Below are 144,179 nucleotides of genomic sequence, written 5' to 3'. Positions count from 1 at the left end.
TTCACAATAGCTAAATTGTGGAACAAACCTATATGTCCATCAATAGATGAATGAATAAAGGAACTGTAGTATATATACATGATGTAATATTACTTAGCATTAAAAGAGAAAAAAATCATGGCATTTGCAGGTAACTGGATGGAGTTGGAGAATATTATGCTAAGTAAGCCAATCCCAAAAAACAAAAAGCTGGATGTTTTCTCTGATATGTGGATGCTGAGCATGGGAGGAATAAAGGAACTTTAGATAGAGCAAAGGGAAAGGAGAAGAAGGGTGGGGGCATGAGGCTAGGAAAGACAGTGGAATGAGATGGACATCATTACCGTAAGTACCTGTATGAAGACACAAATGTATGATGCTACTTTGTGTACAATCAGAGACATGAAAAATTGTGCTCTATATGTGTACTATAAATCGAAATGGATTCTGCTATCATGTATAACAAATCAGAATAAATAAGTAAATTTTTAAAAATTGATGATTTAAGAAATCAACTGTATCACATAGTAACTATAGTTAACAACTATGTATTGTATACTTGAGAATTGCTGAAAAAGCAGATTTTAAGTGTTTTGAGTTTGTTCTGTTCTGTGTGATACTGAGGATGGAACCCAGGCTCTCTCACATATGAGGCAAACATTCAGCCACTGAGCCACATCCCACCTATTTTAAAAAAAATTAGTTGTGACAGATTCTTGATAAGCTGCCCAGGGTAGCCTCAAAATTGCAATCCTCCTGCCTCAACCTCCCAAGTAGCTGAGATTACAGGTGTGTGCTACCATGTCTGCCTTTAAGTGTTCTTACCACAAATAAAGGATAAATATGTGAGGTAATACATATGTTAATTAACCTAATTTAACCATTCCACAATGCTTACATATTTCAAAATCTTATGTTGTATACCATAACATGCAATTTATATTTGTTAATATTTTTAAATAAATAAGGATTAGGAATGTGGCTCAGAAGTAGAGTGCTTGCCTACCTATTATGCACAAGGCCCTGGATTCAATCTCTAGCACTGCATCAAAGAAATAAATAATAAATGAAAAGAAAAAAATAAGATATTTATAGAATATCCAATACAAGTAGGTAAATAACAAACACTAGCTTTGTCCCACACCATTTCTCCTAATTTTTCATTCATGGAGAGAAATGTCCATCATTTTCTAGTACAGGACAGTTAGCTTAAGCTAAAGTCTAGCATTAATCCAAAGGCCAAACCAATCCTAACCCAGACACTTCTACCCTTACTTAGGTAGGACTGAGGAGCCATTGCTTTATGTCCCCTAAATGCAGAGAGTACCTTCTTCCACAGCTCCACAATTAGCATCTTATGCTAGGTTCTAGGACAAGGCAGCACTCCCTCTCTTGGGTCTCTGGCATAATACAAAGCCCCTCTTGATAAATTTCCCAGGCTGGCCTCAAAATTGCAATCCTCCTGCCTCAGCCTCCCAAGTAGCTGGGATTACAGGTGTGTGCTTACCATGCCTGCCTAAGAGATCTTTAACAAATCTTCCTCTTTCTCTACACTGTGACATTTTTGGATTATCTAAGGAGTTCAAAAATCATGAAACCAGTTCTTCACAATTTCCTTGGTAGGAGGAGGATCACAAGTTCGAGTTCAGACTGGGAAACTTAGCAAAACTTGGCTTCAAAATAAAAAATAAAAGGCCTGGGGGTGTAGCTCAGTAGTAGAGCACTCTTGGATTTAAACCTCATTACTAAAAATAAAATACATGAGGTACACAGATATGACTAAAAACACAGAGATGATATATAAATCATAATCACCGCAGATTATAAATCAAAGGTACTTTATAAAGATTAACTGGGGAGAAGCAATAAAAATATATTGGAAGGAGGAGAAATTATAGTTTACCATGAATTATAAAGATACACAAATACATAATCATGAAGAAGATTGAATAGATGGTATGGGTGACACTTCTGAGAGTTAATAAACAATAATAAAGACTTCAGGGAACCATATATTTCATTCATTTGCCATGATCTTCAACTTTTAAGGAAAACAACTTATCTCTTCCAAATAATTATAAAATAAAAGCAGCGTATTCAAGATGCCTCATTCCCTAGCCATGGTTGATTGTTCCAGAGTGGGAAGGTAACTCAAGTTAGGATTCATTGCTTAGAAAACTGGAGAGATTAAAACTCAGTTGACTCTCCCTTCAGAGATGAATTCATTATTGGTGTGTGAATATATTGCTGAACTTGTAGATGGACAGTCCTCATCTCACATCCTGATTATGTTGTGATCCAAACTTAGAAATTAGTCAGCAAAAAGTTGAAATCCTGACCTCTAAGTTTACAATGAAAATATAATGAGCTAACAAACTAGATATCTGGTGTACAAATTAGCATATTCTGTCACTGTAGGTTAATCTATACATGCAGCCAAACTATAAGAAAGTTTCTTAAAGTCAGAAAAATGGATGCTAGCTAGGTGACTGCAGCTGGTGGAACAAAACAACATGATGCCTCCACCTTCTCCAAGGAGATTCAGCCACCTTGAAAGTCAGGTCCTTGTGTTCTTTGGGTTGGACGCCTTCTGCTCAAAATACTCATTGGTTCTACTTTTCTTTATCAACTTCCTTAGACAACTAACCCACTTTTTAACTGGAACTTTGTTTTTTTAAATAGCCCAGTTGTACTAGGCTAAATAATGGCCAGAAATAGATCCAAATCCTAATTCCTCACACCTAGGAATGTTACCTTAATTGGTAAAAAGGAGTCTTTATAGAAATGATTGCATTAAAGATCTTGAGATGGATGAGATTATCCTAGATTATGCATGTGACCCCAAATGTGACCATAAGTGTCCTTATAAAAGAAAGGGAGAGGGAGGAGATTCCATAAACAGACATAAGACAAGATGGCAACATGAAGCAGAGATTAGACTGATGTGACCTCAAGTAAATGAATGCCAGCAGCCACCAGAGACTGGAAGAGGCAGAGTGCGGATCCTCCTCTAGAGCTTCTAGAAGAAGCATGCCCTATTGACACCTTGATTTCAGCCTGTGATACTGAGCTCAGACTTACGGGCTTCTGAACTGTGAGAGAATGAATTTCTGTTGTTCCAGCCATCCAGTTTGTGCTCATGTACTATTAGTAGCTACAGGAAACTCATGAACTAATTGTCATAGTTTCATCTTAAAAACTATTCTTGCTCTTATAGGTGACTTTGCATTCCTGGATTGACTCATTATGTATACCAAGTAACAAACCGATTTTAGCTACCATAATCAAAAAGGAATTCTTGTCATCAGGGTACAGGGGTGTTTTTGTTTTTTGTTTTTTAATGGTGCTAGGGACTGAACCCAGGTCCTCTCACACTACCACTGAGCTACATCCCCAGCCCTACAGTGCTATCTTATGGAGCCTGAAGGCAGGCATGTAGCTGGACCCCAAGAGCACACAGACCCAGGCAGCCTGGTAAGAACTATATCCCAATCCTTTTTAATTTTGAGACATGTTGTCACTAAATTGCTGAGGTGGGCCTTAAATTTGTGATCCTCCTGCCTCAGCCTTCCCAGAGGCTAGGATTACAGTTGTGTGCCCAGCTCCTCTGCTCCTTTCTGTGTCCCTCTGCTTCTTGTCCTCTTGCTGCCCACCAAGATTTCTCTGTTATGCAGTGCACACAGCAGACAATGGTGTCTACCAACAGCTCTCGGTGGTGAATTGTGTTTCCTCAGCTGTTAAATGAGGAGGTTGCCTAATATGCTATGCAAGTTCCATCTGGCTCTGAAATGTGATGGAATTCTCTTACGAGTTCTGTGTTGTGGGTGACGGGAGGAACTCTGAAGAGTGGAAAGCAGAGCAAGGTAAACATGAGGGAGCAGGCGCACATTAGGGAAGGCGGCTGGGTCTCACACTCGGAGCTCTAAGCTGGGATCACTGAGGGCATCTGCTGAGATGATGGGTGTGGTCAAATGAGTTAAGAGCTGTGATACCTGGCGTTGAGAGGGTCCACTGTGACTCTGAACCTTGAAACTCAGACTATAGTTACTGCCTATCTCTAATTAGTATCAATAACCTATAAAAGTTGCATTCCTCCCCCTGATTTATAGGAAGAAACATTTTTTTAAATGAAAATGAACTATACTTCCCAACTCCCCATGCCCACTCCCTCAGAGCACCTCTTCAAGGTCACTTCAGTGCAGCCCTCAAAACACAATGTTACTAGCATATCTGTGCCCATGCAGAATTCAAGAAATTCAACTCCACCACCTGCCAAGATAAAAAAGAAAGAAAAAAAAACACACATTCTACCTTCTTACGGACCTGAATCCCTGGGTTTAGAATCAGAAGGAAGCCCAGGGCTTTCTGGCTGAGGCCAAGCTAGGCTTCAGTGGTGGGGACATCTGTGTCTCTAGATCTGGCCTTGAACTGGCTCCTTACTCCCAGTGAAACAAAGTAGCCAAGTGCCTCGCACAGATTCCTCCATGTATATGCCACAAGTGCCACAGACCCTTTCGGTGCCCACCACACTAAACTGCTTCCAGTCCATGGCTTCTCTCTCCCCTCTAAGCCTCTAAATTGCCCTTTGTCTGGATTCCTCCTTCCACCCACCCATGTCTTTCACCTGGATGGCTTCCATTTGCTTACAAGGCACCTTCTTTGGAACCCTTTCCCTGCTCCATCTCACTTAGGGTGACCCTTATGAAGACCTCGATCACCCCTTGTCACTATCCTTATCCCTCTGACTGGCAGCCAGTTATTCACTTCCTTGTCTCTGTCCACCAACTAGTAGTTTCTAACTATCTTTTCTATCTACATCTCCTGTGCTTAGCCCAGAGCCTGGAACATGGTAGAAGCCCCATAAGTGTGGAATGATAAGAGGCCAAGGGCCTCATCTGTATGTGTTCATCATGTTCTTATTCTAACAGAGACCACTGGTCCTTCCATGTTTCCTACCTTCACACTTTGATCCCCATCATGTGATAATGACTATTTCATCATGAGGCATAGTGAAAAATGAGAAGCTTAGTACCCTTAATACAGCAGAAAACATGATTTCTTAGATGAGCTGTCTGTTCCACAACAACCTAAACAAGGTTTTCACAAGCTTGGCAATGTTCTGGGAGATACAGGAAGGGATATAAGGAGGAAAATCAGCACTCCTGCACCCCAACTTGGACCTTGAAGGTAGGATCTTGGAACGCTCTCCCAGTACTGTTGTGGGATGACATATATTCATATCCCCCCTCCCCAGTTTCTCTGTGGCCTTATTTCTTATGTTACTACATTTTGGAAAGAAGAGTGAATTCAACTTATGTGCAGCATTCCAATGATTAAATTCATTCTGTGCAACGCCACTCCTTGGCCTGACTACAGCTAATGTTATACACTTAGTTCAACTCAAATTTTCCAAGCATGAAAGAGAAAAGTTGATGTGAGGAGCCTCAGAAGTAATGTCTTATGTGGGGCACCTGTGACAGCAACTTCCTCAGAACCTCCCCAGCCCCAGGCAGACCTGCTCTCTCTGAAGAGTCTCAGCTCATCTCCAGGCCCTAGAAGCTTAGAGTATTTATGAAGCCCCACAGAGAGCAGCTCCCACTCAGAAAGAAGGCATTCCTCTTGCATGGGAATAAGGCCAGGGAAAGAAGCCCTGCTTATAAGACTAAGAGAGTGTAAGATTTTTTTCCAAGCAGCATAGACATAATCATTGCTTCTGAAGAAGCCTCATTGCTACTTCCAACATCCAAGTGTGAGTCTGAGATGGAGAAAGAAGATGGAAAGTAGGTGAGGTCATGAGGCAATGAGGAATAATCTGCAGTTGGACTTGGCGGAGCCCAGCACATCTGACTTGTTGGTGTCCTTGTGCTGCCCTTCCAGTGCCTCTTGTCTCTGAGCCAGTGGTTCTCCACTGGGAGTGATCTTGGCCCCAGGAAGCACAGGACAAAATCTCAAGACAATTTTGGTTGTTACAACTCGGGAAGCACTATGGGCATCTAGTGATTAGAGTTCAGGCTATTAAGAGGCTTAAAAATGGGGTTGGGATTGTGGCTCAGTGATAGAGCGCTCGCCTCGCACGTGAGAGGCCCTGGGTTCCATCCTCAGCACCACATAAAAGTAAATAAAGGTGTTGTGTCCAACTACAACTAAAAAGTAAATATTTTTAAAAAATGCTTAAAAAGGGAGAATCTAACTCAGGTCTGGGGTTGGGGAAGGCTTCCTGGAAGAAGTATCTCTAAGGTCTGTGCTGAAATAACAGTGAATATGAATAAGATGAAGGCTGCAGTGGTTCATGGCTTCCCTGGAGACATTCTCCTTTTTCTATAACATTGATTTCAGCCCAACACAAGTGTGAATTCTGCAAATTTCTCTGGATGACAAAAATGAGTCAGTAGCCACACTCTTCCTAAGTGATTCTAATATGCAATTTTTAAAAATCATTTTATATTTCCCTTTACTAGTTCTTGATATTCTATAAAAACAGTAGTTATAGCACATATTACTGTCAAACAATTTATGTAAACAGTAATATGATAATTGTTTTTTTAATATTAAGAAAACATTAGGATATGTTTTGACATAATCCCCAAAGTGAGGAAGACAATTTGCTCCAATTTAGTTCCAAGCACTTCCTCCTTCCCTGTCCTTCCCTCTGCTCCCCTCCTCTCCTCTTTCTGTAATTATTTATAGTTGCTTTTTAAAATCAGCATCTTGTGGATACACTTGATGTTGGGATTTGCTGTGCTATATTCATGTATGTACACACAAAAGTTCAGTCAAATCCATTCTACTATTCAATCCCTTTCATTTACTCCACTGATCTTTCCTCTATTTTGATGAGATTACACTCTTTTCTTTCCTGTCTCTCTCCCCAACCTCCTTATTTTAAATTAGCTTCTGCATATGAGAGAAAAAATTAGCCTTTGATTTTTTGAGTCTGGCTTATTTCACTTAACATGATAGTTTCCAATTCCATTCATCTACTCATGAATACCATAAAGTCATACTTCTTTATGGCTGAGTAATACTCCATTATGTATATATACCACATTTTCTTTATCCATCGTTCATCTGTTGAAGGGCATATAGGTTTATATAGCATGGCTATTGTGAATTGTGCTACGATAAACATGGATGTGGCTGCATCATTACAGCATGTTGATTTTAAATCTTTTGGATAAATACCAAGTAGTGGAATAGCAGGGTCATATGGTGGTTCCATTCCTAGTTTTTGGAGGAATCTCCATACTGCTTTTACAGAATGGTTGCACTAACCTGCAGTCCCACAAGCAATTCTTGATAATTGCCCTTCTGACTGGAATGAGATGAAATCTCAGTGTAGTTTTGATTTTGCATTTCCCTTATTGCTAGAGATGTTGAAAATTTTTTCAAGTATTTGTTGACAGTTTGTATTTCATTATTTGAGAAGTATTTGCCCATTTATTGATTGGGTTACTTGGGGATTTTTTTTGATAGTAAGTTTTTTGAGCTCTTTGTACATTTTAGATATTAATGCCCTTTCTGAGGAGCAGATGGTAAAGATCTTCTACTCTGTAGGCTCTCTCTTCATGTTCTTAATTTTCTCCTTTGCTGTGAAGAAGCTTTTTAGTTTAAGACATCCCACTTAGTGGTTTCTTATTTTATTTCTTATACTCCAGGAGTCTTATTAAAGAAGTCAGGTCCTGTGCTGACACATTGGAGTGTTGGGCCTACATTTCCTTCTAGCAGTTGCAGGGTTTTTGATCTAATTCTTAAGTCTTTGGTCCACTTTGAGTTGATTTTTGTGCAGGGTGATAAATAGGGGTGAAATTTCATTCTTCTTCATATAGATTTCCAGTTTTCCCAGCACCATTTGTTTAAAAGGCTATCTCTTCTCCAATGTATGTTTTGGGTACATTTGTTTAATGTCAGATAACTATTTGTCTTTCTATCTTCTATTCTGTTCCATGGGTTTTCATGACTGTTTTGGTGGCAATGCCATGATGTTTTTGTTTCTATAGCCCTATAGTATAATTTGAAGTTCAATATTGTGATGCCTCCCACTTTGCTCTTCTCACTAAGAGTTGCTTTAGCTTAGTTTTCCAAATAAATTTCAGCACTACTTTTTGTAGTTCTCAGAATGTCTGTGGAGAGTGGTGACAGAGAATGGGAGAGCAAATCCTGGGGGTCTCTGATGATCTCATGGCTGTGGCATGCCTGGAGCCTGGGAAAGTTTTTGTGCAAGGGTATAGGATGCCTAGCTGCTATGGTAACACCCTGCCTGAGGAGGTTCTGTGCAATAGTCTTATCAGTTTCCACCTTGATCTCAGGCTCATAGCTCCCAGGGACAAAGAAATTCTCATGCTAGACAACCACAATGTTTCACCAACTCTGCTACTTCTGATCCTGTTCCTTAACAGTAACTTTAAACAATGGGTCTTCTTGAGCATTACAAAAAGCTCCTAACATTGCACACTGCAACTGTGGAATGCAATTGTGGATTGCAGTTGCAGAAAAGCTGCATAGATAGATGTCTCTAGTTCTGTAACTTTCTTGAATACATAGTTTTTAACCTGATAATGAGACACATATAAAATAGATTGCCAGCATAACTCTTTAGATCTGCTTCTTCATTAGAGAGCAGTACTCCACCTGATCCCAGCTCTTTAACTTCAAAATTTGCGTGTGTGAGTCTTTATTTTTCTAATTCCTCTACCACCCCTCATTGGAACCGTGAGTTTGGCCACACTGGTTGCGGCAAATGTTGTCAGTATTTTGATGAGGATTGCACTGAATTGCTTTTGGTAGTATGGCCATTTGGACAAAATTAACTCTACCTATCCAAGACATAAGACATCTTTCCATTTTCTAAGGTCTTCTTCAATTTCTTTCTTTAGTATTCTATAGTTTCTATTGTAGAGGTCATTCACTTCTTTTGTTAGATTGATTCCCAACTTTGTTTGTTTGAGGTTATTGGAAATGAGATAGTTTTCCTAAAAAAGAAAAACATTTCTTTTTTAGCAGATTCATTATTGGAGTATAGGAACATGATTGATATATGAGTGTTGATCTCATATTCTGCTACTTTGCTGAATTCATTTATCAGCTCTAGAAGTCTTCTGGAGAATTTCTGGATCTTCTAAATATAGGAACATGTTGTCAGCAAACAGATAATTTGAGCTCCTTTTTCTATTTATATCCCTTTAATTTCCTCCTCTTGTCTGATTGCTCTGGTTAGAGTTTCAAGGACTACATTAAATAGCAGTGGTGAAAGTGGACATCCTTGACATGTTCCTGTTTTTAGAGGAAATGCTTTCAGTTTTTCTCCTTATGGCATAATATTGGCCTGAGTTTGTCATACATAGCCTTTACAATGTTGAGGTAAATTCCCTCTATCCCTATTTCTTTCTAGAGTTTTAAACATGAATGGCTACTGTATTTTGTCAATTTTTTTTTCTTCATCTACTGAGATGATTATGTGATTTCACATAACTCTATTAATGTGGTAAATTACACATAATTCTGTTTATGTGGTAAATTATATTTATTGATTTCTGTATGTTAAACCAAACTTGCATCCCTGGGACGAGACCTACTTGATCATGGTGCACTATTTAATGTGTTTTTGTATGCAGTTCACCAGTATTTTATTACAAATTTTTTCATCTATGTTAATCAAGAATATTGGCCTGAAGTTTTTTTTTTTCCTTAATGTGTCTTTGTCTGGTTTTGGTATCAGAGTGATACTAGTTTTAAACTTGGCAGTGTTCCCTCCTTTTCTATTTCAAGGAAATAGTTTGAGGAGAATTAGGACTAGAATGCCCAGTCAAAGCATGATAGCCCCACAAGGCAGAAGCAGTGAGCTGATGCTGCACAATATGCACTAATGACTTCCTCCCTGACCTGTCAGGTGCCCACCTTGACCATCTGCTCCCACCTGTCCTGCCTTGACATTCACAGAATCATCCACCTTCATTACTCCTCATTGGAACAATGTTATTAGTTCTTTCTCTTAAATCAGAATCTATTCATGTTCCTTAACCACCTTCCCATCTACTCCATCCTACCCAAAAGGAACCTAGTTTCTGCTTCCCCCATAATAGAGGACTATTAATCTGCTTATGTTTTCCTGTCTGTGTTTATTGCAACTTATTACTACAAAATTATTGGCTTAAAAATGCACAAATTTATTATCTTAAAATTCTGAAGTTCAAAAATCTGAAATTGATTTTTGATTTCTTTCAGATCAATATATAAACATGGATGTTTTCCTGTTGAAGATTCTACTCAGATTCTACTCTCTGCCTTTTTTCAGCTTCAAGAACTGCCTGCATTCCTTGACTTGTGGCCCCTTCTGCCATCTCAACAGTCAACAGTGTCGTGTTTCCTGTTCTGTCTCTCTCATCTCTCTCCCCCTCTCCTTTCCAACCTCTGCTTTCAGTGTCACATCTTCTACACTAATTTGGACACTACTGCCTTCCTCTTATAAGGACCTCTTGATTACATTAGGCTGATTGAGAAAAAAACAGAATAATCTCATTTCAAGGTCCTTAATTTAATTATATCTGAAAATCCTTTTTTGCCATGTAACTGAACATACTCACAGGTGCTATAGTTTGAATATGGATAATGTCCCCCATAGGTCTGTCTATGTGTTAAGGGTTTGGTCAGGTAACACTGTTGGGATGTGCTGGGGACCTAGAAGGTGGATCCTTATACAAGGTGTGGGGTGTGCTCTTGAAGGGGATTGTGGGATCCTAGTCACTCTGCTTCCTTATTATGATGTAAGCTATATAATCTGCCATATTCTCCTATCAGGATGTGCCACCATTATCAGAGGCCCAAAGAATGGGCCACCCCGTGTATTAAGAATTGTAATGCAAAAAAATAATAATGTTACCTTAGATTAGGCAGAGGGAAGTGAAAGGAGAGGAAGGCAGGGGATGTGAGGATAAGAAAAATAGTAGAAAGAAACAGACATTATTACTGTATGTATGTATGTGGCTGTATGACCAATGTAATTCTACAATATGTACACTCAGAAAAATGAGAAATTATATCCCATCTATGTATGATACATCAAAGTATATAAATGCATTCTATTGTCATGTATAACTAATTAAAATAAATTAAAAAGAAAAAATAAAAAGTGTAAAAAAAAAAAAAAGAATGGGCCACCCAATCTTGGACTGTAAACACAGAACTAGAGGTTAAAATTACCCTTTTATCTTTCTAAATTAATTGTCCTGGGTATTTCATCATGCAAAGCAGACTAATACAACAGGTTTGGGGAGTTCGGACATGGACATCTTTGGCAGAATATTATTTAGTCTACCAACCCAACTTTGTCATCTATCAGTATTAAAATATCTAGAGGTTCTGAGATCCCTAGAAGATGGGGACATTGTAATACCGGACTTTCTGGACTTCCATTTCCAATAAAATGAGGTTGGTTTAGGCCACCACAGTAGGTAACAATGGTGATGATAGTGTGACTCTATATGACCACCCCTCCCCCAGTACATTTGACAATGTCTAGAGACATATTAGTTGTCTCAAGTGGTAGTAATGATAGAGTACTACTGGCACCAGTGGGCAGAGGCCAGCGATGCTATCAAATATCTGAAAATGCACAGAACAATCCCTTGCACACACACAACAAAGTATTATCTGGCCCAAAATGTCACTAGTACCTAGGCTGAGAAGCACTGAAGCAGACTGACAGGTGTTCAACAGACATGAGCAATGGGAATATGAGATTGGGGGGATAGTTACGTAGACTGAGCCTATTGTGATGCAATCCTGAAATCAGCCAAAAGTCAAGAGGAAGACTTGGGTGGGACTCTCTAGAAACTTCCTTTGGATCCCCAATAAAACAAGTGGACAGGTGGAGCATGCTGTCCCTTTCCTCTCTAAGAGGACCTATTCTCTCTCTCTTTTTTTTGTGAGTGTTCCCTTTTTCCTTTTCTTATCCTTCCTAATAAACTCATGCCTAGTTATGTAGACTGGGCCTACTGTGTTGATCCCCACATGCTTTCTTTTGAAGGGAAATTTGCCTGAGGCTGCTCTAGCCATGCCTGACTTAAGTCAATAGGATATGCTACATTCCTCAGCAGAAGGAATCAGGCCCAAAAGGCTACTCCTTACTGATCAGAAGAGAATAAGTGACCCTGAAGAGGGGGACTTTATTAGCTTTACACAGACCAGATTCCAGTGCTCAGGGAGACAGGATAGAAGCAAAGTCTCCCAACCATAAAATCTGTTAAGGACAAGTTCCAATCAGAACCGGTCAGTGTGGGTCAAGGTGACTCAGAGTTGCCTTGAATCTTTAGCATGTAATTATAATAGTAAAATCTTCCTTCCATAAAATAAGAGCATGTGCAGAGGGGTCTTGAAAGTCTGATGCAATCCTGAAATCAGTCAAAAAGTCAAGAGGAAGACTTGGGTAGGACTCTCTAGAAACTTCCTTTGGACCCCCAATAAAATAAGTGGACAGGTGGAGCATGCTGTCCCTTTCCTCTCTGAGAGGACTTATTCTCTCTCTCTCTTTTTTGTGAGTATTCCCTTTTTCCTTTTCTTATCCTTCCTAATAAACTCATGCCTACTACTCTAAGCAACTTACTCGAAATCCTTTCAGTGTGATTGAAAAGAACTGGTGACTGAGTCACTTTGGTTCTGTGGATGGCCTTGCTCTGCAACAAGACCAACCCTACTCAAAGTGTGGCCCATCAAACAGCAGCCATGGCATGACCCAGAAGCAATTTACAGATTCAGAATCTCAGACTGCAGCCCAGAGCTACCGATAAGAGGATGCATTTTAACAAGATCCCCAGGCAATTCACATACATATTAATGTTTAAAATGAACCAGAGCAATGATTTTCAACCCAGGCTGCACCTTAGAATCACCTGGGGTGCTTTAAAAAGGACAGTAATGCCTGAGTTCTACCATAGACCAATTAAATCAGAACCTTGAGTGTTGGAAACCAGGCATTAACATCTGTTAAAAGCTTTCCAGATGATTCTATTATGCAGCCAGGATTGAGAATCTCTGCCCTGTGATCTCCAAAGCCTTTCTATTCAAAATGTGGTTGATGGACAGACATATCAGAATCACCTAAAGATTTTTTAGAACTGCAGAATCAATCTTAAGTCTCACCCAAAACCCCCTGAACCAGAATCTGCATTTAACAAGATCCCCAGGTGATTCTTATTTATATTAAAGTTCAAGAAGCACTGCAGCTGAAAGTTATATTCATGCTTTAAAAAAAAATCCCATTTCTTTTCAAAATATAAATGCAGGTTTTACTGAGGTCATTCACCATACCATACATGGTGTAAACTATTCAAAACCTTTTCAAACAATGATCTTCTGTTCCTAAATACTGCATATTGCATGACTATATTTAGTAGTGGTTCTCATCACTCAACCATTATACTCTAAGCCTCTCACAGCTTGTCAGTTTCCAAGAACAAGGCTTTCTAAACAAAATAGTGTGGAAAAAGCACTCTCTCCTGAAAGGCAGGAGTATGGTTAGCAGTTAGAAATTCGTCCAAGACTTGCTTGGAAAAGTGGGTTCTGCCAAAGGGAAGGAGAAATAAGTTACTGAACAAAGAGGCACGTCAGGAGGAAGCCTCAGTGGTACTATTTGAGGTAGGCTGTGTTAACCCACCCTGGTCTTGTACAGCCTGGATGGTCTAGCTTAACTTTTACCCTACCCTACCTTGCTTATCTTTAGGAACTGATGCCTATAGGACAGGAGTGCTCTACTGGTGGGCTGGTAGAAACTGGTTGTATCTAAGATGGTTTCCAGAATGACCAGACAATCTACTTCTAACTTCACTGTAATGATGAATACATGAATATTCCTCCTGGTATTAGCCTATCCTTCCCCCTTCCTTTTTTAACCCTATATCTAGAACCTCCTGACTCCCAGTGGGTGGTAAGTTAGTTGTGAGTTTATCTCCCACTTCTCCTATACTTGGCCAAGAATAAAAAGTTTCTGCTGCTCAATCTGTGCTGGGTCTTGTTATTGATTCCACAATTCTGCAGAACCAATAACCAGCTTTGGGGGTCAAACCCCCAGCATTGGGGAGTCAAAACTGGTAAAGGTTGCAGAAAGCTTGGAATGGAGGTATGGATTTCCAGTTGATCATCAATAAAACCCTTGTCAGTTAAGTCTCAGAGCATTATAAGCAAACTCCATCCTTTCATCTAAACAGAGTAAGGAAAATAGAATGAACCAGGGAAAAGGAGGAAATCCTGGTTCTATCTTCTCCTAAGAAATTTTTTTAAAAAGAGAGAGAAACAGAGAATTGGGATTTCTATATATTGTCTAATTTAATATATGAAGTAATTTAATTACTATCACCATTTAGTAGTATGAGGGTAAAAATTGAGGTTTTGAGAGATAAGCTATTTACTCAAGGAAACAGAGCTAGAAGTGGGTGACTAAAATTTAGTTTAATGTGTATTCATAATGGGTTGAATTATGCCCTACCACCACCAGTCCCCCTGCCACCAGGGTTTATGTTGAAGTCCTAGGCTCTTGCATCTCAGTATTTGGAGATAGGGTCTTTACAGAATCAATCAAGTTGAAGTGAGATTGTTAGGGTGAGTGCTGTCCTGTGATCTCCGGAAGATTTTCTATTCAAAATGTGGTTGATGGACAGACATATCAGAATCACCTAAAAAAATTTTTAGAATTGCAGAATCAATCTTATGAAAGGGGGAAATTCGTAGAGAGACAGGTATAAAGGGAAGATAGCCTGAAGAGACGAAGGGAGAAGACAGCCATTTACAAGACCCTACCTCACAGCCCTCAGAAGGAGCCAACCCTGTGGACACCTTCATTTCAGACTTCTGGCCTCCAGAAACACCAGACAACAAATGTCTGTCCAGGTAAAAGTGGAGGACTGAGGTAACACACCAAAGCAGCTGCCCATCCCCAGAGCTAGGGAAGCCAGGAAAAGAGACCAGGCTTGTCAGTATCTGGGGGCTTCAAGGAGAGGCCCCTGCTGAGCAGGCACCCAGACTGGAGGGCTGCCTCTCTCCAAAGGGACACTCTGAGGTTGGCTCAGAGACGTGGAAAAAATGGAAACCAGAACCACTTGTCATCACCGGAAGCTTTACTGGATAACACTGAGAGGAACGGAATGCAAAACAGTCCCCAAATCTCCTGCAGCCTTCCTGTTTCTTTTTCACATCCCCCATGGTCATAGTATCACAGGGAAGCAGCTGGCCAAGGAGAAATGAGGTTTGGTACAATCCCTTTCTATAAAGGCCTAGGTGGTCTTCCTTTGAGAAGACCCTGTACAAAACTCCTTCTGCTCCACTGCCAGTAGCCCTAGCATCTGACAAAGCTTACTTGAACCATCCGGTGTATTATTATTTCTTAAAATCTCACCTCATCACTCTTCTTCTGAAAAACCTTTAGTAACTCACAGTTATCCACTTATCCCCATTTTCTCTCACCCTTGGCCAGGCCCTCAACCCTGACCAGCCAGGATTCATGCCCTTCTCACTCTCCATGTTAGCAGCTCCACATACCCTTCTTAAGTCCTTCCTTCTGCCTGTCCCTTAATCTCAGCAGTTCAGATCATTTCCCCCAAGAAAACAGTCAGAATCCATCATCTCCTCTCCCCTCTTCTTCTAAATTTACCTCCATGACCCTAACTCTCTGCCTGCCCTGGGGAATAGTTTTCAGTCCTCTTGGTCAAGGCTAACTTTCCCGCTGTGTGTGCCTCAAACCTTATCCCTCCTGCTTCTACTCAGGCCTTAGGAAAGCTACGGCCACAGCCTACAGGGTCGTAGGAGGATGGGAGAGGGTAGCAGATGTCAACTGAGCCACGCTAGATGCGGGGTTGGATGGTCCGGGATCAGGGGTGGCCGTCTGCACCTGTTGGAGGAGACCTCACCCCATCCCTCAGCCAGAACAGAGCCAGCGGATGAGTGAAGTCCAGAGGACAGTGGCCATTAGCGCTGGCCCAAAAGGGGCGGCTGGTCTTGTTCTACCAGAGAAACTATAGAGGAGCACCCACTGGGCCAGCCCGCGGTGCCCACCAACCTTTAGGAAGAAGGCCTGTGTATATGAGATGAAAAAGCTGCTCTCAACTTTTCCAACAACCTTTTAAAAGAAGATTTTTCTACATCTAGATATTCTAGATTACTGTAAAGAGAGAATCACACATCTGGTAAATGCCCTTTAGTTTTAAAAATCAGGGAAGAAACATCTTCTGGAAATGACTTGTGAAGTGAAATGGAGCTGTTAGACCACCTCTAGAGGCCCACATTCATACTTGTCACCTGCCTATTATGTGTGCCAGGCCTATATTAAGTACTTTACATATTTAACCTGACTGTAAATTTTTTTTTTTTGGCGGGGAGGATGAGTGCTAGGATGGAACTAGGTACCTCTGAGGCTTAGCTTAACCACTGAACTACACCCCCAGCCATTTTCTAGTTTTTATTTTAAGACAGGGTCTTGCAAAGATGATTAGGCCTTTGCTAAGTTGCGTAGGCCCTGGCTTTGCTGAGGCTGGCTTTGAACTTGGGATCCTCCTGCCTCAGCCTCCTGAGCTGTGGGGAGAGAGGCAAGTGCCACTGGGCCACTGAGATCGTGATTTTTAATTATTCAAATGTAATGCCCCAAAAGACTCAAGGCAAAAATTCAGATCTTACCATTATCATTATTAAGTCATAGTATTAAATTATAAGTCTCATATTTCCTAAATCGATTAGATTCCTCTAAATTCCCTATGAGCTCTAAGAAACTGCGATCAACGCCAGACCTGCATATAGGAACAAGTGAGAAATTTAAGCCACATTCTATGTATGCTAAAATCTCTAAGCAGCATTGATGCTTTAAAAGTTTGTACTTGGGTTGGGGGCATAGCTCAGTTGGTAGAGTGCTTGCCTTGAATGCACAAGGTCCTGGGTTCAATCCCCAGCACCACAAAAACATAAAAATAAAAAGTAAATAAGTAAAAGTTTGCACTTGATTTTTGTTATATTTCTGATTCCTTCATTGCAAGCATGTGATCAGCAGTTTTTCTTTTTGCAATATGCAGCCAGATTCTTTTGTCACTAACTCCACACTAAACCCAAAATTGAACATTGAGGTGTTTTGTAAATAAATACAAACAGGCTTTATTCGAAAACTCAAAGGGCTCGCCTATGAATGAACTTTTGGTGTATGGTCTTTGCCATATCTGTTTTAGTGGTTTATAGATATCACTTGTTACCTCTTATCCCTAACTGTACTTGGATTTTGAGATTGATCCACCCAGTAGTTTCAAATAGATGAGATGTTACTATCCAGTAGTATCTTGGCAAGGGAAAACCTCCTACCTTTCCATGCCATGGGAAATTCTGGGATCTCTTTAAATCCCCAAATTAATGAACAACTCACTGACATATGTTGACCTCCATAGCTGTGGGATCCACATACATGGATTCAACCAAAATTAGAACAAAAATCTAATTAGGGCTAAGCAGGAAGATCACATGTTCAAAGCCAGCCTGAGCAAATTAGTCCCAAAAATAAAGTAAAAAGAGCTGGGAATGTAGCTCAGTGGTAGAGTGCTTGCTTAGCACTGGTTCAATCCCCGGTACTACAAAAAAGAAAAAAAAATGTAATTAGGCCTGTGATGGCTGTGTCTGTCCTGAACATATACAAACACTTTATTATCATTATTTCCTAAATAATAAAGCACAACTATTTACCTGGCAGTTACATTGCATTAGATATTGCTAAGTCATCTAGAATGTTTCAAAGTATACAGGAGGGCGTATGTAGGATATAATACAACTACTGTGCCTTTTTATGTAAAGGACTGGAGCAGCCACAGATTTTGGTGTCCGTGGGAGTCCTGGAACTGATCCCCTGAGGATATGGAGGAACAACCTTGGAGTGGGAAAATATCCTCCATTGTGTTCTCCCCCTGCCCACCCTCTAGTATTTCCTTTTACCATTGGATTAATCTCTGACCTAGACCTGAGGTTATCATTGCCTCAGGATAATTCTTTTACAACAAAATGCAGATAAAAAAGAAGTTAGCTCTTTGCTTTTGGATTTCAAAATAAGCTTTGCAAAAAATAAAAGGATTTTGATACCCAAAAGCTGACTTTGGATATCAAAGGCTAATACTCAAAAAAAGACTCAGGGCATAAAATCATGCTGTACTATACATTATTAAATTGTGAATCCTATGTTTCTAAAAGGGCCATATAGAAAGTCTCTTTTGTCGGGGTTTTTAGTCCTCTTCCCTTCCAACCTGCAGGAGAGATAGGGAGAACACGCCCAGGCCAGGACCAGCCAAGAAAGGAGAGGGCCGACTGACCGCCAGCACCCAGCCCTCCCTCACCAGAGGACAATCAGACATGTCAGGGAGACCAGTCAAGGCTGAAGCTCTTTATTGAGGAAGCACACACAGCTAATATAAGGCACAGGAGCCAATCAGGATAAAGGTCAGCAGGGTGAGGAGAGTTCATGTGCACACCCATTCTACAGGCAGTAAGGGGAGACATGAGCTGTCCACGAGAGCGGAAGGGTTCTGAGCGTATCCTAGAGGTGGTCCGATTTTTCATCACAACCCACCCTAACGCCTTCTGGCTGATGGACAGGCACCATCTTAGCCATGTGTGGCCCCAAGACCAGGAAATGAGCATCTGCAAATTAGGTTTCCTTTTCTCCATCATAGGTTTCTATTTCTCTGATGTGACGTGCCCTACATCTTTGCTGGTTCTGGTTATTTTGTAATTAAAAAAAAAAAAAAAAGATGGGGCTGGGGTTGTGGCTCAGCAGTAGAGCACTTGCCTAGCACATTTGGGGCCCTGGGTTCGATCCTCAGCACCACATAAAAATAAAATAAAGGTATGTGTCCAACTACAACTAAAACAAAATATTTTTTAAAAAAGATGCTATTTATGGGCAAGTACTCTAATAAGTTTAAAAAGCTGTTTTAAAAATAACTGTGCTACAAATAGTAATTGAAAATTCTAAAAGATCTGTGATTCCAGGGCTGTGCAGGAGGAAAAGAAAAAATAGTCACATGGGTCACTTGTGAAAGATCTTTGGCCCCTTTCTCCTCAAGCTGAGTTCAGCAAAGAGAGTGAATAGAAGCACTCTTAGAATTGTGTTGGGGAAATTTGAGCTCAGAGAGTGATAAGACTCCTCTGCTATTGAATGACCTGGCCCCAGAGGAGGTATGGGCAGGGAGGCCAGAGGCTGCCTCAGAACTTCCTGAATGCCTGGGCAGGTGGGCCAGGAGAGGCTCATGTTGAGAGCGAGAAGGACCAAAATGTGAGAGAGACATCTCTGCAGAGTCTAAATATATTCACTGATGACTATCCAGGATTAGAGCTCATCCTCTCCATGGTCCCCACTGAACCTTACCTCCAAAGGCAGCAAAACACTGAAGCCAGCAAGCAAACCTGGATTCTGTTAGCAGAAGGAAAGAATGCTGTGCCCCCACCCAACTCTCACTCCTCATCCCCCACCCTGTCCCGAACACAAGTCTATGGCCTGAGGAATATGTTCCCATGCTCCTAAGGTTGACCCCTTGAAAGCTATAAAATAAATTAAAAGTGATTCTTTCAGTTCACCTGTACTCCATGTTGCAGACACACCAGTGATCAGTAGACGCCCACAGTCTTTCACACTCTCTAGATAAGTCATTCATCCAATGTTATGGTTGGGCTCTAGAAGTGTTCCCTGAAAAGCTCATGTTTGGGGAGCATCATCCCTAATACAGCAAGATTCAGGGGTAAAGATTTTGGATAATAGTAAGAGGTGAAATGTCATCAGTGGATTAATCCATTAACTGCAGGTAGGTAGTTTGTGGCTGAAGGAAGTAGGTTACTGGGGGTGTACCCTTGCTCCTGGATCCTCGAAATTTCTGTTTCCTGGCTGCCATGGGCTGAACAACTTTCATCTGCCATTTTCTTCTGCTATGATGTTCTGCCTTACTCAGGCCCAGAGCAATTGAGTCCACCAATCATGAACCGAAGCTGTGAACCAAAATAAAGTTGTTATTGTCAAGTATTTTGGTTACAGTGATGAAAAGCAGACTAATGCATCTACCATCCATACTTCACCAACTGAGGGGAAGGGTCCACTGTGTGCCTCAGTGCACGTGTAACAACAGGTTGGCAAGAGTGTCCTCAGAGCCCCCTAGTTCCCAATGACCTGAACTTGAGTGCAAGCTATCTTACACAAAAATAATAATAATTAAAGAATGCATTAGAAGGATATCAGGGTATCTAATGGAACTCAAAAGTAGAAAGATGATTAAGAATCAACCCTGCTCTTCTCCCCAGGGGTCTTCAGCTCCCTCTCCTCTGCTGGTCTCTGTAGGGCTGCTTCTCCTCTATGTGTATTTGGCCAGTCCCACCACAGATTCACATATGGTTTCTCAGCTCAAAGTCGAGATGACTAGTGGCTATGGAGCAAATTTCTAACTCAAAAACAAACAAACAAACAAACAAACTATTTTTAAAAGGATATTTCATTTTCCATTAAAAACTTTTTCCCAACTTTAAAGTGTGTAAGCCAAAGAAAAGCTAAAAACCAGTACAATGGCTGGGAGTGTTGACACACGTCTATAATCCCAGTGTCTCAGAAGGCTGAGGCAGGAGGATTGCAAGTTCATTGCCAGCCTCAGCAAAAGCGGGGCACTAAGCAACTCACTGAGACTCTGTCTCTAAATAAAATACAAAATAGGGCTGGGGATGTGGCTTAATGGCTGCGTGCTCCTGAGTTCAATCCCTTGTACTCCCCCGGCAACACACACACACCACACACACACACACACACACAAAAAAAAAAAAAAACCCAAACAGTACAATGAACATTTGTACATCCTTTAGTTAGATTTATCAGTTAACACTCTTACGTTTCCTTTGTCTCTCTCTCTCTCTAACCTCTCTCTCCTTCTCTATATAGTATATGGAGAGACATAGACATTTTTTCTAAACCATTTTAAAATAAAGTATAGATATTATGATATGTTATCTCCAATTTCTTCTTCCTATATCTCCTGAAAGCAAGAAAAATCCAGGAGAGAAAATTGGGCTGCCTCAAATACCAAAATGACTCTCTCTGGTTCAGGTATCTCTGGTCCAATGAGGGTGGTCAATCTCTGGGCAGTTTTCAGAGAATAGCATGGCCTCCCAGGTTTTTGAAATGATGCTACTACTCCATGACTATTTTTTATCCCTTTTAGATTAAAAAGATATATATTGTACCATGTCAGGGACACTTGAGGTTGTCTATGAATAACTAAAATTGCAAAATTGAAACCCACAAATGTCAAAAGCTTACTATATTTTTAAAATGACCCAAATCTATTTCTGCTGAACATTTATAAAGCTTTCTGCTCTTGACCACTTTGAGTGGTGGTGTTCTGATCTTGGAAAGTTCAGGAATAAAATAACCACATGAATAATTCAATACCCTTAAACAACTAAAATAATTAAATAGATAGTAGTAATTGAGTATTCAGTCTATGCTGAGCACTATACTAATTATTTTCATACATTATCCAATTCTCACAAAAACTCCCGTGTGATATTATTATTCTTGTTGTTTACATTTTGCAGAAGAAACTAAGGAGCAAAGAGCTGAAGTTGACGACCTAAGCACTAAGCACATTGCAAGGCTCTAGCAGTCTTAAGCAAGATCCAGTATTCAAAAGCATAAACATGCCCGGATACGTAAGGAAGGTTTGCTTTCCTTTGCGGCTACACTAGGGAAGAAAACCTGAGCTCAGAACAACAAAGGATGGAAATGGCTCCAATACTATAACTGAATAGTCTCAGAAAACCCTTATCTCTTACCACGGAAGCTTACTGGAGACTAATCATCACAGAGTAAGTACTCTTGTGCCATTGAGCACTATCTCTAAACAGTCCCAAGATACTGCAGGTTCAACTAAAAGGTCACAGGCCAGATTAAAAAAAAAAAAAAAAAAAAAAAACTCTCCTTTCCTGTGGGTGTCAGAGTCCAGGAGGGATGTTCTCACACACCCATTGTGTGTCCTGAGGGTCCTTTTACAGTGACACCCTGAGCTAAGCAGTACCCATCAAATACACTTTTAATTATCCTCACCCCTGCAGAATCACAGAATATTGGCTCTTGAGTTATATTTAATCTTTTACTCTATAAATTTATATATAGCCAAACTCAGATTTTGCTTTGTGTTCTCGCACAGAGACAGGATTTGAATCTTGGTTCCCAGCGAGCCCTGCAGGATACTTCTGCTTAGTGCTTGAGTCCGGTTCAGGGCTTTTGGGATTCAAATTCTCAAAGGGTCTCTCAATTTCACAGTCCCTGCTGGCAGCTTCTTTAAGAGGAATCCTTGTTCCAGACCATGCTGGGTTCATCTCTCCTCAGGGTTGTATATGGAAAGGATGCGGGAGCCACATGGGAGGAGAGCATTACCCTTTTTTCTGATATCCACTTCATAGGAAGGGAAATGGTTCCAACATATTGAGCTTTTCCCATTGCCACTCCTAACATCCAATCACACATCTGTGTGATTTTTAAGGCTTTTCTTATACCTGCTTATGTTTTCTATTTCTTATAGGAGAGAATGTGTTCCAAATTTTCTTTTTTCAGTGTAAGATATCACTTCCTCTGATCCATCTCAACTATGTTCTTTCAAGTTGTCCTCTAGTACAACTATTCTCATTTTGGTTGCCAAGTCTCTTTGTAAAGGGAACATCTACCCCTATATTAGAAGGCTCTTTCAGGCTACTTGGAAAACACACTCCCATATTAGTGCAGGAAATGCATTCATTTCAAGGAATCCTGAAAATGTGAACCAGGTGGCATCATTTCTGTCTTAACCATAGCCTTCCAAGATTAAAGCTCACAATGGTTTTCAGAGGGACAATGATGAAATACTGTTCTCATTCAGCCTATCTCTGGGCTTCAACTTTAATTTTATTATATTGCAGTTTATTCTTCCAAAACAGTGGAAGGGGTCAGCTTATCACCATCTTGTGGCACTCCCCTTATTGGTCTGACTTGGTGACTCTTGGTCTCCATCTCCCATACCTATCAGTTTTTGACTCAAGAAGAAATTCCTTGGTCCTCACCTATGACAGGATAAGCACACAGTATATGAATTCCACTCAGAAGACAGCTGGAGGCACAATAGACGTTTAAGTCTTCAGAGTCTATCTCCTAATTAATAAATTAATTCTGTCCTAAAATTTCAGAGTTTCTGTTAAAAAGAATGCTATGGCCACTGGTAAATTGTGAAGATAAAAATTCGAAAAGTTCCACTGTCACAGTGTGCAGAAAAGAGTTGACATAGCAGACTCAAGACTGCTATGCTTAGAAAGCCCTGATTGCATTGTTAGCTTATGGTTAGGCTCAGGAAAATTGGATTTCAAGAGGGTTCCCATAATCCCAAAATGCTATAGTTATGCTAACACTTGCTTTGCCTTGGGGAGTCTGGAATTTCTGGTCCATGGTGAAGGTGCCTTGAGCCCTGAGTCTCTCACAAGCTTTTCAGATAGTTGACACTTCATACGTAGCCAACTTGTTGCTAGAGGAGTGAAGAGCATCCTGAGAGCCTGCAACTGGAGAAGACTCCAGAAGCTTGCATTTGGTTTCCTCTGGTCTTCCTCCCACTGCTTTTATCCCTCACAGATTTTGCTTTGTGTTCTTGCACTATAATAAGTTATAGCTAAGAGCACACCTATATTCTGAATCCTATGAATCCTGCTAGTGAACCACTTGTAGAAGTGGTCTGGGGGACCCCCAACACAGAGCCTATCAGATCCATAGATTTTTCATTCACATTAGGGTAGCATATTTTCCTCAAATTAAAAAGCTATGGGTCTCTCCCCTACAGAGATATTACCCCACCTTTTGCATACATTTTTTATAGCTATACATCATTATAGCTATTTAAGTCAGTAAGGTGAAAGAGCCAGCTTTCGTTGATAGTAGCTATAAGTGACTAAAAATGTAATGAGGACAAAGAAGAGACAGGGGAGAGGGCAGAGCCAGGGGGAGGAGGCTGCCATCTGAAGGGCTTACTCTGAGTGGTGATTCAGCAGCTTAGTGGCAGGTGTTCTATATATCATGAAAAGCCAGTAAAAATGAGCCTTTTTTTTGCCACATCCACACATTTAATGAACCAAATCCTCCTACTGTATGACCTTTGTGTGCAGGTCAGTTCCTTGGAGCAGCTGCATTTATTCTCATCCATTTTTAGGTTTCACTGATGAATTAAAAATAATACCTGAGGATTTGAAAGAAGCCCTGTCATTGCTCAAAAGTGCCTGATTTACTCCCAGGGAGTTATCTCAGACCCCGAAAGAATCTCAGCCAGTGAGGATTTATGATAAATGTCAGCGATTATACTGATAATGGAGAGTTCCCCCGAAAGTAGGCAAGGGAAAGCATGTTCTTTTCAGTGGAGGAAAAGAGCATCAACTGCTTTTGACAAAGCCCAATGCTGTTGTATCAGCGTCCTGCTTCTTCTCTGCAGAGTAGGAGCCCGGCAAAAGAAGAAAGGTTTTGGAGGGAGGGAGACTACATGGGAGAAAGAGAGGGAAACAAAACTGCCAGAGAGTGAGGCAAAGGCTCCCTTCAGCTGTGGGCCTCTGACCATGGAAACCCTGTCCCCAGGGGTCTTCCCAAGAGCCACAACCTAATGCTGCCAGTTATACTTCAGGGTACCACTGAGGCCACCCTCTCAGCTGACCTGGACCAGGCCCACTCCGGCAGGAACTTACAGAAGCTCCATCCTTGTGATCAAACAAGCAGCTTTTGCAACCCCCACATAAATTCCAAAGGCAGTTGTTTACTCTTACATCTGAGTCTAGAGGAGGCAATAGTCAATGTCCTGTGCTCAGGGACAAGTCTGTTATTCTTTTGCCCACAATCTTACATGTTCTCATGGTGTTCCAAATCTGGAAAAAAGCCCAAGACTCTGGCCTACTGCCTTGCTGTGGACATTGGTAGTGTCCGTTTGCCCAGTGTCCCTTCTTGGAGAATTTCAAAACTACTGATGAGTATGCAGCCTGCTATGGGATGGTGTTATGACCCCAACACAGCTAACCACAGGACAATATGCTTTGTCCAAGGGTGGGCACACAACACAAGCAGGACCAATTAGAACCCTTCCCTGGAATGGATCCATGGGCCTCAGGAGAATAGAATCTCTCTTCTTGCTGGAGTACCCAAGTCTAGAGGATGTAATTTGAGACTTGCACCAGTCGTCTTCTCAGTCATATGGAGAAACAAAACAGCAGAATAAGCTTGAGAGTCGTGTGTGTGTGTGTGTGTGTGTGTGTGTGTGTGTGTGCACGCGCACATGAAAGAGACACTGACAGACTGAGAAACAGACAGACAGCATTACTCTGCATTAGTTTCCAAGGGTTGTCACGACTTTGATGGCTTAAAACAACAGAAATTAATTTTCTCATTGTGCTGGAGGCCAGAAGCCAGATACCAAGGTTTCAGCAGGGCAGCACTCCCTCTGGAAGCTCCAGGGAGAATTCCTTCCTTGTCTGTTCCAGTTTCTGGTAGCTGCCCAAATTCCAGAGCTTTCCTTGGCTTGTGGCTGAGTCATCAAATCTCCATCTCCATCTTCACAGCCCCTTCTCCTCTGGGTGTCTCCTCTCCAGTTCTGTCTGCATATAACCCCACTCTGCCTCTATTGCTCTTAGGGCCCACCTGGATAATCCAGGAGAAGCTCCTCCACTCAAGAATCTTTAATTTATTCACACCTTGACTGTATTTACTCTTTTGCCATATAAGTTAATATTTATAAGCTCCAGGAAGTGAGTATATCTTGGTGGGCGGTTTGGGGGGTTTGTTTGTTTGTTTGTTTTTGGTATCAGGGATTGAACTCATCCCCAGCCATATTTCTTTATATATTTTATTTAGAGACAGGGTCTCATTGGGTTTCTGAGGGCCTCACTAAGTTGTTGAGGCTGGCTTTGAACTTGCAGTCCTCCTCCTTAGCCTCCCAAGCCACTGGATTACAGGCGTGTGCCACCATGCCTGGCTTGGTGGGCATTTTTTTAAGTCTGTTCCTGCAGCTCCTCCTTCAGCCCCAGGAGTTGCCCCAGTCTTCTCACTAGTCAATAAATTTCCTCCTGGCATAGGCTAGCATACATTGATTCAGGGATGCATATTAAAGATGTCTTAAATATTACATGTTCCCATGTCTGTAGCAGGCTGGGCAATGGAAGAAGGAACATGGACAGAACATCTGCTCTTCTGCAACTGTTTGAGAAAATCACTTCCCTTTTCCAGCTCTGCTTTTTCAGAACCTTTACAATATTTTTAAAAATATGTATTTATTTATTTATTTTAGGTGTAGATGGACACAACACAATGCCTTTTATTTTTATGTGATGCTGAGGATGGAACCCGGGTCCCACCCGTGCTAGGCGACTGCCCTACTGCTGAGCCACAATCCCAGCCCCACCTTTACAAATATTAAGCTTAAGGGATTAGTGCATTTGTTTATACTTCTTGTTTTAAACACTGTATAACAATATTTATAGCCTGATGATCCATTGAGATTGTGTCAAAGAAAAAAAAAACAACTAAAAAACTAGGGCTAGATCAGGTTCAGCATGAGTTGAGGCTCTAATAATAATTCTGGTCTCCATCTTCTGGTTCTGCCTCTTCCAGTGTGGCATAATTCAGTCCCTAGGAGGAGGCCCCTTGCAGCTTCAGATTTATGTCATCTAGCACCCAGTAGCAGAGAGGGTCAGCTTCCCTGATGGGTAGGACAAAAGTCTTGGAAGTGTATTTTATTAGCCCTTTTGGGCTGACTTCAATCAAATGCCTCCTCTGAACTAAGAATCACTGTGCCAAGGGATGAAATGCACTGATCGATTTGTCCCAAGTCACTTCTTTACCTCTAGAATAGGGTAGAATACATGGACAAAGAGTAGAAGAGGAATGGTATTCTCGAAGGAAACTAGTGTCATTACCTGAAATGCAGGAAAGAATGCTGGACGAAAAAGGAATTGGTGTACTGAATATCAGGATATTAAAAAATGCTATGAAGTCCGGGCTGGGAGTGTTATCAGTCAATGGCAAAGTGCATGCTTTGCATGTGCAAAGCCCTGGGTTCAATTCCAACACAAAAACAACAATAACAACAACAAACCTATAAAGTCCTTTTTCTATCAAGTGCATGATAAGTAGAGAGAATAACATAAATCATAGTGTATGAATATAAGGTGAAAATTTGTACTATCAATTTACAGAATTTTCTAAAATTAACTTTTAGGAGATTGTGTGGGTCTAGGACCTTTAGCTAACAGAATAGGCTACATTAAGTTGCTCTAGCTACATCAATCAATTAATACATCTTTCGCAAATACTTTATTTCCTCAAGTTGCTGATGAAAGCATCTTGCCACAGGTCTTCCCAATGATTAGTCACTATGTCATAATGAATGGTTAATTAGCCATAATAAATATTGTAGACATCGTTTTCTGCCACAGTAATTTTCACAGTAACTTCCACTAAGAACAAAAGACTAATATATCCATTACAAAACATACAAAAACATGAAATAAACAGGATGTGGTGCCTCATGCCTGTAATTCCAGTGACTATGAAGGCTGAGGCAGGAGGATCACAAGTTTAAGACTAGCCTGGACAACTTAGCAAGACCCTGCTCAAAATAAAAACTAAAAAGCACTGGGAATGTAACTCAGTGGTAGAATGCCTCCAGAGGCATTCAATCCCCAGGATGCAAAATTTTTTAAATTACAAAATTTTTAAAAAAGAAAATGAGGGCTGGGGTATGGCTCAGTTGGTAGAGTGCTTGCCTCACATGCACAAGGCCCTGGGATCAAGCCCTAGCACTCCTGCCCGCCCCCTACAAAAGAAGAATTAAAGATAAAATAATCAATGTTTTTAAAATACTTCTTTATTTTACTTATTAATGGTCCAAAAACTTTTTTATCTCATAGGAAAGATAAATTTAGTGAGTATGACAGCATTACTTCATTTAGAAATTATTTGCTTAAAATTTGTGATAGAATATTGAGAGTCTGATTCTAGGTCCAGTTTATTTTGATATTTGGTTTTATATCTTTAAGAGCTTAATAAAAATAACTAATTGTTAGAGACTGGGTTGCATGCCTCAAAAATTAGAACTTTGAAGCCCTAACTCCCAATGTGACTGTATTTGAGGACAGGAGGTAATTAAAGCTAAATTAAGTTGTAAGGATAGGGTCCTTATCAGGTAAGACCTGTGTTCTTATAAGAAGAGGAAGAGACATTCAAGAAAAAGCCACATAATGACCCAGGAGAGAGTCATGTGAGCCGAGAGGAGAGAGGTCTCAAGAAACTTACTCTCTTACTGGCACCTTGGTCTCCAGAAATGTGAACTAATAAATATGTTGTTTAAACCACCAGTCTAGGGTATTCTGTTAAGGCAGCTCTAGAAGATGAATGCACTCACAAGCACACACAGGTCTTGCTGGAAGATGCGTGCTATGGGTTCACTCAGAAAATTATGACCTCATTTTTCAGTCTCATTTTTTGGTCCTAGAAACCACTTTTGCAAAGGTTTGGTTGAAATCTGACTAGTAAATTTACATCTGCCTTGTAAATCACTTATTCATCAATTTAAAGTTGTTGCATTTTTATATTTTAAAAAATGAGTAAATAAACCATTAGAACTCTTAGTTGGAAGATTTTTAAACAGGTTAGAATATTGTGCTGTTTTTCAATGCGCATATATGAAAGGTTTATAGGTGCTACGTTTTTATTATTTTGAATAATAAAATCACTTAATGATAAAACAGTCCAAATTATCCAATTTCAAAATATTTTATCCACAGCATTCTTGACTTAATGAGCAATTATTTTATTACTCCTTAGTTTCATCACATTTCATCTTGAAGTGACAGATTATGTGTGAATTTATTTTAATCTGATAGGAAGCATTCTGCTTGTTGTCACATAAAAAAGATAACAAATTGGGAACAGCTGTCTTTAGGTCAAACAATGATGCATATTTTCAAGGTTAGCAACATTTAAGACCTCTGTCTCAAAATCATCTTTGAGTCTTAATGAAATATAAAATATTTTGATTGTCATGCCCACATCATTATTAAGTATTACAAATATTCTGCTATATTTTAATTTATAAAACTTATTAACCACATCAATGACTTTCTGTAACATTATGTGCCCTCTGACCCCAGTGATTTTGCTGCAGCAGTTCCTCCATGGATGGTGCAGTGAAGATTTCACATGTGAGCCTCACTGTGGAACCTTGCCCAAATCCTTCTACTCCTACGTGGCTTTACTTGCACCGTTCTTCCAGAAAATATTGTTTTCATTAAAGATGCAATGTATTATTAAGAATGTTTCTCTCTCAGTATACCCTTCCTAGGTTGCACACACACATACACACAAAAAGCAATTCTTTGTGCATTTCATTATTGAAACAGAATTTAGCCAATATAATAATCTAAGGAACATTTGAGACATCTATATATTTATTCTCTATACAGCAATCTCCCACATGGTGTCATTTGCTCTGTTACTTGTTTTAATTTCATCTTCTGATAATCTGCAGCAATATATATATATATATATATATATATATATATATATATATATATATATATATATAGTCATCCCTTGAAATCCTCAGTGATCATTTCCAGGACACCCCTGAAGGTAACACAATCCAAGGATGCTCAACTCCCATGTGTAAAATAGTGCAATATTTGCATATAACCTATTGTTATTGTATTCCCCCCAAACACTTCAAATTATATCTAGATTACTTATAATACCCAATACAATGCAAATGCTATGTAAATAGTTGTTATGCTGTATTACTTAGGGAACAATGGCAAGGGGAAAAGTCTGTACATGCTTATAAAACACACAATTTTTTTCCTGAATATTTTCTATTTGTGCTTAGCTGAATCCATGGATACAAAACACAAAATGTGTACCCATATTTTACCATCATATTGTTCTTCATGTACTATTTATACTATTCCCTATTAAGCAGGAAAACAAATATTTCCTCAACAGTATGTTTTTTGTCATTAAGAAACCTAAAATAAAGTCTCTAAACATTTAGTATTAAACTAAGTGAAATTTTCTAAACTACTAAACTGAGTATTACATATACTCACCAAAAAAGAAAAAAAAAAGCAGGATTTGTCTTTATGTTCAGATACCTGGTTTTAAAAGGTTGTGGTTTTAACCAGTATTTCAAGGCATACAAGGGATTAAGCCACAACAATGACTGTGAATCTGTTTTAAATAGTCATAATGTTACTTTTGAATTTTTTAATTGACTATGGCCAGATTTAATTGTCAATTGCTTTTATCATGTTAATGGAGCAGATGGTAAACTCTTTTCTGAAGTAGGAAATGTGTTAGTTAGCCCTTTCCTTACTATTAGAAAAAAGCTTTATCCTCAATTATGGTTTTATATCTGAACTATTTTAAATCTAGTTTAAAATAGATAGTATCATGTGTAAATCCACTGAAATGGGCACACTACAGCACACCACACCAGTCTGTTAAAAGGACTAGCGGATGTCATTCACTTTGTTTGGAAGAATACCCACTCGCTCCTCATGGTGTTAGGTGAATGAGGTTTAACTCATGGCTGACATAGAAACCAAATAGGAACACCGGAGTCAACTCATATTTGCAAAGCCAATTTCTATTTTTAGATAGGAAATAAGTAAAAATAGAAGTTCTAACTTTCTTTTCCCATGCCTTCTGGGGGCCCTTTACCCTTCTTTGGAGAAGAATGAATTCACAGTAGAGGTTGTAGTGGACATTGGCTTCTTTTAGCATCCATTCCCTGCTTCTCCTGACAACATCAGACTGAACTTCTTTTGGATGTTCCAAGGGTGGGTCCTCATTGGCTTAAGCCATCCAATTGCTCCACCACAGTGATCAGTTTGGAGATGTCAAGAAACTCAATTTGGCCTTTTAAAATGCATACCATGGCTAAGTGCACTGACTCATGCTTGGAATCCCAGGGACTCAGAGGTTGAAACAGGAGGATAGCTAGTTGGAGGCCAGTCTGGGCAATTTATTCAGACCCTGTTTCAAAATACAAAATAAAAAGGGTTAGGGATATAGCTCAATGGGGTTCAGTCCCCAATAGGGCAAAAGGAAAAAAAAAAGTGTGTCTTATGACATTTGTAGCAGCTCCAGAAAAAGGCTCTTTCTCTCACCCAGATGAGACTAGTCTTGCTGTCAGTTACCACAATGAGAGAATAGACTTGGGATTGCAGGAACCACCCTGTAGAACTCAGGAATGCAATAACACTGCTGAAAGGTGGAAGCAAGAGATGGCAAGAAAGTGATCTCTGGTGACCTTATTTGAACTCCCAGATAAAAGCTTACCTAAATCCAGTCTTATCTCTGGACTGCTTAGCTGCATGGGTCAATAAATTCTATTTGATCTCAGAGCCATTTATTGAAATTGGCTTCTCTGTCTGTCACTTGCAACCAAAGCTTCCCACTGATAACCATACTCTGAATCAAGGACTATGTAAACAAGTGTTAAACATTGTACAACAGTATGCAATAAAAATGCCAAGCTGAAAAGCTGGATAACTAACTGTATAACCTTGCAAAAGTATCTAAATTTTTCTGAGCTTCAGTTCTCTTATTTGAAAATGGAACTAATAAAAAAAAAACCTTTTAGTTTATTGTGACAAATAAAATAAGACATGTTGAATGATTCTCAAGTACCTGGCACATATACAAACTGCTATTTAGATGCAAAAGAACAATGAAAAAATAATGGTCATCATTTACAGAGGCCTGCTACCTGCCTGGCATTTTTTATAATGTGTCTATTTAAATTTCACAATCCCTGAAGGGCGTTATCACTGCCATTTGTCACATGCAGAAAGCTAGGTTCTTAAGTAATTTGATGAAGGTCACCCAGCTAGCAAATGGCAGTGACAGGACTGAAAGTCAGGTTAGTTTGACTTCAAACCTTACATACTTTACACTTTGCCAAGTTTTGTAGAAAAAGGTGCTAGAGAGCAAAGAATTTGACTTGGGCTCTGAAAATAACAATAACAAAAGAGAATTTTAATAGAAGGAAGAATGCCAGTTTTTTCTTAAATTTTTTAGTTATAGATGAACACAATACTTTTATTTTATTTTAATGTGGTACTGAGGATTGAATCCAGTGCCTCATACATTCTAGGCAAGTACTCTACCACTGAGCTACAACCCCAAACCAAGAATGCCAGTTTTGAGGGGGAACAGTGCTATATGAAGGGTACAAAGTATTGTGGTTGATAGAGGACAGAAACAAGACTTTGTATACCATACTTCCCTCCTTTGATCCTAGCACAACGATTAGGACAGTATATCTAGTGGGGCTACATCTATTTCTTGCTCCTCTTATTTTCATGAGGAGTGAGCAGGAGGAAGTTTTCTGACTGGTGAAATCCAAAGTAGTCATGCATCCTCTATACTCTAAGTTTAGGAAGCAGGCCTGCCCCAGGAAGCAGTGTTTTCTGTTTTTTTCATGCAGTGGGTTTAATACAAGTAAGCTTTCCAACTCTGCTTGTAACTCTGGGATGAAGTACTAGTAGGCCTGTTGTCCCTGAAGCTCTAAAGCCACCATTCCAGCTTTCACCAGGAACAAAGCTGATATTTTCTCTCCAGTAAGTGTGACTCCTATAGCCATTGATGGATTTTAAATTTGCACGAGGAATCTGGGCATTATTTTGAAGCCCCCTAAATCCTCAACAGTAGGTACTGGGTCAAGAATTTAAGTTCAGAGGACAATGTAAAGACTAGACTAATTTGAGAAGAGGGAACATGTTGAAGTAGATGAAGAGAGGGTTAGGGTATACCGTAATGGGGGGTTCACAAGGAAAGAAGAAGTTTGGATCTGATATAGGGTAAGAATGCTGTAGGTTCTTAGTAAAGGAAAAACATGAGAAAGAGAATTTAAGCCAAGTAGTGAGAAACTATGGCAATGTGTTGCAGTGGAACTAGAAGAGTGGGTTGTTGGGAACCAGAGGGCAACCAGAGGTGGTTTCCAGAATTTCTTAATGAGGGAAGATGAAGGTCTGGCATAGGAAAGTGGGCATGTGGAAATAGGGAGTGGAGGGATGCATATGCGATCTCAATGGGAAAACTGACAGGCTATGGTGACAACCAAGCTATGGAATAAGGAGATATGTTTAGAAGACAACCACTGAAGGAGGTAGATGAGCAGGCTCCAGAGCTGGTGGGAAGGGGGATTCAGCCTTGGGCAAGTTAAATCTGAGAAGTCAAGTAGATTAGTTCTCTGCAATAGCCATGGGGGGACTCATGACAGGAAAAGAAGCAGATTTAAGCGAGTGGGGAGCACCTTCAAAGAGGTAAGACACCTTTGCAGGCTGCTAGGAAGAAATTGGTGGATATCCAAGGCATGAGCAGGACAGTTACCTGTAATGACAGAAGGACAGGGACACAGGTGAGGCATGGGCTGAGAAGAGGAAGCAGACACAGCTCTTGGACCTGAGGGAAGAGCAGGAAAAGGCTACCAGTATATGCTGGACTCAGGATCTTCTCAGCAAAGCAGGGGACTGCACCCTCACCCAGCGATTGAACCCAGACCAGCCTTCCCGGCGCCGGCCGGTCTTTGGCCACTGCACCCACTTCCTGATGCTCTGGCTACAGCGGCACCTGGGCTGAGGGGGCTCCTTTGTACCCCAATCCTCTCCCTTTCAGCAGTAGGGAGGCTCAGACTGCCTAGGCTGCAGGGCATCTTCTCCCCGGGGGTTCCAGTCCCTGCCTAGACCCGTGCCTCCAGCGGTACCGCCCACCTGGCCACCTCGGCAGCTCACGCAGCGGGCTGCTGCAGGCCAGCCGCCCCTCCCGGGGGAGGGGTTTTGGCTCTCCTCGCTCCCCCTCCACCCCGCACCCTCTTCCCCTCTCGGCCTTTGTTGCAGCGTCCCTCGGGACAGCCCCCAGTGCCTTCGCTTCAGCGTCCTGGGGGTCGGAGGGATGCCTGGCGAAGGGCCGTGCGGTGAGAGGGGTTTAGGCTGAGCCAGGACGCACGAGGGCTCCCCGCAGCTGGGGACGAGGGAAGGGAGGGGAGCTGGAGCCGCGGGGCCCGCTGCTGCAGAAGTGGGAGGAGAATGGGAGGAGCTGGGGGGCAGGCAGTCGGGGAAGGAGGGGTCTTAAGGGGCGGCGAGCCCAGGTCGAATTTCCTCGGAGGCTGCTGATCCGCGAAGCTCCCACCTTCGCTTTGAGCTCCTTGCTGCCGTTCTGTCCCGCGCCCTCCGGAGCCCCGGACCGGACCATGGTGAGCACGGAGTGCGGTGGCTCGACCCCTCCGGGCGGCCTGGGGTGCCCGGGCGGAGGGGACGAGCCTGCGGGACCTGAAGAAGTTTCCCGGGTCGGCGCGGGGCCCGGCGCCTTCAGTCTCGCTCTCTTCTCTCTTCCTCAGATGTGGAAACATTGGCTTGCGCTCGCGTTCGTGGCCGTCGCCTGGGTCCACGCCGAGGTAGGTGAGGGGTCCCGGAGGTCGGAACGCGGGCCCCAGGCCAAGGGGCTCTGCGCGCCTGGCGGCCGGCGTGCGTCCTGGGATGCTCGCGGGGTGGGACTGGGAGTTTCCACACTTGCGGTGGAGTGGGGTGGGGTGAGGCTCCGGGGGCGCTCGGAGCAGAAATGCTACTCGCCAAACTTCAGTCTTAAAATCAGGATAAGTTTGGGCCATAAGCGAGAGCCCCACCGCGCCTAATATGGAGGGAGGGTGGGGTGGGGGAGAGAGCACGACTGGGCGGACTGGGACCGACACGGCGACAGCAGCAGTCGAGTTCAAAAAGGCGCCCTGAGTTCTTCCCTTCACTTTAGAGGAAATTAAGAATAGTTCAGGACTTTTCCTTTCCAAGTCTGTCTTCCCCGGGGGTGGGGGTCGGGGAATCAAAAGATTCCTCTTTGGGGGCAAAATAAATTTCTCTTTCTTCTTTATAAAGTGAGATTATGATTCCCTGAAAATTTATTATTTTCTTTTCAAAGTGCCCTGGGATTTTTTTTTGTTGTTGTTATCTAGGCCATATAAGGGCATTTAAAAAATCTAAATTATTCTTTAAACTCAACATTGCGCAAGTGTGAGAGATCCATGGCTCTGCCCTTTGGGGGCTCTGCGTTTCCAGTTAAGGCATTTCAGCTTTTTTTTTTTTTTTTTCCTGGTAATGTTTTCTTTTCAACTCCAGTGACCTTCCTGAGACACTACAAACAAACCAACAACCCTTCGCTCACAAGCCCCTCCATTAACTCAAAGGTTTATGGACAGAAAATAAACAATTCTAAATTCCCTGGGCTCTAGTCTCCAGAAAAGTGAGGTCAGAAACTAAACATTTGATAATTATGGCAGGAAATGTGGAAGGAATTAAAAAGCATGAGGGAGAAGAAATGGAATGCACATTACAAAAGAAATAGCTCCCTGGTGGGTGGTTTATATTCCCTTTTAGTTTTTTTTCTTCATATTACAGTTTAGCCCCACCCTTAGCATCTCAGCCTGACTCTACCGCAGAATTCATAAATGCATACAAAGTCTTCACGATTTAAAAAAAATACACATTACACTGAAGTCTCACTTAATTCACTAATTATTGGTTGATGTAGAAATACAAGCTGTTTTTACTCCCAATGAAACAAGAATAGCTAATAATTATTAGATACCTACTATGAGTTGTAATAAAATTCCATTTTCATGGTATAGAAAGTGATTCAGGGAAGTTTACCTAATGTATCAGATGCCCTTGACTATTAATGCTAGCAATAGGATTTGAACCCAAGCTCCAGACCCACTTCTAAACATGAAGTCTTAGCATTTACCAAGTATTTTGTATACTAGACATTGGCTGTGTGTATTACTGCATTATTTCTTTTATTTCCCCAAACCCTGTAAGATAGGTTTTGTTATTCCCATTTTACAGAGGAGGGAACATATTTAAGGAGACTTGCCCAAGGTCATATAACTGAGTAGTAAAGAAGAAGGATCTGAACCCAGTTCCCTCTGCCTCTAGAGCCCACCTTCAACTCCTGGCCTGCTTCTCTTCCGTTTCATTTTCTAGAGTTTAAATTTGAGGAATTATCCCTCTTCACTGGTAGATTTAGTCCTGATTAAAAAACACTCCTCCATCCCTTGCTGTAGCCCTCAAAGGACAGCCATAGTTCCATGATGGATGAGGTGAATCCTGGGTTAGTTTTCCAGCAGGCTTAAGAATTGCCAGCTAGTGTGTGAAATGGCTCTGTGAACTGGAATGCAAATACGAGATGTGAGGAAGCTCTGAGTTCAGTCACCACAAGGCTGTGAGGCCCAAGGTCTGGGATCTATTCTAGGCAGCCTGTACTGTACACCCGCCTCCCCACCCCTCTGCAATGCAGAGAAAAGCTTAGCCCTGGGAGGAAGTTCCCCCAGCAGCAATTTCCTGCTGGAAGTAGAAGAGCATCCAGTATTCTCAGAATTCCTGGGCAAAATCTACAGGGAAAGAGGCAAAATGAGAAGTGCTGAGGCATGGAAATCGAAGGAGTTGGTACAGAAAGTTACAGTGAAGAATGAGGGGTTACATTTCATGACTCCAGTTTTTTAAGGATCATTACCTTTTAATCGAGTCAACCTTTGGTGCCTGGCCCTAAAAGCTATATATGGCAAATTTTTAATCCATGTGTTCATAATGTACCTTTAATTATTAATGAAAAGGTAAATTAACCCTCTCCATAGGAGACTTTTACCTCAAATATATTTTAAGAATTATGTCTTGTAGTGAATGTGCTTACAGTAAAATTTTTTTCCCTTTAAGGACATTCAGCAAACACACTCAGGTATGGGATTTATAGACTTATTGGCAAGAATCCATTTTGGTAAACTTTAGATTAGTTAAAATTGTGCAAATGTTGTTCAACTTTTTAAAAATAATATTTAGAAAATAAAGTGAGGGTTCTCATTGCTTTTTGCACCAAGATTTAATGCAAAGATTTAATTCAGCCTTTGAAAAAATAATATATTTATCTACAAATAATGTTTCTATTTGAAGAAGCCAAAGTTGTTGGAGTAATCCTTCAAAATTGGAGGTGTTCCAAGCTTGGGGAAAGGTGACTGACATCGTTGTTAACATCTGGCTATGTAAATTCCATTTGGTTAGATTTGAGAAACTATTAACAGATCACATTAAGAGTTACATTCTTCCCTGTGTTTTCCATTGACTTTTAAAAATCATTTATTTATTTATTTATTTTAGTTGCAGTTGGATACAATACCTTTATTCCATTTATTATTCATTTTTAATGTGGTACTGAGGATTGAACCCAGGGGTGTGCGCGCTAGGCAAGCGCTCTACCACTGAGCCACAATCCCAGCCCCTTCCATCGTCTCTTACTTGGCATTTCCAAGTTGCTTTTTGATTGCTTCCTTTCTTACCTACTCTATCCCCAGCATATTCCTTCAGCCAGCTGCCATCTGAATTCTGCCCCATTCACATGAGCAAACACCAATGTACTCTATAGAGTCCCTGCAAAAAAGACAGTGTTGAGTTTGGCCAGGGCAGGACATGGGGTGGAGACCATGGCAGAGTGAGGGCTTCTATTAGCAACTACACAAAGCCTGTTCATTTTCTCTCTTCTATTCCCTTCCACTGGGTGTGACTACAGTTCCTTGAGAAGTGTTGGAGATGCAGGCATGGAGGGGAGAACCCGGATATTGGTTTGCCTGCTCCATGAGTTGATGATCTCTGTCACTCTAGCATGGCAAGTTGAAGGAGACTCTGTGGCCCAACAAGACCATGAGGAGGACAGCCTTGGCAAGTGCCCAGGTGTTCCCCCACTTGCTGTTAGGGGTGGCCTCTGCTAGCATTGATTCTCAACATTTCAGGTCTAGAAATTCTTTATTGTGAACCATGCATCAAGGGAATAGATTTACAAATCAGATTGCCAATTCCAGTGAGAGATCCACATTTGACCTGGGAACTGTGATTATATTACCTAAGAGAACAGTAAGGAGATGCAATAACAATTACAGGCAGATTAACTTCACTTAGTTCTTGACTGACCCCACTACAATACCATCAGGGTTCTGTCCCTCAGAAGCCACACTTAACTTTCATTTATACCCTATTTGCATATAACTAACCACTAGGGTTTTTTGTTGCTTGATGTGGGAGCTCCTCTACATTCTTAGACTCAGGTAGACCTAGAGTGTAACCTCCATCTACTGACTGCTACTTCTTGAAGCTTCAGCCAGTGTATTTGCTACTAAAATGATCTCTTATTTACCTTTGGCAAATAAAGTTGTTGTAATGCTGAAGACCATCATTGGAAATTGGAATGTTAAAAACAGAGAAGGTATACAACTAAAAAGCAAAAATAGAAGGGCAAGTGCCCAGCAAATCAAGGCCCTGGCCATTGAGAATGTCTTTAGAAGGTGGACATATTGCCAGGCATGGTGGCGCAGGTCTGTAATCCCAGTGACTCAAGAGCTGAGGCAGGATTGCAAGTTTGAGGCTAGCCTCAGCAATTTAGTGAAACCCTAGCTCAAATTTTTGAAAAAGGCTGGGGATGTAGCTCAATGGTGAAGCACCCCTGGGTTAAATCCCCAGTACCTCCACCCTCCAAAAGTGGACATGTTACAATTCCTGTAAACATTTCTGGATTTGGTAACAGAAAGCAGGCTCCAGTTCCCAGTCTCCCAGGAGCAAGTTGGGGAAGAATTGTAAGGGGGAGAAATTAGAGGGTATGGGCTGCGGTGGACATAATGACTCCAGAGGAAATGTCCCAAAGAAGTCTGTTAGGCAGAACAACACATGCTTGCACAAGAACAAAAAGTAAAGGATGAATAACAGTGGTCACATATGAGAATGGTTTCTTTTTCTTAATCGTCTTCAAATAACTGGACATCCAACAGAACATTCCTAGCAGACATAGTGACACTCCTGTACTCCCAGCTACTTAGGAGACTGAGGCTGGAGGATCATTTGAGTGATACCAACCTGGACAACACAATTAGCTTCTGTCTCAAACTAATACCAGATATTATAACACTTAAAAAAATAAAATTAATATAGCTCATTTTGTAAGCCAGATGATTATTGTCCTTGGAGGTCAAATACATACTTTTTCCCAGTGTACATGTTTCTGACCCTGGCTTTGGCAACTGTGCCTTCTCCAAGAGTGAGCCATGAACAGCACCCGTCTTCCCTTCACTTTGCTCATCAGTTAGCGTTTACTGCCACAGGCTGAGAATGCTATGCACACATGTTGCTTACAATCTAGCAGTGGGCCAGGTTCTTTAAATGGTGGCAGCTACTGTGTCTGTTACAAGGATATGGTGAATAAATATCCTTGTAATTCTTGCTGTTACATTAATGTAGAACTTCCCTTGATATTGGAAATTCCTTTACAGTTGTAAAATGGACACAAATCTTTAGGGTGTAGTTTGATGAACTTCTACATCTGCATATACCCAGGTGGTAGCCATCACCCAATCAAAACAGAGGTAGTATTATCTTTATCAGCCCAGTCTCTTGATGTCTCAACACTTAGTCACACTTGGCAAGTTTTTAATCCATGCTTTAGCAATAGTGATCCTTTAATAATTGATGAAAAGGTAACTTAACCCTCTCTATGTGACTTGCAATTTGCATTTTATTTTAAGCATTTAACTTGTAGTTAACCATGCTTATAGTAGAAAATTGTTTTCTTTGTTAGGTACCAGGACAGACAGCAAATAGTTAAATGCAGTCTTCATTGATGCGAATTTGATTTAGTAAACCTTAGGTCAGCTCTGGGGGAGCTCACTTGACTGTTTTGTGAATGGATATGCTAGGGCTACTATAATCTACACTGAGAAACTAAGTTAAGGAAAGAAAGTCAAATCTTTCTATTTGACTGGTTTGCCCTGGTCATTATTACATTTAAGGAGACTGTACATAAGATACTAGTCATGTGATGTATGACAGCAAAAAACTTAGTACTGACTAAATATCCAGTGGGAGAGGGTGAAATAAATCATGGCATAGCCATGCGTGTCACTAAAAGTTGTGTTTACAAAATACTATCTGTAGGGTTGGGATTATTCTTTGCTCTCATCTTTTCTATGTTCTCTTTTTATGGGTATACTTTATTTTCATGTTTTATCAGAAAATAACAACTTTTTATTTAAATAAAAGATTAGAGGGATAAATTCCTCTTAAAAAGAAAGGGATTCACAGAAATTCCCGTATTGTCAAGACACTGAATGAAATATCCAAAGAATAAAACTTCTAAGGATCGTTTTAGGAGAAGGGAGGGAGTGAGGTTTCATAATTAGCCACTATTGGTTCATCCCCCTTCTAGAGAAATGGATCAAGTCCATCAACAGAAGTATTCAATGAACTTATTGGATACTGTAGAAAATAAAAATAAATATCTCCCAATTCTATGACATGGCATAAACATAGCATACACATCAACATTACCTCTCCCTTATTCATGACAGACAGTTCTAATCAATCATGAAGTTCTTTCCTACTGAACCTGGAACAGGTTTGAAAATCATACTCAGTAATGTTTGAGGTAGTTATAAGCAATCAATCAGAGTCTGTCTGTGAAATAAAAGTTTTTTTGCCATTACTGCTGGAAAAATCAATCCAGTTGGACAAACATTGACAAATGTTTAGCCAAAATTAGGATAATTAGAAGGCAGAATTCAGGTCTGTGTGAAACTGACAAAGACAACATGGGGTAATAGGTGATAGAATGCAGATTGGAAATGGATGAAAATCCCAGGAAAACTCTGCTTGCCAGTTTCTGGTCCGAGCTTCTGAGTTCTTTAGATGAATCTGAACACTTTGAATTAAGCCAAAACTTCTAATATTGGCCATCAACAAAAATAGGATAATGAGAATTTTCTTGGCTGTTCCAGTGAAGGTTTGAACAGTCGCTGTTGCTAAGGCTGTAAGAGCTGCTGCTGTCATAGATAACAGCTCTGCATTAGCAGAGTCTGGCAATAACTTGCTAATAGGATGCTTTTGGGTTAGTTGAAATACAAAATATATTCCATAAATTTGCATTATTTTGCTGTGGTTGAAGGATTTTCATGTAATTTCTTAATAGACTTTCTATATCCCCATTTGGAAGCCATCACCATTAAGCTATTCCCAGGATTACGTCTAAATTTATGACCCCTAATGTGTCCCCTGAATAATCCCAGACACTATTTGTGACCAGTCAAGCTGTTGCCAGACAAGTCATAAGATACATGAAAGAAGCTGTGGTCTGTTTCAGGCCCAGATGTGTGTGTGTGTGTGTTTTCACGGGTTATTGGCTTGAGTTGATGTAAGGAGAGAGTCTGTCTTTCTCTACTCCTTGTTGTTTTCCAGATTTAAATCCTGTGTCTGAAGCAATATCTGTCTTTTCCCCAGTCTTTTATTCTACCCACAACAGTCGTTATTAAGTATAATTTATTAATCTCCCACAGAAGCATCTGACGTTATGCAAGTCACTTTTCACGTGTCCTACCACTGGAATATTATGGGGTTAAAGGGCAATAACTTATGGTCCCTGTACTGCAGGAGCTGCTACCACTATAGCTACTGTACAGCTCAAATGGTTCCAGCCATTAAGGAACCAAATCTATGGCTTTGGTAGAAATTACTACTCCATTTTCCTCCTCTTTCTACTGGTTCAGGAAATCCTGAAATGCAGAGGTGGGATGGGTGATCCCTGACTTCTCAAAATTTCTGAGGCTCCACTTGGGCAGCTGGGGCCATTTTCAACCTCCACTTTGTTCACCCCATCAGTATATTCAGTAGGTGGCAGTTTTTTGCATGGGACTTTACCTGAAATTTTATCTGACCCTAGACTCTGGTATTTTTCCCTTACTTTCCATTTTCATGACACGCAAACCTTCCTCTGAGTTCCTTCCTTCATTATCTCGTTCTCACATCTGGATGTCTCAAAAAAAAAAAATTTTTTTTCTGTGCCAGTGTTTGAACCCAGGGTTTTGCACATGCTAGGCAAGTACTCTACCACTGAGCTAAACCCCAGCCCCAAGTCTATCTTTTATATGAACTCTGTTACTGAACATTTTTATTATTAACTGCAATGAATTGTAAAGAATGAAAAAATTCTTGACTTAGAAGTTCTGCTCTTACCCTTTCTGATGTCACCATTTTAAAATCTCCTGACGTCTCTCAGACTTGTCCAGACGTGAGACCTTGTGCAAAGTGACTTATCTTCCATGAGCTCACATTCCTCATCTATAAAATGGGAATGATGCTGTTCTCTGCCTGTCTGTTCAGTTGAGTAATGGAAAGGGCTCCTTGACTGATGGTACATAAATCAACACCAAAAACAAAGTCCTGCTAGAGAGATAAAGTGCCTGTTGCCATTCCCTACTAGGCATCGAGGAAGAGTGTTTTTTGGCTCTATAATGTCAACAAGAAAATTCTTACTTTACACAGAAATATCCATGAGTCATTGCCTCTTATTGTACAGAGTATGCACTGGCTCAGGTTATTACTCCATTTACCTACTTATCCTTGAGAAGATGTAACATGTGATGGTTCAGCACTCTGACCTTGAAGCTAGAGAATCCTTGGGTTTAAATCCTAGTGCTGCTCTCACTGTCCATGCAGTCTTGGGGAAGTTACTTAAAATCTCTGGCCTGTTTCACAATCTATAAAATGGGATTAATACAAAGTATATACCCCACAGATTAGTCATGAGAATCAAATAAGCTGCTTCATGTAAAGCAGTTAAAAGTGAGTTTGGCCCATAGCCTGTTAGCTACTCCCATTCTGTAGCATCTCTACTAATAAGAACTCCAAAAGCCATTGGATGTGGGTGTATGAGAGAGCGAGCCATAGTATATGGAATTCTCCTGCCTCTTTGATTTGCTCTCTCCAGGAGTTTAAGTATCAGTCTCCTTCTTTGTTAATCAAAGTTTTCAACTCTCCAGATATAATTATGTCAAACTTACCATAAGTGGCATATTTGTTGCTCAATTTAAGTTTTGTAGGTTTTCCACATCTGGGACAATGGGACAAAATGGGTTAAAAAGAAAACTGGCATGGTGGCACATACCTGTAATCCCAGCAGCTCACGAATTTAAGGCAGGAGGATCAAAGTTCAAAGCTAGCCTGGGTAATTTAGTAGCCCCTGTCTCAAAATAAGATTTAAAAATACTGATTTTGTTGTTCATGGTAGAGTGCTTGCTTAGCATGGTCCAGGCCCTGGGTGTGATCCCTAGCACCACAAAAATAAAAAAAAATAAATAAAAAGTGGGATATTTATCTCAGGGGACATTTTGATGTTCAATATTTATATAAGAAATGTTTCTTCTACTGAACCAGTCTTTTACTGAAACTTCTATGTAGTGTTTCCTCTATAAGACCACATCTCTGTCCTTCCTCTAGGGAGAGGATTTCACCTCCATTGAGCATCTCCCATAGACCATGGGACAAACGCCAGCATAGGTTCTCCCTGAGGCAGTAAATGAAGGGAAGGAACCAGAATGAAAAGAGGGAGAAAGACAAAAGGAGAGGCATAAAATTTCTCTGGGGTTTTTCCACATAGAGTTCTCTCTCCTGGGTTTCTCCTTACGTGTGGAGGTGACCACCAGAAGTGGTAGATGACCATTTTCATATAGTCTTGCTGTAATCCCCACAGCATGGCCTGTTAGCTGGTAATACGTCTTCAATTTTGGTTTTGGAAAATATGGTCACACAAAGAAACAGGGCCCCTTGTCTCAAAATAAATACCAGCTACTCTTAAAGACAGAGTAGAAAGTATTCTGGAGCAGGCTGGGATTTGTCCCTTCAAGAACCAAGACTGTACCTTCTGCTTTGTATACAAACCTGGAGTCTTAATGGAAAGGCCCTGCCAGGGTGCAGCCAGTCCTGCCTCCAGCCTCTGGTGCCCACACCTCTCATCCCCAGGTCCTGGGTGATTCTCTTTGTTCTCCTCTTCATCTTTCTCCTCTTCCTTGGCTGCCCTTTTCTTTCTCATATTCCTCTTCCTGCCTTTATAGAGAGGTCATCCTGCAGTGTCTGGGCTGCATTAGGAGCTGCCAAAATACCTGTGAACCACCATGTTCACATTTATATAGAGATAGAATTGCACAAAACCTTGACACTCTAGTTTGCATTAATCATCTGGGACAAAGTATATTTTCTCGAGATCCGCTCAGAAGAGCAAAGTGGAAGGTCTCACAGATCTGTTCTCGATCACTGAATTTATGCCAGTGATTTAGTCCTGAGCCTGTCCCCAAGGAGCTTTCAATTCAGTAGGATGCCAGATAGGGACACAGGCTCAGAGTGGTCTAAGTGAACAGTGTGTGAGCACAGAGCTGAGCACAGGAAGTCCTCCCAGAGGAATTGGCTATCAAACTGAGCTCTGAAAAATGACTAGTACTTAGCCAGACAGCAGGTAGAGAGAAAAAGCCATATCTTATTTAATTCTTACAACCCGTTAAGTAGTTATTGCAATCTTAATTTTATCCATGAGGAAATAAATCGTGGCTCAGAGAATTCAATTAGTTACCCCAAATCAACTGCCTAGTAAGTGGCCTACTTAAAATTCCAAGATAAAAGCTCAGTGATTTAGGGCCACTGTACCTTATTTCTGAAAGTGACTTTGAAAATAAACCAAAAACTCTTGCTAGTAACATGGACTCAGCACTGTACTGGCCTTCAAATTTTACATCAGTTGTTAAATGGCTTGAGTGCCGTGATTGAGAGTCAGGCCTGGTCATTCTGGCCGCATGGATGTTGGTCCTCTCCATTTGGACTCACCTTTAGCTACTTCTCTGATGTATACTGGAGAGTAATTGTTATGTCAGAGCATTTGCAACTAATGGTCAGTGACTCAGGGGATGTTTTAAGGCAGTTTCTTTGTTCTTCAGATGTATTCACAACTGTTTCACATTAAATAAGGCCAAATTGCAAAATGGCTCTAAAACTCCAGCCTAATTATTGAAAGAGTGATTGTAGACATTGTTTACTGCACATGTGTACAGTCAGCCCCACTCACTAGTGGAGGGGGTGAGTGGGGCTGACTCTGTCCTGCACTGGGCTCAGCAACCACATGCCCGAGTACAGGGCTTATCTGTCCAATCAGAGGAAAGGAGCCCCTCAAACATTGAGTCATGTGATGCTTGCTGGACTCTAATGACCCTTTCTACAACTGTGTATTTTATAAACTGATGTCATTCATAGTGTTGGGGCTTCCATCAAAACTCTGTTCTTGGGGCTTGGGTTGTGGCTCAGTGGTAGAGCGCTTGCCTAGCCTGTGTGAGACGCTAGGTTCGATTCTCAGCACCACATATAAATAAATAAGATAAATCCATTGATAACTAAAAAATATTTTTTAAAAAAAGAAAGAAAAAAGAAAAAGCCTGCTCTTGGTATTTGTGACTCTTTTTTGTGGATAAGCCAAGATGATACAAATGGAAATTTTAAAATTGTGTTCTTTTGGGCCCACAGTGTGCTACTCTTGGCTGTTGCCCAGCTCAGTCTAGTTTGAGAACTGTGATTCCCCAGGAATGAAGAAAAGAGTTTCCAGCTCCCCTCTGATTTCTGGATTAGCAGAACTTCCCTTAGCACATAACTGAATTCCAGCCCCTGGGAAGAAATGTCTTAGACAGATTGAACCCCCAGCCTGGAGCCTGCCGGAGGTTGTGTCATGTGTTTGCATTAGTTGAACAAAAAGTGAGCAAGCTTTCCGGCCTGGCCTCCCCTCCTCCCTGCTCGCCTCTCTGCTGGGAGAGGCCGGTTAACGTCTAGACAGTGTCTACTTGGCACTGTGCCTTTCTAGCACAATCTGCACAGAGCTGCTGCTCTGACTTTGCCTCTGCTGCTCTGACTTTGATTGCTTCTCCTCACTCATTTTCCTAGTTTTCTTGGTCAACCTTCAACTGTCTCAGAGGACTGGCATGAGGAAGTAGGAGAGGGAATTGATGAGCCTGCCAGGATTCAGCTGCCTTGAGATGTTCAGAGTCAAGAAGCAAGAGCAGTGTTGGCTGATGCCAGGGCTGAGATTAGATCCCTGATGGGAGCTGGCTTAAAACCGTTACTACTTATTGGCCAGAGAAGGACTGGGGCAAATAGCCCAGGGCAGGCAGCAGCACCCCCAGCTACAAGCCTCATGTCATGCCTACTTGGGCAAGTCACCTGATCCTCTGTCTCAAAATAAGGGTTAGAGTGGGTCTGAAACACAGCTTAGAAATCCTGCCCATCTGAAAGAAGGCAGACATTCTAGGCTATATTGTCAGAATATTTTACTTAATGGAATTAGGATATTTGATTAGCTCTTGTCTTAAATTACAGCCTAGGATGTAATAGTTGGAAAGAGAGGCTGGCCCAGGAATGAGAAAACAGAATGAATGAAAGCAGGTGGCCCTTCGGGTTCCTTACTTCCTCTGCGTGTACTGAGTGCAGTATAAACAGTACAGCATGTGGCACCTGAACACCAGGAATCCCAAATGCTGTTTACACTACAGAAAGGAATCACTTGATTTTCCACTTCAAAAGCCAGCTGCACAACACTGGGCAAGATGTGAGGGATGCTGGGTCCCCCTGGGTTGAGTGAAGAGTCTTAAAAAAAAAAAAAAAAAGACAACCCAAAATCCAAAGTGTGCAATTCAAGATTTATTGAACTTATTCAAAAAACAAAAGTTCCTTCCAACTTCAAATGTTCATGTTTTGTTTTTAAAATAATGATGCATTATTGCAAACACCTTACAAAAATAGCTGTCTGAAAATACTGGGTGAACTGTAATTTTGTTTTCTGGAATCCTCCTGGCTTCTTACCATGTTGCTTGACCAGGGTCTCCTACATGGTCTTCTGAACAGGTGTTGATAAAGTTCCTGTCTTGGTCCTCCCCTGGCCCTGATTTCCAAGTCAGTTATAAGCTCTAATTACTATGCATGAGAACTGGTCTTGGCTTCTGATATCCACAGTTTAAATCAAGTAACTTGCTGGGGTGAACTCAGTAAGGAAGCAGAAACCAATACAGATGTTTTAGTCTTGTTGAACTGTTTGGTAGTTGCCTATGCTCCTGTTCCCAAATTCCACTAGATAATCCCAGGGTGCTAAATTGTGCCAACCATTGTTCCTGAATGGGAGTGGGGGGAACCCAGTGTTGCATATGTCTTTCCTAATAAGGGTATTTGTACAGATTAGAATTGATTCAAATTGGCTGTGTCCCAGAGTAGACTCTACCTGTGTGTGCATGTGTACAAGAGAACGTACACACGCACTCACCCACACTGACTTAATCTTCACTGCTTGGAGAACTGGGCCATCTACCTATCTCTTCTCTAGTGGGACGTCCTTCAAGACAAATTCCTAAGGACACTAGTGAGGAGAAGCACATGTATTATTAAATTTCTTTTAACTGTTCTATTTTAATTTAGTTTTGTTTATGTGTGATTTCTGTTAGACTGCCTGGATATCTTCCTAAGTTTAGACAACAGACAAGTACTTATTTTTATGATTTTTAAGTTTGACTGTTAGTGAACTTAAAATGTATATTATTCATTTATTTATTTCTACCTCATTTAAAAAATAAAAACTACGTTTTCCCTCTTAAATCCCATGGTCAGACTCTCTTATTAGTCCTGTAAGGATCAGGCTAATTAAGTATATTTTCAGGAAGAAGGACCAAAGTTTGTGGCATAACATTTGTGACAGAGAAAAGGGAAATGGATGGGGAACTCCAAGACAGTCCTAAGGAATTCCTGATTGCTCTCACAGGGTACTTGGCTCATTGAAACTTTAGTGTGAAATTGGTACATATGGAACTTCTATAGGAGCAGAAATAATCTAATCTAATCTAATCTAATCTAATAAAACAGAAATACAGATAGATGCCCCTCGGAGCACAGACTCAGACATACCCAAGTGCACTTTACTGCCAGAGTCCCAGTCTGGAGGGCCTAGGGTAGCTTCCTGTGGCTTCTTGGTAGCTCAGCCCAATTCACAAAAGCTACTTTGAGATAGAGGCCAGTGTATGCATACCATTCATTTACAAATGGTCAGAATACTGGCTCTCTTCTCTGAGGGCATCTTCACCCTGAATCTTTGCTATATGCTATAATTATGATATTCTAATTGGTGGGATGTTGGCTGCAAACAGAAGCAGAAAATTTGCCTGGTTCTAAGAACCTTTCGGGAATGTGTCCATTTGTGCTTTGCTCCTCTCTCCTCTAGTCTTTCCCCCTTGGTGTTTTCTGTTTTCTTTCCTTTTTTTATCCTATGTGGCCATGGCCTTGACCTTGCCCACAGCTGCATACAGAAAAGCAGATTTCCTGGTTTAGGTATTTAAGGGTAAAGCCTTCATTTTGTGCATTACTTGGTGTCTGCAAGAAGAGTAATTTTCTGAGTATTAAACAGAAGAGTAATTTTCTACTTGGCATCAAAAACTGGATAATGATCAAAGAAAACCCGAGCATGAGCAACACTCCAGGTGTGAGCTCGCTTTGGGTTTCTCAGTTTCCTTTCTTGGAGGATAGGCCTAGGAGAGGAGTGAGACTGGGAAGTGTTGAATAGAGGCCAGTCAAGCCTTTGCTGAAGGTTGAGTATAATACATCCAGTAGTCACTGCAGACTTGTTTCTTAATAAAATTCCCTAAACTACTCATGGGCCATGTTGTTTAAAGGACAGTAACAAAGTTAGCAGCTTTCTCAGAACAGAACAATTGAAAAAGTTTTCATGTTCATTTTCTACCAAGGGATGTGTATAACTTAATCTAGATAAGATATACAAAAGTTGAATTACCATACCACCTATAGGCTGTTGGGTATCAAACTCAAGTATCCAAAGTTGAGGGTTGTTGTTTTGTTTATGCCCCATTTTAGGTGCTTTTCCCCCATTATCTCAATTACATTTTCCCCCCATTTTTGCTGGTACATTATAGTTGTACATACTGACAGGATTTGTTGTTCCATACTTGTACATCTACACGATACATAACATAACTTTATAATTTGGTTTTGGTAATTTTTTAAAATACAAAAATAAAGAAACCATGATGTGATATAAAATCCTCTAGGAACAACCAATGCTTGAGGTTCTTAACCCTACTGTGTTGGTCATTTTACAGCTTAGAACATCTCATTTTCCCTTGAAATTCCCCTTAGACATTTGATCAAACAGAAAGCTCTTTATTTCCTGCCTACTGAATTACAGTGTGGCTTAGAGAGAAGCCAGCTTCCTCCCCAGTGGCTGTGTCAGTTGGCTGATTGGGTTATTTTTCCAGGTAACGCTATCGTTTTGCCCAGTATACATGACATTGTCATTGACTATAATTACTCATGTTACACTGTCCAAGGATGTAAAGACCTTCTCATTCCCTGGTGACTTGTTTAACCCCAGGAAAAAGTCTTCTCTCTGCCTGTGCTAGTAAGAGTGGTGAAATGAGTGAGTCTGTGCCTCTGTGTGTATGTGCGTGTGTGTTTGGCTGTTAGCTAGCTGAGTGCTGTTTTAGGCTCTAGACGGCCAGTCTATGGGTTCAGATGCAAAAGTAGCCACATTCAGAACATCATGCTGTTCTCTTTAAAGGAAAAGCATAAATTAGGGATTTCTAAGGCTGAGAGTATTCAAAACATGAGTGATCACAAAGCGGTTCTTGCCCTAGAAATGGGTGAAATTAATAGGAGGCAGGAAAATAGCGCTGATGAGGACTGGTAGGAGGGAGGCCCTAATGCAGGTAGGAAACTCACTGTTAATTGTAGCAGGTTAAGCAAATGCAGATGAGATGATAAAGTTAAGAACGATTGATCTTTATCTCAAATGCTTCTTGAGGAAATACTCGAGTGAACACCGCTGAAGGGTATGAGCTGAAAAGATATATAATTGTTTGCAAAGTGAATAATATATGATTTATAAGTAAACTCACAAGAGAAATGATAATGTAAAGGCTGTAAATTAGAATAGCACCAACATATAGTCTGTCACCAGGAAGATGATGTATACAAAGAGCTCAGTTAATGGTAGTTACCATTCTTCTTGTTATTGCTTGAGTTCCAGGCAGCAGTAGAACTACAGTAGAGAATAAAGAACCTAGATTGGTGTTGTGTATTGAGTGGTATTCATGTACATGCTGGGTTAAATGTTTTTTTCTGCAGGACTTTTCAGAGCCTTATAATATTCATGTGCATTATTTTTGACTCTCTGGGAGGAAAGTTCAGTAAGCAATATTTCCCAACCATTTCACCATGGAACACGTTTAAAAATATAAATATTTCAATTCTGATCTTCTGTGTACCAGTAAGGACAGATTCCATAAGCAGAGTCTATTTACATCTGATCCTAGGCCTTGCTGAGCTCACTTCCTGAACTAATCCCATTTCATCATTTCATCAGGCATGTGGTTCATCCAGAGCCCAAGGCCATCCTGAGAGGAGAGACTTTTGGGCCTGACTTCAGTTTGAACCATCAGCATGACTCTGTCCATACCTGCCTACAGACTGTTGGGTATCAAACTGAAGTATCCAGGATTTCTTCTTTGACATTTCACTTTCCCTTCCCATACCCCAGTCCCTCAGCAAGTCTTGTGGGCATTAGTCTTAGCTATGTCATCTCTCCATTGACTGCTGTCTGTCTCCATTACCAATACTCTAGTCCAAGCCACCATCGTGTCAGGCTGTTGTGGTAGCACCCTAGCTGTGTTTCCTTTTTCCCTCTTGTCTGTCTGCTGTCTGTTTCTCTACACAGTGGCCTGGGTAGTCTTGTAAAACACATCTGTTCCCTGGGTAAAACCCTCCCATGTTCCCTGTTGCACTAAGGATGAAGTACCACCTTCTTGGTGCCTATGAGGCCCTGCACGCTGTGGTCCTTGTCAGCTTCTCCCAGCTAACCCCACACCTCTCTCCCCAGCAGACCTCAAGCCACAGTCACACTGGTGTTTTCTCTGTTCTTGGAACATAACAAATTCTACCCTGTTTCAGAATGTTTGCACTTTTCTTCTCTTTGTGACTGCTGTCATGCTTCGGGGTTCAGCTCAAGAGCATTCCCTGACTACTCAACCTATAAAGATGCCTTGCTCCAAGATTTCTTCCATTTGTACTGTTTCCCTCCAAACTTTGCATAGTCTGTGGTGAACTTGGTTTTTTGTTTGTTTCTCACTGTTTTCTCTCTAGAATATATACTCCTTCAAAACAAAGGCCTTGTCTGTCTTCTTCACCCATAGGCCCCAGCACCCAGAACCTAGAACTGTGCTTAGTAAATATCTGTTGAATCAATTCACAGGCTAAATGGATTAATAATGAAGTCAGATGTCTCATATGAGAAGATGTGTAGTGTCCTATGCCTGCAGTCCATGTATCCTAGTCATCAATCTGTATGCTGGATTCTGCAGTTATAATGTATACTTGGGAAGATGGGTGACAACACTAGACTGTCAACATTTTGTTTAACCTTGGATATGGTAGTAATGCTGGGCTTGCTTAATCAGATACCTGAATCTTAATTCTTTCAGGTCTAGGTGAAATTGAATTTAAGATGGGGTTAATGCACAATGGTGCATGCCTGTAATCCCAGTGACTCGGGAAGCTGGAGGATAGCAAGTTCAAGGCCAGCCTCAGCAACTTAACAAGGCCCTCAGCAATTTAGTGAGACCTGCCTCAAAATAAAAAGGACTGGGGTTATAGTTCAGTGGTAAAACACTCCTGGGTCATATCCCCCATACAGAGAGAGAGACAGACAGACAGACAGAAAAGGCATGTTGAATGGTAAATATTTTTATTCTTCCCTTCCATGATCAGCAATTCTGATAAAACTGGGCACCATTCCCAGAGGGAAAATGTCCTAAGGAATACAAAGTAAAGCATTAAATTTTGTCGATGGTGATTCTTTGCCCAGAGCCACAACTCACTTTGTCTAATGACCTTTCCATTTGCTGAGAACTTTATTTTTTTGGATCCTTCCTGTTCTTGCTGTCTTTCCCGTGTCATTTTAATAGCAACTATGGTGTCTCCAATGTGGGTAAGGAAAAAAAAAAGACATTTAATGTTGCTGAATTCATTCAATCAAATCTCAGAGAAATAACTTATTCCTGGGTAAGTTCCACAGTATAAAACAGTGATCAGTTTGGGGTAGAGTCCCTGGGAGCATACCACCCCACTCACCTGCCACATTAACTCTCCAAACTTTCTTACACTTGACCCATAGACCAAGTTCCCTGATTTACTTACTACAGCACATTGCTCCACTTTTCAGTGGAATTGGGGGTCTCCATGGATAACCAAAAGTAATTAAATATGTGGCATTTCTCCAGTATTTAGTTAGTTTAAAAAAAAAAAAAAAGGATAGCAGTTTGAGAACTCTGTCACATAGTACTTGGGAGTAATTTTGCCACAAATGATAATCTGTTCATAGCAATTAAACTAGTAGATTTGGGTATAGAGTTTTCTGTTGCCCTTTTGAACAGAAAAGGAGGCCTTTGTGCATTGTTGGTACAGCTTGAGGGTCTCATGTGATTTTAATCTCTTCAAAAATAGGGGGTTTTGCTGCAGTGGAACAGAATACTTGGCAGTTGCTTATTGGTGGGCTTCCTGTCAGCTAAAGCCTGATTGGCCTGTACAACTACGTCTTGTAGCTTCTTCCCCAACACCCCCGCCCCCAGCTATAACATAACATCCCAAGGGCTCCAAGCAAAGAATGCATGGCAGGAATGTCTCAGGAAGAATAGAATGTGCATGTTTTCATTGACTTGAATCTCAAGACACTAAATGTGAATGTATAATGTTGAAAGCTGGCAGCAAGAGAGTTAAAGCAGCCGAACCAAGAAAATGGGGGGGAAAAAACCAAGTTTTTGAGAAAATACAGCCACCTCATTGCCAAATTAATCCATGGATATTTGTGCGAAAAAATAAATAAATAAAGTTAAGAGGTAGCTCAAATATGTTTGGTTTAATTAACCCTTTGTCCTAGTTTCTAAGTTAACCCATGAAAAGTAGTAAAGGCAGGAAATGGCAAATACTTTTATCTTATAGAGACCAGAAGGTTGAAGTGTCTTTTGTGTGGGCATTGAAAGTAGAGCTAGAATGAGGCTTACATGCCCATGTCATCTCCCATTTTTAAGGTGTTAGATAAGCCAGGTGTGGTGGCACACGCTTCTCAACCCAGTTACTCTGGAGGCTAAGATAGGAGTATCACAATTGGCCAGCCTGGGCAACATAGCAAGACCCCAGTAATTAAATAAATCACCAAGTACTAGGTATTCCTTACTTCAATATCCCAATCCCAGATATAACCCAGAATGCTGCCTTGCCTATAGTTTCTGATAATGCCTGTTCCTTCAGTTATGTACACCACTTCTATGTCATTCCAAGTGAAAGAAAGTCTTACTCTTTCTACGCAAACTCTCCTCCTCTGATTCAGGTCAGAACAGGACTCACTGTTTAGAGCTGTTGAGCAGTCCAATTAAGATGTGCCCTAAGTGTAATTGGATTCCAAAGACTAGGTATGAAAAAATGTATAAACTATCAATAATACGGATTGCATGTTGAATAGTAATATTTTGGACATATTTACTTAAATTATTAAAATTAACCTATTTATTTTTATTTTTTAAAACGTGGCTACTAGGAAATTTTAACTTCTTTATGAGACTGACATTCTGTTCCTGATGGATTGAGCAGTGCTCGACTGTTGTCATTTAACCATACATTGCAGTTAGTCACACTTTGTCTTGCATTATCTCTGTTAGATCATGGTGTTCTGTTACTTGAAAATTCATGTATTTACATCCCCATCTCCTCTCCTAAACTATAAGCTGTTAGAAACACAGACGGGGCTTTATTTGTCCTTGAGCCCCCAGCTTATGGCATGTTTGGTATTTTATTGTTTGATTGTTCTGTCTATTGCTTACTTGTTCAAAAGTGAGTTTAAGTGATAAGGAAATGTAGATTAATTTCTGTTTGGAGTGTTGCTTTTTTCCAAAGGAACTGATTTTATTTAGTTCCTAATTTGTTCCGGAAGATTACTGTTTCTCTAATTGGGCTATTAACATCCAGGGGACTTGCAGAGGGTGCCAGAACTTCCTGACAACCAGCAAAGAGCCCAGCAAAGAGCACAGGTTTTAAAATTGATGCCTACAGATCTCAAGGAACTTCTTTCTGTTCCCCTAGAAAGCTTGGGGAAGTTCCAAATTCAGTGAAAATTTGCACCCCCCTTTCCAGGACCCATGTGGATATAGGTGAGGTAAATAAGTCATGTTGCTCAGGGGCTTCCAACCGTAAACCAAGGCACAGAAGCGGCCACCACCAGCCATGGCTGCCGGTAGTAACTGTCAGGAACTCCCACTTGATGACTGGATTCCCAAAGTCTCCAAGAAAACACTAGAAGATGCACCCTGGGTGGGCCTGGCCCTTTAAACATCCTACAATTTTGTGGCTGAACCATATGCTCATAATATCTAGGCTGGCTCTATTATGCCTAAAATACAGTCATTTCTGCTGGTCTCCTGGGAGTGTCTGACCTTTCTCTGCCTTTCCTGACCACAGGATCCCTGATCCACTGGTTTTGGTTCCTTTGTTAAAGAATGTGCAAAAATGGCACCTCTGTATTTAGAGGCAGATTTATTAAGTGTCACTGTTCGGAATGACCTCACTCCACTGACCACTTTACCACCATAAATGACTCACAGAGAACCATGTCCCTTTGGTGACAATGTGTGAAATGAATGTTTTTCTCTTTAGAGGAATAATCAAAAGGATTTATGAGATCAAAATCTAGATGCAAAGGTGCTCCCGTGTGCCCAGATTCCCTAGCTTCCCAGCAGCAGATGCCCTGAAAATTCTCAAGTGACTGTTGAATCAAAAGAGATTAAGGTTATAGGAGGTAGCCCATGCTGCATTGGGTTTCTCACTTCTAGCATTTTGGTTATGGGTTTTGGTTTGTGGGTATCTAAACATGTATTTCCCACTGAAAAATCAGTCCCAAAATCTATGGCTGGGTTTCTGGGAACCCATATTCATTAGGTTAGAATTCTACTCTATAAAATAAAAATAACAAAATAATAATTATTCCTAATTAATAAGGTGACCAGGTGTCCGTTTATGCCTTTTTTCCAAGTGTATCTATTTAAAAGTTTCCCTTTTACTTCCAAATGCCTAAGTTTGGATGATAAAATATATGGCTGAAGGCAACAATCACACATCTCTACCTCCTCTGTAGTACCATCCTTGCAGAAGAGCTGGGCTCCATGGTGATACAGAAATAATGCTTGCAGCCTCCCAAACCTTCAGACTCAGATTCAGAAAGCCCCTGGAAGCAGGCACTGCCCAGATAATGAGATCATCTGCACAAACTCTCCTCCCAAGAGTTCCTGAATTCCTTCCTCTGGATGCTGCAGAAGGGAGCCCTTGATTTGCATTTGGAATTGCTCCAGGTGTAGAATGGGGAATGAGGAGGAACTAGACAGAGAGGGTCCGGGAGAGCCTGAAAATGGGCAATCTGGAGGAACCAGCCATGAAGCCTGAGTGTGAGGGGTACCACCTGCCGCTGGCGTTTCCTTGGAGGACTGTTTCTGGGGCTGCAGGTTTCCTCCCCTCTTTTCTCCTGGCCAGCTGTTGCCATGGCAACACAGTGTCTTGAGAACTTCTAATTACATCTGTCTGCTTCTCCTAGAACCCTACAGAGCCACACATATGGAGACTTCATTTAGCCTGTAGTTTCTTGCTGAGTTTTAACCCCTTCTGCATCCTTGGGCTAGAGAATAATTCCCAGGATTCTGGAAACTTGACAGCTGCTTTGCAGCCATATTGCCCCCAAAGATTCCTGGAACTTTGGAGAGTCGCTCTGCTCTACTGGGTCTCCCAGCTCCATTTTGTTCCAGAAATCCTGACTACACCCCCACACCCCACACCCCCTGCTAAGCTCCTGACATTCTGTCAGAGGGCCTCAATCCTGTTTGGGCATCACAGTTCCTTGAATGTGCGGATCCCTGGGGAAATACCTTACCTGGGCACAGCTAAGGCCTTGCCTTGCCCTCACAATCCACTTTTCAGTGTATTCCAGCTCCTCGCAAGGTCAGCCTAATGGATAGGGAAGGGCTTGGCCCAGAAGGTTCTGGGAGTGGAGGTGGGTGGAGCAAGGCAAGAAGCTTCTTTTCTGGTCTGAGGAGACTGACCAACCTGCCACCCTCAATCTCATAGGACAATGTAGGCTCTGAGTCCGGAGTAGAGTTCACAGAAAATAGCTGCCTTGGATAATAACCCCATTTTCACTGTTTCTCTTGCCCTTTTCTCACTTCTCTTCATCTCTGCTTTCCCCATGTGTAGGTCACCAAGGAGTCAGGCTGCTCTTTGGCTTTCCAGCCCTATACCCCAAAAGTCCCACCCAGTTTTTGTCTTATTCTGAGTTACCTCACATCCCACATTACCCTATCTTTTTCACTTTCTTTCCTTCCATCGAATTCACATTCTTTCAACATTTCTCAGCTAGGTTATATATTAACTGTGGACAAAGAAAATGCTTGAAAGCCATTTCAGTCCCCTATTGCCCCCTGTTCACCTCATCAACATCCCCACACACACACCCCCAATATATCTTTCTGTGGGTCTAAGACTGAATTCAAGGCTGAATATTTATGATCTGGCAGGGAAGGGTGGGGTCCTTAAGTTCTCCAGAAAGGCCCGTACTGGGAGGGAGCAGCCTTAGGAGAAAAGCAGGCAGGGGCATCTTGCCTTCCTGTCCCCACCCCAATTCCCAGGGAAGTGTGGCTCAGTTGGCTCTTTTGTGCTTTCAACAAAGGCTGATTGAGTGGCACAGGATGCTGTACTAGGACCTATGAAAGGACTCTTAAAATAATAGTCTTTGTCCTTATAGGTTAGCTGGAAAGACAGAATGTGACAATCAATTCAATTTTTTAAGTGATCAAAATGAGTTCATGTAAAGAAAATCAAAGGTCAGAAAACAAAGGAGGAATTCATACCAACCTAAAAAAAAAAATAGTCAGGATGGAATGGTATAACTATAACCTTGAAGGACAGGGAGAATTCAGGCAAGCCAGACTATAAATCAGACTTCCCAGATGGTAACATTAGTTTTTTTATTTGATCTTGTGGGACATTCTCTGCCCATGTGAAGGTTAAAGAAGCATCTAACAATACCTCATAGTGGTGACATTTTCAAAGGGTAATGAGTTCTCATTTCCAAATCTAGAAACCCAGGAGCCCTATACCGTTTACTTATTTTCTGCTTGCAACTTAAGTCTGTGGTGGTTACCTGCTCAGCTTGCAGACACCTCCCATAGTTCTCCATAGCCAGAGGCCCTGAGAAGTAAAGAGTTTTTGAAGATGAGGCCAAGGACTTTGAGGTCACATAAACAATGAAGTCACCCAGGAGAGAGGCAAAAGACTCGGAGCCATATGTTGAACAACTTGTTGAATGCACCCAAGGAGATGCTGGTAGATGACAGTGTCAGGAAGCCAACTCAGTGCTAGGTCAATGGAGGACAGTAGCTTTGCTTTCAAGGTAGGAGCCATGTGCAAATTGCAGTAATGGAAAGGAGCCACAGATGTGGTGGAGGGGAAGCTGCCTAAGTTCTCTGAAACAGTGGACTCCTTTCCTAGCAGGGCAAAGTGGATGGAACAGAGATCTAGATTCCTCTGAGATCTGTCCATTTCTCATCTGCCTTCCACCATATAAAGGCCCTAATTCGTGCATTCCACTCAGAATTCTAAAAAATGAATCCTAATTGTTTCTGGGCATGGGAAGCACAGGGAGGTGGAGGGTTGACTTGCATGAGATGGAGTGCTTGGAACATGCAGGGATGTTGGTCCAGATGTGTCAGGCTGCAGGGGGCACTTCTAAAACTGGCTGTCTGGAACTCTCCCATAGCTGCCCTAGAGCCTTCTCCCCCTCTGAGTTGAGGGAATTGGGATGTAGGTGTTGGGATTTTTTTTTTTTTTTTTAACTTTTGATCAGCCATTTTCCTTGAACTACATGTGGAAATAATTAGAGCATGAATGCTGAGTAAATGTGAGCTCTGGCAGCCCCAGACATACTTCAGTGACAGGTTCTTGGCAGGAATGGAGACTTGTGAATCTCCTGTGAATTTCCTTTAGGGATTCTCTCCTTTCTTTTCTTCCCTTTTTTCATGCAAGGCAAACACAAGTCGAATAAAACTTTAGCTCACCATGAGTGAAATCAGACCACTCAATTGGGGTCCAGTTACTGCTTCCCTGATTTCCTCTGCCGGAATCCAGGAGGGAATAAAAAGGCATTGTTTATGAATGTCCGTGGACTATAAGAACCAACTTTAATTCCCCCAGCAAAGCCCCTGAAACACCATCAAGAGCTCTGTAGGTAACCAGTCTTTGTTTTTGCAGCGCTGGGGATTGAACACAAGAGTCTTGCTCTTGCTAGGCAAGCAACTATCACTGAACTACATCTCCTGCCCCATGAATTCAAAGCAGTGTGAGGAACTTAGTTAACATCTACTAACTCTGCATTTTAGAGATGGGAAAACCGAGGCTCCAACTTTCCATAAGTCACACTGCACTTGTGGCAGAGACATGTCCAGGGCCCCTCTCCAGCCTCCTGCATTAGTCCTTCTAAGTGCCTGTCTCTGGTCAAGCCTCTGCATTATTGTCTCAGACTTCAGTGGAGGTCTAAGAGCTTTATTTCTTTCTTTCTTTTTTTCTAACTATCTTTTTTTTTTTTTTTTTTTTTTGGCTGTTTCATCCCAATGTTCACCAGTTTATTTCTCATGCAGTAGTGCAATGGTATTCATCATCCAGTCATTCATTCCTTGGAGCTCTCTAGACTAACTAGTCTTCTAGGTTTCTGAGTGTTCCTCCTCTCCTTTCTTGGCTTCTGTGCCTTGAGCCCTCATTCAGTTGTACAAGCTGTTAACTGCCCAAGGAGGTAAGTGCCTGAAATCCAATCGGCACTCTGCTTACCAAACCTTCTAACTTCGCCTGGTGCCCCGTTTTTTTCTGGTTTGTACGGAGAACCCCTGTGAACTACAGGCAGTCTGTTCTCCTGCACACACGCGCACACACACACACACACACACACACACACACACACACATACATTCATTCATTCTCTCTCTCTATTGGGGGGGGGGGTATTTTTAACTTGGAATTGAACCCAGTGGTGCTCTATCACTGAGCTACATCCCCAGCCCTTTTTATTTTTTATTTTGGGACAGGATCTCATTAAGTTGCTGAGTCTCACTAAATTGACCAGGCTGACCTTGAACTTCTGATCCTCCTACCACAGCCTCCTAAGTTGCTGGGTATACAGGGGTAAATGCCCAATTCCTGCTCTCTCTGTGCTGTCTGCTCATCCTTTCCCTTCCTCTGCCCAACTGCCCTCAGCCTTCTATCCACCATTTGCTTCTAAGCTCATTTGTTCCTTCGTCCCCATTTCTCATTCCTATACAGATGATATCTGGATGTTCATCTTTGGCCTTTATTTTCAACTGTCGTTGGGATGTGTCCCCATAGACTCATTCATACCTGACTCATTCCCGCCTGCCCCTCCCTCACTTGACCCTTCCCAAGACTCCATCTCTTACAGACACTCCTCTAAACCTCTAGGGAAGGAGTCAAAGATCTTGAGCCAACTCGGATTTTTCAGTCTGAAAAGGCAAACACAGAGTCCATGTGACAGATTCTGTAAAATAAGAAGATAGTTAAGGTAAACGGCATTGTCCCTTTTGAAATTTGAACACAGCAATCTGTAGTAGGCACATAGTACATTATCATATAATGAGTAGATAATGTCAGGAGCATGTCGTATCCCATAAGATGTGATAGAGCTGGACCTGGAAATTAATACAAAGGAGAATTTTTATAAATTTTCTTTTTGAGACAGGGCCTTGTTAAGTTGTGCAGACTGTCCCCAAATTTGCCATCCTCCTGCCTCAGCCTCCTAAATTGCTGGGATTACAGGCATGCACCATTACACGAAGCAGACTTAAATAATTCTTAGTTGGCAAGTCCACAATGGGTGATTTGTACCTCAAAGTTAATCCTTCTGGTGTGATGCATCCCTTATTTTGATGTTGTGGAGCCTAGCCATGCTTTCTCAGAAGCACCATGAGTGTTGCTGTCACTGGCCACTGACAGACTAACTTGAATGGACCCCAAGTGACATTTTTAATTTTTAAATGTTTTCGCTTAGGTTAACTTCAGTTACTTTACATAAACAAACAAGAGTCCAAATTTATATGGCTAAGTTGCTAAATCAAGAACCCTGTGCATGCCAGGCTAAAATGACACTTTAATGTGTGGAGACCACCGGAAGCTGCTGAAATATTTTAAGCCAGTGTGTGACCTCACAGAATCAGCAAAGAGGACAAACGGAGGAAGGCAAGACTGATGCAAACAGTCCGGTTTTAAAATGCTTTTTAAATATCCAATTGAGAGAAAGATTTAGGCAAGCTTTACATGTTTTTCTCTATACTTGATGATTAGGTCAGATCTGCCCGAGTTTTGATTTATTCATTCATTTATACAAAGAAGAAAGAAAGGCATAGCTGATTCCTGCAGGGGCTACAGACTCATGCCTCTATCCTTACTTCTCTGCCATGCATTCTATTCAAAATTGTAACTGCTGCCATTAACTCCCCAACACTCCAGACCATCCTCTCCTGTTTTATTGTTCTCCATATCACATATTACCACCTCGCATAGCACACATTTTACTTATCTGTTTCTCTCACTAAAATTGAAGTTTTTTGAGGATGGGTATGTCTGTCTGTTTTATTTACTGCTGACTCCTCTGGGTTCAGTAGCACCTGGCAGTTAGAGAATCCTTAAGAAATACACAGGGCTGCTGGGTTTGGTGAATACCTCTGTTATCCCAGAGATTTGGGAGACTGAGGCAGGAGGATTACAAGTTCAAGGCTAGTCTGGGTAACTTAGTGACAGGTAACTTAACTTGTCTCAAAACTAACTAAATAAATAAATACGAGCCATGGCTGTAGCTCATTGTTAGAGGAGATTGCTTAGCATGCAAGAGGCCTTGAGTTCGATCCCCAACAGTACAAAACAAAACTCTTCACTGGCTTACTAGTACTTCACTTCCGCAAACAAGTACAGATTCTTAGCATGTTATTCCAGGTGAGCCCTTTACAACAGTCTTTGTCCCACTCTTTCCCCAATGTTCTTCAAATCTGAGCCATCCTTGGCTCCTTGAGCAAGACCTGGGCTTTCCTGGTTCTGGGCCTCTGCATCCACATTATCGCACTCTGGCCCTGCTCCTGCGGCTCCATCTGGTAAACCGCTCAGCCTGCAGAGGCTTCCTTCCCACAGCACCAGCACCTCATCACTCAACTCTGTGGTGCCACAGATTATTTGGGTTTGTGCCTGCAGTGTCCCAGTAAGCTACAAACCTGACTGACCGGAGAACCACCTGACAGTTTGTTTTCTTGCTAGAATCCAGGGCCCCACCCTAGACCTACAAAATCAGTCTCTGGAGGAGGAACCAGGGAATCTGTATTTTATAAAATTACTGGAGTAGATCGGACAGGGTTTAGGGGAGGGAATGAGGTCTTTGGCAGCTCAAAGACCACATCTTTGTGAAGCCTTCCAAGCCAGCCTCTAGTTTCTTTTTATTTTTAAACAGATTTATTAAAAATATCGTTATCAATGAAATTTTTATACATTGAAAATATACAACTTGATGTTTTGGTATTTGTGTCCATTGTGAAACTATCACTGTAATCGAACTAATTGACACAATTTATTACCTCTACATACTTACCATTGTATGTGTAGAAGATGTAACTATTCTCTTAGCAGATTAGAAGTACCCATGTTAACTGTACCATCATAGATACTTCTGATTTGCTAAGAAAATAGAATTTCTTATTTTGCATAATTGAAACTTTGTATCCCCAAACGACATTTAATGTAAAAACTATTAATTGAGCATTTTCTCAGACAGGACCCATAGTGGGTCTGTGGGAAAGCCAAGGATGGAAGGCCTTTAGAATCTACTTAAGGTAAACTATCTGTGCATAAAATATTCAATATGGCTGAAACACACTGAAGGCCCAAAAGCCATTGTTAGAAAGATCTTGTATATGAATAAAATAATAGGGCAAGTGGAGACTTGGATTTACCATGAAGCTAATTAAGCATCAGTTTTAGTTCTTTTACTTGCAAGGCCTCTTGCGGGGCCTTGTGCCCAATTTTGCATTCAAAGTTATGTGCTTTTTTTTTTTTTCCTTACAGAGGGCCCCCAAATTGTTTAAGCTTCAGGCCTCACAAAACCTGGACCTTGAGTTGAGGGATTGGTTGTGAATACATTTAAGGGAGGGGCCCTTATGGTAGGGTTGGCACAAATGCAGTGTCTACTGCCAAGTGCATCAGAACTACTGCTAAAATCATTACACCTCTTTCTGCCTCTTTCCCTAGCTTATGCAGGATGCACGAACACATTCCTTTTTCAAAAAAAAGAGAGAGATTGAGCAAGTCACGTGGCGCTCCAGCTAGATTCCCAGGGTCTAAAGCAATTTTACTCTTTCTTCTTGGCTTTCTCCGGCTTTATTACAGAGTTCCACTCCAGACCAGCTCTCTGGAAGCAGCCAGCATCCCACCCTAAGCACCACACCCCAGGGCCCCTGCCCCCACTCTCTCCAGTTCTGTGAATTCCTTTGTCCCCAGCTCCATAGTACTCTGTGTTTCTGAGGGGCCCTGATGTTCCTGTGAAGTTTCCATGACTAATTCTGGCAAAGCAAGGAGAGCTTTTCTCACGGCAACAAAGCCGCTCTGTCACAGTATAGTGGCAAGTGGAGCCAGAATTCCACCATTCCACCTTGGCAAAGTCAGGGCCTCTTTTTTTTTTTTTTTTTTCTTTTTAAATTGGAAAGGAGGAAGAGGTTGGAGGGGGCATAGCCGACCCAGTTCATGTTAGTGAAATGACAGTATATTAAGCTGACAGTTTTATGGCTTTGCTTTTATAAGCTTCCTCTCCTGCCAAAACATACTGTTCTTCTAGAAATTGTTTGACTTCAGAATACTTTCTTTTGAACATTCAAAGTATATTTTATGCTCAGACCTAAAGCTGGTTGGTCCAGAGACTCAGACACATGATCACCTCCACTGGTGATTTTGCAAATAATTTGCTTTTCCATTTGCTTGCAAAAATAATTTCCTTTTTGTAAGACTTTGGATTCAAGATGATACCTTTCCTGGTTTTGAATCAAGAGCAGTTTAGTGAAAAGAAACTGGTGTTAAAGTCTGGAGGCCTAGGACTAGGACCTGGCTCTGCACTCTGCAGCTGTGAGATCTTGGACCAGTCACTTATGACTGTGAACCTCAGCTTTGTTTACATCACAGGATCTTAAATCTGGAAGAGCCTCCTGCCTGCCTATATTAAAAGGGCTTGAGAGTCAAAAATGGTAGTAACAAACACATATTCATCAAAATTGCTGAATAATTATAAAGTATTATTATTTCCATTTAATAGCTGACAGTTGCCCAGAGAGAGTATTTTTCTGATAAAAGAAATATTCCTGATCAATCTTTTACCAAAGGGAATCTGCAATGTGAAATTAACCTTAACCAAATCCTCAGAGTCTAGTTTTAACACATACCATGAAAACAACAGGGATGCAAGTCAGAAATGAAAGCATAAAGCTAGAACAACCTGAGAGTTCTCTGTTTTGGAGGCAAATATTTTGTTGATTTTTATCACTATATCTGGGTGCCCACACTTACAGAATATAACCCCTGCTCCCATGTAACCCATTGAATTCATGGATAAATTCAGACTTAGGTGCCTGTTAATGCTGTTATATAAATGGATCTGCCTGTAGCCTCATGCCCGTAGAGAACATGCATGTGCCCAAGTGATTATCTATACATAGGTGATATTCTTCTCCAGTATTGGGACCCAATTCCAAAAATTATTATGGCGGTAAACCAAATAGTTCTGTTTCATTCATAAGAAGTACATTGCACCCTGTGCCAGCCTTTGTAGCTGTCCCCTCCCCCCATGGTTCCCTGCCTCCACCATACTTCATACAGGAACTACGAGGTTTAGGTCAGGTCAACTTGTGTTCTGTTTCTGAGCTCTTTCACTAGTTATGTGGCCTCCATATGTCACAGATTTTCTGCATCTGTTACATGGGACTAAGGTGGTAAGGACAGAATACCGCTCAGTTGTAGGTGCTGTGGTTAACATCAGGTGGGGTCTTATGAGTTTGTCATTCCTGACTAGACTGCTGCCTTAGACCTACCAGATTGCTCTGATTCTCTCCATCCAGGCTGTCTTGCCCTTTAAACTAGAATTTCAGAATCGGAAAGACTCGATACAAATTCACATTCCAAAACATCACATTCATCATGTCACCTACTAGACCCAAACCTTCTGAAGGCCATTGCATGGGATCCACAGAAAGATCCTCAGATCAGCTGTTGAAACCCACACCACTCACCACCTCCCCTGCTGCCCCGCTTCATCATTGCTGTCTTCCTCATTTCTTTTCTGTGTCTCTCACCGTGACACTCCTCACCATGCAGCCATCACTGCCCATGAGCCTTTTCATTCAGTTTTTTTTTCCCAACTCAGGGTGTTTTTCTCTCTGACTCAGAATTGGTCACTCAACAGATTAGTAAGGCCACCTTCCACCTTAAGAAACATTCTGGGAGCCTTAAGGATGCACCTGACACTTTTGCTCCCATAGAAGATGGTGCTTGCAGAAAGGTTTTCAGTGGCACAAAGATGTGACCACTCTGGAGAAAAATTTCTTCGTTCTTGATTTTTTTTTTTTTTCTGCATTGAAGCCTGCCTGTGAACTGTGGAGGTCTTTGAGGGCTGCAGGGAAGACATTCCTTCCTAAATTGGCAGATTCTCCTGCCTACTCTTGTAGGGTGTCTGTCCTGTTTCCTCATCTCCTGCACCACTTTTCACTGGGAAAACAGCTGGGCAGAGCTGCAGGAGCCAAGACTACTTCTGCATTGCGGCTCTGGGCTGTGGAAGACAAAGAGAGAGATTGCCACCTATTGACAGACGTGTCACCTGCAAAGAGGAATGGTTGTATAACTGGTGGCCTCCCTCATCGCTGCAAACAGGACTCCGGGGTTGTAAGGCCCATTGCTTTTTTCCATTCCATCAGCCCTCCTTCTTTCAGTATTACTATTCCACTGTAAGCAAGGACAAGTAAGAATGGGGTCATGACAGCTGAAGGTGACAATGATAGCGTCTCAGTGGGAAAACTGAAAATAAATTACCCATTGTAGTAGCAGCCATTTTCTGTTGTGCGGCAGACACTCTGCAGCATGCAATATGTCTTATTCAGTCCTCACAACAACCCTCTGAGAATCTGTATTTCCATTTTATACATGAGGAAACTGAGGTTTAAAGAGAGTACCTTGCCCATGACCATGGCAAGAAAGGAACAGAGGTGGGATGTCGAGCTCCTCGACACTTTCTCCTTACGCCTATTAATTACACAGTTTATATGCCCATTTAGTTTCCTTAACCTTAAGTCATCTGGACATGAAATAAGTCTAATATATAATAAATCATTTAGCAGGTATTTTATAAAGAGAAGGTATGTATAAATAGAAGATTGGTTATCTATTATCTGGAGATCTGGTTTGAATCCTAGCTCCTCTCATTTCTAACTTTGGGACTTTGGGCAAGTTATTTGACCATTCTGATCTTCAATGTCCTCATGTATAAAATGGATATTAATAATATACATGTTCTTGCAGGGTTGTCCACACAGTAAGATGAAGTTTTATAAAAAAAAAAAAATTCTTTGTAAATTTTAACTGTACTATTCAAGGGTGAGTCAAAGATATTGTCTCTGAATGGATTTTTGAAACTATTTTTGAAAAATGACTTGTACTGAATTCAATTTATAAGGATAAACTTTTGTTTTTAATCCTCACTAAAAACAGCATATGATAAAAGGAGGCCCTGTAAGGGTCATCTGCTATTCTGCAGTCCTCTGTAAGATATTCCCATTAATCACACTTTGCATGGGCAGCTTGCTTTACTGTGATGCATTTCCAAATATATTATCTCATTTCATCTTCGTAGTATTTACTCCTATTTTACACATGAAGCTCAAAAAATTAAAGTGACTAGTTAGGGATGTGCAGCAAGCCAGAAGAGGTTTGTGGGTGTTTGCTTGTGGAACTGTGTGCAGGTGTGTCCTTGAGTGCAGGCAATGTGTCTGAGCATGCTTTTTGTGTGTCTGAAGCACATGGGACACACCCACAGGGATTGGTACATCTAATGAAAGGGAGGGGGTGGGGAGAAGGGTATCCTGAGATTGTTTTTTTGTTGATGGTGGTTTTTTAACACTGATCAGCAATAGCTTTTTCCTATTCCTTTTCAATATTGCATTACATTCCCAGGCAGAGTTCTCAGAAGAGGGCCCTGTCTGGAGAATAGGCTTGATTTTATCAGCATTCCATGTTTAGAAACAACAGCTCCCTGGTCCACCTACTCCTCTGGGAATTACTTCCTCTTTTCTTTCTTGCTTGCCAGCTTTATTGAATTTGCCTTAGCAACATCCAAAAAAGAATTGGTTTAGCAACAGCATGTGAACCAATGAAATGTGAGCATGCAAATTACTTCTAGACCAATAGGAGACCTCTCCAAGACTGTCAAGCCCCCAAGGTGGGGGGTGCGGGGGTGGGGGAGGGCGCGGAGAACAACCAGGAGTTTGCAGAGCAGCCTCAGGGTGGCAGCAAACCAACTGGATTGGCCATGGGTCCCCAGCTTTCAAGCCTCTTCTTTATTTTCTTGCTTTTTTTTAATTCATAAATATAACATATTTACCAGCTATAAAAGCCTTACTGTGGCCTGCAATATGGACTCTTGCCTTTACCACAGCTAGCCCTGTGACCCCAGCATGCCACCTGCCATCTTTACTGTCACAATCAGTGCCAACCCATTGGCCTTTGGTGACTGCCAGCCTAGCCAGTCAGGAAGAAGGGCTGAAGAAATTTCATTCTCTTTAGTTTAATCACCTCTACTGCTGGGCTGAGTAGTGAGTGAGGTGGAGTTGGCTTTCTGCCACCAATGAATGGGAGGGAAGGAATGTGCCACCAACAGATTAGCTCCTGTCAGTACCCATATTTCCAGGTGGCATAGACTGAGGCTGTTCCCTGCTCTATCAGTTCTACCATATACATCTGATTGGGACTCCTGACCAGCAAGGGGCTTGAGGGGAGTTCTCTCTTTTGGGTGATTTGGCCCTCATATTCCTGAAGCCAAAGCAGACACTTATAGGGGACAAATATCAAATAACTCCATATTTCCATGGTTTAGCCATCTTTCTTTGTCTTTGAGATGATGTTGTATTTGACACCACCTGATGAGGTTTTAGTCTATGAGATGTTCATATTTCTTTCCAGTGTTCCTATCACTACCTGGCATAGTCTTTTCATCCTTTAAGAATCATTTGAGACGTCAAATCTTCAGAAAGTCCTATTTGATTCTTGCATTCCTCTGCTACCCTCCAGCTCCATGGGACCCCTATTATTGTACTTTCATTAATATATATATAATATATTATATATGAATATATATATATATATATTATATATAATATATACATATATATATACATGTATATATATATATATATACATGTATATATATATATATATATTATATATATATATATATATATATATTCATTTCTAAATGTCTCTCCATGAGAGCCATAGAGCTTCTTGAGAAAAAGGATTGTCCTTTGTATCTCCAGCCCTAAATGTAGTGTTGACATATAATAGGTGCTGGATAATCATTTTCTAAAGAAAGAAAGCATGAAAGAAAGTAATTCTTACTCTTGGAGAAATAATCTTAGGGACTCAGAGATACCTGAGCCTAGGCCCAAGCAGTGCCAGGGAGTATGGTGCTGACTGTGGAGGATCAACTTTTGGCTGATCAAAACCCTTTAGCACCATGAGTTGCAATTCCAGACCAAAGTCCGAGCTTGAAAGATAATCACCACCATTGGCTGATCCTGTGATAAGCTTATCTCAGTAACATGGTTTCCTTTATTTGTCTTTTAGGAAGAACTAAGAAGCAAATCCAAAATCTGTGCCAATGTGTTCTGTGGAGCTGGCAGGGAATGTGCTGTCACAGAGAAGGGAGAGCCCACATGCCTCTGCATTGAGGTAGGTGCTTATGTCAGGAGCAGAATGACGGTGGCCAAGACCCGTGTGGCTGCCTTGCTGGAGCTGCCAATAAGCAGAGCAGTGCCAACAATTTCATTATCTTTATAAAAGTACACCTTGTCTACGTAAAAGGCATGTAGTATTTTTCCCCAGGGTTAAAAATCTGATGCATAGTTTTTAATGTAGAAGTTTTTCTTATAAAAAATATGTTTAGTTACATAAGAGCTTTTTAATTAAAAAATTGGCAATTGCTGGGTGCAGTGGCACATACCTGTGATCCCAGCAGCTGGGGAAGCTGAGGCAGGAGTCTTGCAAGTTCAAAGCCAGCCTCATTAACTTAGCCAATCCCTGAGCAACTTAGGGAGACCCTGTCTCAAAACAAACAATAAAGAAAACAAGCTAGGAATGTGTCTTAGGGCTTAGTGGTTAAGCAACTTTGGGTTCAACCCTGGAAACAAACAAACAAAAAGCAATTGTTTTATTTAAGCCAAATAGTATAAACATTTATTCAGACATAAAATTGATAATCTTTCCTCAAAACTGTCCAATCCCATTAGTCTGAGATAACTACTATTATCAGTTTTGTATTTATTGTTCCAGGGTTTTTTTTTGTGTGTGTGTGTGCTAATATAAACCTGTGTTTCCCCCTATTTTATGCAAAAATGAAATTACAATCCTTATAGATAAAAAGATATGTAATTTATATCTTGCACTCATCAATATATCATGGACAGCATTCCAGAACAGAACAGTTTTAACTCCTTTTAAAACTGATGCATAATATTTATTAATATAAAAGAACTAGGTTTATTAAATTATTTTTTCATAGATGGCCACGTAAGTGGTTCTTTGAGTGCTTATCACCACAAACAAAAACATTCCTGTACAAATTTCCTTTCATGCTTCTCCCTTTGTTTCTATAGGATCAAGCCACCAAGGCTCTAGGTCAAAAGATGTGCCAAGGTTTTTAAAATAGTGAACAGAAATGCAGGTTTTGCAATTTTGTTTTTAGATGACATCTAAAAAGCAAAGTGAGCCTTTGAAAGATAGTCAAGATTCTAGTAAATTCTCACTTCCAAGGTAGACATAAATACCTTGGATATGTGCTTTTTTTCCTTCCTCTGTCAAACCAACCTAAAACCTGGCAACACAGGTCTTTTCTCAAATAACTATATCAACTTAGTCCCCAGATTCAGGACCCTGATCCATTGCTGCAGAAAAACAAGTTTCCCAACTTGGAAACCTAAAAACCTGATCCTACTGAGGATCCTTTTGCTGTGAGAGGTCCTCAATAGAAGTATACTGACTACAAAGTGATGGCATAAGCCCTGACTTAGGATCTGGAAGCCTCAAGTCTAGTCTCAGCTTAGCCACATATAGTTGTGTGGTTTTGAGTGAGTGAACTAATTCCCACCAGATGCCATAAAGATAGTTTATATGTTTGTTTTCATCGACTCTTTCTTGTCCCTTTATCAGGTCTAGGCTGAATTTGCTTTCCCCTTCTTCCTTTCTCCCTTCAAGAAACACAAAAGTCTAAAGAAACCAAGCTTGACTGTGGTCTTGGCAAACCTTGATGGTGATCTTTGTCAGTAGGCAAAGCTGAACCTCGTTGCCAGACGAACCTTATTCCATATTCCTGTCCATAAGGATTTACTGTAGTCCCAATCCCAGCCTCACAACAGAGGTTGTGAAACTAGGAGGAAAACAAAGTGGTCCCCAAATACTAACAGAACAAGAGATCCCTATGATTAGTCCCTAAAAGAACTGAAATGTGTGTGTGTGTGTGTGTGTGTGTGTGTGTGTGTGTGTATGTGTGTGTGTTTCCCTACCCATCAATCTCCATATTCCCAGTTTTGGGTCATAAATTTTTGGAATTTTGAGAGATCTTAGATCTTCCAAAGATATTGAAAGACTTTTTCCAAAGTAACAAAAAATCCAGATTCCTGACTCCCAATAAAATGTCCTTTCTGTTAATTCATTAATTAATCTGAGACTGGGTAATTTATAAATAATAGGAATTTAATTCTCACAGTTCTGGAGGCTGTGAAGTCCAGGATCCAATCACAAGTTGGTTTGAAGTCAGTGAGGACCTGGTCTCTGCTTCCAAGGTGGCACTTTGAACATCCTCCTCTTGAACATCCTCACCTAGCAAAAGGCAGAAGGGCAAAAGGGCCTAATGCTGTGTGAAACCTCTTTTTATTAGGGCTTTAATCTCATTCATGAGGAAAGACCCATGACCTCTCCAAAATTCATGTTGAAACATAATCCCCAATGCAACCACAGTATTAAAGGCAAGGGGATTATGTTTCAACATGAATTTTGGAGAGGACACAAATATTTGAGCCATAGAAGCACATCCATTTCTTCACTGAATAGAAGAGATGACTCTGGATCAGGATGGACACAGAGGGCCATGAGGGACTGAGCATTGGAGTGCCTCCAGCATCAAGTGGGGTAGGGTCACTGATGGCCATGCCTGAGGCTCTCTGTCCTACAGCAGCATCGAGGTTCCATCTATGCTGGTGGGGAGTTCCCTCACAAGATGACTTTGTGTGTGTGTGTAAGTGCATGTTAGTGCCCATAACCACACAAGCATCCTCCCGCGGGTCTATTTCAGCAATGCAAACCTCACAAGAGGCCTGTGTGTGGCAGTAACGGCAAAACCTACCTCAACCACTGTGAGCTGCATCGCGATGCCTGCCTCACTGGATCCAAAATCCAGGTTGATTATGATGGACACTGCAAAGGTAAGCATGCTATCACCACTGCATGGTAACTCTACCTGTGGAGAGACAGGGGAGGGTGGGGTATGGCCTGGCTGACCATATGACCTTTCCACCAAGGTCACTGCCACCCAAAGCTGAGAAGACCATCCAGTTGGTTGGAGATGCACCCTCCTGACTTTCAGGAACCTGCTGGATTTTATGGATTAGGCCCCAGGGGCCTTCCTGCACCTACCTGCAGCTAGAGAGTAGTTAAGGTGATCACATAAATATAACAATAAGAAGAAAGTCCTTAAAGAAATTCCACAACTTTTCAGAATGTATAAATTAAATGTAGGTACTTCCCAACCCTGGTACTATTATGTTTCTTCTTTTTTGCACTCAAACCATTACCATTAGAGTAAAAGGGAAGGCATCCTGTGGTTGTTGCTAATTAGACACCAGCCCCCTGCCAAGCTATCGCCCTGCCCAGCCCTCCCAGTCTTGACCTCCCCTGGAGTAACAAGAAACTGTTTCTCAGGTGTTAAGTCCCCAATGTAGTCCCTGACCAGAATGTTTCTCCACGTGAATTCTCAAAATCCCAGGAAGCCTTCAACCCAACAGGAGGAGGTGTGAGATCAGGAGGGCAACCCAGTGGACACAAAATGTCAAACAAAGCAGAAAAGAAAAGATCCCATCCTTGGACCCTGGAAGAAGGAAAAGATAATCATTTAAGACAAACTGATGGAAAGGCTACAAACAGCCCTCCTTGAGTGGGGCAGTTTTAATCCTAGAAATATGCAGAAATTTTCTTCACTTTATGTTAACATATTTTTCCCTTTGTCTTGCAGAGAAGAAATCTGTAAGTCCATCTGCCAGCCCAGGTGAGTGCCTGCTTTTTTCCTGCTATGTGCAGGCATCTCTGAGGAAATCTTGTGTTGCCTGATCCTGCTGAGCACACAAGCTCTTCTGTTTTTCAGAACCTGTGACCCAGAACACAGCTCACAAAAGCTGCAAAACACTGCATTTTTAGGGGGTGCGTGCCGATTAAAGCAGCTGTTGGAGGTGGGGGGTGTTAGCTGTTTTCTATTTTCACTGCATAGTGACACTGCGTGGACAGGAAGGCCACTAAGTCCTTTTCCAACACTCTGTAAGCATGCTCATGTCACAGGCCTTTTGAGGGACAACCCCTTCGAAAGTTGATAACTGAAAATGCCAGTAAGACTTCTGTGGTTTTTTTCTGTCTATACAGATTAAAATCTTATCTTGAATTGTAGTTCCAGACCGATTTAGCCCATGCTTTATCCAGGTCCTCATAATGTCCTTGAGAGGTAGATCTTACTGTAATGACCTCACAAAAGAAGAAATTGAGTTTCTGCATATCACACAGAATATGAAGGGCATAGGAAGGGCAGGGTGAAGAAGAATGCCCACTTGTTCACATCCTTGGCTCAGTGCCCCCTTCACATCCCAACATATGTTGTCTTCCAGGAATTTCCTTCTGCCAAGGCTTTCTCTACTTTGTTTCCTCATCCACCCAACTCTGGATCCCACCTGTTGCTCCCACATGGCTTACAACAGCTGTCCAGAGCAGAGCTTTGACATGGCCCTTCCTTGGCCCTAGTTTTCTGTTGTTCATAAAAGAGGATGATACAGATGGTGTGGTGTGTGCCTGTGTGTGTGCCTGTGTGTGTGCCTGTGTGTGTGTGTGTGTGTGTGTGTGTAAGTGTGTATGTGTGTGTTACTGGGAATTGAACCCAGGACCTAGAGCTTGGCACATGCTTGCCACATGCTAGGCAAGCACTCTACCTCTGAGCTAATCCCCTGCCCTTTTTATTTTGAGATAAGGTTAGCTCAGGCTAACCTTGAATTTACGATCCTCCTGACTCAGCTTCCTAAGTCACTGGGATTACAGGTATGTACCACTGCACTCAGCAAGGTGGTGTAAAATTTTAAATGGGAGAAAGTTTTGATAGACCTGGTTGATAAAAACAGAGAAAAATCAGAAAAAAAAGGAAAAGAAAATCAGAAAACTTGTAGCATAACAAATGATAATGCTTTCATGTGTTCATGTGTTACTTTAGCTTATCTTGAGCCAAAAGAGCTGCTCTGCTCATTGATTTTTTTCCCCCTTTTTCTTCCTAAAGTTAATTAAAATGTTCTATATTTTTCTGCTCTATTTTTCCTCACTTAAGCAGCTCTGTTTCAGCATTTTCAATCTCAATCTTAATAAATGCTTTTAGTGAGATTAGCTTGACTCCTGGTTAGACACTTTCTGGTTGTGAACCCTTGTGTGATAATCCTGTCCCACCAGGTGCTGTGGGGATTGGATGGGATGACTCAGCCTGGGCATTGTGCTCCCCAGGGAGCGGGTGCCAGATGACCCTGGGGTCCTCCCTCACCACCTGGCTTATCTCTCTCCTCTTTCCTGCAGTCGTTTGCTATCAGGCCAATCGAGATGAGCTTCGGCGTCGCATTATCCAGTGGCTGGAAGCTGAGATCATTCCAGACGGCTGGTTCTCTAAAGGCAGCAACTACAGTGAAATCCTAGACAAGTACTTTAAGGTAATCAGTGTTGTAGTCAAGACTGTTCAGGCCCAGAGAAGGGGAAGCTTCCTTCTCCCATTGCCTGCCCAGGAGGAAATATGCAGCTGCTTAGAGTTCCTGGGTGTTTTCATGTTATTGACCATCCCACAAAGCCGTGGAGTTGCCCTGTGACCCCCTGGATAAATGGGAGTCCAGCAGTCAACCTTCAGGGTCAAGCACTCACATGCCGCCCTCTTGGGCAGTTAAACCAAAGTTCTTAGAGAGGCTGTCAATGAGAAATATGCCCAAGCTCTGTCCCCTACCCTGTAAGACACCCACAGAGCTAGCTGCTGATACATGATACCTTCTGATCTCGCCCAGACCTGACCCACTTCAACCTTTTACCTGCCCAAATTAACATTTCTCTGTCACTGACTTCATCATCCATAGTCCTGAGTTTCCTCATCTAAGAAGAGTTAATGGACTGGCATCGCCTGGGTCAGAGATTCCTCATGAACCTCAGAAGTAACATCGCCCATCAGATTTACCTGAAGCAACTGAATTCTAATGAGGGTTGGGAAAGATGCTGGTTTCAAAGGGGAAAATGAAGGAGGAAATAGTATTTGGCAACATGTTGGACGACCTGAGCCCTCTCAGAGAGCCTGAAGGTGTATAGAAAGCAGTAAAGGGCACTCTTCCAGGTGATTGACAGGAACACAGACACACATAAGAGCATCACACTTAGAAGCACAGACACATACACACATGTGCAACAATAGGCCAGATACACATACCACCCACAGAAATGCACACATCACAGTGACAGGTACACACAGACACACACATTCCAGTACCCACATTCTCACAGAAGCACCAAAGCCCCCTTCACTTTATGACACAGATCTCTAGGTGGGTGCTTCACTTGCTTCCCAAGCCTGCTGTTCCTGGAGCTAATAAGCCATGACTTGGGAGAAGATTCAGATGCTCTAGGGACTACATGACAGCTCTGAGGGCACCCAGCACGCTCAACACCAGTCTAGTCTATGGATTCTTATTTTTTAACTATTATTTTGGAGCCTATAGATGGAGAAATTTTGAGTTGAGTTAAAAGAGGTGTTTGATCATTTAAGACTTCTCTTGTGTTACTGTTTTTAGATAGAAGCTTCTCTATGGCAGAGATTAAATCTCTCTGGATTCCAGGTTTTGGAGATCTCACCAAGATGAAAAAGCTTAGCTCTTCTCACTTTGTCCTCTCTCTCAGCTACTCCCACAGGACAGAACCCTTGGCAGGCGTGTTTCCCCTCCCATAGACAAACATGTTACATTGCTGAGCAGGAGAGTTGGACAGGAGCAAAAAGTAACTAAAAGAAAATGCTTTTTCCAAAGCCGAGGGAGTGGTTCCTGCAGGGCCTGTTGTGTATAGTGTCTTTGCCCTGTGATTGCAGCTGGAGCTGTGGGGCCCAGCAAGCTCCTTCCGGGGGGGCTCCAGGGACCTTGTAACTGTTTGTAGTTGCCCTTTTGTGGCACCCTGCCTCAGGCATCTCTGACATCTGCTATTTGATTTGATTCCCAAGAATCCAGGCCACACTGCCCCTTGACACATCTCCGCCTCCTCCCATCCCCAGCAGTAATGCTCTTGCAGGCTCCCAGCTGAAAACCGCAGGGCCCCTTGAGAAAGCAGCTTTTCTCTAGGGTGTTCTGCCAACTGAGTTTGACTGCTGCTGCCAAACACAACTTTCCTCTTCCCAGACACACTGGCAGTGTTGGGTTGTTGTTGTTTTTTAATGATTATCAGAGGCCTATGTGGTCTCTTCTCAGGGAGACTCCCTCCTTTACTAGGTCAACAGCTGCTTGCTGGGACAGATCTGACACCTCCCAGAGACTGAATTGCTCTCCAGTCTCACTGGTATCCCTTACATCAGAATAGTGGAAGAGCAAATATAATCAGAACTTGAATAAGGCTAAAATCTGCCTTTCACCTCAACCAGTGGTTCACTCATTGTTTCTTTGGTGAAAGAATTACAGAATGGAGAAGGGAAGACCAGCGGGAAGTGTCTTTCTTGCCCATGTCACCCATACCCTGTGACTCCAGATTGACTCCTGGAGGCCAGGCTTCTTGTCTCCCTTACCCTGGGGTCATGTACCCCATCGCCCCAGCTGCTGTGAGTGAGTCAACATCTGCCTCAACCCATCTGCTCTGAATAGTCTTCAAACTTAAAACCATGAGCCCCAATCATAAGTCTCCAAACATTCATCTTCCTGCCTTTCTACAATCCAGCAGTCCCACAGAGGGAAAGTGTTGTTGTCTCGAATATAGAGCCATGAAGTACAGGCATACAGAGGGTCTGTGTCTTTGTAACTGGTTGACTGAACAGAGGCCAAGTGAATTGTGTTGGATTACGGTTCCAGATCAAGACCCCACAGGCCTTTCATGCTATTTCTGGGGCAGATACCAGACCTGTGTTCCTATGGACTCCACATACTGAACTGGCCTGTGGAGGCCCGTCAGGGCCCTTATTAAGACTACAGACAGAATGGAATGTCCTCTCAGCCTCAAGCCTGCCTCCTGATCCCAGTGATACTGAAATGTGTGTATATAGCACTGCCTTTTGAGAGCCTCTGGCCTACAGTTGCCAGGTTCAAGGTGTCCACTGGGTCCCTCTGATAGTGAGTGTGCAGCCAGTGTGGGATTCTTCCCCTCCTACACATATTCTCTGACTACCCAGCACATGCAACATTCGGACTCCAGAAAGTCCTTTGCTCTTAAGAATATTCCTGGCCAAGCTTATTTAATTATGTTCCCTTAGTTAATCAAGACCTCACAGGTGAACTGCAGGGAAATTTCCTCAGGGAAACCATATAGTGAATAAGAGTATCTGAGATCTGTTCCTGGAAATCAGGACAAGAGTGATAACGAGGTCTAAGCAAGGTCCTCATAGTTGTTTTATATCCACCTGTCATCGCACATGCCATGGATAGATTTATAACTTTAGAGTGGTGCACATGTGGCACATGGCATTCATGCAGACAGTCAGTAGCTACATTTGTCCCTTCTGCCTGGAAACCTGGACAAACTTTCCTTCCAGAATTCCTTGCACCATCTGAGGAGCCACCTTGAAAGTAACATGGGATGCTGATTATTTCCCAGGGTAGCAGTATGAGGCAGCCCAGGGAAAGAATTTGAGAGTTAGGAAGGGAATGACATTGGAACTAGTTAGAAGAGCAGCAGCATCCATCGTGGAATTTGATCAGAACCTTGAAATAGACTCCTTCATGCAGCTATGGCCTGGGCCTCTTGAATGGTCCCAGATGTCTGAGGTCCCAGTTTAGCATTTTAACATGAAGGGACAATGCCTGAGCTCACTACACCCTCCTCTTGCACTCATGGGATGTCATCTGGGTGGTCTGGACAGCCTGCGTAGAGTAGTCTCTGGACCTGTGCACACATCTGCAATGGGCCCTCAGGGATTGGGGTCTTTGCACCACCCCTGCCTGCAGCTTACTGATTTGCCTTGACTTATCACTGCTGTGGTCAGTTATAGGTATGAATGTGAAAGTTAGACCCTGAGATCATGGCAGGGAGGCTAGAATCATACAGCAAGACAGAGTTGTGTGATTCCCAAGGGAACTTGGAGGGTTACTTGCATTGCTGCTCCAGAGCAGTGAGTTAAAAGCACTGAGGTTTCACAGCTGCTGATTCATCACATGCGACTTCACACCCTGCTGTTGTGTGTGCATCCAGGTTTGAGAATGTGGTGTGGTGGCTGGTCTGTCCCCAAGCTGAGAATGTCTGCAGGGTAGGTAGTGTTAGGGCTGGCACAGAGCACACTCAGGCACCCCAGGCTTTGGGGGCAGCCCAGGACTTCTGTCCTGTCTGCCTTCCTGAGGAGGGTCTGGAGTGAAAGGCCTCCTGGTAGCTTTTATCCAGGTCTGTCACTTGCTTCCTTCTCTGGGTATACAGTGATCCAGCCTTTATTGCCATAGCTCTTCGGGACCAGGCCAGGACAGGACTGAAAGATGTCAAGAATGACATGAACCTGAGATGGGTCAGTCCTGGAGAGGCAACGATGGGATTGGGGCTCTACAATCCTTCCTGAAAATCTCTTCATACCCTTCTAGAATTTTGATAATGGTGACTCTCGCCTGGACTCCAGTGAGTTCCTGAAATTTGTGGAGCAGAATGAAACTGCCATTAACATCACCACCTATGCAGACCAGGAGAACAACAAGCTGCTCAGGTGAGATGAAGCAACGCTGCCTACAAGAGGGGACTCGAGCCCCTTCCTACCTGGAAAGAGCCACCCAGGCCAACATGAAGAAAAAATAGGAACTCTCTCCTGTTCTACTCTGTGAACTTTATGAACTAATATATTAAGAACTAATATACTGATCAGATATGTTGATATTTGATCAAATAGTTTTAGGCCAGAACTTACAAGGAAAAAAGACTGGAATTTTAAATTATCAAGGTCTCATCAGAGCACAATTGTTTCTGAATGATTTAGGTGATACTATATTGGTTAATTTTCTGAAGGAATTACATTGATTCAGTCTAAAATAGCTTCACTGCTGATTAGACAGTCAGTGCTGTTTCACGTGATCGCTCTAATTGTTATAAATGTATATCCCTCTCATTTTCTGGTATTATCCTAAAATAAATATTAAGAAAAATCAACCTCCACAAAACTTCTAATGTGGTTCCAGTACATCAGTAAGAATTAAAAATAGTAAAAGCTCCTCTCTTGTGTTCAAAAGAAGTGCAAAGCCCATCTTCTAAAAGGATTCTTCCTAAAAGTAGTCTATGACCTTAAGGTATAGAATCTGCAAATCCTTCATATTTTGGTAACCTGAAGTCAGATAAGGTTTTACAGTTTCAATGTCTGAAACTTAAAACATCCCAGCAAGAGAGTTGTCTTTCCTTTTTAGGTGAGAAACCAGGTTCAGAAACGTTGAATAACTAGCTCAAGACCATTTGGGTAGTAAATTAAGTCAGTGCTTAAATCCAAGCCAGGGGTGGTGTGAATGAACTGCAGTTCTATAAAACTCTTCTGAAAGATCTATTTCTAGAATGGTGGTAGTGTGATTCTTGCTTGTATGCCATATTCTTTCAAATCCCATATTCTTCTCATGTCATCTGTCATCTCTTCTGTTTTTGATTTTTTTGGTCTGATTGACTTGACAGTCACACCAGTGGGAAGGCAGTTGCTGGTGGAGGGTGTGCAGGTAGGGAAAACATCAATCAAAGTGGACAAACCCATTCACAAAACTTGAGTCATCTTGGGAGAACATTAGAACAAGTTTGAGTGATCCAGCATCCAGTTTAATAAACTGAAGGTTAGGTGCTTATAGGAGTCAGGGTCTGGGTGGTGCTTGAGACAGGTCAGTGTAGAAAGAAAACTGGTCAATGAACACTCCTCTCCCTGGCCTCCTGGAGGCCCCAGTTGTATGTGAGCCTGGTTCTTCGCTGTCTTGGGTGCGAGGCTGGAGCCTTGCTGATGTGTTTCTCCTGTGTTTTGTTGCAGAGGACTCTGTGTCGATGCGCTCATTGAACTGTCTGATGAAAATGCCGACTGGAAACTCAGCTTCCAAGAGTTCCTCAAATGCCTCAACCCGTCTTTCAACCCTCCTGAGAAGAGTATGCCTAACATAGAAATTGAGAGCTATTAGGCATGGAGGCATTTGGTGGGAACCAAGATAGAGAGGGTCGGTGGAATTCTCTAGAGTTGGCTGAGAAAATCCCTTTCCACAGTTCTAGTCTGGGCCCCAGCCCATCATCTCCATGGTGCTGTAAAGGTCCAAAAGGGTCTCTGTTGAGTGAGACAGTGTTGAGGGACAGGCAGGCCTTGTCAGGGAAAAGGGCAAGGTGCAGACTACCGCAAGAACCTTCACAACCAAACTATTGTCTTATTTCTGGTCCAACAGAGTGCGCCCTGGAGGATGAAAGGTATGCAGATGGAGCCGAGACCGAGGTGGATTGTAACCGCTGTGTCTGTGCCTGTGGGAACTGGGTCTGCACAGCCATGACCTGTGATGGTGAGCTGTGCCCCTGGCAGAAATAAGGAGCAGCTGGGGGCATGGGAAAGAGGACAGTGACTGGGAACAAGGAGCCCAAGCAGCGAGTAACAGACCCAGACTTGTAATGTCGGGGCTCCCAGGGGCAGCACTATAGGTGAAGTACTTGGCCCAGATGCATTAAGTTTGAAAATCACAGCTGAGCCTTCAAACAAGTGATGACTGAGACCAAGGCCACATGTGAATGTTGATATGAGCTGGAATGATCATAATGAAAGCAAACGCCAATTTAGGACTATGTGCCAGGCATTCTTCTAAGCACTTAATCCTTGTGACACTTTAGGGAATACTATATATAAAAGACTGAGGTGATTGGAAGTTAAAATAACTCCTCATTTTAACTCTTAGAATTGCAAATACCTAGCAGGGGGGGAAAATGAAAATATCTGTAGACCCTCATTGAACTATAGAATTAGGTAATCTAGTAAAATTTTTTTGAAATAATGTTGAAGTAGTTGAGACATGGGCAGGGAGGGATGGGGAGATAAAGATGTCAGAAAAAATTAGGGGGACAGAGCAGAGAGTAAAGGATGTGTTAGAACCAATAGGGTCCCATCACAGTCCTGGGCTACAATGATGGCAGAAATCAAGCCCTAGCAAAGAACTGGGGACTATTTAGTTTGGAGGCAAGGCAGAGAAGGGTGTTGAAGCCAGGTCTGGAATGGAATTGAATCACCTTAAGTTTGAGTAGAAAGGTCAAACCAGACCCAAAAGTTACACCGGAGGGCGTGAACCTAAAATTATATTTTAAAAAGTTAGCTGAGGCAAGAAGAAGTGGACTGGTACCTAAAATTGTATCAGGAAGATTAGGTAAAATGGGGACCGGGAGGAGGAGCTCAAGGAGCTAGGAAGAGCTTCTCCTGGACGAGGAGCTGAGGAGCACCAACAGTATAATAAACAGAGGCTCATGCTGTCCATAGAATCACTAGCCTACCACTGTCCAGGACCAAGTCCATTTTCACTGTGGACAGGAGACCAGCCTAATTCTAGGTAGGATCAGAGAGCAGGGAGAATATAGATATTAGCAATTTCTAGAAGTTGCTGGAAGTCAAGACCAAGCTGCAATAGCCAGAATACACACACAGTAGCTACTAAAGCCAGCAGAGAACATCTTAAAACAGCAGCTGGGCCTGCCTCAACCAGGAAGCACCCTTTGCTTGTCTTCCCCCCAACACCTTCAGTACATAACTGCTTTCATTCTGGATTTTGAAAGTTAGTCTTCCATTTCTAAGATGCAGGAGTCAGCATGCAGCTGGTTTGTAGAACCCTAAGCATCATTGTCTGGATAAGCCCCATCACGTGTATCAGATAAAATTCAAATCATCCCCTCCATCATTTGTTTATTTCCATAGGCACACAGCTCTAGACTGCTTGTTCTCCCTCCCAGGAAGGCCCAATTCAGATCTGTGTTTGGGTATAAAAATACAATTCAGGGATTGGGAGTATAATTCCGTGGTAGGGCTTTTGCCTAGCGTGTTTGAGGCCCAGCACATGTTCACTCCCCAGCACCACAAAAACTAAAGAGCAATCCCAATGGTGGTACCCCAAGGATCTTAGCATATCTTGATATGGAGGCCCTGGATCTAAGAGGAAATTATAGAGGCAGTATTCAGAGGCATTTCTGGGGTAGTGCCTGAAAGTTAGCAAACCGGTCTTAGGTCACAAATCCCAAAGGGAAAGCAAGCAGGGACATCAAGATGTTGTAGACCCGTGAAGCTAGGGCCAAGTGAAACTGCTGGGAGGGGCAGGTCAATGCCACTGCCTGGTGTTTCCTGATGGTAAACATTGTGATTGATACCCAGAGATTCCTGAGTCCCATCCTAAATGTACTGAATTAGAATCTGTAAAAAGAAGAGCTTGGGAACCTGTGTAGTTTTTTTGTTTGTTTTGTTTTGTTTTGTTTGTTCCCACACAAAATTGGGAAACATTACTAAATGTAGTGTTTATAACCCTGTCTGCACACCACAAGAGCCTCTTTAAAAAAATACTGATGCAAAGGCCCAACCTTACATAAATTAAATTTGAATCTCTGAAGATGAAAGCTAGGCTTTTTTTTTTTTTTCCTTTTGTGGTGCTAGGGATCAAAAGCAAATGTGGGATCTTGCTCGTACTAGGTAAGTGCTCTACCAATGAGCTCTCCCTCATCCAGCAATGATATATGTAAGTGTTCATCAGGGCATTTTGAGGATATGTAAGTGATTAAGAATCACTGCCCCAGAGGAATTTCCTGAGTCAGGACCCAGGTTCTCAACATAGCTTTTCTGCTAGGCCAGCCCCTGGCATGATGTGCTGAGCAGTTGAAAGACGTTGGGAACAGAGGCCAGAGAATAGTTGGTAGATTTCTTGTTTATAGTGTGTTACCTTGGAGATGTCAGTTGTATGAGACCCTGCATGGCTTCATACTCAAGAGAAATGTGAGCAATCTACTCTCCCTCCATAGGTTAAATGGTCGATGAGTTGAGAACCCATAAGGTAGATCTTAGTGAATTCCTCACAGGCTTACCACAGCTGCCAATGTCTGAGCTTTGGTTCTTTTTGCAGGAAAGAATCAGAAGGGGACCCAGACCCAGACAGAGGAGGAGGTGACCAGATATGTCCAGGAGCTCCAAAAGCACCAGGTGAGTGGTGGCCACTGTGTTGGTTCAGGTATTGCTGCTGCCTCCAGGCCCTTCTCTCAGTCACTGCCCACTGCCCCAGGAGACCAAGGAGACACACTTTCTTCAATACAGTAGATCCTGCATGATATCATTTCACATGCATTATCAAACTGGGATACAGTTTTTGATGAAGTCCTCTAAGAGCCCAGCAAGACCCAACAGATGTAAGTTACAACTTGGTGAGTGACTATATAAGTAAGAATTGGCAAGGTGGCTATTAGCAAGTGAGCATGGTCTGAAGCAGTATTAGTGTTTCCTATCATGGCGTGCCCAGACCCAGTTTGAAAACTGCTCTTGGAGAGCAGGCTCTGTAACTTGCTCATCGTTGTGCCTTGCTCATCTGGCACTGGGTCTGGTATGAAGTAGACACTCAGTGAGAAATGAGTGGATTCATACCTCAATAGAAAGGATCTAAGTTCAATACCATATGGTCAGAGAAGAACCTGTGATTGACAAAAATTATCCTTCCTGGAGATTCAAAAGGAAGTAAATCAGAGTTCTGTTCAGAGTATATGTCAGTGTGTTGAAAGCCTCTTTAAGGAAAGCTCTCTTAGCAGAGTAGAGGTCCACTGAGGCACTGTGGCAATATTGGGTCCTGGGCCTGTCCTTCTACCACTGTGCTGTGTAGTCTTAACAGGATACTGCTCCTTGCATTATCTATCTGTTGACTAGATCTAATAATAGAAGCCTTCTCCCTGACGTTTGAGTTTTTAAGGAATATCACAGTCACAAAAGCTGCTAAACCACTGAGATGAAATGTTTAACATGAGTTAAAAAAAATTACTGTTGATAGTAATTGTTCATATTTATTGATCATTCTTTTTTAAATATTTTTTCAAATATACATGGACACAATATCTTTATTTTGTTTGTTTATTTTTATGTGGTGCTGAAGATCAAACCCAGGGTCTCTCACATTCGAGGCAAGCGCATCTAGTGTGGAGAAGTTACAGTGGAGTAACAGATGGTGGGGAGTGAATTACAGTAGCTAACATTTTTAATTTTCTCTGTCTTATGGGAATTTCTTCAGAAGCAGACACTGAGACAAGGACTCAAGTAGAGCATTTATGTGGGAGGCAATCCCATAAAACAGCAGAAGTGTAGGGAAATGCACTCAGGAAGGAAGCAATAAAGAGTGTATTCAGATTAGGCATGAAGACACTTACCTATAATCCCTGCTACTTGGCAGAAGGACTGCAAGTTTGAGGCCAGGCCAAACAACTTAGGGAGACCAAAATAATAATAATAAAAAGAAGAATATCCAGGCAAGGCACTACAGGGGCACTCGGAACTTAATCCTATTGGGGAACTCTGGGAACTGAGTTACTGTGCCTGAGATGGGAGGAACTGGAGTATTTCTACAAAAACTCACATCAGCCATTGGCTGAGGGCTACTTGGGTTCATTAATTCTCTGGCATTTCTGGCTACAGCACGTGCAGGCAGTGTAGACTTCCAAAGCTAGAGAAAGCCCTCAGGCAGAGGTGCTGGTGTGGCAGTAAGAAGCCATGCCAGTTTCCACCAAAACAGTTGAAGCAAGGGGCTGGGGATGGAAACTGACTGTGGCCAGTCACTGTGGCCAATGGTTTTTTTCTAATTATTTTTTTTAAATTGAGGTATAATTCAGTGCTAAAAAATATGCAATTTAGTGGGTTTTAGTCTATTCAGTTCTCACCACTAATTCTAGGAAGAATTCTCCCTCTGCCCTTGGCAACCACAAATCTACTTTCTAACTTGATTTGATTTGCCTATTCTAGATATTTCATAAAAATAAAATCATTCACTACATGGTCTTTTATTTATTTATCTTGTGGGGGGTCTAATTCTTTAACTTGGGATAGTGTTTTCAAAGTTCATCCTTACAGCATGAATCACTCCTTCATTCCTTTTTGTGGCTGAATACCATTGCACATATACCACATTTTGTATATCCATTCATCAATTGATGGATGTTTAAGTCATTTTAATTTTGAGCCCTGATGAATGATGCTGCTGTGAATATTAATTGTACAAACTTTTGTGTCGGTATATGTTTTCAAATTTTTTTATGAACATGTATTTTTTTTTAGTCCGTTTTTTCACTTCTATGATTAAAAGGATCTGATCAGAACAACTATAGAAGAGGAAAAGTTTATTTGAGGGCTCATAGTTTCAAAGGTCATACTCTCTAGAAGGCTGGCTCCATTTCTTGGGATGTGTGGCAGAGGGAAGCAGCTCACATCATGGTGATCAAGAAGCAGAGAGAGAGACTCCACTTTCCAGACACAAATATATACACCAAAGCCACGCCCTAATTTCCACTGCCTCCAGCCACACCCCACCACTCAGTGAATCCCTATCAGGGGATTAATTCACTGATTGGGTTAAGACTCTTACAACCCAGTCATCTTTCCTCTGAACTGTCTTGCATTGTCTCACATGTGAGGTTTTTTCCTTGGCTCCTGCTTTTGGAGACTTCCCCAATCAAATAAATGAAGGCATTTGCCATCATCAGGATACCCAACAACTCACATCCAAACCATAATGATATTTTTTTAATTCTCTTATATACCTGAAAGTGCAATTGTTGAGTGATATGGTAACTCCATATTCAGGACTATTTTCCAAAGTGGCCACACCTCTGTACATTCTCATCAAAAGTGTCCTAACTTCCTCCCACCCTTGTCAGTATTTTCTGTTTTTTTTTTTCTTGTTTGTTTAATTTGGTTGTTTTTTTGTTTGTTTGTTTTGTTTTATTGTTACTAGGGATCAAACTCAGGGCCTTGGACACACCAGACAAGTTCTCTACCACTAAGCTATATCCCCAGTCTTTTTCTTTTATTTTGAGACAGGGTCTTACTAAATTGCCCAGGCTGGTCTCACATTTGTACTCCTCCTGTCTCAGCCTCCTGAGCAGCTGTGGATAGAGATGTGCACCACCACACATAGCTGTTATTATTTTTATTTTAGCTTCGATAGTGGAAGTGAAGTGGTATCTCATTGTGATTCTGATTTGTATTTCCCTAATGACTAGTGATGTTGGACATCTTCTTAAGTCCTCATTAACTATGTGTATCTTCTTTGAGAAAAATGCCAGGCAGTGTTGTAAAAGCCAGTACTTTCTTATTCTCATTTTACTGTTGGAAGACATTGAGATACAGGTTTCACAGTATGCCCAAGGTCACCAAGAAAGTAGCACAGTTGAATTCAAGTTCAGACTGTCTACTTCCAGAAACTATTGTTGCTCTTAACACTTCTCTGGGACTTTTATTTATCCGTATCAGTATCCTTTTATTTATCCGTAAAATGGAAATAATAAGGTCTGATCTTGTTTCATAGGAGTGCAGATGGAGTCAGCTCTGAATTCAGTAAAGAACTCCTACTTACCAGAATTCAAATTCAGCATAAGAATGTATCTGTTGGGGGCTAAGGTTGTGGCTCAGTGGTAGCGCGCTTGCCTAGCCTGTGTGAGGCACTGGGTTCGATTCTCAGAACCACATATAAATAAATAAAGTAAAGGTCCACTGACAATTAAAAACATTAAAAAAAAAAAAGAATGTATCTGTTGGGCTGGGGTTGTGGCTCAGTGGTAGAGTGCTTGCCTCACATGCGTGGGGCACTGGGTTCAATCCTCAGGACTACATAAATAAATAAAATAAAGGTATTGTGTCCACCAACAATTAAAAATTTAGAAAAAAAATTTTTTTTAAAAAAAGAATGCATCTGTCAATGACAGCTATATAAAGTCTTGAGACCCAGATAAATGCCAGTGATTTTTTAATATTTCCCTGATGATTATTTTCTCTTACATCTCAAAGGAAACAGCTGAAAAGACCAAGAAGGTGAGCACTAAAGAGATCTAAGAAGAGGCACTTAGACACAGTGTCTGGAACCCAGCACCTTCTCTTCCACTCCAGCGCTGAGTCCAGTATACGCAAGTGTCTGCTACAATCGCCAAATCACCAGTATTTGCTTATATAGCAATGAATTTTATTTTGTTTATTTGTTTTGCAATAAAGGAAGTGGGGGTGGCTGGCTAGTAGGGGAAGGGCCATAGCCTTCATTTCTAGGAGTACTTCCAGAGAAACTGTGCTCTGGGGCTAGAGGCAAGTAAAGAAACTGCATCAGGGTGGGGAGGGAGCAGACCCAGATCTGAAGCCTTTCTGAGTCCACCACAGCTGTGTGCAGACTGCAGGGAGAGACACGCAGTGCCAGAGAAGACTGAGCAGGCCGTCCCTGCAGGAGGACAGTGGAGAGGAACTCATTCTGCTTTCATCCCATGCTGTTGCTACTGTCAGCATGACAGACCTCCAGCATCTCTGCTTCTCCACTGCCTTTAGATACACAACCACCCTGTTAGTTACCTGTGTCCTGCAGGCTTGGATGGAGTTTCTGGGAGGGTATGCCCAAATGATGCAGATACTTGCATACTTCAAGCCCCGTAGAGACTTAACCAAATTTTTTTAAATACTTTTTACCAAAGGTGCTATATCTCTGTCAAACACTTTTTTTTTTGGCAAGTTGACTTCATTCTTCAATTATTATCATTATATTATTGTTGTTGTTTTATAATATTTTATTTTCTTGACTAGATATTAAGCTTTTGTAATTATTTTCCAGTACTACCATTTCAGAGGTGGAAGGAGTTTGGGATTCTTCCTGGTACAGGAACTTCTATAACCCAGACCCCCCCACCCCACCACATACTAGAGTAGATATACCCTACAGTGTCAGCACCTCTGGCTTCTAGCAGATCAGCTATGTACCACAATGGGCAGAAGTTTCCTCAGACAGAAGCCTGGGGATGAAGCGTCTTCATATAAAGCTTTCAAGATCCAAAAAGTTAATTTGTTTTCATTTATTCTGAGAAGTTCAGGCAAATCACTATTTGAAAGGCTGGAGGCTTACAATGCCTCCAACATGCTCATTGATCTGCCATTAGCTAGCACAGTGATATGGCCCCTATCTCCTGTTACTGGGCCTCAGTTTCCTCAGTGAGCTGATAAGAATGCATTAACCTTTTGATCTGACAGATTTTGTGGTTCTGGTAATTAGTCCAGAGCCAGGTAGGTTCCTGTGATTTTCCTTCTTGTGATAAACCTTATCAACAAGAAGAGGCAGATAGCCAAAAATAAGATGTCCAAGTTTGACCTCAGCCTGAATGACCCTTGCCAGGCCTCCATGGGAAAGTGTGCCCAGGAGGAGAGTGCAAGAGAGAGAACCACCCCTCTGTCTTTGGCTGTGCATGGCACGGGCAATCTCTTGTTGGAGTCAGAAAGAGCTTTCCCTTTAGAGAAGAGAACAAAAGAAGGTTTGACATTTGAGGGGGTGAAAAACAGAGACGGAATTTTCAAACTGAACCTTGGGGAGAAGTCATTTGTTCACAGTCAGTCCTGTGTCTGTGGCCTTGGATTATTATACCCGCTCATTACCCTGTTTTAGATGTGTTTGTCATAACAAGGGTCAAACATTTGAAGAACTTATTTGCAAAAATTAAATTACATATTATGTAGTTTGTATGCACAGGCAATTGTGAGAAAGTCTACCAGAATTCCTTCTAAGTAGTTTTCCTTGTTCTATTTGAAAGGGGAAAATTCTACTTCACTTCTAATTCTACAAAAAAATTCTTTCATGTACCATCCCATTTAAAAAATACTTTGAACCTCCCCACCCCCTTGTGCAGTCTGAAATGCAGCTCCCTGTCCAAGTGCCTTGGAGAACTCACAGCAGCATGCCTTAATTAAAAGAAGTTTTGCCAGTTTTTGGACACAATGAGAGAGGGCAGGAGTCCTAGTTGGTTTAAAGCAAGAAGCCACAGTGTCTGTTCACTGGTCACATTTAGAACAATGATTACCATCCAAGACTCTACCCAACCCTGCAACATTGAATTCCCAAGAGCAAATCCACATTCCTCTTGAGTTCTGCTGCTTCTGTGTAAATAGGGCAGCTGTTGTCTGCATCATGAGATCACATGATCTGAGGACCATTCATGGAAAAGCTGCTAAATAGCCTAGTTTGGGGAGTCTCACATAGAGCTTTGCATGAAACGAACATGCAGGATCAAATCAGGTTCAGTTCTTTCAGCCCTCTGAAAGCATGTAAGGCATAGCTGCAAGCTTTTGGGGCTTTCTGTGTGCGTGTGGTTTTATAAGCAGTGTCTGCTAAGATCCAGTGTCCATGGAAACCTTCCCACATGCCGTGACTCTGGACTATCACTGTTTGGGGAAAGCAGGGCTCTTCCACCAGCTAATAAGCCCATGTGAACCAGTCTGAATGTCTTTCCTTTAGCCTATGATTTAAATAGTCAAACTTCAGGAAACAATTAACAGGTTTGTTGCCTGTGTGTTTGTGAAAATGTATTTGTATTTAGTATGCTTCCATATTGCATTTAACTTGTTTTTGTAACCCCTGATTTTTTTTTTGGTTACTATTGATAAATAAAAAAAATAAAATAATAGTTTTATTGTTTTCCTTCCCTTCAGTCAAGGCCAAATAAAATTGTGCAAACAAACAATAACCACTTTCCTCATAAAAGTAAACTTGAGTTTCAGGAACCTTTTTTTAAAAAGGTACTAAAGAGTCTGTCCTAAAGGCATCTTGGGTGTTTAGTGAAATAAGCCATACTCAAAAATCAAGGGTCAAATATTTTCTATTATTCAGAAGCTAGAGAGAAAAAAGGAATTAAAAGGGGGATCTCAGAAAAAGAGGGGGGAAATCAGTAGAATAGAAGCGTAGGTAAATAGGCCATGTGATTTTCTAAAACTACCAACAAAGTTTTCTGTTCCCCCCCCCCCAGTATTGGGGATTCAACCCAGTGCCTTGTTGATGCTAGGCCCATACTCTATCACTGAGCTACACCCCAAGATTTCACTTTCTGATTTTTTAGAAATATGTGGACATTTATAGGCAGTACATTTAGTTACCAATGGGAATCAAATCTAAAAACCATGCAAAATCAAATGGACCAGATTGTGAACCTGTGCTTCTTTCTTGTGTCTATTCCTATCTGTTGGATTAGAATTGTCAACAGTCCACAGTAATAAATTCATGGTATTCCAGCTCTCTGAATGAATTTCTATTTGCATTTTAATAAATATCTACAAAGCACCTGTTATAAAGCAGCATTGCAGAAAAGGCCAAATATGAGGAAGAAAGTGGTCAATGTGAGCAAGGGAGCAAGAACTGAACTAAAGAATCCAAGAGGAGAACTCTTCTAAGTCCAGTGACGATGTGGGAAAGAGAACAGAAAATTCTTATTTGGACATGAAGTTTATATAAACATGAGTGGACAACCGGAGGACAGAACTGAATACGGGAAGCCAAGTTAAGACAATGAATTCTAAGCCATTATTTTTTGAAAGGACAGTTCTGTGGTGAGTACCCCACTGAGTCCCTGCTGAGGAAACAAAGGAAGGGATGAAAGCTGAGAAGAAAAAGAGGGCTAATCCAGGGCCCCCACCTCCCTGGGTAAACCTGACTGTCAATGCCCAAGTTAGACACAGGAGGAGAAAGGGTGTTTTCCCAGGCTCCTGTTTGTGTTATCTGAGGCTTTCTTTTTTCTAACAATCTAATCTAATGTATCCAGTATCTGATTAAAAGACAAATCCATTGACAAAAAAAAAAAAAAAAAGAAGTGTAGGACCAAGGGTAAGGGCAAAGGGAGAAGAAAGAGGAAAAATTGGGGAATGAAGTTGACCAAATTATGCTGTGTGCATGTATGAATATATCACAATTTATTCCAATTTTATATATAACTATGATGTGCCAATTAAATAAATAAATTGAGAAGACATTTTGGGAATGCAGCTGGGAGGGAAAGTTTACTTGGGCTAGTAGGATGGTGGATGTGGATAGAGAGTGATGAGAAGTCAGGGAGTGACTTGGTCCATTCAGACTGCTATAACAAAATAGCTTAGACTGGGTAATCAATTCATTGTTCAGTCTGGAGGTTGATAAGTCTAAAGGCACAGCAGTTTAGGTGTCTGATGATAGCTTCTTCTCTGCTTTAGAGGGGACCTTCTTGTTGCACATGGCAGAAGAGGTGAGCAAGCTCTTTTGAGCAAACTATTCAGCCCCTTTTTATAAGGGCATTAATCCCATTCCTGATGGTGGAGTTCCTATGACCTAATCAGTTCCCAAAGATCCCGTCTCCTAATGCTATTGTATTGGGCATTAGTTTGCCACCTGTGAAAGTTGGTGGTGGGGACACAAACATTCAGAACATGGCAGGAAACATTCCTATATTGGGAAGAGGTTAAACTAAAATGATTCTTAAAGGCCCTAGTGAGTCTTCTGAGACTGGATGGCATCTAATGAGGCTAACTACAGATAAAACTGTATGAGAAACCAAGAAAACTTGGGAAGGTGAAACAAGGAATCGTTGCTGGAAACGGGTTGCAATACCTTAATGACTTCCTTTATGCATACTCCCTTTGGGATCAATATTTCCAAGTGGACCAAATGCTGGTTGGTTAAATCATAAGTGGTTAAGACTTCTTTCTGCTCCTCCTTCAAGATACATGAGCAATACTTGCTTTCCAACTTCTCATTTTCATAACTATGGTGCACTCCCAGAACCACTAATTCTATCTTTCTAAAATAACACATTTGATAAGTTTTAAAGTTTCTTAGTATCACTTATATCTGTATAAATCTTGCTTCCCTAAAATTATAGCCAGGTAACCTTGATTGGATTTTGGAATTGTTCAAATGAGTGGGTGCCACCATGCCTGGTCATAATCGTGTTAAATCCTGGCTGTCTTCGCCCAACCTCCCATCAGGATCTGGAACATTTTTCCTACTGTTACAGCATATGTAGGTTGAGAAAGTAAAAAATTATTAAAATAGAACAACATACTTCAGAAGATAAGTTTCCTATAATTAAAATTTAATATTATTAATTAGACAAGCATAAATAATATATAAGCATAAATTAGTTTGATTAGCGTTAGTTTTTTTTGAGTAGCTGTATCAAGTTCTATAAGTCCTCCAATTACTTCTAAAATGAGGGGGAGGGGAGAGAAAAATAGAATATGAATGAGTGGATAAGATGTAAGCAGATGCTCAGTCCTGAAGCACATCTAGCATGGATGTGGAATATGAAGACATTCATGGGCTACTGCTGCTGGGCTGGGGATTGTTTAATGGCATGGGATAGGAAGAAAATGAGGCCGTGTAGTCTTCCTGTCAATTAGAAGGAATTTTTTTTCTAATTATTTAATATGTTATACTTGAAAAAGTAATATGCACACCTAGAAATAAAAAATCTCAAGTTGTATTGAAGAAAATATAACAAAATCATCTTCTTAGGGGACATATACATTCATAAATATACTTATAATTGCCAGTTTCCTTCAAAGAGGTTGTATCAATAGACAGTTCCACCAAAAGGACATACATTAAGTGTTTCTATTTCCCTACATTTTTTGCAAACTTTTTTTTTGGCTACTAATAGAAGAAAAATGAAATTCCTCATTGCTTTATTTTTAATTGGTTGATTATATTATTTATTTTGTAAGATTGAGCATCCTTCCATTAATTATTTCATTTCCTTTGCTCTGTTTGTTGTTGGCCTTTATTTTATTGATTTATGGATTTATGTCAGTAGCCTTTTGTTATAAATGTGGCAATTATTTTCCCCCTTTTGAATTTATTTATAGTATTCTTTGTCTCATTGAAAGCTTCACTATTTATATAAACTAATTCATCCATCTTTTCCTCTCTATCTTTAAGACAAAAGAACTTTAAACTCTGTGCCATTATTGAATCCTAAGGACAGAAAACAGCCAGAGCAGAACTTTGAAGTCCTCAAAAAGAACAGAAAATGTCCACTTACGGGGATAAGAGTGGCATGATGTAGTCATTGCCAGCGTTAGGGAGTGTATAAACTAAATATACCATTACAACCCAGGGAATATTCCAGAACAGAGTATTCCAACTGGAATAAGCACAGTACAGAGGTGGATCCAAACTGAACTACAATTATTCTATTATCTATTAAGGGTGATTTCTATTTCTACAGTAAAGGCAAAATGGAGACTGAAATCAACACCATTTATGTTCATTTAGCAAATTATTTTGTGTCTCTACTATTTTCCAGGCATTTTATTTCTTTTTAAAATTTTTTTAGTTGTAGATAGACACAATACCTTTATTTTATTTATTTATTTTTATGTGGTGCTGAGGATCAAACCCAGTGCCTCACATGTGCTAGGCAAGCTCTGTACTACTGAGCCACAACCCCAGCCCTGTTCCAAGTATTTTCTAAGAGTTTATTGTGAGTGCTTGGACTCCTCAGTGACCAGTGAAAAGAGACGATGATTTCTGCCTTGTGGAGTTTATGTGCTAGCAGGGACAGATAGATAATAGACATAATAAGTAGGTAAAATTTATGGTGGTATGTTACAAGGTGATAAGGAGCACATTCAGCAGATAAGGGAGATTGAGAGAGTGCAGATGAGAAAGTGCCTCAGTTTGCAATTTTAAAAAGGGTGGTCAGGGGCTGGGGTTGTGGCTCAGCGGTAGAGCGCTCACCTAGCATATTCGAGGCCCTGGGTTCAATCCTCAGCACCACATAAAAATAAATAAATAAATGTATTGTGTCCAATTACAACTAAAAAATAAATATTTTTTCAAAAATGGTGGTCAGGACAGGCCCCATTGAAAAGGTCAACAGAGGCTTTAAGCAGAAGGAATTAGCTAGGTGATGTGATGCCAGAATGTCACTTGGGGGCTGAAGTGAAGATGGTGAGAGGTAGAAATAAGGACAAAGAAGTGGAGAACAAAGGACAAAGTTGGAGCATGGTTAAGGATTTCGAGGAGAGGTCCTAAAAGGCTATGTAGGGACTTTGGCTTTTACTGAGTGAAATAAAAGCCTTTATGGGTTATTATATGAGAATAAGTGGGGTAAACCATCGGTGGTTCTATTCTGCATGTGTGCCTAAACATTCTCAAACACTGATTATAGCTCACTTAGCTACCTACCAGGTGGATCCTATCAAGATTCTGATTCATAATGAGCAAAACCAAGCATTATTTAATTTATATTGTAGAGAGCTTTGGGTATGTAAATAACTTCTCTATTTTGTCAAGTAATTTTACATCTGTTAAAAAGAAATGTGGATGCATACACTGTTAACAGGTGAGACTTGGGAAGCCTAAATAGATGAAGGGAACATGTAGGATTGAACAGATTTTTGTGTGTGTGTATTCTATGTGCCAGGCCCTGGGAAGGGGACTAGGATTACAACTGTAGTCAAACTCAATATCTTCTCTCAGGGAAATAGGTCAGTAGTCTATGTGGGAGCTTGTAATCATATTATAAGAACAAAGCACATATTATGAGAAAAGACCAGTGCTCTGGAATCAGAAACCATGGGAGAAATTTCTAACCTGAAATCTGAACAAGTAGAATTTCCCTAAAGTCTATTTAGTAAGAGCAGCAAATGCAGCGATCCAAAGATGCAGAAGAGTAAATAAGAGCTTGAGATCCAGACGTCGGTCTGAATCCCACTCTGTTATTTATGGTTATACCACTTTGGGAAAATTAGATTCTCTGTGATTGTTTCCTCATTTATAAAAATGGAGATGATAGTAATTTGGAACCAGGTACTGCAGCACATGCCTGTTGTCCCAGTTACTTGAGAGACTGAGAGGAAGATTACTTGAGCCTAGGGGTTCAAGGCCAGCCTAGGCAACATAAACAAACCCCCATCTCAAAACACAGAAAGTATTTCAGAGGGCTATTATGAGAATTAAATTAAATAAATATATAAATTGGATTAAATAAAAGTGCCTGATAGGCTATCCTTTTCTACAAACTGAAGATAACAATAATGCATCATGACGCTGCCATACATGTTAAATAAAATGAATATGTAATGGCCCTGGCTGCTGATGAAAGCTTCATTATTTATATAAACTAACATATCCAGTGATTGCTCAAGTAATTTTTATATCTTTATATATTCTTTGTCTTTCATAAATGCCAGTCATTCTAAATTTCATGTTTCAACATCTTCATAATGGACCTACAGTAGAACATGGTTCTAATTGTGATTGCTACTACACTGAGAGGCAATATAATGTAGTACTTAACAACCTGGCTTCCTGGGCTTAAACCCTGGCTCTCCTCTTACCTTTTATGTTTCTCAAAGTTATTTAGCCTCCCTATGCTTCAGTTTCTTCTTCAAAATGGCATAATAGTAACTACCTCATTTGTTTCTTTTTCTGAGGATGAAATAAGCTAATGTGTGTTAATTTTTTAAGTAGTTTCTGACACTTGGAAAGTACTATGTAAGTGTCAAATATCATTATTTTTACCAATTGTTTTCACTGATTATGTATTCTATGAATTCTCACAATGACCCTGTGAAAAGATACTTTACAGATAAGGAACATGCAGTCCATAAAGTTTAGGAACTTGTCCAAGGCTTCACAACTAGCAAAGAACAAAGGATTCAATTCCAACTATGCCCATTCTACCTTATCACAATATTTTCCTTTAAAGATTGTCACATTAACATGAACTATTAATTTCTAATCACTGTTCTTCATAATGTAATTGCTTAGCATATATAATTAATTTACACATTTCTTCATGTAGTTCTAACAACTGCCCGTCCTCTCACTTTGGTTTAAGCAGATATGTGAGTGGAACTCAGGCCAGGACTCTGAAGTCCCCTACAAAGGGATTCCCAACTCAACTTGGTCTCCCCAGTGATGCTGTATGTAGGAGTCAAACCAGCTGGTGTGGATTCCCCTGTGATCTTTGGTGCATACCTCAAAGGTTTCTCATTGTGAAAATTTACCTTCAGAATGTAGACATCAGATATGTACAGCTACACAGATCTCTCTGGTGTGCCTCCTTCCTGTGGCATCCTATGTGAAGGTTTTAGAAGCAGACATATGCTTTGCCCTGGTGAAATTATTTCATCACTGAATCCAAAGTTTCAAAAATCTTGAGTTTTAAACCAATTAAAACTTCTGGTTCTGGGGCTGAGGTTGTGGCTCAGTGGTAGAGTGCTCACCTAGTATGCACGAGGCACTGGGTTCAATCCTCAGCACCACATAATGTAAAACAAAAATATTGTTTCCACCTAAAACTAAAAAATAATTAAAAAACAAAACTTCTGGTTCCTAGATAGTTTTCATTTCCCTTATTATCCCATGACCTTTTTCTCCTCTTTTCCATAACCCAAGCTCGATTCCTACATGCTAAACCATTGGAAAGACATCCCAACCCCTTACCCCAAAAAAGGAACAAAGCAGGATGCCCTAGCCTGTTTGTGCTGCTGTAATAAAATGCCATAGACTAGGTGGCTTATAAATAGCAGAAATGTATTGCTTACAGTTCTGGAGGACAGAAAGTCCAGGAATAAGATGCTGATGAACTTGGTATCTGGTAAGAGCCCCACTTCTGGTTTATAGATGCATCTTCTCATTGCATCTTCACATAGTGGAAGGGAAGAGGGATCTTCCTTGAGCCTCTTTTATGAGAGTATTAATTTCATTCACAAGAGCTCTAACCTAATGACCTAATCACCTCCCAAAGCTCCACCTCCTAATACCATCAATGTGAAGGATAGGATTTCAACAAATGAATTTGGAGAGACACAAAATAGGTAGATACAAGGCATAGAGATAGGAACAATGTGGAAGATGAGATATAAGAATAATATAGACTCTAAAATCAACTGGACAAATCAGAAAATTTCAAAGGCTAGTTTCATCTTCTTGAATTTCCAAGATTTTTATGTCCTTTCTCCAATAATGCTTTAACAAATATATTAACAAATATAATAATCTTTATCCATAGTAATTTTTAGGAAGATGCCTCTTTCTCAAGTTCCCCTTTGTGTCAGCAAAGTTCCCATGTAACATCATCAGCAAAAACAAAACAAAATCTGGCTTAGAGAAAACACAGAGCAGATTTTCTCTGCTCTCCACTCCCCAATAAGTCATCTGTCACTGAAGCACACACCATGAAAGATACACAAGTAGACAGTTCGTCAAGCTTTTAATCCTCTTCATTTTGCACTTAAGATGTTTAATTTTACTCATGTGTTAACACATGACAGGCATGAGATCAAATAAAAGTAAATCTTAACAAAACCGAGAAATTGAGATAAAGAAACAAGATTTCAACATACAGACATAAGAGAGGTAAAATATGGGATCTCCTATAGGTTTAATCAATATGCAACCTCTGGACTTGCTACCTTCTTACTTTTTTCTATTTATGATAGGTAGGTATCTGAGACAAAAAGAATATCATAGGTGTCTCAGTGGCTAAAAGGCAAGATGAATCCTTGGGCAGATGTTGTTCAAATCTCTTAATAGAAGTCATATCCTTGAGGATATTTTCGCTCTGCAAAGAAAAAAAAGAAGATATAAAGGAAACATTAAAGATAGGAGTTTTGTGTTAAAGGCAACTCTGTAGTCAGCTGTAAATGTATTTCTTAAAGTCACACAAGAAAGATAGTTGTAAACAATGAGTTCTCTGTTCTCCCTAAGAATGGTAACCCTCTAAGGCTAAGAACCCTCTAAGGGTAGTTTCCTTAGGGGGAACTTACTCATCAATGTACAATTCTTCTTCACTTGTATAAGGAAATTCTGATTTATTCATTCTACAAATGTTGTTTGGAGAACAATTAAAGAATAGAAAAGGAAAGGAACTGACAAACTTAGAGAGAGGAAAGGAAAACAGAAGCAATATAGGTCCAGGATCTTAGCATGTGTCTATTAGGCCCAAGGGGCTGGGCCACTCAAAAGAGGAGCTGACTTCAGGTAAGCAAATCCTTTCAATGTGGGAAGAAAATCATCTCCAGCAACGAAAGACCACCAAGTCTGCTTGTTAGCTTGTGAGCCCAGTAGGGTAGAAGTTAGGAGAATATTTCTGATGTTCCTTAAGAAAAGAAATCAGGAGATTGGACATTTCCATGTCAAGGTTCTAAGTCATGTTGTATCTCTGGGTCCATGATGATAAGACTCAGGAGTTAAGAATTAACACCTATTCCAGGAGCCTACTGTATGTGAGGAGCCATAAAAGAGAAATAGGAAAACTTAGTTCTTGGTAGTGAGAGAGTCACAGTTTTGTGACAAGATGAATAATGAATTCTAGCAGTGCAACAAATTTGAAGATGTGTTCAAAGTGCTATGAAGAGTGTGTTTTTCCAGGGTAGTCACATTGCTTTCCTCCAGTATGCCAGTCTTATGCGAGCTACATGAATAGAGCACCCCTGAATTGTAATACAATCTGAGCTGCTCTATTTGGCTGACCTGCTTCTTATTCTCCAGTTTCCATGTCATACCCACAAGAATCAAAAGGGAGTCCCAGAGACCTCTTACTACAGATAATTCCACTTCACCCTGACCTCTATACCTCTATCACCAAAAGTGAAGAGGAACCTTAGAACTCTGTGTGACTCTATTCATACTCTCACCTCTTTCCCCTACAACATTGACAGCTTTGCCATCACGGTCTGTCGCCAAACATCCACATCTTCTATTGCATCCTTTTCCTTATACACATTTAACCACAAACAGCCCTAAGCCCCCTTGTTTACTCTTTATCTCATGGACCCTGAGTCACATATGACTCTGAATTTTCCTTTTCTGACCCCAACCTGAAATATTCCTAACTTCTGAAACTCTTCTACTCCACCAGCTGGAATCTGCCTCACAAATCACCAGTAAATCCCTTCTATTCTACCTTTAATTAATATTTCCCTTACCTTCTTGCTCTAACTGAAACCTGGATCTCTTGTAAGGATACTTCTTTCTCTGTAATCTTTTCAAATGTGCTGGTTTTCTTTCCAACATCCTTCATACACTGGGGATAGGTGAAACTTTGTTTCTCATTATGGCTTCCAGCTCATTCTCCCTCCTTCTTCTGTACAAAACCTCTACCTTAAAACTGAATGTCTTTAGAATCTACCATTCCATGTTGCAGTCTTCTGTTGTCCCTCTTCCCTCTCTCACCATTCCATGATTTTAGCTGCTGGCTCTGGCAGGATCTCTATCACTAGTTCTTAATTCTTGGTGTCATTATCTAATATATGATCCACCAACCCTTGATCTCCTTTGGTCCTTGATCTCTTTTCCAGGGATGTTTTTCTATATCATAGCCACCTTCCCCATGGTTAGAACTTACGTTATATCATTAGCAACAATCACAACCTCTCCCTTTATCTCAACTGTAAGCATCTTGCTCTGTAACCACTGCCCTCCCCTTTTGTCTTTCTAACTCACTCTCTCTAGTACCCCCACTCTAACATTTTTTAATGTAATCAACACCTAAAATCCAATGACCCTACACCATCCCCCACCCCCATACTGGAGACTGAACTCAGTGCCTCACAAATGCTAAGCACATGCTCCACCACTGAACTACACCCCCCAGCCCTACTACCATGTTTCATTGTCCTTCATCCACTTTACATCCTTCATCTTCCCTAACCCAGCTTAGATTCCAGGGCTGATCATAATAATCACTATTTAACACTCATCTGTCTCCCTTTGTCATGCATTCTTGGCAAAATTCCAACATCTGCTTAACCCAACTTACTTCCCATTATGTGTCCACATTTAAGCAGCTAAGTGAGGCTGCAGAAAACCACACCAACCATGTGTGTGTTTAATTTCATGACCATGGACCTCAATAGTGCCTTTAATACTACCTAAGAAGCCTGTTACAGTTTTTACTCTCTTAGATGCATATGTCATTCTTTCTCCTCAACATTGCCATCCCTAGTCTCAGGCTTAGCTGATGACTTGCACCCTATTTCACTAAGAAAATTGAAGCAACATAAGAAAATTTTTACATCCTCACACTACCTTACTACCCACCTATCTGCAACCGGTCCCACATACCGTCTTATCTCCTTTTAAATAATCTTATCTAACACAAACCTTTCTACCTATAGATTAGACTCCATCCCTCTACCTAACATAAGACTTTACTCAGTCATTTCCCTCTTTTTTCTGCATCATCAGTTTACCCCTTTCCATCTATTCATTATCAACATTCAGACATCTAAAAGAAAATTAAAAGTGAGACTCTAGAGCTTTTCCAGTAAGTACACATTTCTCCCCTGCTGTTCTGTGAAGCAAACTGTCCTCCATGTTAGCACTCCAGTGATCTATTCTTGGCTTCAAAATTTATTCATACTTCTTCTCTCAATGATCTATTCTCAGTCCTCATCTTACTTACTACTCACCAGCAGTTTTCAACACCGTTGAACACTCCTTCCTCCCTGAAACTCTTTCTTCAGTTTCCAAGTGATGACGCTCTCCTAGTTTCCTGTCTACTTTACTGTCTCCTTCCTTTTATTCTCCTTCGATGGTTTCACTCCATCTCTGTGACCTATGAATGTTGAGAGGGCCAAGGGCTCAGTTCCTGGACCTCTTCTTCTCCATCTATGTCTACTCCCTTGAAGAGTCCATCTGAGCCTCATAATATGAAATATCATCCATAGGTTGACAACTCCAAGGTTTATGTTTCAACTCTAGACCTCTCTCCTAAATTCTAATTTCATTTCAAACCACCTATTCAGCATTTCCCTTTTAATGTCTCAAATGGACATCTCCATATTTAAGATGTTCCAAAACAAACTCCGGGATTTTTTAATCACAATAAGTGGTGATTCTACTCTTTCATTTGCTCAGGGCAAAAGGCTTAGTCATCATTGAGTCCTCTTCCCTTCACACCCATCATTAATCTTTCAGTGAATCCAATTTGTTCTATCTTCAAAATTATATTCATAGGGGCTGGAGTTGTGGCTCAGCAGTAGAGCTCTCGCCTAGCAGCTGCAAGGCCCTGGGTTCAATCCTCAGCACCACATAAAAAATTTAAAATAAAGGTATTGTGTTCAACTACAACTAAAAACAAAATATATATATATATATATATATATATATATATATATACAGAGAGAGAGAGAGAGAGAGAGAGAGAGAGAGAGAGCGAGCACGCTGGGATTGTAGCTCAGTGGTAGAGCACTTGCCTAGCACATGTGAGGCACTAGGTTTGATCATCAGCAGGACACAAAAATAAATAAATAAATAAAATAAAGGTATTTATTTTATTTACATCTACAACATATATATATACATATATATGCATATATATGTATATGCATATATATTTGTATGTATGTATATACATAACCCAATCTCTTCTCACCATTTCTACTATTAATACCTTGGATTAAACCACCATCTTTTTATTACCAGGATTATTATAATAATCTCCTAGCTGGTTACCCTGCCCCACCCTTGCCTTTCTTGAGTCCATTCTCAGGAGTAGCTAGAAAAAAATCTCTCTAAATCTTGGTCAGATCATTTCACTCCTGATCCAATAGCCTTGCATCTCTTCCCATACTAATAACAAAAACCAAAACCCTTACAATGGCCTATAAGGCACCACACAATCTAGCCTCCTGGTTGTTTTGTTGTTGTTTTTGTTGTTGTTTAACAATCCAACTCTGGAACAGTTTTATTTTGTTTATTTATTTATTTTTATATAGTGCTGAGGATTGAATCCAGTGCCTCACACATGTGAGGCAAGTGCTCAATCACTGAGCTACAACCCCAGTCCCTCCTGTTATCTTTTGTTCTTAACTCATACACTGTCTGGAACTCTATTCCAATCATTGGTCTTCTTGCTTTTCCTCCAATCCACCAGCCCTGGCCTTCTATGGGCCTGGTCCCCTCACTTCCTTCAAGTCTTTGTTAAATTTAACATCTCAATGAGACTTACTCTGGATAGCCTATTTTACAACTCTCCCCTCACCCCTCTTTTTAATCTGATTTCTCTCCTTAGTTTTTCTCTATATGACTATTCTCCATCTGATACACTATATCAATGTTTTACATTATATCGAAATATAATACAGATACATAAAAGTGCATGCCAGTGTCCAGACCAATTAATTTTCAAAAACTGAGTACAATCATATAGCCAGCACCCATACCAAGAAACAGAATGTTACCAATACTCCAGGGTTACAATTAATTTTTCTTTTTTCCTTTTTTTATTTCATGTAAATGGACTCATACAGTGACATACTTTATATTTTAATCTGTTTATTTACTTTCTATTTCTCCTCACAACTAGTATATAAGTTTCACAAGGGCAGAGATTTGTTTTTTTTCCATGCTGCATCTTTAATGCAGTTGAAGCCTAACAAATATCTGACCCATGAATGAATAAAATATTGAACAAATTGAAATAAGAGTAAGAATTAATAAGAGTTTAATGTCTGAGCCAATTTTTGAAGGCAGGAGGAGCTCATGAGGCAGACCAAGAAAACAAAGGCTTTGTAAGAACATGGAGTCTGTACAAAGGCAATATGAAAAACGCATCCTAACCTAGAAACCATAGGCATCAGCAAGCTCAGAGCAATGAGCAATGGCAGCCTGCTGAGAAACAGTTGCTACGTGGCTAGAAAAACAAGCAGATGCCAGATCTCAAAGGCCTTATATAAATAAGTACATGAAAAGAGGTGAAGAAAAATAAAATACAGGGGCCTTTTAAGTATTTCTGGGACTTTTTTTTTCAAGGTGTTGAAATTTAAGGTGATAAAAAACAGGATTTCTTTGAAATCAATCCATTAATAACATATTCTGGTGTTCTCAGGAGATTCTGAGGCCCACTGTAATGTTCAAAGACCTCTAACAACTCCTGAGTATGTGGGAAAGCCTTAAAAGTCTCGGGGAATACGTAAGCCCCTCTTTGAAGGAAAGGCAACTGAAGTGTGAAATTTAAATGTATGAGTCTGCCTGATTATTCTTGTTTTACTGGACTAGGGCACAAGCAGGGAACTCTGTATTCCTCACCTGCTGGACATGGTCAGAAGAGATGGCACCCCAACCCTACAGGAAGGGATAGGACAGAAATGCTCTGGGTATCTTCACCTAGGGCTCATGTCCTACATCAGTGGTTCTCAAACTTGATTACATGTCACAATGAGGCCTTGTTAAAGCAAACTTCGAGGCATAATCTGGAGTTTCTTATTCAGTAGGTTTTGGGTGGAACCTGAGCTGGTCTGGGGACAATATGTCGAGAACCACTCTCCTGCACAATGGTAGCCTCCTAACCAGGCAAGAAGTTTTTCAGTTTTTTCTTTCTGTTCTTCCAGAGAGGTTTAAATGCTCCTGAGCTTCACCTCCCCCAGGGTTGTCAGATAAAATTTAGAACACCCAGTTAAATGTGAATTTCTGGTAAGTAACAATTATTTAGCATACATATGATATAACTTGTTGCTTATCTAAAATTCAAATTGTGTACTTCTTAGCTATGTTCTTAATTAAATCATTTACCTTCTATAGAAGGGATTCAGTGATAACAATTACCTTGCAGGGTTGAGCAAAGGACTTAAAATGATGTGTAAAGTAACAGGCACATGGTCACAGGCTGATAAATGGCTGCTATGAGTACTCAGCCTGTCACATCATAAAACTGATGCTCTTAGCAGAGGAACAGAAGCCTTATAAATGGTAACAGCCACATCTATCAGGGTAAAAGCTGTCAGTCCCTGAAGGGTGGTCTTTTTTTTTTTTTTTTGAACCTAGAGAGACTTCTCTGCACTACCCTCTCTTGCTCGAGGCTACCAGCTTATGTTCCTGATTCTCCTTTAAATCCCCAAAGTGCCAGGAGTGTCTGATACATTTGTTATTCAGAAAGTATTAGTGAATTATGATTTTTTTTTTTTACGGTGAAATGCAGTCTACTTTCCCTCTTCTTAAATTTGCACTTACTTGGGTACTTGCGGATGACTCTAAAGGGCTGGTTGTTCACATCTGTCTCTGTTATTTGGCAGACATATTTCTCATTTAATTTGACTGGGTATCTCAGGACAGAGAACACCCTATAGAAGCCATTTATCTGCTCCTCCAGGACCTCCACAGTACTATGGTTGCTCAGGTCCCGCTCTGCTCTGTCCATCCAAGTCACATTGGGTGTGAGGTACCACCCCTTAGAGACGCAGGTGGCCACGTCCTCATCATCAATCTTGTCAAACCGCACCTGGGGCATTTCAGAATCTAGTTGGAAAAAAATAACAAGACAATTAGTTTCTTGTTATTTCATCCCCAAGAGGCTCGAAGTGATAGAAATCTTACCCTCAGTTTTTACATTAACCCCCTATGAAGGCAACACATCTTAAGGTTTACTGTAACTAAAATTTTACCTCAAGCATAAGAAGAGAAGAACAAGACACATGTATGCTCTTGCCTTCCAGATCTCGCCTACCACTGCTGCCTTTAATTTTGGAATCTTCCCTTCTTATGTGAGTTTATTCCAGGCTCTCCACTGACCTCAGAAGATAACAAATCACCACCACCACTTTCCCATCTCTTCCAACTTTTATCCTGGAAGAATTCTGCCATGCAGAACTCTCAATCCCCATGAGGTCTCTGGTAAGCAAAAGACAGCTGTCCATGTAATCTGGCAAAGGGTACCCACACTTGGGGCACAATGGAGATCCATTGATTCAGTTCAATTTACATTAAAAGCAAGAGAAGTAAAGCCCAGAGAAGCTAAGGGAGCTGCTCAAACTAGAGTTGACTAAGTTCCAGAACTTGGGCCTTCTGCCTCCCAATGCAGACCTATTCTCACTAAATCACATATCAGATCTCAGGGTCTTCTCATATAGGACTATTATATCCTATCAAATTTGGGGGTTTTAGTGTCACAAATTTGGAAAATTTGGGATTAGACCAGTGTTGTTGTTACTGTTGCTGTTTTGTTTGTACTGATGAATGAATGATGCACTTTTTGTTCAGAGCAATATTTTTAGCTTTGATTAATTGACATTCCAAGCCCCTAGATCCCGTGATAGGAATAAAATGAACCCGAAGTGGTTTGAGTAGAAGAGGGAAAGGGAGAATATCAGAAGAGAAAACTTACAGACGAACAGAGCTTGAAATCAAATTCATCTGTTAAATTCCTTTACCTTCTACTATTAGCTTAATTGTACTTTCGCCTCTTCCATCTGGCGTGATGGCTGAGCACTTGTAGATAGCTTCATCCATGAAATCCACGTTTCTTAGTAGAAGTGATAGAGACCCCTCAGAAATTTCAGTCCGATCTACAGAGACTCTTCCCTCATACAAGGAGTTTTGATCTTCTAGTTGCTCTGTGTTATTGTGAAACTGGTAAACCAACTTGGAGTAAATTGCAAAGAAATCGTAGTGCCTGAAAAAGCGGTAATATTCCTCATCATTCTCTACCTCGTATTCCTCTGTGATATCTTCTCTTTCCCAAGAAAACTCAAGATTTTCTGTGCCTTCCACAAAGGAGAAATGGCAGGAGAGGGTCACATCAGTGAATGGGTGGGCCCGCAACTCTTCTGGGGACACTGAGAATGTCAAAGAAGAAATGGGGTTAGTAAAGACTGATGACCACAGCATCAAATAAGGCTCCAAAGCAGATCAAAGAACCCTCTTCTGCTATTTCAAGCAGAAAAGGATTTAGTACAGGGAACTAGATGGTTACAAAATAACTGGAAGGCTGGAGGAAAGAGACTAAAAGGGGCATGGATGTTGAGACCTGCAATGTGTTTGTTCTGTCCTCCCTGGCGTCATTCTAGGCTCAGAATGACACAGCACAGTTGGTCTGCCAGAGTTGCAGCTGCCTCTGCCTTATCAGGAAGCTAGTGAGTGAGAAAGATATCTCTGCAGGTGGTGGCTTCAGAGCCAAATTGCACCTACCAGACTCACATTGGCAAAAGCAAGGATGCCTCATGCACTATAACCTTTCTCCCCACTTCGATCAGTTGTGAGTTTAATCCTTGCGCAAATGCAGCTGATTGGCAGAGCCTGTGTCACTCCCAAAACTCTGCCATAAAGCAATCTTGGAAATGTTGCTTTTTTCCCCCTTTAGCTTCAGTAATCCAAAAAGTCACTGGAAAGGCAGAAACAGAGATTCAGTAAATAAATCTAAAGGCTGTGGGGATTGCTGCCATACACTATGTACACTCATAGAATCACAACATGGATTAGAATCCTGGTATGTTATAGCTGGAAAAAAGTTTAGAGGCCACCTACTTCAATGTTCTCAAACTGTTTTCCCCAGAACTCACCTCAGAATTTGCCACCAATGGCCAGATAAAAACTAAATCAGTGGTATTTCCAATCCCTTACTTCTTCAACCAGAACAATACCTATTTAATTTAGTTATAAATTTGTGCTCTCAAATCAGAATTCTTTCAAATATCTCTGCTACTAAAAGACAAAATTGATTCCAGGAACCAAAGTCGGTCAAGGTCACATATTAAGATATCAGTAGCAGGGCTCTGGTTGTAGCTCAGTGATAGAGCACTCGCCTAGCACATGTGGGGCACTGGGTCGATCCTCAGCACCATGTAAATAAATAAATAAATACATAAAACAAGGGCTGGGGCTGTGGTTCAGTGGTGGAGCACTTGCCTTACATATATGGGGTACTGGAGCACTGGGTTCGAGCATCAGCAGCATACAGAAATAAATAAATAAAATAAAAATATCGTGTCCATCCAAAACTAAAAGTATTTAAATAAATAAATAAAACAAAGATATTGTGTCCATCTACGACTAACAAAAATTAGTTGTCCATCTATAACTAAACGAAAAAAAAATATATCATTAGCACTGAAGAAAAAAATAAGGTCTCTCAGAGTTTACAAATGATCTTTAGGGGGCTGGGGCTGTAGCTCAGTGACAGAGCACTTGCCTAGCACTTGTGAGGCACAGGTTCGATCCTTGCACCATAAGAATAAGTAAATAAAATAAAAGCATTGTGTCCATCTAAAAAAAAATTAAATGACCTTTAGGGCACATGCCTGTAATCCCAGCAGCTTGGGAGGCAGGAGGATAGCAAGTTCAAGGCCAGCACTCAGCAACTTAGTGAGACCCTATGAAACTTAACAAAAGACTCTGTCTCAAAATAAAAATAAAAATAAAAATAAAAAGGGGCTGGAGATGTGTCTTAGAGGTTAAGCACATTTGGGTTCAATTCCTGGTGAGAGAGAGAGAGAGAGAGAGAGACAGAGACAGAGACAGAGAGACAGACAGACAGAGAGAGAAAGAGAAAGAAAAAAGACCTTTAGAGTTATGGCTACCAGGCTTTTTTTTTAAAGAGTGCTGAAGATCAAACCCAGATCCTCACAAATGTTAGTCAAGTGTTTACACTGAGCTATATCTCCAGCCCATTACCAAACTTTTAAGCCTATATTACTAATTAAATTACCAACTTGAGTAAGAGAATAATGAAGCTTAAGCATTATGAAAGTAGGCACTCCAGTAAGAAAGGTATTTTTTTTTCCTTCTAGAGATACTGTGCAGGTGACAAACAGTAGAAAGGAGAAAGAATCAGTCAATGTGAGCCTAAGAATGTTGTTTAATACAATAAGGTGAAAGAAATAGAATTAAAAATAAGTGAAATACTAAGAGCAAATACAAATGATCAAAGTTAGTAGGCAAGGAAGCTTCCAAAACATCAGCCTATCAAAGAGTAGGGGGGCAGACAGACAGCAAAGGATATTCCAGCTGAATAACAGTCTACAAGTTCCTTAGCAGGAGCCACATGGCTGTTGCTGGGGTTACCCACATAATTAGTGAAATATCATTCTGGGTGTGTCTGTGAATGTTTGGGGATCACAATAACATTGTATGGATAGACTGAGTAAAGCGGTTGCCCTTCCTCTGTGGGTGGCCCTCATCCAATCCAATTTCGGAAGAGAACCAAAACAAAACAAAACAAAAAAAAACCGACTTTCCTGTAAGAAGGAAGCCTTCCCACCTGAATGCCTGAGAGATCCTTTGCTGCCTTCAGACTTGAAGTGAAACTTAAGCTCTTCTTGGGTCTCCAGACATTGGACTCGGACTAGAATTGTACCACTGGCTTTCCTGGGCCTCTAGCTGATGGCAGATCTGGGACTTTTCAGCTTCCACAAGCCAGTTCCTTACAATCACCCCCCACCCCGCCCCCCAAAACACACACACACCTCTCTTTTATCCTGACTACATTCTACATTGAGTAGTTTTTTGTTGTTGGTGGTGGTGGTGGGTTTTTATGTTGTTGTTGTTGGGTTTTTTTTAGGGTTTACAATGTGTTAAGCATATGCTAAGAGCTTTTTCTGGCCTTAATTCATTTAATCAGTATACTACATTGAGGTAGGTACTATTATCATCCCCAATTTACTACTGAGAAAACCAAGGCATACTGAGGTGAAATAAATTGCTTAAAGGCATAAGACTTATGAAAAATAGACTGTGAATGAAACTCTAGAGTCTGACTCCAAAGTTTTCCATCTGAAACATGTTTTTCATCTCCTAAAGTAGGCACTCAAAAAGTTTGATGAACAAATTAATGACTAATAAATGAATATAAAGAAAGGCAAGATGGAAAAAAGGAGGCAGAGAGAAACAGTTGTGTGTTCCTTTATAAGGATAAATTTGAAAATTAAAAAACCAGGTGACTTCTTGCTCAAATTATTAATTTTTTCTGGCTGTGGTCATAATTTTTTTAATGGTGTTTTAAAAATTCTGGTCTAGCTGGGCATCATGGCACATACCTGTAATCTCACTGACTTTGGAGGCTGAGGCAGGAGGATTGCAAGTTTGAGGCCACCCTCAGTAATTTAGCAAGACCTTGTCTTCTTAAAAAAGTAAAAAGGGATAGGGATGTAGCTCTGTGGTAGTAACCCCAAGTACCAGCCCCAATATTAAAAAACTTAAATATAATTTTATTCAATTTTATTTTAACTTTAATTAAAATCCTGGTCTGAAGAATTACAAATTCAAGTTCTAGTTCCAAGTAACCACTTACTAATCATTTGGCATCAGGCAAGTTACTTAATCTCTCTGGGTTAGTTTCCTCATATGAAATTAGAATAATAGAACCTGCCTCTGGGTTGTCATGAAATACCTTGGGATCTTAGGGACTGTTTTTATATGACAGGGTTCAATCAATTTCCCAGAGGAACAGAAGGGAGAGAGCAGATGGGTGGATACTTAGTATTCAATCTCTCACAAGAATATATAGTTTATTCATGAGAGATCCTCCATTATAGCTTCTCAGGTCTACCCAGAAGGTCTTGCTACAGCTGTACCCTTTCTGGTCCCAGGGGAAAGAGTTTCAGATGCAGGAATCCAAAGATGCTAGCCAATGAATCAGGAAATGTGATCTATGGAGGCTGTAACAGGCAATACAAAAGCCAGCTTCTGAAGGCTGTGGCTGCAGATGGGCCTACTTGAATCTAAATATCACCTTTGCTAATTTCATTCTGTTATTTCTAGATCATTGTGTCCTTAGCTTCCCAAGGCCTAAGAGTTGGAGGCAAAAGCTCAACAAAATCGAATAATGCAGGAGAACACTTTGAAAATTGTAGAAAGAAAACTGTTGGTGTCTGAAACACCTGCTATAATACCAAGTACATATTGTTAGGTTGACAATATTGCTATAAAATATAAGATGCTATTAGAACTAATAAACACACCTTTGTCATTCTCACCTACATATACACTCATTCCTTTTATTTGTTCTTCCTGATGATGAATGATTGCCAACTCACCTTGCCTGACTGCCCCCTTACACACACACACACACACACACACACACACACACACACACACATTAAGCAAAAGAAGGAAAGCAAGTAAATGTAAAGTAGCCTGGTGGGCCAGGCCTTGCACTAACTCCTGAATTATCTCAAACCTGAGGATGTCTTCGAGCTGCTGCCACCTGTAAAGACTGGCAGAACTGCTGAAGGTCCCTGAAAGAAGGCCCATGCCTGAAGCCTGTAAATATGTTTGATCACTGTGTAGAGTAGTTATATTGTAAGGTTTGGATACCTAGTAACAGTTAAGAAATTTTTGCTTATAGACTTTTGGCTAGTGGAATTAAATTAACATTTCTAACATCTCTATCTTGTTCATTACCAACATTTTTGAAGAATTAAGTACAAAGTGTTACATAAACCCAGTGCTGACTGTTCGTTCAGATTTTTCAGATCAGACCTGATTTCAAACACTCTGGATACTATAGTATTAATTGGCACTTGTCAGAGTCACTTGAAATGTTGGGAGTTTCACAGTATAGGTGTGAATAAGGATAGTCATGCAGATATGGCCTCAAATGGACAGATTAAATTGGGGTGGGGTTGGCAGTTGTTTAAAAAAAGTAGACTGGGTATGTAGCTCAGGGGTTCAATCCCCAATACTACAAAAAAAGGCAGAGGAGGAAGGAAGAACCAACAATAATGCCCTACAATATGTGTCTGTTACTCTCCCATCTGCTCTTCACCATTTCCTGCATAGCAAGTTATTTGCATTTCACAAAGTCGGAGGTTTGAAGTGATTAAGTCATTTGTCTGACTTTAATCTTTAAACCACTGTTTCCTCATTGTCATCAAAGCTATTTAAATATACCCACAACATTTTTTGAAAAAAGACTTACCTGTACCATAAAGAAGCAGAAGTAGGTTGACAGACACCAAAAAGAAACACATTCTGTGAGAAAAAAAAAGAGAGAGAGAGAGAGAGGCAGAACATTTGTTTCACCTAAGAGTGTGGACCACTATTACCAGAGTCACATGCTGCTGGGTGGGATGAAGGGCCTCATGGGCACTACCTTCAGTCCCCAAGACCACCAGGGCACACCTGGCAAACAGACACTTCCAGCACCTCAGTATTTCATGTGGGAATGTCATCTAAGTTCACTCCACTGATCCTGGGCAGGTTTGTTTTGCCATATGAACTTGGAACTTTATTTCTATAATAAGTAAATCTGTCTCTATAGATGTGCCACAGTTAAATTATTTGGATCCAAGATCAGCCCTGAAGAGGATATTTGAGGGAACACTGACAGCATCCCAAGCAACGTTCACTGGCCTCTCTGGATGTTTCTGGGGCAAGTGGAGGTGGAGGAGTGATAACTATAGATACAGGTGTATCTGGGAAGTTAGGGACCAATGTTTCCCAAACAGAAAAAAAAAAAAAAAAAAAACATTACAACACTAAACAAGACTGCCCAGCCAAAGCTGCACTTTAATGGGAATGATTTTTAAGGGGCCTAGGACAGCTCTGGAATGGGGTGGGAGAAAGGACTCAGGGAACACTCACCTCCTTTGAGAAGCTCTAACCCAGATGCATAGCTATATGGAGGTAAAGCCACTGACACTTGTAAGCTGAAGCCAGCCTCCCTCTATGGCCTCATCTCCCATACTATACACTCCTCCAGTACCATTTCAATGTCACAGTGCTCTCCAAACCCAGGCATATCCTGCATCAGCATCACTACTACTCACTTATTCAAAAACTCTGCCCAAGTAGTCCTCTCGAAGCTCTTCCAATCCTATATCCTGTTAATCATTCCTTCTTTACCTTGAACATACTTTTATTATTGAGTGAATCACATTGTACACCAGCGATTTTTTTGCATGTTCTTTTGTCCGTTGTTATTTCAAAGAAAGAAAGGTGAGATAATCTTACCTTCTCAGCATATTTTCTTGCCTCTTCTTCTTCCTGTTATCTATTATGGACAGGGGGAAACCCCACCACAATCCTCCAAGTCTAGTCATAATAATAGCAACTGTATGTCAAATGCTTACTAAAGCCAAGTTTAATCTTCAAAATAAGAGTATAAATAGGTACTATTATTATCTCCATTTTATATTTGAGGAAACTAAGGCAAAGAGAACATAACAGTTTCATCCAGGGGCACACAGAGTTAAAACTCCCACACTTTAGCTGAAGCATGTACATTCTCCCTAAGCTCTGTCCCAACAACCTCTGCACTTCATGCACACACTTCAGGGAGCCCCATCTCCCAGGGTGACCATCAAAAGAACAGGAAGTTCATGGGCTGATTTAGCAGATGATTTTGTGGAATATTACAATAAGTTTTTTTCCTACGGGCCTGTTAGACCCTGGAAAATATGTGATCTGTGAGTTGAATATTAACAAATACAGCAGTCTCAGAACAGGAGATAAAGGAGCAGTGCTTGCCAGCCAATGACCAAAGAAAGCATTTCTAGGGTCAGTGGTACAAGTGGAAAGATTCTTTGGCAAATCTACATATACTAACAAGGAATATGAATAGTGTTTGATTTCATCTATTTATTTAGAGAATACCTCTCCATGGCAGGTATGCTAAATTATTTTAAAGACATATCTAAACTAATACAAATTAAAAGGTAATATGGCAGCTAGCAGCTACTAGAGTTATAGAAACTTAATTGAGAGAAGGACTACAGTCAAAGTAAAAAAAAAAAAAGGTGTAGGAATATGCCTTTCAACTCAATAAAATCTCATTATCTTTTTCCAAGATATAAAAGTTTTTTATCATTATGAAAAACAAAAATCCAAAGGCTTTTTGGATTCCCCCATCCCAGTCAGATATGATCTTTGCTCCTCTGCATTTCTACTTCATTTTTTTACTGCTATGTAATATTCTCACTCACTTAATAAAGTTTACATGTAATGATCCTAATAGTAACACAGGTTTATTATAAATTCTTTTAAAAAAATAGAAAAAATAAAGAAGAATATTAAACCCACTTTTAATTCATCATTCAGAAGATCACTATTACCATTTTCGATTCTACTTTCAGGCTTTTTGATGGGTATCTTTTTTAAAAAATCAATTTGTTATATACAGTTTAGTGTTCAGATTAATTTTACTCATGACAGTATTTTGTGAGTATTTCTCCATAGTAAATATTGTTATAATATGATCTACTTTGTCTTATGGTTATTTATTTGTACATCTCATCACCCCTATGAGGCTACAAATTTCCTAAGGCAGAGCTAGGTCCTCCTCGCCTTTCATGTATCCATCATGGTGTTCCATACATTGTAGGTCCAATAAGTGTTTCTTGAATTAACTAAATTATATTGAATCTTGCATAAGATTCTTAAAAAGTTTCACTATATAACAGGAAAAATTAAAACAACAAAAGCCAAAAACATGAAGACATTCATATGCTATTCAAGACAAGTATAAATTATGCAAACACAGAAAATTCCTGCCCTGTACCTGGGTCATGCCTTTAGGACTTAGACCCTTTTCATCTCTGGCTTGCAGAAAAACAATGAACAGTCTATATACTAGCTCTAATGTGGTGACATAAGCATAAAGAACCAGGTACACAATTAGATACCTCAACATTTTTGTCACACTGTCACTCATCTGACTCTCCTGTTCACAATCATGGCTAATAATATCTCCCAAATACATATTCCCTTTATGGAAAGAGCTTACCTGTATCACAGCTTGTCCCTCTGATTCAGTCAGGTGAGAAGCAAGTGAGGCGGAGTCAGGAGTCAATATGTCTTTGAAGGGATAGTTGTGTGACAGTCCTTAGGGAAAGGGTTTAGAGATAATGTTATTACCATTACCTCAAACCCTTAGCAAAGAGCTCCATGAGACATACGTCTAAAGCTATATTTGTAGGTGAAAAAAGGTATTACAATTTCAGAAGATAGGAACTAAATAAACAACATAATATTCAATGCTGGGAAATTATTCTGCAACCATTTTTTAAAAATTACATTCTTGAGGCATAATTAAATAACATGGGAAAATGCTTGCTACACAATTTTGGAAAAAATTGAAATATAAAATTTAACACACATATATACATATGTATGATTTCAACTTTGTGGAAAAAATATGTGCATAGGAAAGGAAGAAAATACATCAAAATGTTAATAGTTTTTATTTCTGAAAAGTGAGATTGTGTATGATTTTAGTGTTCTTATTACATATCTCTAAATTCTGCACAGTAATTTTTTGTATTTAATTATAATAAATAATTTACAATTGTATAAATGAATGAATGGAAAATACAGATCTAATATACCTAATGGTACAGGGAGCAAGGGTACAGGAAGGAGTATGCAAACAAGATTTATTCTTTATTCTCTTCCTCTTATTGATAAGCATGGTTTGTGTCTCCTGTTGGAAGCCCTGTTCCTTTAGTTCAGTATGAGCAGTTCTACATTAGGATTTCTTTCCATCTCCCATTCCCACAGCACATAGATTACTATCTGGATCTTAACTTGGTTGACATAATTCTGATACTTAACATAGACCAGGTGAACTGTAGATGAGGGTTTAAGGGAATACTTCTTTTGGTAAATCAACTTATTAGAATAGGGTGAATAAAATGCAGACAAGAATAATAGACCCCCTGATGGGAATTGGCATCAGGATATATTGTTTTGTTTATCCCCTAGAGCATCTAGTACATTTTCTACCAAAATAACTGCAGAATGGAATGGAATGAAATAATTGTAATCAATTCATGTCACTTCTCAAACTCATGCTACAGGGCTTGAAGCTTGATGTACATTTGACTTTTACCCTGAGGCAAAAGAGGAACATACTGATTCAAACTCAGTATTGAGAAACTGTGAAGAGTACTTTGTACTTAGATATAAGTTTAATTCTATAGGTGCCACATTCTTCAGACTACCCCAAATCTTTACATGAGCTAATAAGGAGATGGGATTTGGTGCTCCTAGGAAAAGAATTGGAGGTGATCCCTCACCTGGTACACATACCTTTCTCCATGGCTTAGACAAACCGATTGCCTCAAAGTTTACTGTTCCTCTTCTATACCACATCATACCAGTATACTTAAGATTTGGGGACAAAGTTACAATTTTAAATATTTTTTTTTTTCATTCTCCCAAGAATGACAAAACTTAGTGATTGTAACTACCAGCACTAAGCTTGGCTGCCAATCCAGACTACTAACTCTTTCTCAGACATATAATTTTCTCCTTATTTTTGCCACTCTTTCTCAAGAAATGCCTTTCCTGCATAGCCTTTCTCTCATTGGTTAGGGGATTGGGAAAAATAGACTGGGCAAGCCCTTGCTGTAGTGCTGGCCCGCCATCGCCATCGCTGCTGCTGGAGTTGACCCTTGCACTGCTGCTGCAGTACAAATGTGACTTCCAACATTTTTATTTATCTTTCCCTTTTCTTTTCAAAGATATAACTACAGATCAGATACTAAGGACCTTTGTCACGAGCTGTGCATGGGCTGTAGGTGTGAACTATTGTGCATAGTAGCCACTTGAGGGGATAGGCCTGGCATTGCAAGCTCCCTGTCAGGGAGTGATTGCATGATGCACGTGTCCTCTCCCTCAACTCTGCCTAAGATCCCACACAGCACCTGAGATGGGTGTTACTTGCCAAGATGTCAATCAATCTGCTGACCACAGGACATCACGAAGCAAGACACCACCCTTGACACCTTATCTCTGCCTCAATGTCCCCGCTATAAAATAAAGAAACCTCGGGTTCACACAATCTTTTCCAGCGCTCTCTTTCCAGTGTGGAAGCTGACCCTTAAGGTCACAGAGCCTCCTGCCCTTGATTTGAAAAACTACTCTCTGTGCTGTGTGATTTTTCACCCCTTTCTTAGTTTAATGTTGCAGCTGGCTCTTTTAAACCCAGTTGTCTCCTCTGCGTGAGTCATGGGCGAGAAACCTTCACTGATGTAGTTTTTGGAAGAAAATGGGTGGAGCGAAGCGGTGGGGGGGATGTGTGTGGGCGCACGCGCGTTTTGGGAGAAAATTTTCACTAATTACAGCAGGCCAAATGATCCTTTTTCTCTGAATTTTGATAGTATTTGACTCTGTATGACAGTTACAAGTGCTACTTTATATTTTAGTTACTTTGGGTTAATTTTTTAAATGACAATTAATATACTAGACAATTTACCTAAAGTGTACAATTAAGTGGGTTTTAGTGTAGTGCTACAACTGCCATCAAAATGTATAAGAACAATGTCACTACCCCAAAAAAAAACCCTGTACCTCCTAGCACTCAATCCCCTTTTCCCTTCATTCTAGCCCTTGGCTGCCACTAATCTACTTTCTGTCTCCACAGATTTGCCTGTTTTGGATATTTCATATCAATAAAATCACACAATGAGTTCTTTAATGACCGGTTCCTTTCACCTGCATGTTAGCATAATGTATTCAAGATTCACCCAAGTTGTATCAGTACTTTATTTTTGTTGCTGAATAATGTCCCAATGTATGAACACATTACTTCTTGTTCATCCTTTATCAGGTGATGGATATTTGGGTTAATTCTATTTTTTTGCTATGGAAAAACTGATGCTATAAACATTCATGTACAAATTTTAATGACGACAATTTTCATTTTTCTTGGGTCTGTATCTTGGAATGGAACTGCTGAGTTATATGGTAACTCCATTTTTAAAACCTTTTTTAAAAAACAATGAGCCAGATTGTTTAAAAACAATGAGCCAGATTGTTTTCCAAAGTGACTATATCACTTTTCATCTCACCATCAGTCCATGAGGGTTGTGATTTCTTCACATCTGCACAAGCATTCATTATCAATTTTATTTTAGCACTCTTAGTGGGTATGAATGGTACCATACTGACATTTTTATTTGTATTTTCTTGATGGTTAATGATGCTGATTATGTTTTTATGTGCTCATTGATGATTTGTATTATCTTCTTTTGAAAAAAGTCCATTCAGATCCTTTTCCTTTTTAAAACTATTTTTTTTCTCAATGGTTTCATGTTTGCTCTGTTCTTACACAGCGAATCTCTTGAAGGCAGTGATTTTATCTGTATAAAACCATGAACACTGTTATAGTATGTTGGTATCCAACTCCATCATAACTGTATGACTTGGCCAATTAATTTTTCCATACCTTTGTTTTCTTGTCTGTAAAATGGGGATAATAAAACCTACTTTATAAAATGAATGTGAGGATTAGATAAAATAATGACTCCAAGGCCCCTAGCACAGTATTTAGCACTTAGAAAATATCTAGTAGATGTTATCTATTACTTTCTGTAATAGTTATACTTTCTAATAGAATAGTTCAGTTTCTTAAACAACAGGTATTTAGTGAGAATTTAGTATTTTCTATTTATATGTTATAATTATAATCAAAATAAGATTATAATTCATAATGTAAATATATTTAGTATAGTATTTAGGTATTTAGGGTGAACAAAGTTGGAGACTAAATTATTTAGTAGTTTATTGCTAAAGTTATGACTAGCTTTCTAGGAAACTTCAAACACCCTAATTATGGAACATAGACTGAGCAAGTGGATAAAATTAAGATACTTCTTGTTCATCCTTTATCAGGTGATGGATATTTGGGTTAATTCTATTTTTTTGCTCAAATTCATAAAAAAAAAGCCTTTTCTACGGTCTTCTAAGTCTTCTAAGTCCCTAAATGGAAGGAACTCAATGGGAGTAGTCACGAGGATGGTTTCACAGCTCTAACATATGCTTAGACAAAGATACCCAGATCCAAAAATATCATCGTTATTTGAGTCTTTTATAAAATAAAGAGAGCCCAAACTTCAAAAGAAGCCTGGTTTGGGTAAAAATATTCAGGAATCCATCTTAATCTATCAATTCTTGAGGAGCAAACTGCAGCAAAGGAAGTAACTGCTGATAACCAAACTGGTAGATCTTAACTGGTAGGTTGAAAACTTAATTTAGGCGTCTATAAACACAAAAGATGATTGACTCCTCATGATGGATTGGAAGCCTAGAGCTCCCTCTGCCTTCAATATTGTCTTAACAGATAATTATTGACTTCGATTTTGTTTTGTTTTTGAGATTTGAAATTTAAAAAATCAATATTCTTTTTCCTACTATGGTAAGAACACAGAATTTTAAACCATCCTTGGGCAATATGGATAAGCCAGAGTGAGAGGGATTCAGCAGTAGAAATAATTCAAAATGTTGTGTGACAGGCTAAACAACTGACCTTCATCTGATAAGCAGTGAAGAGATATGGGGTCAAAGCAGAAAGGAAAGATATGAACTGAAAAAAAAAAAAAGCAGCAGTGCTTTAGGAAGCTAATCAGAATCAGAAGGTATAACTATTACAGAAAGTAATAGATAACATCTATTAGTTATTTTCTAAGTGCTAATTCCTAGAAGGGAGGTAGGAATCTAGACTTGGAGGCATGTGGTCTTCATATAACTTGGAGATAGATAGGACAATAAGCATAAGTCTGGGGCAAGGAGAGTTTGGACCAGCCTCTCAAATCCTTAACCCTTAAGCATGGAATAGTAAGGAGAAGAGAGCTATGGTTTATTTAGGAAATTGCCCAATCATAAGAAAAGATTATTTCAACTTTCTCTTTACCCTGATCATGATCTAACATGTAGCAAAGAGTAACTGTTTTAGCACTGACTACTATTATTATTACAGCTAATAATAATAATAATTGTCACTACTTATGGGGTACTTTGCACTAGGTGGTAAGTTAAGCACTTTAGATTTAAGCCTTAAAATGATCCTATAAAACATAATATACTGAATAATGAGATGGTGAAATAAAGGGTTAAAGAGATTGACAAGATCAAGATTAAGAGAAATAGGATTTGCAGTGATGGGTGTTAAACTTAACCCTAGATAATGCATTGTTATCCCATTAGTCCTTCACACTCCCCAATCCTTCCTCTGCCCTCCTTCATATTTCCTTCAGCTAGCCACACACCTAACACTGCGAGGGCCCAAAGCAACCAAAGTTCCTTCACCTCCCTGAAGAGTTTTTATTACTCTCTAGGCTGACTGGATGGTTTCAAGGTCCACTGTAAGGATGCAGATTCTGCTTAATGTAGACCTATCTGGCTGAAGAGAGAAACAAACATGGTGGCTCAGATAGAGAGGGTTATTACAATTAGGAGATTATCACATTAATCCAGATCTTAACAGAGCTGGCCTCAATGAAGCTGCACCTCAGGGTCATTCTGGATATAAGATGGTTCTGCTAAGGTCCATCTTAAGTACTGTATTTTATGAATCTTTGTATTTATGTTTCACAATTGACAAAAATTAGCCATGTAACACATGTCTGTTTCTTCCTGGTCTGCTAATAACTGCAATTTCCCTATGAGTTCCTTGAATTACATTCTTGGAAAGAATGAGAAACACACACACCATTGCTCCTCTTCATTTGGATACTGCCTTACAAGTAGTAAGCCACCAGAAAGTCTGTTGATGGGCTCACCTTTATCAGATGCCCACCAGGGTCATGTGGTGCAAGCATGACATCCCAAATTTTGTTTGTTCAAGTGCCTTTCAACTAAGTGAATTCCACAAAATCCCTAATCTCCTAAATAAGTGCCCTATGATTCTAACAATTACAATATTCTCAAGTATCATAAATGGATAAATGCCATTTGTAATACTGACTACACACTTTTGTAAGATCTTATTATTGCTTTGAATAAAGAATAAACTAGATTCAAGACAGCAGTGTGGTATAATGGAAAAATCATGAACTTTGGAGTCACATAGAACTAAGGCTGAATTTCTATTTTGCCTGTCACTTTCTGTGTGATACAAGACATCAAAATTTTTAAGCTTGAGTTCCCTTACTTTTTACCAAGTAGCCTCATTCACTATTATTGAGGTTATCTTGGCACCATTAGTTTTATTGATTTGCAATCTTAACTCTTATTTCTATATTCAAATTATTTTCTTAGTTTATGGTACATTCCTGTCATTTTACTTTTTTATTACAAAGACATTTTTAAGAACAAAACTGTATTATTTGAAATACTTTCAATTTCACATATTAGAGTCAGTACTAAAATGTGGTTCTGACCCCAATAAGGTACATTCTTTAAAGAACACTTTTTAAAAAGATACTTGTAGGTCACTTGTTGGTTTTTAAAAATATTCTATGCATGGAGTGTTAAACTGACAAAGTATAATTTCCCATGACCACAACTCAACTGGAAATTAAAAGTTTGGCTATAAAGTAGGAGGATTTAAAGTTTCTCATACAAATGACTGTCAAGAATAAGAGCTACTTTCGCCAGGCATGGTATTACACACCAGCAATCCCAGCAACCCGGTAGGTTGAGGCAGGAGAACTGCAAGTTGGAGGCCAGCCTCAGCAACTTGGTGAGGACCTAAGCAACTGAGGGAGACCCTGTTTCAAAAAAAGAACTGGGAATGTGTTACTTTATTAAGAGGAAGGCAGCTTACTGGCATTGATTATGGATAATTATTAACTTTCATTTGCATAAGGCTTGTAAAAAAAAAGCTATGTATTTTTTCTCATTTCTGTAAATTACAAAATTTAATTTCAGAAAAACATTTAATTTGGGACAAGGATGAGAATATGTTAGTTGGAATTACTAAGTTAATGCCAGAGTCAGGATTTTCCCAGTTAAACTGTAGTTTCAACTTGCAGTAAAATCTTAATACTTTTTGAATTCTCGACTAATTATTTTGAGTTATTCAAATCAAGAAACTTCCTCTATTGACTTCCTAAATGCATTCCTAGTCACCATAACTTAGACCAAAAACCACAGATGTGCTTCTCCAATTACGATGGGCAAAAGTTCTTACTTGCTGCACGATATTTTTGTTATACTTTTTTCAAAAAACACAAAACACCACCACAAACAACAAAATACTGAAGAGCAAGCAAGTATTCCATACTCGAAGGACGGGACAACTGAAATCAAATAAAATTCCTGTCCAAGGATGGAAACTGAGTAAGGATCCAGAGGTTCTAATTCTAATCCAGCTACCTCCACCCTTTGAAGGGGCTTTACTGTTCTCCAGACTTTAAATTCCCGGGGTTTGCGGTCAAGGCCGTATTCTCACAGAATACTAGACTAAGTGGCCAACTTCTAAACCCACAAATGACTGGGTGTCGCACCGTGACGCGCGAACCTTCGAGCCCAGATACGAAATTCTTAGGCTGTTTACGGAGGCAGTCCTGGATAGGTCTTTGGACTCTAGGGGTTATAAACCGAGGCTGCCGAAACCCGCCAGGCTCAGAGAACACCCAGGTGGCCCAAGGCCTCCCGCAGCTGGACGTAGACCGTCCACGCCGCGCGCCACGTGAGGCTTAGCCCGCCCCCGAGCAGCGCGCGCACCCGACGCCTCGCGTCGCGTGACTCCTCCGGGGCGCGCAGGGTTAGCGCCTGCCGCGCCACTTCCGACTCAGCGCTGGGTTCAGGTTCCGGGGCGCCGCCGAGCTCTTGGCCTGTGGGTCGCGAGCGGCGCTCTGCGGAAGCCCGCGCCAGCCAGGCGCTGTCCGGCGGCCCGGATGGAGGAGGCCGGAGCGGTGGTGGCCACTGCCGGAGAAGCGGAACTGAACTGGTCCCGCCTCAGTGTGTCCGCCGAGACGCTGGAGTCGGAGCTGGAGGCGCGCGGCGAGGAGCGACGCGGCTCTCGAGAGGCGTTGCTGCGGCTGCTGCTGCCCCATAACCGTCTGGTGTCACTGCCACGGGCTCTGGGCAGTGGCTTCCAGCACCTCCAGCTGCTGGACGTGAGCGGTAACGCGTTGACCGCGCTGGGATCAGAACTGCTTGCGCTGACCGGCCTGCGCACGCTGCTGGCAAGAAACAACAGGCTTGGCGGGTCAGGCGCGCTACCCAAGGGCTTGGCCGAGTCGCCACTCCGCCACAGCCTCCAAGTGCTCAATCTCAGCGGCAACTGCTTCCAGGAGGTGCCCGCCTCGCTGCTGGAGCTGCGTGCGCTGCAGACCCTCAGCCTGGGCGGCAACCAGTTGCAGAGCATCCCGGCCGAAATCGAGAACTTGCAGAGGTGAGCGGGCCCCAGTCGGAGGATAGGAGGCCTGGGGCGGGGTCTGGGAGCCCGTGGCGCCAGGCCTGAGCGCCAGGCGTTTGTGGAAAAACCCTCTTGCAGGCTCTCTTAACAGTTGGATAGTGAGTACTGCTTAGCCATCTCCGCGACTTGTGAGGATCTAATAAGATTAGAGTCACAAGAGTTTGGTTTGGCCCGTGCAGATTTTGGAGGCAGTTTTGCTGATGTTTTCCTTGGGTCTAGGGAGTGATCTCAACTGTGTGGGTACTCATAAACAAATATAACTCTGAGATTACCACTTCCTTGCTCAAAAGTCTTCCATGGCTTTCCATGCTTGAAGATCAGAGTACGTGCCTTTTAGCGTGGCATACAAAGTTCTCCAATCTGACCCTTCTTGTCACTATATTTCCAGCTCTTTTTTATTTATTTATTTTCTTTTGTAAACCCCTAACAATATGATTTCGTAGAGTTCAGTAAATCATGCACTTTGAGTATGTAGGGAAGGTTGCTTGCAGGTTCCGACACTGGTAGGCGCACACTAAATATGTGCTAATGGATGCAGAACCTCTCTACATGTGCTGTTCCCTTTGTCTGGAATGTTTTCTTCAGTTGGAAAAGTCCTATTTGGTTTCAGAACTTATCTCAAGGATCGCTTCTGTGATACCTTTTTTCACTACTCCCTGAAAAGAGTAATTATTGATAAATTGTACTTTCTCTGTAGATCATCCATCTCACCATTGCGTTGACCTTATTAAATGTAACTCCTTGTTTACAGAAATTATCCGTCTTGCCTGCTAGATTAGTTAATAAATGTATGTTGAATGTAATGGGAGGAGAGAAACGATAATATAAGTGCCCTGAAGGTGCCCTGGACAGAAGCAGAAAATAGAGCAATGAACTATCTTTCATCTGTAAAATGTTTTCACCTCCTTTATTGGATTTTCAGAGAACAGAACGCTAGAGCTGGAAGGAACCTCAGAGTTAAGTGTGGTGAGAAGAACATTTGCCTGGGAGTAAGAACTCTTGGTTCTTAAGCCTTAGGCAAAAGTCACTCGACATATACTAATCATAGCTTCCTAATCTGCAAAATGTGACATTTGGATAAGATAACCCTTCATTTACTCCTCAGCTAATATTTATTGAGTACTTGCATGTGTCAGGCACTATCCCAGGCTGTGAATTACAGTGAAGAACATGATCCTGCCCTTATGGAACTAACATGCATACTAATGGAAGAGACAGACATTAAACAACCAACTCTAAACCTCAGTATTTAACTACAGTGGTTATGAGTTTTATGAAGATGTACAGAGTGCCTTGAGACAACATAACAGAGGGACCTGGCTTATTTTAGTCCTTGGGCAAGTGATATTTTAATTGAGCTTTGAAATGAAGAGTTAAGAATTAACTAGGGGGCAAGGGTGGTGGGATCACAGTGCATGTGAAAGTCCAGAGGCAATAAGGAGGGTGACTACCAAATATGAAAAATAAGCAAGAGAGAAAGTGGCAAATATAAATTTAGGTCTCTCAAGCCATTTTTTATCTTGAAGGCCATGTTAAGTTTGGATTTTATTCTGAGTGCACATGTGTCTTGTTGCTGTGCAAGAGTGGAGTAGGGAGAGGCTGAAAAGGTAAGAGGAGATTTAGAGGGCTGGTTAGGAGATCATTGTAGTAGGTTGAGAAGTAACCTATACCAGGGTTTGCTAGGAGAGAAGGTAAGAAATAGAAGGGAAGGAAAAATAATTAAAGGTTAGAATTTATAGGATGTGGTTCCTTTTAATTTTCGTGTTGTGTAATTCCAACTTTCTCATTTGAATTTTCTCAGTATACTATGAGGAACCCAGGGCAAGCATTATTTCCATCACAGAGTAAAAGAAATAGGCAAAAAATCCCTGACATAAATGCTTTAAATATACATTTTTAATTCTTACAATGATTCTATGAGATGACATACTCCCCCTATAAAGAAACTGAATCCCAGAAAAATTAAGACTCAGGGTCTGTAAGTGGTAGAACTGTATTTGACCTCTGGGTGCCCTGACTCTAAACTTGCAATGGTGAAGTAGGACTAGAAACTCAATCTTTGGACTTCTGTTCTGTTACATCTGTACTAAGGAGAATTGGTCCAAGTTGTTCTCCTGGTTGACCTGATTTTCTGGGCTGACAACTGTGTCATGCGTGGCTCTAGGTCATTGTGTCTTTGGCTCAAATGTGTGGAATTTTTTATGTCAGTGTTTTTATTTTTAAGATGTTTGCTCTATTTCTCTTTATTGACAGAAATCAGCAAAAGTTTAGGCCGTGTTCTAAATGTGAACTCTGGATGAATATAGGCTAAAAGAGCCATGTAGAATTATATACTCTAGAGGTAGAAACAGCCTTGAGAGTGATCTGATTCACTTCTTCCTTTTTACAGATGAGGAAACTGAGATTTCACAGTAGTTACTTGTTTTTTTCTTAATTCTTTTTAGTTACACCAGTAGAATATATTTTGACATAGCATACATACATGGAGTTCCCATTCTTGTGGTTGTACATGATGTGGAGTTACACTGGTCATGTATTCATATATAAACATAGGAAAGTTATGTCTGATTTATTCTGCTGTCTTTCCCATCCTCCCTTTCTCTCATTCCCCCTGTTCAATCTGGTGAACCTCCACTCCCCACCTCCCCAACTCTTCACCCCCACCTATTATGAGTCAGCATCTGCATATCAGAACATTAGGCCTTTGATTTTGGGGGGATTGCTTATTTCACTTAGCATTGATAGCCTCAAGTTCCATCCATTTACTGGCAAATGCCATAATTTTATTCTTTCTGGCTGAGTAATATTTTATTATGTATATATACCACATTTTCTTTATCCATTCATCTATTGAAGGGCACCTAGATTGGTTCCATAGCTTAGCTGATGTGAATAGAGCTGCTATGAGCATTGATGTGGCTGTGTCACTATAGTGTCCTAATTTTAAGTCCTTTGAGTATATGCTGGGGAGTGGGATAACTGGGTCAAATGGTGGTTCTATTCCAAGTTTTTTGAGGAATCTCCATACTGCTTTCCAGAGTGGTTGTACTAATTTGCATTCCCACCAGCAATGTATAAGTGTACCTTTTCCCCACATCCTCACCAACATTTATCATTACTTGTATTTTTTTTTATATCTTCATTTTTATTTGGTGCTAAGGATCAAACCTGCTGCCTCACACATGTTAGGCAAGTGGTCTACCACTGAGCCACAACCCCAGCCCTCATTACTTGTATTTTGGATAATTGACACTCTGACTGAAGTGAGATGAAATCTCAGTGTAGTTTTAATTTGCATTTCTCTAATTGCTAAGACGTTGAATATTTTTTCATATATCTGTTGACCTGACAGATCATAGTTCTTCTATGAAGTGTCTGTTCAGTTCCTTTGCCCACTTATTGATTGGGGGTTATTTATTTTTTTGGTGTTAAGTTTTTTGAGTTCTTTATATGTCTTGGAGATGAATGTTATAATTGAGGTGCAGTGACAAAGAGTTTCTCCCATTCTCTAGGCTCTCTCTTCAAGTTCTTGATTGTTTCCTTTGCTGTGAAGAAGCTTTTTAGTTTGATACCATCCCATTGATTTTTTTAATTTTACTTCTTGCACTTTTGGAGACTTGTTGAGGACTTCGGTTTCTAAGCCCACGAGATTTGGGTCACCTTTTTCTTCTAGTAGGCGCACAGTCTCTGGTCTAATGCCTAGGTCCTTGATCTACTTTTTCTAAACCCCTTCTCTGACATTTTTTCCACTGTGGTATCAATGGATTCTGTTATTGGAGTATCTTGGTTTGTTTGGGACGATTTGTTCCCTTGCTTTTTCATGTAATTTGTGTGTCTACACATCTAACAGCATGGATCTGAGGCAGTAGTATATACCCTGTGGACTTACAATGTCCCCAAAGGTTTTTAGTACCTCACTGTTTAGGTGGAGACAAATAATAACAACAACCAATGCGAACAATAAACAGCACAAAATCAAGTAGTTCCTATTATGACGTCTACAATGTTATTTATCACAATAAATAAATGATATGATCAGTTATTGCCTGCAATAAAACAGCAAGTTTGTAAAATGATTTACAGTTTCAAATGGTGGACAGGGAGAAATCAGAAGTGATAGATGTGGTGATTATGAGGAAGGAGGACAGAAGTAGAAGTAAAAAAAAATTGAAGGAAGAGTACAAGAGAATAGAGATTGGCTATTAGCAGAAGAGAAAGAATCGGGAAACAGGTAAGAGAAAAATAAGTAAAAATATTTAAAAATTTAAAATAACACAAAACAACTAAAACATGCAAATCAAACATCCTAGTCCTCAAAAAACTCATCCATGAAAAATAGCTGACTTCAAAAATGCTAGAAATGTTGGGGAAAAAAAACAAATATGAGTATGCATAAATATCCATGCATCAATAAGGTCACAATTAGGCAGAGAAAAGAAAAAATAAAGAAAAAAAAAAGAGGAAAAAATATCTCCATGAAAAGTTAAAGAATTTCTGGTGGAGTTCAAAAGATTCTGTTTCTCTTCTCAGCATTTTTAGGTGGGGTCCTGGGTGGTGTGAAGCTCCATACTCTGGATTGCTGGAGTGAGAGAGGTAGTCGTCCTACAAGCAGGGTTTAGGCTTAGGTGGGCTCCAGGCTCTTTGCTGACCACGTGTGTAGTGGAGGAGCCAATTCTTATCCCCTACGTGTTACCTATGGGCCCCATATTTCCTGGGTCTTGGGTTCTTTCTCCAAATTCAGTCTCTCCCACTCTTCCAAAAACCCCCACTAGAGAAGTCTTTGCCAGCAGGTCCTGCAAGCAGCTGGATTGGAGGGGGAGGGGTAGAGCCGGGTGGGTTTCCAGGAGCAGTTGTCCCCTGTGTAAACCTCTCTCCATGTTTCATTTTCTCCTGGTCACATTAGCATACTCTGTTTCATGCACTATGTGTTTATTGGGCCTGTATTTCCCGTCAGACGTGGATTTGCCAACAATCAGCTCCCTCAACTGCAGGAACCCTCTCGGCAGCTACAAAATGGTTCCTTTCTTTGTCCTCTGCACACCGCCTGGAGAGATGGTGGCTTCTTTCCCACACAAGGAAGGATGTTGTGCAGTGTGCCTTTCAGTTTAGTTCATCAGTGTTTTTGATCTCTAAATGCTCTGTACCCCGACAGCCTCAGGCCCTCTAAAAACGCTTGTTTCTCTAATTCCTTTATCCCTCCTCTTTGCTCCCAGAAGGACCACTCTGGCTGGTGCTCGTGGCTGAGGCTGCAGTAGCAGCTGTAGTGCTGAGGATTTCTTCTTTATTTTATTATATCCAACCTCCAGAGTCCCCAATCTGCTTTGAATGCCCAGTTTTAAATTCCAGTAATGCCGGCCCCTACTTCTTGTTGTTGTTGTTCACCCACTTTGCTGAGAAGGTGTCTGCTTTCTTGGTTTTACACCACAGAGTATCCAGGAAAGCAATTTCCTCTATTCAGCCATCTTGAAAACCCCCATTAGTGACTTGTTTGAAGCCAGATAGTGACAGTGAAAGTTCATGATTCAACCCTCAAAGACTAACTACCACTATTAAAATAATGCATTAAAGCTTCAGAAATATAGAGGTACAGGTTCAGTCACTTAAACTAAGGTGGTTATCCAGGAACACCATCTTCTTTCAGAATATGTATGGATTCTCTAGGCCTCATTGGTAACCCTGATTATTGTATACTATGCCATGCTGCTTGCATGTTTTTGTGTGTTGCAGAGGTAGAACTCAGACCCTCACACATGCTAGTCATGAGCTATGCCATGCTGCCTTTGAGCCAAATCTAGTATTTTGGCACATTAAGAAGATTCTGTCCTCTCTAAGAACAGTTTAAAAGTTATGGAACTATAAAATCCTTCAAAACTTTACCTTTCCCCACCCTTAATTATTCCACGAAGGAGTAACAAATATTATTGGTTTAGCTGGTGTCATTGACCTCTTTAGAGGTATGTATTTTTTATACCTTGATGATCCTTTTCCCAAGTGGCAAAATTTTAGGGGGAAAAAGATTTCTCAAAGATCACTTTCAAAGTATAACATAAGTAGGTATTAAAAATCTTATTTATTTTTATGATTAACTTCATTTTCCTGGAATAAATTTGGCTATCAGTGTGAACTATAAGGTTATAGATACAGATTCTATCAAAATGTAGATTCAGCAAATAAGTATAACTTGTTTGCTTTTATGTGGGCAAACTTTTTTTGTTTCATAATGTTGACAAAATAGGTATAATTTGTGTTTTAATCTATTTCTTCTTCTGAACTCTTACCTTTTATTCCTTTCAGCTTAGGCATTGACTGAGGAAAGGCTTAATAATTTATCACTCACTGGGCAATAGACTTCATTAAAGTAAATGAAAGCTTCAGGGCTTTTGGCATCCAGGATGCTAGATATTTGGAGAGAAGGTTTGAGCCAAGTGAGTTTCATTGGAACTTTCCCCTAGTCTATTCTTAAGTAATATATTTTTCTGTTTGTGACCCTTCTTTCACCATTTGTTTGATGTGGTTTTAGAAGATAATTGTGACAAAACAAAAGCTAGAAATTAATGCCATGGAATGTTTTGAAGCTAGTGTACAACAGGCACATGTCTTAGAAAAGAGACAAGAGACTTGATTAGATGATAAATAGAACCTGGTAAAGTTTAGTCTCACATATTGAATTTGTGACTTTGTTTCCCTCTGACATCTTTCTTAGTTTGGAGCAAGCACTAAGAAATGATACCTCTATCCCTGTGTCTACTTTTGAATGTACAATGAACTTTAAAATCCTGTGAGAAGTGATCGTATTTGAAAATTAACCATTTAATATAGGGATGCTATTTCAAGAAAAGTATTTAAGAAATTGTATGATTCTTACCTTTCTGTACTTCTGTTACTTGTCTTTTGCCTCTTGGTATATCCCTGTCTCAGCTTCCTTTAACCAGCTGTGGAACTAATGTATATTTTTATTGTACTTAACGTCATTTTTTGAGGGGTGGAGAAGCAAAAAGCATTTCCTTCTTATACTTGTGGTTAAAGTTGATTGGTGCAGTGGGGCCTATTATTTTTTTCAGTGGGTCATTGGTCCTTGATAAGAGAAAAGGCACCCGTTTCTAAGGATTGGAAAGGTAATAAACTTTTCAAGAACTAAATTTAAGATTGATCTGTTAATGCTAAACAGAAAGGAAAAGAAGAATTCATTTCATAAATTTAGTGAATAATTTTTTCCTATTTTCTGTCAGACAATAAACGAATAAATTTATGCTAACTCTAATTAACCAGAGGCACAGTGTTACGAACATAACACTATAATTTTGCTTTAAATTCAGTAATAATTTACTTTCTAACTATGAAAAGGTATATTAGGGAAACATGCTTTAGAAATTTAGTTCCCATAAATTATTGAAAGATTTCAAGTCCATAGAACTTTGGAAATTATTTGAATTTGAAAGTGAGAAGCCCATAAGTTTACTATACTGGTTGTGTAATCTGATTAATGATACCCATGAATTGCAAAAGAGAATTTACAGTACATCATTTCAAAATCATGGGTTTGGTTATATTTTAGAACTTCAGATCTTTCCCTGCCAAAAGTCACAGAAACTACTAGTGTTTGGCATCCATTCTGAGTACATGCCCTGCCCACATGTCTTCTCTCAATGAATATCTCCCATTGAGAGAAGACATTGAGTAGTTACTGACCACTAAAGACTAATTTCTCTTATTTATTGACTATTTTAGTAACTTCAGGCTGCTATAATAAAATACCATAAACAGAGTGACTTATAAATAACAGAAATTTATTTCTCACAGTTTTGGAGGCTAGGAAGTCCAGTATAGAGCTGGTGGCAGATTGTCTGTTCAAGGCCTTCTTGCCTGGTTCATAAATGTCAGATTTCTTGCTGTGTCTTCATAGGACAGAGAAAGGAAGCATGTTCTCTAAGGACTCTTATATGGGCATTAGTCCAATTCATGAGGGCTGTACCTTAATGACTTCATCTAATTCTAATTACCTCCAGAAAAACATCACTTTCAAATAACATTGCATTAAGGGTTAGGGTTTGTTTCATTGTGGATTATGAGAGGATGCAGGCATTCTGTACATAACACTAAGCTAAGCAAATAGGACAGTGTTTGTACTTGCTCTCGGACTCACTCTTCTCTTTCTTCACTTTTTTCCCCCTACTAGATCAAGTTTGCCAAACTTTTCCCCCAGTAGTCCTCTCATTAAAATAATTTATTTTCCAGGGTAGTTTCATTTATTTGAATTCCAATTATTCTATTCTACTTAAGTAGTTCTCCTCATTGAAAAACAGGGATTTCTGAGTATTTGAATATTAACTTATACCATATGGGACAGGATCAAAATACTCTGCCCAAGATCCTCCCCCCCAACACCAGTATTTAGGACTTATATGAGGTAAAATCCAGTCTTGTAACCAGATAGTTGATTTTTGCTACAAGGTAATCTTTTTTTTTTTAATATTATTTTTAGTTTTCGGTGGACACAACATCTTTTATTTATTTATTTATTTTATGTGGTGCTGAGGATCGAACCCAGTGCCCCACGCGCATGCCAGGTGAACGTGCTACTGCTTGAGCCACATCCCTAGCCCCCCAAGGTAATCTTTGAAACAAAAAAAAGTAGCATGTCAAAATTACTTGTCTGCTTACTTTTTCTTAGTATTATGAGTCTAGAGAGGAATATAGTCTTGAAAAGTTTTACATTATCAGAAATTGAGGGCGGGGGATGATTCATTTATTTAAGAAAAAAAAAAAAACTTCAGATTCAAGTTGGTTGTCTGAATCTCCACACATCACAGAAGGCTTAGATTATGAAAGACAGAAAAGAAATTCAATGAATGGAAGAAATTATACCTGACAAAGTATCTAATAAGGCTGTCAGTAAAGGATTTAAAAATAGTTTTCTAAGTTTAGAGAGATCAAGGAAAATAACTTCATCAATGAAACAAAAGAAGACGAAGTTTTAAAACTGACAATTACAAAAGCTCCAGTTCCTAGAAATGAAAAAAAATATATAATACCCCCCTGCCCCATTTGTGATTTTGCTTTCCTGGTTAACTGTAGTCAAAACATTAAACGGGAAATTCCAGAAATAAACAGTTTTAAATTGTACTGCATTCTGAGTAGCATGATGAAATCTTGTAGAGTCCTACCCTATATGTGACTTATCCCTTTGTCACACTTATATACTCTATACCCTGCCTCTTAGGCACATAGTAACTGCCTTGGATATCAGATCAATTATCTAAGTAGCACATGCTTATGTTCAATGGCCCTTATTTAATAATGGCCACAAAGTACAAGAATAATGATGCAGGAAATTCAAATATGTTATAGAAAATCCATAAAGTGCTTTCTTTAAATTAAAAGGTTTAAGTTCTTTACTTAGAAGAGAAAAACATTGTATGCTTCAGTTGCTAAAATCTGTGGTAAGAACAAATCTAGCTGTGCAGTTATAAAGAAGGAAAAAAATTTGTGGTAGTTTTGTGTCAAATATCAAACCACAGAGCACTATAAGTGCTCAGTTAAGAAGGAAAAGGCAATAAATTATAGGGTTCAGTACTATCCCTGGTTTCAGGCATCCACTGAGAGTCTTGGAATATATTCCTCAAGGATAAAGGGGACTTGACTATGTATGAACTTACTAAATGGGCTACATGGCGTGAACTCCACCAAAGAATGAGTCCAAAAGCCAAGAGCTTGCTAAGGCATTCTTCTGAAATGCAGCACAGTAAGATAAAAAATGAAAGGCTTAAACGAAACAGGATGAAGGATAGATCCTGAAGTTCATACTACCAAGAACAATTCTAGGGGGAAGAAAAAAAGAATGAAAAACAATGAGGGTCGAAATAGTGACTGAAGTTTCCCACAATTAAATAAAGCTAACTCTCTAAACTGATATTTTGACACCTTATAATAAAACTTAAGATAGTGGAAAAGACAGTGGAAAAAATACTCAGAGCACTGAGGGAGGGGTGAAGCGGACCCCCTACAAAGGAACAGTAGTGATATTGACTGTAATTAGATAATGGAGCAGTATCTTCCAAATGCTAAGAAGTAACTGCTAACCTAGAATTTTATGTCCAACTAACTTATTACTCAAGAGTGAAGGGCAGAATAAAGACATTAGAGTCAGGAGCAATGGCACATGCCTGTAATCCCAGAAGCTCAGGAGGCTGAGGCAGGAGGATCTCAAGTTCAAAGCCAGCTTCAACAACTTAGCAAGGCCCTAAGCAACTTAGTGAGACACTATTTCAAAATAAAAAGGGCTTGGGATGTAACTTTGTTTTTAAGTGTCCCTGGGTTTAATTCCTGATACCAAAAATAAATAAATCAGAATATTCAAAGACTAAACCATGAGTCTTTGCTGAAGGAACTTCCGAAGGAAAATTGAATTTTAAAAGATGTACCAAAAATAATGATGAACAAAGAAATTGGTAAAAGATGTTGATAAATGTGTATATTGATTCATAATAAATTTATTTAAAAATCAGTAAAACGGTAGAAAATCAAGGTAAAACTAAGTCTAGAAAATGATACAAAGAGAAGATCAGAGAATGGCGCAAGGATGTGTTTAGGAATGAGAGCATGCAAAGGAAATTGAAGGGGTAACAAAATTGGGGGTATTAAAATAGAAATAGCACCTACTGCAGGGTGAAACAGCAGGGAGCAGTGAACAAAGGAAATGATGTCCACAGCAAAGGGCAGAGTGAAGGGGAAAAAAACGTATAGAACAATCAAATCGTACCCTGTTTTTAAGAATTACATTTAAAATACAGATTCACCAGTCAGTTCAAAGGATAGAAAAAGATTCCAGGCAATGTAGCTTCTCCAAACTGCTGCATCAGACTCCAGTCACACCTCTGCTTCCATTCCTGCCCCACAGTGCTCCTCCCGAACCACTTCTAGTGAATTTAAAGGAACAAAGAGAAATGTTTCATGTGAATTAAAGAACTTCAACAGAAGTTTTGGAAGGCAGGAACTTGAATGTATCTGCAATATAACTTCTATATTGAAGGAAAAGAGCAAAAATTGACAATTCTGAAGAAGAAAAACCATAGTTATGGTAGGAGAGAAAACCAGTAAGAAGGCAAAGTAGTAAGAGAAACTAAAAGAAGTTTGAGTTTCTCAGTGTATAAGATTGGCACACATTCTTTTAGTACATATAAAACAAGAATAAAAATAGACCATGCTATAGGCCATAAAGGAACAAAGTTGCATAGAACATATATTTGACAACAAAGCTCCCAACAAATTAATGAGTGAAAGTCATCTAACCCATGAGAAAAATGGGAAAATGAGATGAACAGGAAATTCTCCAAAGAATCACATTTGGCCCAAAACATAAAAAAGATACTAAACTTCACTGATAATTAGGGAATGGCAGATCTGCAAATTAAAAGCACAGAATGATGCCATTTTCCACACCGTCAGATATCTGTTTTAAAAATTAAAGTCAGTGATGATCCTAAGTGTTGGCAAAGTAATGGGTTAAGTAAGGAGTACTCTCAGATGCTGATTGTAGATATGTAGAGAACGATAGCTCTAGAGGGCAAGTTGGCTTTATCTGTTAAAATTATGCCTTATATTCTAAAACCTACCCTTTTTCAGGCCCCTCCCCTAGAACTCAAATTCAGTGCATCTGGATGGGGCCAGGATTTTGTAGCTTTGAAAGTATTCCAGTAATTCTTTTTTTTTTAATATTTATTTTTTAGTTTTAGGTAGACACAGGATCTTTATTTTACGTTTATGTGGTGCTGAGGATCGAACCCAGTGCCTCATGCATGCTAGGCGAGCACTCTACCACTGAGCCACAATCCCAGCCCCTCCAGGTAATTCTTAACATAGAAGTTTGAGTAACTGCTAAGCTGGCTATTTTCTCCCATTTTAAAGATATTTTGAAAGAATGTTAGTTCTTCTGAGTTAGCAGATTTAACAGAAGACAAAAGTAACAGTAATAGAAAAGATGTGTATATGTGTGTATATGTTTGTTTATTTCCATATATATTTTAAGAACTAATTCTGCCACCTCCTGCAGAAAATCTTTTGGATTTTGCAGGCTTTCTATAGTCATTAGAGAATAGTATTGTATTGTGGTGCAATACATGCTATGTTCAAAATATTAATTTATTTTCTAATAAATAGGATAATTATATTGAACTTTAACTTCATGGTAATGGTCAGCTTTACATATAATTTAGTCAGCCTCTGATAATGTACTTGTTATAATAAGAGCAAAGAAGAAATATAGAGGCTTCAGATATATTTTTCTACTTAAAAAAAAAAAAAAAGGCTAATGGTTTTCCTCTTGCTTGCTAAGCAACTACATTAACCCAAGCATACTATCATGGGATCAGTCTTGTCTGTGGATTTCTCAAGAATTTTCCTCTTCCCTAAAACAGTATACTCATTGAACTTTAAAAGTTCTCTTCTTCACCTTGAAGCTTCCTCTTTCTTCCCATCTAAATGGACTGAATTCATAGCCATCCTGCATTATAGTACTTTTGGGAAGTTTTTCTAATTAGTACTATTGTGGTTTTATTTTATTCTTCCTCTTTTCAGCTTCTCTCTAATTTGTGAGTTGTTCTCCTTATTTTGATATTTTAATTGTGTGATCCCTATTTTTGGACCTGTTTTGTGTTTGATAATACTATTGTCTAACATTGGTGTGTCATGTCTCCTTAGTTAACGATCTAAGCTCCCTGAAGCTTGCATTATTTCTCTAGAGTATGGGTTGCATGTAACAAATCCTAAGTAAAACATTTGCTGAACAGATCAAATGAGCTCATTGTAGTAGAGACAATGGAGTGCTTCGTCTAAGTTATATTTATTTACTTTTTTGTTTTTGTTCATTTTCTTTTGCAGTTTAGAGTGTTTATATCTTGGAGGAAACTTCATCAAAGAAATCCCACCAGAATTAGCAAATTTGCCTTCTCTGACTTACTTGGTATTATGTGACAACAAAATCCAAAGTGTGCCTCCTCAGCTTTCACAGTGAGTAATTTCAAGCAATTTATGTATATACACATACATCCATTCATAGAAATTGTTGTCTTGCATTAATTCACATGTTTTACAGACAGATAAGGATTAAATATTCTCAAAGCAACTGATATGATAATTATGGCTCTGGGATTTACTGTGAGTTGGGTTATTTTTACTTTTAAATGCTCTAGTTTATTCCTTACAGTATTTGTTCAGCTTATTTTATGTAGTCAAAAAATAGTATATTAATTTGACATAGGTTTCCCTAGGTTTTATGGGATTTCTAGTGAATTTATATTTTATATGAAACATTCTTATCCTACACTTCTTATGAGGCTTTATAATGTAGGGGATCTTCATTTTTATTGCATCTGAAATCTTTCCTTTTTTAGGTATTGGAATCTTTAAAAATAATATTACACATAAAATACTCTTAAGTATTCTAAGCTAAGATTCCAGGGGCAAAAGTCTACTATGACATTCACAAGGCTGTACTCCATCTAGTTTCAGCATCGTTTAATTTTATTTCCATTAACCTGAGTTGCTCATTTTTTTCGGGAAGTCAGGCTCTATATACATAAATACATATATACATGCATGCACATATAATCACACACATATATAAACTCAGCTTATGTTACCCACTGCCATTGATTTTGTACTGCATTCATTCTAGGCTGCATTCACTTCGTTCCCTCAGTCTCCACAATAACTTGCTGACCTACCTGCCTCGAGAGATCCTCAACCTTATTCATTTGGAAGAATTGAGTTTACGAGGAAATCCATTGGTTGTTCGTTTTGTCAGAGATTTAACATATGACCCTCCAACTCTCCTGGAATTAGCTGCACGGACCATTAAGATCCGGAACATTTCCTACACTCCTTATGATCTTCCAGGGAATCTTCTTAGATACTTAAGTTTAGCCAGCAATTGCCCAAACCCAAAGTGTGGAGGTAAGTAAAATAGTGTTAGTTACAGTGTTATTGTTTCCTACTCATTTAGCTATTTTTAAAATTTTATCTAAATGTTGTTTTAATTAGCTAAGACTTTTTTCAGAGAAAGATAGTTTTTTTTCTTTCATCCTTTTAAAGTTAAGACATTTCACCTTCTGAGGATTTCTCTCTCTCTCTCTCTCTTTCTTTCTCTTTCTCTCTCCTCCCACCCCCTTTTTTTCTTTTTCTTATTTTGGTATTGGGCATTAAACCCAGGGCATGTTACCACTGAGTCCTAGTCCTTTTTATTTTTTTATTTTAAAACAGGATCTCACCAATTTGTTTAGGCTGGCCTTGAACTTGTACTCCCTCCCAAATCTCTGGGACTACAGGCATATGCTACTATGTCCAGCTCTTTCTTTTCTAAATTCTTTCCATAATATTTTTGGATTCACCATAAGTAAAATACCCAGGCAGTCTCAGTCTTATGAGGCTTTATTATCATAATAAAAAGTAAGATGATAAAAGGAAAGGAAACACAAAGGAAGTGTTAATAGTCCTTATTGGGGCTGGGGATGTGGCTCCAGCGGTAGCGCGCTCGCCTGGCATGCGTGCGGCCCGGGTTCGATCCTCAGCACCACATACCAACAAAGATGTTGTGTCTGCCAATAACAAACAAATAAATAAATATTTAAAAAAAAAAAAAAAAAAAAATAGTCCTTATTGTTTAAAAAGTGTTTCTAAAATGTTTGTACATCATTTATGTTATTTGAAGGACACTTTCTTAGGCTTACCATTCTTTGTATCAGATAACTTTAAAAAGAGTGTGATTCAGGATATATGAGAATGGGCCAAATGCATGTCAGTTTCAAGATAGTACCATAGAACTTTATATTATGAATTTTAATTCTTTAAAATTTATTCTTTCAAATTCATAGAGGATTTGGAGGGAATTAAACAAATGATAAAATGCAGAGCAGTCTAAGGTATCTCAAAGAATTCAGAATGCCACTAGGAATTAAAGGAGGGGGAGTGTATTTGATTAGATCTGGGAATGAGAAGATAATTCCTGACAGTAGTTAGATTTTAATAGGGTAAGATTGAGGATAGGAAATTTTCATATGGAGAAAGTGAAGTGGAGACAGAACAGTATAGGGCAGAATGTTAGATGAATGGCAGTTGGCTCACATGTTCAGTTAGGGCAGTAATGAGAAACAAGAATGAAAAGATTCATTAAGATCAGGTTGAAAAAGACCTGAAATGCCAGACTGTGTGGGTAGAAATTGGTGACTGATAGTGGATCATTTTATTTTGGCTTCCTTATAAAAGTTCCTTTTTTAAAAAATCCTTTTTAATAGGGTCATAGAAATATTTGTAGTGTAAATATAAGTACTGGAGAAATGTTGCATAAAAATGGTCAAAAATCAGGTGAGATTTTCCCTGAAAGTCTCCTCTTGTCTTGAAACTGTTATAATATTTTAAAAAATGAGAAAATTATTAAGTTACTCAAAGATTGCTATAAAAGAAAAGAGAAAAAAAGATACATTGGGTTTATAAAAGACAAGACAGACCACACGTTAAGCCATTTCTGGCCATTCGCTCTTAGAAGTAGAGGTTGCAGTTTTGTGTCTTATGAAAAGTGCATAAACCTCTCTGGCTTCTCTTTCATGAATTGGCTTTACAATGGCTGAGGAAACAGGACAGAATTCACAAAAGGCCTCCATGCCTCATGGTCTAAATCTAGTCTGCTTTGAATCTTCCTTTTCTGGAAATGAACTTCTTTTCTCTCTTAAATGGTTTCTGTTAACTTTTTTAGTACACTGAAGTGCTATTTATTTTAGGAATGCTTTAAAAATTACCATTTTAAAATTTGAGATAATATGTAAAGTGAACTATTAGATATTTCCCCCCTCAGATTTGTTATTGAATTATGAATTTAAAATAATTTTATATTTTTATATTCTGTGAGAGATTTTCCTTTTGTATGTGACTGACAAATAACAAAGTATTGTATTGTTTTAGCTTATAGTAACTCCATAATGCTTAATTTTATTCTATTATTGTTGGATTGCAAACACATTTTTAGGGATTTATTATTAGTTTACTGACTAACCAGTTATTGAATGTTTCTATTTTTCTAAATCATTTCTAAATACCACTCTGCTAACCTATGCAAGGTATTTAGAAATCATTGTTGTTTCTTGGATACATGTTTTTATTTTGATCTCTTCTGATCAAAACACACAGTAGCTGGGAAACTTAAGTTAGAGTGTAAAAGTTGAAATTCCTCTCCAGAAAGGCAGTGAACCCAAATTTCTAGATATTCCGGTTTTACTGCAAATGTTGGACAGCCTTGGTATGTCAGAGATGTGCAGTATCTTTTTAAGGATCAACTGAAACCCAGAGGCATGTAAACCTTTTTCCTTCTGCACTGGCTGCATTTCTGCCTATTGAAGAACTATAGTTCAGGAGCACTAAATTAGGAACCAAAAGAGCTGCCTGCTAGTAATTGTGTGAGAATCAAGTGAAATCATCAGTGAATCAGCTTTGCAGCCTATAGATTTAGAGCCCACGTAAATATAAGATGGTATTTTGTTTCTTTTCTTTCACTTTTTCAGATTGTAAGAACAGGAATACCAAACTCCATCTCCTTACTGCATATTTTATGCATATCTAATTCTTAAGAGAATTATAAAAGGGGACTTTTGTTTTGCTTTAGTCTTCTGCCTGTGGGACAAAGCCAAAGGGGTGGCTTGGGGGATGGAAAAAGGGCACTTAAGGTATCCTGTAATTTCCATCAGCCACTGACACCAAGTCACTCACAGAAAAGATGCTAAGTCCTTAATGACCCACTTCCTGAAGATAAATTTCCTGGCCTCTTGCAGCCAAATTTCCACCCCTAAGACCCTTCAGTATTTCTATATGTAGTGCTATAAAGGTGACTACTAATTCTGTTTAAGATTCATCAGAGAGGCCTGGGGTTGTAGCTCAGTGGTACAGTACTTGCCTAGCATGTGTGAGGCACTGGGTTCAGTCCTCAGCACCAGTTCATAAAAGAGAAAAGTATGTGACAGTTCTTCAGAATTCTGGGAAAAAAATATCAAACTGTGACTCTTTGCTTTGTAATGATTACTGTGTATTCCTTTTCTCTAGGAGTCTACTTTGACTGCTGTGTCAGACAAATTAAATTTGTGGATTTCTGTGGGAAGTATCGCCTCCCACTGATGCACTACTTATGTTCGCCAGAATGCTCTTCACCCTGCAGTTCTGCCTCTCACAGCTCCACTTCCCAGAGTGAATCTGACTCAGAAGACGAAGCTAGTGTTGCTGCACACAGAATGCAGAAAGTTCTTCTTGGCTGAACAGAAATACAGGATGTTGTGAAATACTTAAAAAAAAATGAGCAAAGATGATTAGAAAAGAAAATAGAGCTAGAAGTTGACTAGAAACCTTACTATCTTCATCTTGAATGTCCATGAGATGATGTGAAAGATTTTATGTTCATCTACCCATTCAGCAGGAATAAGTTCAATACCATGTTTGGAATCTTTGAATATAATCCGAATGGCAGATTCAAATTTGGCTGATTGTTGTGCAATTTCACAAGTTTTGCCTGAATCACATAGCAGAATGGTATATTTTGAAGAGCAGTGGTATAATAAGGCCATGAATAGTGAAACTTGTGGCAGATGAGATGAAAAAAAGTAAGAAATTATCAAAGCTATAATTATTACCAAGGTTATCCTTGGGTTTAGGCTGAACACCATACAACAAACAAGGTTAGCTCTTTGCTTATTTTGTCGGTCTGTGTAGATTGCAGACCTATTCATATAAGCTCACACACAGATGGTTACATAGGACCTAAACTTTTCTGACCAACTAACTGTAAAGTAAGGGGTATAACTTGTAAATGGGATAACTTTTCATTTCTTCTTCTTTGTTTTGTATGATTGTTAATAACTTTATATAGTTCAGCAATGACTTGTTATAGTGCCTTAATCCTAGCAAGAATATGGAACCTTACTCAAGAAATAATGCCAGAGCAGCCTATAACCTAATGTACTATGCAAGATACTTTAAAATATGCTTTAACAGAACTATGTGGAAACTGTATAACTAACAGCTGAGCTCATGGCCACCTTAACTTTTTTTTTTATTATTTATAATTTTTTTCAGTGTGCAGTGGTCCCTTGTAAGCAAATCACTTTTTATAGTTAATGGGAAGCTACCATCTTGATCAGTTTATTCCTTATCAGACAGAATAATACTTTTAATAAAAACTTGGAAAAGATGTAAGCCAAGAAAGCTTCTTTGTATCTTGAATGAATAGGGGGGAAATTTTAACAGTCAAATGTGACTCCTTTGTGTAGTGTACTAAAGCTGCAACTTTCTCTGCATTTTAAAGAAAAATGAATAAAACTAGAAAAACATGGCAATAAAGCAAATAAAGTTAGGAGCAGGAGTCGTGTTCATACACAATAGAATACCAAAACTAGTTATCCATGGAATAATTTTTTGAAAATAAAGTACTGATAGAATAGAGGGGGGGAAAAACAGAATATGAGATACAGGGAGTTGATGATACATTTAAAATGTATCCTTGAAGTATAGGAGAAAAATAGTTTCAAAAATTACCAAATTTTTATTAACTAAGTGCTTATAAACTAATATTATAAATTGATATTACAGAATACACAACACTTTCATCATAATTAGCTAACCAATCTATGATAAAATGATGGCTAGTTGGCAAATGTTAAGTATACAGTGATACACAGGCAGATTACATTAGAGCCTCCTGATCTCTTTTCTGACTTTAGCATTCATGACTGGGCACATCATTTCTTAAAAGCTGATTATTGTATATATATATGTATGTTAGATTTTTTTCATATGTATTATTTTTTACTTTAGAAGAAAGTATAGTATAGGATAATTCAGGGTTTGTGTGTTTATTTGTGTGTTTATTCATGAAACGTCATGAAAGTTTCATGACTGCAGTTGTGAAACGCTGCTATAGAGATCCCTTTACCTTTACCCTGTTAAAATGTAGTAAGATTCTTATTTTCTTTTTAACTCTGATTTTTTTATGTGTATAGAAGTGATTTAATATGTTTCTACTGTCTATTGAAGTAGTATGTGAATAATTATAAAATATAAAGTCTTTGCTTACTTCTAAAATGAGCCATAGCGAACTGCAGACAGCAAGATTATGAAAAGTAAAAATGACTTAGGCTGTGCCTAAATGACAAACCTAAAATGTTTTGTAACTAACTGATTTAGATTGGTAGGACCAAATTTTTCTGGCTTAAATGCCTCTGTTTACTTCTTGATTGACTATTAGCTTTGACATAAGTTAACAGCTTAGTTGATCTTCTAAGAATTAAATAAGCATGTAAATATAGCATTTAACCTTCCCAGGCTTCCTAGAATAAAGGTATATTGCTTGATCTTTTACAGATATAAACTACTCCAACCAGAGACAGTTTCTAGCCTGTGCCATATAATGGAGATGAATACCAGTGTTCTTTCAACAAAATCTTTGTTAGGGTTCTTTACATGTACAGTTGAAAAATCTATGATCGGTGTGCTACTGTCTTTGGTAACTTTTAAGTAAATCTACATTTTAGCATTAGTTTTCCTTTTGTTGTTTTTTTTTTTCTCCCAAATCTTTGACCTTAGCCTTTATAAGAGCTGCTGATAGTTTCTAAGATTTTCTTCTTTTTCACTATTTTTCCTTTCCTTTTTAAATAACTGGTGATTATAGAAATTAACCAGAAAATGAGATACAGGGAGTTGATCATCTAAAACAATATAAACAGCTCCCAAGTCATGTAGCAGACTTTGTATTTAAAATGGTAGTCTTACTTGTTAGTTGCTAAGTTCCATGTTTCTGTTTAACTACTGTTAATGAATTTGAGGATTTTTTTAAACGATGTGAAAAAACAACAAAGTAGTTTTCATAATCAAATTAGGTTTAGATATTGCTCCACTTGGATGATTTTAGTGAACAAAACTACTTAAGCAGAACATTAATATATGTTGAGTGGAATTCTTCAGTGCTAATATTCAAAATTGGAATTGGGTACATTATACATTCTCAACTTATTCCTAGAATCCAGTGTATCAGCCTCACCAAACTGAGGCAGAATAGGACTTTAGGAAATAGGAAGATTCACTAATATGATATTGATTCCATGTTGCCAGGGATTGACTGACATAAGGACCTGTGATCAGAATTCTCAATATTCCCTGTATATGTAGAGATAGATCTAGAGGTGACTGTTCATATTTTATTTCTAAATGTGTGCCGAAGGAATCTCTTGTCCTAAAATTCTTGATACTAAAATTTTAAGTTAAAAAAATTCTAAAGATTTGCATTGTAAATTGTACCTCAAATGTGAGAAAGTTTTGTGTTTATGTCAATAAGAGTAAAAGGCAGTTCATAATGGTGCAGCATAACCAATTTTACCAGACGTTGTAAATATCAAGTTTATTGCTGGAGTGGTAAAGAAATCTTTAAAAGCAACAAAGTATAGGGACAGAGAAGTCACCAGACACCCAGGAATATCTCTGAGCCAAGAAAGCTCTTTAGAGTAATAGTAAATTGTTTTTAAATTAAGTCACTAAGTAGCTTATCGACTACCATCTAAAAGCTTTTATTACTAAATTTATTTAATGTCTTGGACTTGGGAGATTGTTCACATCCTGCCATAACTGAGGGCCTGCAAGTAATAGGATTTTCTTCCAGCCAACCTTGCTCTTCACAAAGAGAAGGTAGTACCTCATTAGCCTGAAATTTGTGGTACGGCAGGTAGCCCTGGTTGATATTTACTTTTTCACTATGTGTTTTTAAAAAAACAAAAACAAAAACAACACTAAGTAAATAGTGCAAATAAAGTTTGATCTTCTAAAGCATTTTAGCAGCAGCTATTTATGTATTTAAACAATGGTTATTATTTCTAAACCTCATATAACCCCTGTAGACAAAACTATATTAGTTAGAGTATGTATATAGAATTAGTTTAGCAGCATTTAGTTAGAAATACCTAATTTTAACCTAAATGAGCTCTTTCTCATCTAAAAGTAGATATGATTATGTCATGAATACCATTCCCCATGCTAGGCCCTGAGTTCAGTCTTCAGCCCTGAAAAAAATAAAATAAAAATATACATATACATGTATATCTGTATATCACTCTCCATTTAGTCCAAAATAGTGAGATTTTAAGTTGTATGGAATGTTTAACCCTGTGGTAAAGGCTGCTGTATAGGTTTTTAGGCAACGTGCCCTGTAATGCATAATTCTGATTCCTCATTATATCTCTGTACTAAGCACTAAACACAATATAATAATAATGAATTTAGTAGCATGCTGTTTTGTATTTTCATTATAAACATCATAATTTTATAGGTAGCAGTGTCTTGATTTATGGTCAGAAAGCATGTGCCTTAAATCCTCCACTCTAGACCCAAAGTTTGGGAAACTAATCATTTAATAAGTTATGACAGCTTCATGATTATTTGTATTTCACTTGAGAGATAAGGACTGATCCTGAGAGATTTCTTGACCTAAAATAATGCCCAGGTATGAGTTCTAGGGCTTCTGGGGAGGGAACTGAAATCATGTATACTGTTATAGAGGTCAAAGCCATAAGCATCAGGGTTGTCTGAAATAAAATCAGTGAAAAAGTGTATTTTCTTACGTATTATTTTAATTTAAAAATATATCTGGTACCACCAAAGGGTAACAGTGGTTTCTAACCAACTTCATATTTATAGCAATATATAAAAATATTGTTATTGTGAGGCCTAGCATATTTTGCCACTGTTTTGTTGTTGTTGTTGTTATATAGGTTTAAAGGGGGTATGTTTTAATATTATGCATGTAAATACCTCCATTCGCTTTTTATTTTTTATTTTTTGGTTCATATTTACTAAGAATTAATGTAAAAAAATAACAATTCATTAACAACCATTACACATCATTGAACACTCACAGGGTAATACTGATTTGGGTGCTACTAGACTTTTAGCTAGCATTTGTCAATCTCAAGAATTCATGTAAAGGACAGTATTCAATCTAGTATATATTAAAATCCATTAGTTTAATGAAGGTTATTTATATACCGTCATACAGAAAGCCATGGCAGAAAGACCATCTGCATTTACCAGAACTTCTTTCTTCAGCTGTGAATAAATTGGTTAACATCTTTTTTATTCAGAATTCCATCTAAGGGAAGAAACTGGGATATTGCTGGTATTTCAAACTGCTATTGCTGGTATTGCAAAAACATTACTAAATTGGTTGATTCTGCTTACTATTTATATTAAGAGAGTTCTTTCACTAATTGAAATGGTTAACATTGAGGTGGTGTTGAGGAAGAATATTAACCTTCAAAGTCACTTTACAACAATCGTGCAGACTTGTGTTGAGGTTTGTTGCATTCTGAGCCCTCTTCATAATTTATGAGAAACAAAAACATAATGGGACAAAATTATAGAATAATCAGTATTTTTAACTTTTATAAATAAAAAGTTTGGTCCTTCAAGTATCAGTGGAGGATACTAAAATGTATTGACTTTTACTTTGGTCAAATTACTATTTTTGATCTGATTTTTAAATTTTCTGTAATTGAAATCTTGTGAATTAGGAATATCTTTATAGATATATGGATAATGAAAGCTTAATGGTAAAATAAGTGTAATTCAGCAATATGATAAGTTTTTTTCTCAATGTAAGCTATAGTTTACTTTATCAGATTTATATGTAACCTTATAATGGTAAATGCTCTAAAAAGAATATCTAATCTACTTCAACTCTATTACCTACTACCCCTTCCCCCCCAGGACACATAAAAAATGTATGTATTCGATCTTCTGTATGAATTTTGCCTTACTAAACATTGTGCCTTATTTTATTAAATTGTTTTGTTGGAATCCAGTTCTGTATTTTAAAAATGTAACAATTAACAAACATTTACGGGGCTGGGGATGTGGCTCAAGCGGTAGCGAGCTCGCCTGGCATGCGTGCGGCCTGGGTTCGATCCTCAGCACCACATACAAACAAAGATGTTGTGTCCGCCAATAACTAAAAAATAAAGAAATATTTAAAAAAAAAAAAACAACAAACATTTACCTGTTTTAAAAAATCTAAAATCCTAATAATGTTTATATTTGCCTATTGTTATATCATTGCTTATCTGTTTTTTGAATTTATTCAATACATGAATTCATAAATTAAACATCTGTTAGCACTTATTCTTTATTCTACATGCAAGGGATAAAAGATGAATTAGACCAGGTCCTATCTACTAGAGTTCTGTTTACCTTCACAATCTTAGTAGATAGGATTATATGCTTGAATAAGAAATTGGCAAGATCTTGCTTACTAGGGTCAGTTACATCTTGCATTGGTCCGAAATCACACAATCTGCACACAAAGTAATACAGTAGTAACAATGATATTATAACAATTCATATTGGTGGTTCTTTAGTACCATTATTATGGTGACCTTAGAATATTTGACATTTTTCTAGAATATGGGAAAATATTGTGGTTGATTATGAGTTGGGGTAAACAGTGGATAGGAAGTACACATTCTTTACCAAATATATTTCAAATTTGATGAGATGAAGAAAGCTCAGCCCGTCCCTGG

General features: G+C 39.9%; 3 protein-coding genes across 3 annotated transcripts; 2 read left to right on the top strand and 1 right to left on the bottom strand.

Moving 5' to 3' along the window:
* The first annotated feature begins 34,147 nt into the window (after positions 1-34,147).
* Fstl1 (follistatin like 1) lies at positions 34,148-86,690 on the top strand. The gene is made up of 11 exons (XM_026394606.2): positions 34,148-34,262; positions 34,407-34,463; positions 67,948-68,052; positions 70,670-70,799; positions 71,606-71,638; positions 73,189-73,319; positions 77,400-77,518; positions 78,803-78,915; positions 79,203-79,313; positions 81,894-81,970; positions 85,805-86,690. Exons 1-11 carry the CDS (start codon positions 34,260-34,262, stop codon positions 85,847-85,849), a joined length of 924 nt encoding a protein of 307 aa, XP_026250391.2. The 5' UTR covers positions 34,148-34,259; the 3' UTR covers positions 85,850-86,690.
* Positions 86,691-96,307: 9,617 nt separating this feature from the next.
* LOC144253287 (V-set domain-containing T-cell activation inhibitor 1-like) lies at positions 96,308-109,477 on the bottom strand. The gene is made up of 4 exons (XM_077795091.1): positions 109,426-109,477; positions 103,943-104,347; positions 102,747-103,031; positions 96,308-96,354 (listed from the first exon to the last, which is right to left on the bottom strand). Exons 1-4 carry the CDS (start codon positions 109,475-109,477, stop codon positions 96,320-96,322), a joined length of 777 nt encoding a protein of 258 aa, XP_077651217.1. The 3' UTR covers positions 96,308-96,319.
* A 10,496-nt stretch (positions 109,478-119,973) lies between these two features.
* Lrrc58 (leucine rich repeat containing 58) lies at positions 119,974-143,710 on the top strand. The gene is made up of 4 exons (XM_026394525.2): positions 119,974-120,567; positions 133,468-133,596; positions 134,264-134,541; positions 137,674-143,710. Exons 1-4 carry the CDS (start codon positions 120,068-120,070, stop codon positions 137,880-137,882), a joined length of 1,116 nt encoding a protein of 371 aa, XP_026250310.1. The 5' UTR covers positions 119,974-120,067; the 3' UTR covers positions 137,883-143,710.
* Positions 143,711-144,179: the final 469 nt, after the last annotated feature.

The sequence above is a fragment of the Urocitellus parryii genome, chromosome 2, assembly GCF_045843805.1.
Source record: "Urocitellus parryii isolate mUroPar1 chromosome 2, mUroPar1.hap1, whole genome shotgun sequence".
NCBI lineage: Eukaryota > Metazoa > Chordata > Mammalia > Rodentia > Sciuridae > Urocitellus > Urocitellus parryii.
This window is presented reverse-complemented; position numbering and strand designations above follow the sequence as displayed.

What these genes read in the sequence shown, in the direction of transcription:
- Fstl1 (XM_026394606.2), top strand. An exon ending in TCGCCTGGGTCCACGCCGAG is followed by an intron (nt 34,464 to 67,947) that starts GTAGGTGAGGGG and finishes TTTGTCTTTTAG; the next exon opens with GAAGAACTAAGAAGCAAATC. An exon ending in TTATGATGGACACTGCAAAG is followed by an intron (nt 70,800 to 71,605) that starts GTAAGCATGCTA and finishes TTTGTCTTGCAG; the next exon opens with AGAAGAAATCTGTAAGTCCA.
- Lrrc58 (XM_026394525.2), top strand. Translation starts at nt 120,068, where the DNA reads ATGGAGGAGGCCGGAGCGGTGGTGGCCACTGCCGGAGAAGCGGAACTG. An exon ending in GAAATCGAGAACTTGCAGAG is followed by an intron (nt 120,568 to 133,467) that starts GTGAGCGGGCCC and finishes TTTCTTTTGCAG; the next exon opens with TTTAGAGTGTTTATATCTTG. An exon ending in GTGCCTCCTCAGCTTTCACA is followed by an intron (nt 133,597 to 134,263) that starts GTGAGTAATTTC and finishes CATTCATTCTAG; the next exon opens with GCTGCATTCACTTCGTTCCC.
- LOC144253287 (XM_077795091.1), bottom strand. Translation starts at nt 109,477, where the DNA reads ATGTGTTTCTTTTTGGTGTCTGTCAACCTACTTCTGCTTCTTTATGGT. An exon ending in AATTAAGCTAATAGTAGAAG is followed by an intron (nt 103,032 to 103,942) that starts GTAAAGGAATTT and finishes TTTTCCAACTAG; the next exon opens with ATTCTGAAATGCCCCAGGTG. An exon ending in AGTCATCCGCAAGTACCCAA is followed by an intron (nt 96,355 to 102,746) that starts GTAAGTGCAAAT and finishes TTTTCTTTGCAG; the next exon opens with AGCGAAAATATCCTCAAGGA.